Source organism: Pipra filicauda, unplaced genomic scaffold (assembly GCF_003945595.2).
Source record: "Pipra filicauda isolate LSUMZ 115617 unplaced genomic scaffold, ASM394559v2 scaffold329_size807674_pilon, whole genome shotgun sequence".
Classification (NCBI taxonomy): domain Eukaryota; kingdom Metazoa; phylum Chordata; class Aves; order Passeriformes; family Pipridae; genus Pipra; species Pipra filicauda.
The window spans coordinates 2,035-118,225 of record NW_024104453.1 but is presented as its reverse complement, the minus strand read 5'-3'; the positions used below and the strand labels follow the sequence as shown (position 1 = coordinate 118,225).

General features: G+C 57.1%; 6 protein-coding genes across 8 annotated transcripts; 4 read left to right on the top strand and 2 right to left on the bottom strand.

The window, feature by feature from the left end:
• Window positions 1–13,308: 13,308 nt before the first annotated feature.
• Window positions 13,309–16,929, bottom strand: LOC113991849 (green-sensitive opsin). The gene is made up of 5 exons (XM_027728514.2): window positions 16,523–16,929; window positions 14,654–14,822; window positions 14,118–14,283; window positions 13,767–14,006; window positions 13,309–13,586 (listed from the first exon to the last, which is right to left on the bottom strand). Exons 1-5 carry the CDS (start codon window positions 16,881–16,883, stop codon window positions 13,455–13,457), a joined length of 1,068 nt encoding a protein of 355 aa, XP_027584315.1. The 5' UTR covers window positions 16,884–16,929; the 3' UTR covers window positions 13,309–13,454.
• Window positions 16,930–28,279: 11,350 nt separating this feature from the next.
• MLN (motilin) lies at window positions 28,280–32,114 on the top strand. The gene is made up of 5 exons (XM_039383899.1): window positions 28,280–28,753; window positions 28,878–29,003; window positions 30,381–30,497; window positions 31,109–31,217; window positions 31,978–32,114. The coding sequence occupies exons 1-5, from the start codon at window positions 28,580–28,582 to the stop codon at window positions 31,983–31,985; spliced, it is 534 nt and encodes a 177-aa protein (XP_039239833.1). The 5' UTR covers window positions 28,280–28,579; the 3' UTR covers window positions 31,986–32,114.
• Window positions 32,115–36,715: 4,601 nt separating this feature from the next.
• LEMD2 (LEM domain nuclear envelope protein 2) lies at window positions 36,716–49,174 on the top strand. Its single transcript, XM_027728454.2, has 9 exons — window positions 36,716–38,190; window positions 39,451–39,491; window positions 40,391–40,466; window positions 41,719–41,795; window positions 42,444–42,523; window positions 45,050–45,195; window positions 46,195–46,296; window positions 46,379–46,481; window positions 47,130–49,174. Exons 1-9 carry the CDS (start codon window positions 36,744–36,746, stop codon window positions 47,278–47,280), a joined length of 2,223 nt encoding a protein of 740 aa, XP_027584255.1. The 5' UTR covers window positions 36,716–36,743; the 3' UTR covers window positions 47,281–49,174.
• A 1,626-nt stretch (window positions 49,175–50,800) lies between these two features.
• IP6K3 (inositol hexakisphosphate kinase 3) lies at window positions 50,801–61,874 on the top strand. Its single transcript, XM_027728455.2, has 6 exons — window positions 50,801–50,891; window positions 53,707–54,029; window positions 57,598–57,721; window positions 58,748–58,920; window positions 59,534–59,709; window positions 60,435–61,874. Exons 2-6 carry the CDS (start codon window positions 53,837–53,839, stop codon window positions 60,888–60,890), a joined length of 1,122 nt encoding a protein of 373 aa, XP_027584256.1. The 5' UTR covers window positions 50,801–50,891; window positions 53,707–53,836; the 3' UTR covers window positions 60,891–61,874.
• A 1,423-nt stretch (window positions 61,875–63,297) lies between these two features.
• On the top strand, window positions 63,298–66,908 carry LOC113991843 (ubiquinol-cytochrome-c reductase complex assembly factor 2). Of its 2 annotated transcripts, XM_027728495.2 has the most exons (5): window positions 63,849–63,946; window positions 65,453–65,500; window positions 65,635–65,709; window positions 65,997–66,066; window positions 66,730–66,908. In XM_027728495.2, the coding sequence occupies exons 1-5, from the start codon at window positions 63,905–63,907 to the stop codon at window positions 66,822–66,824; spliced, it is 330 nt and encodes a 109-aa protein (XP_027584296.1). In that variant the 5' UTR covers window positions 63,849–63,904; the 3' UTR covers window positions 66,825–66,908. The 2 variants fall into 2 exon arrangements, with proteins under 2 accessions (XP_027584295.1, XP_027584296.1); XM_027728494.2 differs by lacking the exons at window positions 63,849–63,946; window positions 65,453–65,500 and adding an exon at window positions 63,298–63,450.
• Window positions 66,909–67,913: 1,005 nt separating this feature from the next.
• Window positions 67,914–104,201, bottom strand: ITPR3 (inositol 1,4,5-trisphosphate receptor type 3). Of its 2 annotated transcripts, XM_027728493.2 has the most exons (58): window positions 103,798–104,201; window positions 98,683–98,753; window positions 95,749–95,870; window positions 93,263–93,349; window positions 92,952–93,110; window positions 92,745–92,843; window positions 92,551–92,634; window positions 91,279–91,425; window positions 91,077–91,172; window positions 89,971–90,021; window positions 89,306–89,448; window positions 89,039–89,138; window positions 88,578–88,738; window positions 87,782–87,923; window positions 87,409–87,570; window positions 87,128–87,300; window positions 86,913–87,032; window positions 86,583–86,765; window positions 86,247–86,498; window positions 85,895–86,039; window positions 85,575–85,722; window positions 85,088–85,284; window positions 84,863–84,992; window positions 84,564–84,621; window positions 84,223–84,388; window positions 83,903–84,067; window positions 83,642–83,710; window positions 83,119–83,244; window positions 82,851–82,973; window positions 82,472–82,672; window positions 81,870–82,121; window positions 81,667–81,792; window positions 81,245–81,370; window positions 81,009–81,129; window positions 80,117–80,301; window positions 79,843–79,991; window positions 79,610–79,718; window positions 79,374–79,464; window positions 78,969–79,138; window positions 78,308–78,482; window positions 78,048–78,232; window positions 77,513–77,713; window positions 77,041–77,151; window positions 76,586–76,681; window positions 76,267–76,368; window positions 75,922–76,008; window positions 75,237–75,347; window positions 74,592–74,784; window positions 73,683–73,808; window positions 73,008–73,180; window positions 72,752–72,916; window positions 72,087–72,273; window positions 71,562–71,657; window positions 71,028–71,152; window positions 70,616–70,781; window positions 69,682–69,842; window positions 69,042–69,203; window positions 67,914–68,775 (listed from the first exon to the last, which is right to left on the bottom strand). In XM_027728493.2, exons 1-58 carry the CDS (start codon window positions 103,884–103,886, stop codon window positions 68,707–68,709), a joined length of 7,989 nt encoding a protein of 2,662 aa, XP_027584294.1. In that variant the 5' UTR covers window positions 103,887–104,201; the 3' UTR covers window positions 67,914–68,706. The 2 variants fall into 2 exon arrangements, with proteins under 2 accessions (XP_027584294.1, XP_027584293.1); XM_027728492.2 differs by having other exon boundaries at window positions 78,048–78,482.
• Window positions 104,202–116,191: the final 11,990 nt, after the last annotated feature.

Genomic DNA, 116,191 nt, shown 5'->3' with positions numbered 1-116,191 from the left:
CCAGGGGGGCCAGGAGAGCCCTGGGCTCCCAGGATCCAGCTCCTCGGGGACGTGGCTTTGGGGTGCAGGTCAGTTCTCCACCCTGTGCTCAGGCCACGAGCATCTCCCACACCCCAGACTGTCCTCAGTGGGGCTGTGGGGGCTGGCTGGAAGCAGTGGGTACTTGGCTCTGTTGATCCCAATGCTGCCAGACCCTTGCCCAGAGCCCCTCCCTGCTGCACCCCACAGCCAGAGCCAGGCTGGGGGGAGGCATCAGTGGAAGCCTCCAAGCACTGGAGCCTTCCCCACATCCCTTGGGAAGCTGTGCTCTGACTGCTGGATGAAAGGCTCCTCTGGCATCACAGCCCTCCCTGGGTGTTTAATTACCAGCTCTGATCCACTTCTCCTCTTTCCTGCACAACATCAAGGCCCTGCTCACAGGGGCTCCAGGCTCGGGGTCCTGTGCTGTGGGTCCTCCCTGCAGGGCAGAGATGGGAGCAGAGAAGGGAACTGGGGAGTGGAGCTGCCCCCAGTCCTGTCTGGAGATGTTCTTTGCCCCAGGGCCAGCACAGGCACAGACAGACAGACAGATGGACACACCACCACGTTCTGACCTGCCACTGTGTGTGAGCTCCCTGCTGCCCCTCCAAACAGGCAAATTTTCATGGAAAATGGGAAATAAGGAAAAGCAGGCAGTCCCCAGTTCTTGCTGCTTCCCCAGTCTGGTGAGGAAGGGGTTGGTCAACTCCCCAACCCTGTTTGCAGGTCTGGACTTGGACACAACCCCTTTTTGGGAATGAGAGAGAGCAGGAGGTCAGAGGGATGCAATGAGCTTTTGCCTCCTCCCAAAGACCCCAGGCTTCCTGTGTGCTCCCCTGTGCTGTTTAGCTCTGCAGAGCTTCTCTTCCCACCCAGCCCAAGTGTCTCCATCTCTGACCCCGTTATCCCTTTCTGTGCACCTGGGGGACAGGTTGTACCTCTCCTCTCCCTGGTGCTCTGACAGCTTTGAAAACCTCAATCCTCTCATCTCCTCTGCCCCGCTCACCCCATTCCACTTTGCTGCCCCCCATCATTCCTGCTGCTCTCCCTGGGCTCGTTCCCAGCACTTGACATCTCTCAGCCGGATGAAGATTCATTTTTCCTGTTGGGATGCTGGGAAAAAGGGGGGTCACTGCAGTGCTTTGGGCCATCTGGTTTGGAAGCTGTGAAAGCAGAGCTGAAGATTTAATGGCACCTTAAATATATGGCTGATTGTTAGGTCCAATTCTGATTTCAAAGCAAATACGGGCTTGGGAATTAAGGAGGAAGATGAGTTTCACAAGGTAAATAAAAATTAACTGGTGGTGATATAAACATACCTGTGTATAAAAGCAGGCATGTGCTTTTTGAAATACACTCAATTAGAGAAGCAAGAGTTTGGGGTTATTTTTAATAAAAGCTTCATGGCAAAATTTCAAGGACTTGCAAACAATAAAACAGCCCCAGCTCCAATATCCAGCTTGGGATGTTTATGACTGTTTAGTGCTGTGCACATAAAATAAAAGCACCACCACAAATTAGCCAGTTGCTTCTGCCACCCCCTGTCCCTGATCTCTGCAGGTGGCTCCAAACCCTGCCTGGGAGTGAGGAGGGATGTCCCTGGGGATGTGTCAGACTCTCTGCAGGATGGAGAGGTGACCCAAGCAGGGAAATGGGGTGGAATGGAGTAATTAGAGGAATTAATTAGGTGGGGGGTCCCTCGGGTGCCAGTCCCTGGGTGTGGGAGCAATTAAGTGTCACCCCAGTGATGCTCACAGGGGGTCTGTTCATTCCCAAGGGTGTTGGAGCAAGGGGTGGTGCTTTCCAGATGGGCTGGGGCAGGGCTGGGGCACTGGGGTTGCTGTAGCACAAACATGTGAAATAAGAAAACTGGGCTAGAACAGTGGATTTTTAGTAGCTGGGTTTGTGCTTTGTGTGTGCAGCACTGCTGGAAACCTGCTCTGGTTTGGGAACCAACACAGGAGCTGAGGACAGTGAATCCCAGCCCCAGCCCTCCAGCGGGGGGGCTTGCTCAGCTCCCTTCATCCAGGAAAACATCCCTAAAATGAGGCTGGAGGAGAGAGAAAGAGAAAACAAGAAAGAAAAGCTCCTGCTTCGAGGCGCCTCTGGTTGTTACCAAACTTCTTGCAAACACAGAACAACAAAGAAGTGAAACGTGGAGATAATTAAGGACATAATTGTACACACACAACTGCTTAATTAAGCTTTTCCTCTTTAAACCTGACAGAATCTGCTTACAAGGTGCAAGCACGAGGGGAGGCTGCCCATATGCTGGGCCATCTGCACCGCAGGCGGGAGGCAGCGGAGGAGGAGGAAGAGGAGGAGGAGGAGGCAAGGCCAGGCCTGCCTGTGAAGAAAGGAGCATCACAGTCCTGCTCTGGTCACGTGCCAGTGGCTGTCCCTGTGCCCACCTGGTGGGACTGGCAGGTCGCTGTCTCCTCTCTGAGGCTGAAAAGCTTGGAGCCATCCCTGCCCGAGCTCCTCTCCCTGTTCCACCCTGCAGCATTCTCCATCACGGGATGTGGGGGAGCAGGACAACCAGTGAAGATTAATAAAGGAAAGGAAAAGGGAGGGAAACACCTGACCCAAGCTCCTCCTTTCTGAATTCCAGTTAAAGCCCTGATGCTGTTGGGAACACGATATGGGGATTATGAACATGTTATTTATACTGATTCATCCCCGCAGCCCTCCAGACTTGTGGAAAATAATTAGGGCTGACATTGCTAATGCTCGAGCCAAGTGTGGGTATCATCTAAGGAAAATGGGGAGCCCTGGCTCTGCTGGGCAGGCACTGCCTTGGAGCAAATACCAGACTGTGCCCTGCCTGGCTCCCAGATGTGCTGCAGCTGATGGTGACCCCAGCACGACCTGTGGCCATGGGATGGGGCCCCTGGGAACCCCGACTTGGGACCCCCACTGCCCCCAGCCCCACTCAGCCACAGGAGCTGGGTGTCCAAGGGGCTGCAGGAGCCCCCTGTCCCAGCTCCAGCCCAGCCCCACGTCCCCTCTGGGATGTGCAGCCCAGCCCTCCCACCCCGTGCTGTGCTGCCTGGGCAGAGCCCCCCCGAGCAGCCTTTGCCTTTGCCATACAGTGGTTTTATTGAATTTATTCCTTAACATGGTTTACAGCGAGACAGGACACGTGTCCCTGGACTCAGGAGGGGAATTATGGCCGAGCCTGGGGCTGGGATACACGGCTCTGGATTTAGCCCACGTGCTGGCCCTGTTAGGGGATATTTGCTGCGCTGGAAGTGGCTCCCTGGGGACAGCCCATCTCCTGCGGGGACAGGAGGGGCTGAGCTGCAGCTGCAGTTTCTCCTGCTGTGGAGATGCCATCCCTCGAGCTGCTCCAGCACTTCCAGATAAAACCCTGTCAGCTCTCCAGCTCGGGGACATCCGTTTCTGTCACCACAACTCACACTGTGCCCTAACTCAGCCCCCTCGGGGGAGCCACCAGCGTGGGCCTTGTCCCTGTGCTTGGGGTGTCACTTCTCACTGTCCATCCTGGGCTGCTGACACAGGTGAGAATCCAGCTTTGGGATCGCTGGGATGCCAACCCCATGGAGCAGCACGTGGGGAATGGGGATTCCAGCCCGGGCTTTGGGAGGCAGAGCTGGTGGGATCAGGGGAGCAATTCAATCAGGCACCCAGCGAGGCAAGGAGGGATGAGATGGGTCATGGCTGCACCAGGGATGCACTGGGACAGACAGGAAGGGGCAAGGACTGATCCTGGGAATATGCATCTTTAGCAGCAATAAGTGCTGGCAGAGATGACAAACCTGGCAGCCACGTTTGCCTCCAGAAAAATGAGGGAAAGATTGTTTGGAGCTGCCAGAAAGTGAGGAAGGAGGAGAAGAAGCCGGGGAAGGACCTCCAGCTGGGGGGCACAGGGGAGGGAGGGGCTGAGCCCCAGCTGGGATGAGGGGGAATCAGCAGCAGGGAGGGCACTCCCGGGGCTCTGCCCTGGATAAAGGGCTGGGTGGGGAGAGGGGCTGGGTGAGCTGTGCAGGGACTGAGGGGCTCCTGAGCTGCTCCTCTGGGCTCTGGAGAGATCGTGTGGGACCTGTGCAGGTAGACCCAGGGTTGGGATTTGGCCCTTGCCCCTCAGCTGACCCTGGGCTGGGTGTTCCCGGATCCCGAGCTGTGCTCCCGGAGCTGCCGGCAGAGCCATCCCTTCCCCGCCGGGTCTGCCGTGTCCCCCGCACTCCTGCTCTGATTGCTCTGTTTATTGCTGTAAATTATTGAAGGCACAAGGGCTGACTCAGCACCGCAGGCTGCAGGAAATTTTTACACATCCATCCAAGCGGCGGGTCCCGCTCCCGCCCGTGCCTGTCCCCGGCCGTGTCACCTTGTGCTGAGCTCTCCTGGGCTGGGCTGGACGTGGGGGCTGCACCAGGGACTTGTTCCTCCCTGGGGCTGCCCAGAGTGGGGCAGAGCTTCGTGCCTGGCTCAGCTCCGTGGCAGCTCTGGCTGTGCTGTGGGTGGGATGGTCTGGAGCCATCCCGGGGTGCTGGGGCTGTGATGGGTGAGCTGGGCAGCCAGAGTGGGTGACTGCACGGTGGGCTGTTGCTGCTGGGTGGGGAGAAGGGGTAAAATCCTGAATTATTTGTGCAGGAGGAGGGGGAAGCCTTGACTTGCAAGGGGAGATCTCTGCTGGAAACCCCCCCTCCCACGCTTGATTTTGGGGGTGTGAGTGCCCCGAGGCTGCCAAGAGCACAGGCTGTGGTGTGTCAGGATGGGGCTGCCCAGCACCATTGGTGAGAAACCGGTTTCTTGAGCCAGCTGCCAAAAATCCCTCACTGTCCTGGGGGATGTGCCGGTCCCATCCTGGCAGCCACCTGTGTGTTCTCACCCTGGAAGTGCATCCCAAGGGATGGAGTGGCCAAATCTCCTGGGGGCTGGGGGTCCCAGGGAGGGGAAAGTTTTCTTTGTGTGTTTATTCCACTTTAATTCATTGCCCTGGCGTGGGGACCTGCTAATGAAGGTTGAAGATGGATTGTGGCTGGGCTGTTCCACGGGCTCACAGGATGGTTAATTACCATGGGAAGCTCGAGTGCAATGAATACTTCATAAAGCCAAAGCCAACAGTGAATTATTCATTATCCATTTATCAGGGACAGCTGAGAGAAACCCTTTGGGACAGGGACTGAGTGGGGGTTCCTCCTCCCAGCCCTCAGCAGGCTGCTCATCATTCCCATTGGTGTGGGATCCCTGGGGATGGGGATCCCATGGGCCTCCTCCAGGTTTTGGGGAGAGTGTTCCCTAAAGCATTGCTTAGTTTGTTAATCGTGTGCTGAGCCACAGCAGGCCCGGGAAAACACAGGGAAGGGCTGGGATGGGGCTTTGGAGACGGTGGGAGAGGATGAGCAGGACAGGTTGTGGGGGCAAAATGCTTTGTGCTCCCTGAGGGACCAGCACAGTCCCCCCAGCCCTGAGCTCAGGGTGGCTGCCCTGGGGGTACCCAGCGATGCCCAGTGCAGGGGTGCAGGAGGGGAGCAGAGACAGGCACAGAGCCAAGCCCCAGGAACAGAGGGGTTTTAGCTGCACTTGGCTGATTTACCTGGTGCATCCCAACCAGGGAGAAATTCTGCCCAGACCTGAGCTCTGCGCTGTGCTCAAGGAGAGAAACCTGGGGAAGAGGAGCTGCGGGGAAACTCGGAGCGTGGGTAAAGCCGGGCATGTAGGTACCTGCCCGGGGGTGGCGGGATGGCTCTGAGCAGGGACCGGGCTGTCGCATCCCGGCTGCCGCAAGAAACAGGCTCTGCTGCCACCTACCTCCGCCAGCATCGGCCCGGCCGGGGGGGCTGCGGGGCCCGGGGCTGCCTTTCTGCCCTGGAGAGTCCCAAAACATCCCGACCCCAGACTGAAATCGTGCTGGGAGCTTCCAGGGGAGCACTCGTGCCTCTCCCCTCCAAGCTCTGCCTCAGCCAGCGCTGCCTCTCGCTCCGCGGTCTTCCCCCAGCATCAGCCCCGGGCTCACTCCAGCGCAGGCTCTGAGTGCTGCCCTCACCCCGCTGCCTCGGGAGGGCTTTGTAGGGGAGGGGGAAACATCCCCTTGACACCACGTTTCATCAAGGGTCTGCTGCCAAAACGTTGTGTTCTCCGAGGGCACTGGGCAGTCTGGGCGTGTTTGGGGCACCAGTGTCCTCTGCAGGCAGATATGGCTTCACCTGAGCCCTGCACACCCCAGGAACTCACCTCCCCCCTTCCCTCCCTGCTCCCCACTTTGTCAGTTCCTTCCCAGGCAGGGCAGCCCCCCCTGCACAGCTGGCAGGGCACATCTGGGTGGGACATTCTCCTAAACCCCCCAGCTGAGCCTGTTTGCTGCTGTGTTGATCCTGCTGGATGGAGTGGCAGCAGCTCTGGAATGTCCTGGTCCTTCCCCTCCCATGGCCCTGAGCCGATGGTAGTGCCTGGTCCAGGCCATTCCCCTGCTTTTTGTGCTCAATTTGTAGCTTTGTGTTATTCCCTCGAAAAACTCTGCTCCTGCTGATGTTCTCTAGACCTTAAAGAATATTTAACCATCTGGTAAATTATTTATCCCTCGGAGGTTTGGTGTGCTCGGGGCAGCTCACGGGCCTCCTGGAGAATTAACTGGAGCCATAAATCAAAGAGACATTTGAGAAATTTCCCATTCCCGGGCTGGTGGCAGCCGGGCCCCGAAATGCCACTCGCGGGGTGGGAGCCGAGTGCTGCCACTTGCTGCTGTTGCTTGTTTAAGAGCTTGTTAAATTTAGAAGTTAAATAGACTCCAGGAAGCAGATGAGACACACCAATTGCTGGCTAAGGGGGAAACTGGGAGGCTGCCACCCCCTAATACTCCTTTAGAAGGTGTTTTTTTCAAGCTTTGCAAAGCACCACCATCAATCCAACCACGGGGGTGAAGGAGCTGGGGGCTGTGCCCAGGGGATGGGGGCTGCTGTGCCCGCTTGGCAGGGCTGGATGAGGCCCTGCTGTGGGTGGGAGAGGGGACAGTGGTCCCCTGGGGGGCTGTTGGCAGTGCTGGAGGTGGAAAAGGCTGGTGGCATTTACCTGCTGCCTCACAGACCAGGTGTGGTGGGGATGGAGCGAGGTCTCTGCATCCCCCTGCGACGCTCAGGCCCTTTGGGAAGGCTGCCTGTGCTTCCCAGGGCTCTGGTGGCCAAGGTGCAGTGGCACTTTCTGTCCTGGGTGTCCTGACAGCCACGGGAAAGGGTTTGGAATCAAAGGAGGTACGGGGAGGACAAACCCGGCAGGGGTTTTTGCCCACAGCTCAGGTCGCTGCTGGGACAGCTTTCCCCTGCCACCAAACCCTTCTGTTGCCCCTGAACCCTCTTGGTGAGGTTTTAGTGTGGTTTGTCCTTATTCCCTCCTTGGAGCAAATCCCAGGCCCACCCCAAGGGGATGGTGGTGCCAGGGACAAGCCCAGCAGCACTGGGGTCCCCGGGGGTGGTTACAACCTTCCTTCCCCCGGGACCAGGACAGTGTCTGAGGGATAACAAGCCCCAAGCCCCTTCCCTAATAAATTAATTCATTTGGCTCCCTACGTGACGATGCAAACCTGCAGCCAGACCCCTGAGAGGGGCTTTCACCTCCTCCCTTGCTGCCCCCAGCCCAGTCCCACCTGCCTGGCTCAGTCCTGCTGGTTTTTCCCCACAGAAATGAGAGTTTTGGTTTATTGTGTCTGCCTGGCGGGCAGCGGGAGCTGCACAGCGAGCTGGGGGGAAGCACAAGGTAATAGAGGTATTTATTAAAGCAGGGAGGAAATTTATATGCTATTCCTGTTTCTTCAGCTCTCAGTCATCGCCGAGGGGAGAGGAGGAGTGGGCAGCCTGCGCAGGAAATCGCCAGAAGTCTGTTTTCTGCCCATTTGTCAGTCTGATGAACAAGAAAAATACAGGCAGGCTGGGGGAAGGAGAGATGGAGAGCCTGGAGGAGGCTGCTGTGTGCTGCTCCATGGCCAGGAGCAGCCCCAGGAGCACAGGGAACCCTCCCTGGGTCCCCCTGGAGCTGGGGGGGCTGGTGCCACTGAGGGGCTGGGAGTCCTGAGCCCCCCGTGTTGGTGGCAGTGAACTGTGAATGGGAGGCTGGGGGTGAGGAGGGGGGGTGGGAGAAGGGGCTGTGGGGAGGAGAAAAGGGGCTCTGGAGGGCACAGGCTGGAGCAGAGCCCTGGCAGATGGATGGGGATGGTCTCTGTGCCATCACTCAGTCCGTGTATCCCCCCTTGGCCAGGCCCTCCCAGCTGCTGGAGTGTCAGGAGTGTTTGGCATCTCCCAGAGGAGAGCACTGGGGAGTAAAAGCCCACCTGGTATTAAGTGGTAATAATTCCCTATTTATTTGCAGTTCTCCTCCTCCGTGTGAGAGGCCGGGTTTTTGCTGACACTTTCTTGCTGGGAATTGAATGCTGCCTGAATCATCCATCCAGGGCCATTTGTTCATGAAAGTAAGGAATTGCTGTTTGAATCCTTTTATTGCTGCTGAGGTGACACAGGCAGCGGTGATGGATTCGGGGAGGGTTTGCACGGGCTGGGGATGGCCCTGCTGGAAAGTGGCACAAATGTGGGAGTTTGTGAACCCCCCTGGGGAAAACAAACAAACTGCCTGGGTCTCCCTGGCCTGCCAGGGTTGTGCAATGTGCCCCTGGCTCTGTGGGGCTGGAATTTTGACCTCTGTCGAGGTTACACCTTGGAAGTTTTTCCTGAGGGGCAGCTTCTCCCTGTGGTACCAGGGTCTGTGCATCCCAGAGAGGGACTGGGGGGATGGCACAGAGGGAAGGGGACAGTGTTTAATTTTAATCTTGTTTTCCAGAGCTGCTGGTGTGGCTGGACAAGGAGATGTTTTTCCTTTGGCAGAGACAAATAGGCAGAGCCAGACCCTCCGGCATCCGGAGCTGCCTCTGCACTGATGGATAAAAATGTCCTGGGAGAAAGGCCAGGCAGTGCTGTTCCAGCCTGGAGGGATCAGCCCTGGCAGGGGGGGTCTGTGTGGCACAGCACCGGGCTGGGACCCCGTTTGGGTGCAGGGTTTGTGCCCCTCACCTGCCCCCTCTTTGGGGGAGGGGTCAAGGACCAAGGACCAGCCCCTCACGGAGATCTCCCTCCTCATCCCTACGGATGCTCCAAATCAGGATGTTATTAACTACAAGCTGCTTCTCCCTGATTGCTGCTTGCACAAACGATAACTGATTTAAAATGAATTGAGCCAATTACTGCAGTTTTCCCCAAACAGATGACGGCAGTGCCGGGGTGAGGAGGAGTGATCCCAGCTGCAGAGAGCAGAGGCAGACACTGAAATGCCCTCTGGGCCCGAGTTTCCAGCTGTCTCTGTTTCCTGGTGAAGTCTGGCTGCTTTCCTCAGTTGCATCTGAATTCAGGTGGGAGCAGCCCCAGGCCAGGGGTGCTGCAGCAGGTGATGGGACCTGCCCTGAGGGGGGATACTGGGATGATCCTGGCAAGTGCAGGGCCTGAATAGATCAATGTATTTGTGGAAAAGTGGAAAGAAATAACTCCAGGATGATTGTTCAAGGCTGGGACCTTGGGTCTGGGTTTGGGGATCTCCTGGTTCCTCAGGGACAGAGAGTGTGGGGATTTCCCAGGGGGGAAAGGTGGGGATTGTCTGAGGGCTCCAGAAGGACAACTCCTGCCTCAGGTTATCTACCAAATGGATTTTTTATAGATATGCTGGGGCTGGTTGGCTGTGCCCAGATCCAATCTGAATATGAAGTTCATCAAATTTTAAACAATTAATTGTCACTGGCTGTCTTGTCCTTGCAATATGAGGAACTTTAGTGAGAAGAAAACGTAATGAAGGTGGATTAAACCTTAACTGTGTGAAAATTAGTTAAGGAAACTTGAAATCAGGTTCAAAGAATTGTTTAGGTCGGAATTACCCTCTAAGACCATCAAGTCCAACCCTTAATCCAGCACTGCCAGGTCCATCACTAAGCCATGTCCCTAAGTCACCTCAGCCTGCCTGGTTTCAAGCTGCCCACAGAGCTGGGCTGGTGCCTGGGCTCTGCCCCACCGAGGGCAGTGGGACCAAGCTCGAGCTCTTCCCTGGACCCATCGTGTCCCCCAGCCTGGGCTCTCCCTCTGCCAGGAGATACCCCCAGCCAGGATAATCCCCTTGGATGCAGCCCCTGTGAAAGCCTTGGAAGCTGATATTAGATGAGCTGTTGCAAAATCAATTAGTGATAAACCCTGTGGGCAAAGAGCACAATTGGTTCGTTTTATTACGTTGCCATCTGAGCAGTAAAAATACAGAGATACACATGGATAAACCCATCTGAAACACGGGGCCAGGAATCCAGACTCCTGCTGCCTCCTTCTTAATCTCCCATTACATGATCTGTCTTCTGATTGCTTTTGTCAGCTCTCCAAATTTAATAACTGGACAAACCATCTTCTCCGATTGTTCGCATATAAATAAGTGTTGGATCGATGAAGAACATCTTTAAAAGCCCCTGGGCTTTGAAAAATGAGGGGAGGGGGGCCTGGGAGGCAGATCCCAGAGAATTGCAGCTTTGCACTGCCAAAAAGCTGCGTTGGAAACAAGGGGGGGGACAGAAACGAGAAACCCTGAAATGAGATGCTTTCTGGGGTGGAAGGGTTGGGTCAGCGAGGGCTGAACGAGGTTCAGGATTTTGGTTGTCTGGTGGCTGCTCCTCCCCTGCCCCCATGGCTTGGAGAAACCAGTGCTGAGCTTGGGTGCTTTGGGTGTTTGTAGGGATTTGGTTGAGGAGGAGGGAGTGCCATCATCCTCCTCAGTGGCTGCTGCAGAGGGGCTGAAGGCAGAGCAGAGCAGTCACTCTCTTAGGACGGGTTTATCCTTCTGTTCCCATCCACAGCTTCCACCCCAGACAAAGCAGCTGCTCCTTTCCATCACTGACAGCTCCAACCTGCCTGCACCTGAGAGCATCAGCATCCCAGAATCACTGGGGCTGGAAAAGACCTCCAGGATCATCAAGCCCAGCCTGTGGCTGATCCCTACCTGTCACCCAGGCCAGAGCACTGAGTGCCACCTCCAGGGATGGGGATTCCATCTCCACTTCCCCATAACTGGTCACGCTCAGGCCGCTGTGTGCACGGCCTGTCCAGACAGCACCCACCTTGGGAAGGCTCCTGGGAGCAGGATGGATGAACCAGGAGGGAAAACTGTTCTGCTGGGATCGATTCTCCCTGGTGGCACAGGTAGGGACACATCTGGGGGGGCAGCTGGGTGGGCAGTGCCGGGGGGATCCCGGCACCACTGCCGGCATCTGCCACAGCACCACGGGCTGGACTCTGCTCCCCCTACCTGTAGGAATTTGGCTGCAAAGCCTCAGCCCACACCCAGGTGGTCCCTGGCTCCCCAGAGCTCCCTGTTAGGGATCACAGGCTGCTGTTTTTCCCCTTCAGAGTGCTTTGGATTCCTTGTGGGTTCTTCCAGCATCACTGTGCAAAAGGCAGCAGCCCTTGGCTACAGCTGCAGCATTTAAAAATGGTAAAACCCGCCGGGGGATGCAGGGCCAGGTCTGTGCTCAGGGCGTGCGGGAGGGGAGGGCTGAGCTCCTGGAACGTGTTGCACTCGGGAGTCTGCGAGGGGAGGGAGGTGGAGCGGGGGCTCCTCCACGTTCAATCACTCACCATAAAACAGCCCCGGTGCCTCTGTCCTCAAAGAGCTGAGGGAAACGGGCTCGGTGCTTTGTAGGGAAGGAAAAGAGGCTCCCGAGACCGGGAGAGTGGCCGTGAATTATTCAGTGCAGGAGTGGTGTGAGGTTCCCTCCTGTGCTGGCCCAGCACCAGGGTCTGGCCAGCAGCCCCGAATTTGGGTGGTGCAGGTCCAGTCCTGCGGGGTGTGGAGGCAGGAGGAGGGGGCCTGGGGAGCCAGGGCTGGGGGCTGCATCCTTCCCCCTCCCCAGGGCTTGGTGCTTTGGTGCCAAAGGTGTTTTGTATCCCCGTGTTCCCATCACAGGAACAAGCCTTGGGCTTCCCACTGCTTTTGGTTGCTTTGGATCAAAAAAGGAGGAATAACACCTGAGAGGGGCAGGTGTGAGCTGAGCAGGGAGGGGTGGAGGGCAAGGGCCTGGCAGGGATGGGACTCAGGATTGCTCTCCAGCGGCTCCATAACGGATTCACTGACACAGGGAATGATTTTTCCCTGACTCTGCCAATTCCATAACGATGCTGACTGGAAGGGCCCCGCAGGGAGGGGAACTTGAACTCTGCAAAAAGCTCTTTGCTGAAGTTTTATTTAAGGCTACCTGGGGAAATCTTAAATATTGAAGGATGAAAGCCAGCGGCTGTTGGTGGGCTGGCAGTGAGGGCTGTGGGGCAGCAGCAGCACCAGCTGTGCCCTGTTCCTGTCTCTTTTTGCCTCTAAACCCCTTTGGTGCTCCAGCTAATGAGGCTGTCACCTTGTGGGGATGGTCTCTGCTCTCCCCCTTGATCTGGGCTTGCCTGACCCACAGCTCCCCCTTCCACGGCTTTTGGGGCAGCTCTGGGCTTGTGTCTCCAACAGCAGCATCGCATGTCCCCAGCTGGCCACCGGCGTCCTGTCACCGCAGCCCAAGAGAAAGGACAAGGACTGAGCATCTGTGGTTTTCTCTGTGCTGCTTCTGTTTATTTCTTATTTTTTAATCCCTACTTCTTGCCTGTAGACGTCCTTGTGCTGACGTGGCATCGTTTATTTATAAAATATGTACAGGAAAGTGCTCGGTACCAGCCCCACCCTCCAAGGTTGGCCGTGCGTGTCCAGCCGGAGCAGAGGGGGAAGGAAGGTGGTTTCTCTGCCTCGGAGTTGGGAGGAGGAGGAGAAAGGAAAGGGCTGAGAAAGATAAAGACTTCAAAGTATGTGAGCAAATATTTACAGGTTCCAAGACAAAAAAAAATATATCTACAGTGTTGTCTTGGGGATGGAGGGAGCAGGGCTGGAGGCGAAGCTCGTGGCTCCGTTTGTTATATTGATTTATGGGATTGTGGGAATTGATTCCCGGCTCTGGCCAGCCCTGGGCTTGGGCCCCGCCGAGGGGGGGGCACCCCCATGGGGTCCTGCTCCCAGGGGCTTCCAATGGTGCTTGGTCAGAATGCTTTGGGTTCTGGATTCTCCCGTGGTGCTCCCTGGAGCCCAGGGAAGGGGGAGCTGGTGGGGAGCACGTCTCAGGGAGGACAATGTTGCAGTTTGGGGTTTCTCTCTTTGAACACAATTTGAACCAAGCAGGGGGTGCTGGGCTGGGGGCAGGTGGGGACAGGTGGGGACAGTGCCCTGGGAGCTGGGGCAGGGCCCGGGGGTCCCCCTGTGTCAGTGGGGGGGAGCTCAAAGTGCCCCGGGGGTGCAGGGGTGGGGGCTGCACGGGGGGTCACTACGGCAGGACGTGCACAGCCAAATTCTTGTGCAGGGGAGGGGCACGAGGGGGTGTGTGGCCGTTTGTTTGAATCCCCGAGCTCGGCAGGTCAAACCCAGTTCAAACTGTCCATGGTCTATGCGGGCGATACTTGGCTGGAGGAGACGGAGGAGACCTCGGTTTTGCTCTGGGATACGGCGGAGGAGGTTTCATCGTCCCCAAAGGGGTTCTTGCCGCAGCAGATCGTGGTGATCATGCAATTACGGAACTGAGGAGGGGAGAGAAATGAGAACGTGGCACCAAAAGCCTCCAACAGCCCCTGAACTTGCTGCTGCCCCCAGACTGAGATTCAGCCCCTTCTGGGGAGGAGCAACGTGACTGGGGTGACCCCAGATGTGCTGGTCAGCCCAGGGTGGAGGCTCACCCTGCGTGCCGTGGGACATCTCACCTGTTTGTTCATGAGGACGTAGATGATGGGGTTGTAGAGGGAGGAGCTCTTGGAGAAGAAAGCAGGCACTGCCATCAGCGTGGCCGTGAATTCCGCTCCCTTGTTGGAGAAGATCCAGAAAGCCACCACGGCGTAGGGCGTCCAGGCCATCATGAAACCCATCACCATGAGGATCACCATCCGTGTCACCTCCTTCTCTGCCTTCTGGGTCGTGGCTGATTCCTGCTGCTGGGCAGCTGCCTGTGGGCACAGCGGGAGGTGAGGGGCCCTGCAGCTTTCCAGCCCTGCCCCACCACCCCTCTGCTGCCCGAGCTGCCCGTCCCAGCCCCATTAATCCCCTCCCAGCGTTACCTCTCGGACTTTGCAAACGAGGCGCCCGTAGGAGGCGAAAATGATGATGACGGGGATGAAGAAGTGGACGATGAACATGTAGAGGACGAAGGACTCGTTGTGGAATTCGGGGTTGTGGGTGTAGTAGTCGGGCCCGCAGGAACACTGCATCCCCTCTGGTATGTACCTGTCAGGGAGAAAGGCTGGCATCTGCACCTGGACCCTCCCTGGGGGCAGCAGGAGGGGCTCAACCTCGGGACCAGATTCCCCGAGGACGGGGGATGCTGGAAGAGTGGCACGTGTGGTCTGGGTGGGCTCCTCTGTGCCCCTTGCCTGGGCCTTGCTGGCCCTGCAGCCCACGGCTCCCACAGGGCTGGCACCAGCTGTGCCAATGTGCTGCCCTTGGGCACTCAGTGCTGGCTTGTTGTGACATCCCTGCCTCCCACAGGCAGCGGGATATTTATTTCCCTCTGCCCAGGCTGAGCACTTTCCTGCCAGGAGCCCCTTGTGGACGAGGGATGCTGAGAGCTGCTGCTGCTGAGCATCCTGAGACTCACCTGGACCAGCCGAAGAGGGGAGGGGCAGCGCAGGACAGGGCCATTACCCAGGTGAAAACGATGCCCAGCATGGCGTGGGTGGAGGAGAAGCGGAAGTTGCCCATGGGTTTGCAGATGACGATGTAACGCTCGATGGCCAAGACCACCAGGGACCACAGGGCAACCTCGCCTGCGGGAGGGAGAGGGAGAACTCAGAGCCCCTCTGGGCTTCGTCTTCCCCTTGTTGGTGAGGAGAAGAGCAGAGGGAACTGAGGGGCTGGGGATCAGCATGGGATAACCAGCATTCCTACTGAGTAACTGGGAATCTCCCGTCCCTAGGGTGCAGGAGCTCTGGGAGCCGAGGGGTGGGACTGCACCACAGCGAGAGGTGCTGGCAGAGGAGGGATCATCGTGGGGTTTTAACAGATTAAAAATCAAGGGGGTGAGTCCCACCTGGGTGTGAGGAAGCACAATTCCCAGTGATGATGCCAGATGCCTCCGAACCTGTTGATCCCTTTAAATGTGTATTACATGAGCCTTCCGCTGGCGCTGCATCGGGGGAGGTGTGGGGGGCCGTGTGGGTGGGTGTGCGTGCACATGTATTTATGAGGGATAATTAAACTTCGGGGGATTGGGAGCGTTTAGTGGTGCTGTAAGCCTGCTAATGCCCCCAGCTGTGATAATCTGCTGATAACTACACCCTGTGCTGGGATTCGCTGGAGACCTGCTGCTCGCACAGCAACTGCTTCCCATCCAACTTTCTTCCCTGTGAACAGGAGCCTCCTCCTTCTCTGAGAGATGCAAACACTGGAAAGGCAAATAATGCTGCCCAGGAGCCCCCAGGCTCACCCAGCAGAAATGGTGCAGACTGTGTGATCATCTGCCCCCAAGATTAAGCCCTTCCTTGGCTTGGATCAGGACATTTAGCTGCCTTTCCCTGTCAGAATATCCACATTTTTTAAATGTATGTATTTTCAGGTCAGCATCATTGTGGGAAATTGCCCCACTTAGAGGAAAGCAAGCAAAGTCCTCGTGGTGGTTCTGCATCTTGGTAACAAGGACTGTTGGCTGTCAGATCCATCACGAGGTGCTGTGTGGGCACGGGGTGCCAAGTGAATTCTCCCTGTTTTCCACAGGGCTTTCTGCAGGGGTGAAGTGTTGGTGGCACTTGTGTCCCTGAGAAGTGCCATAAGGAGGCTCCCAAGGGCACCCAAATTTGGTGCAACCAGGACAGAGCTGAGCCATTGCTGTGGAGCCTGGGAACCACCCTGGATCCTCCTCCCCCTCCACTGCTCTTCTCTCTGGTTAGGAGCTGCTGCCTCTTCCTTTTGCCTCTAGATGAGCTGTGAGCCCTCTCCATGCCTGTACCTCTTCCGTGGGGTTCCCCTCCTGAGGGATATCTCTTCCTGCCCTGAACCCTCCATTTTTGCCCAGAAGGGAAGCCTTTGGTGAAGAAATAATCACGGAACCATTAAGGTTGGAAAAGACCTCTAAGATGACTTGTCCAGCCCTGTGCCTGGTCTGAGATGTTTGGCAGTGATTCAGGGACGTGGTGTGGTCATGCCTGGGGGGTCTCTGAGAGCCACCTTGGTGTGAGACCCATAAATGCACCTGACCAGTGTGGCCAGGTGACCCCAGGTGGGATCCTGCAAACAGCGATCCCTTCCCAGGGCTCCTTTCCTTGCCACTGCCTGGCTGGTGATGGGGTGGAGGCTTCTTGGGATCAAGGTCAAACATGCATAAACCCGTTTTCCTCCCCAGTTTTAGGCGCGGGGAAGCAGTGCCTGCACGGCGAGCTCTGCCCCACACAGCAACGTGGGATGGCCCGACAAGGGGCAGGAACTGGGCTCCCAAAGCCCCGAAGAAGCCCCAGGCCCCCCCAGCCCTTACCTCCCAGCGTGGCGAAGAAGCCCTCCACGGCACAGCCGGTGGGGCCGAAGATGAAGTAGCCGTTCCAGGCGGTGGTGAACGTGACGGTGAAGCCAAAACAGGCCATGAAGAGATCGGCCACCGCCAGGTTGACCAAGATGTAGTTGAGCGGCTGCCGGAGCTTCTTGTGTTTGAAGGTGACCAGGAGGGTGAGGAAGTTGATGGGGAAGCCGGTGGAGATGAGGAAGAAGATGTAGACGCAGACGATGCGGTATTTCCAGGGCTCGGCCAGGTAGTACTGGGGGTACTCGAAGGGGCTCCGCACCACCCCCGTCTTGTTGGACATAGGCACGTAAAAATTGACACCCTCCGTCCCGTTCATCCTGCCCACCCTGCGCGAGCCGCTCTCCCTTTGGGGGTTTCTCTAATTAATTTTGCTTTGACCCCAATTAACGAGAAAAAAGCCCCACCCCCAACCCCCAATGCGGAAAAAACCCACCCAAGTAGAGGATTCCCCCCCGGTCCCAAAAATGAGCGGGTCAGGGGCGGCAGGAGCCGAGGGGACGGGAGGTGGTGGCTGTGCCGCGCCGGGGGCTGGCGGTGCCCGCGGGCCAGGGAGGTTTTATACCCTTGGGCCCCCTCGAGGGAGCACGGGGGGGGCCTGATGAGGGGCTCGGCTAACTTTGTGTGACAAGGGCAACGGGATTGAGAGGGGTTGATGGTTTAAGCACCCTCTAAGCAGCCAGTTGGCCCCAAAACCTGCATTAAAGCGTATTAATTGCCATTAAGTGTTTAATATTGTTTAAGGAGTTGGGGGGAGGAAGGATGGGGTGGGGAGTCCTTGGGAAGGGGAGCAGAGGTGGGAGAAGCAGTGGGGAGTTTGGGAGCGGCCGTTTTGGGTGACTGATGTGGAAATGGAGCCGTTCTGGGGTCCACAGTGTATCACAGGCTTTGGGGAGTCCCTGAGTGCCTGGAGGACCCCATGGGAAGATTTGGGGACTGGGGATTGCCCAGTTCTGCCCCACTGACCTTGAGGAGGTCACTGGGGGAAGACTGGATTGAGCTCTGTGGGTCTGAGCTGTTGGCTTAGCTCTGTGTTTTGGGTGCCTGGTTTTGGGGGCTGCTGGTGTGGATACCTGTCCCCATCACAGAGCAAATCCAGGCTCTGCTGGCACAGCCAAGGGCCACCTCTGTGTGAGGAGATGGGCCAAGGCAGGAGGGGAAACCACTGCCCATCCCAAAGGCTGCAGTCCTGGTAAATGCAGTGTTTTGGGGCAGGTTTGGTTGTGCCAGAGGACAAAGGACTTAGCAATGATGTCCTGAATTCCCTCCAGAGAGAGTGCAGAGAGACCAGCCCAACCTGGAAGAGCAAGTAGGATGGAAAGAAGCTTCTCCCAGTCTCTCAGCACTGACTGTGGAATGTGGGATCCCCATTCCGGGACACACGAGACTGTGAAACCTTCCCAGCAGGATCAGTGCCAGCTTGGAGCATCAGTGCTCCATCTCATCCAAGCTCTTCCCCATTTCTTCCTTCTGGGTCATGGGTGCTCCTTCTCCAGGAGGCCTGGCTAAGGCGCCTTAGGAAGCTCTTCCCTTAATCCCTGGCATCTGGGGCGTTAACGCCTGATCGGATAACGGGGTAAGCTCTCAGCCTCCTCCTCACCGCTGCCCTCCACGAGACACGCATGGAAAAAGTCAGCGTTGTCCTGCAGGATGAGTGAGGCCCTTCTGCAAGGCTGGAGCCTCTCAGAGCCGGGGCACGGGAGCGGAAGGCTCAGGAGGGTGGGAGGGATGGATGGATCGTGTCCTAATCGCTGATCCAACAGCAGCAGAACTGGGACATGGCCAGAGGAAGTGGGTCACACCAGCCTCAGGTGCCCTGGGACAAGGACTCCCCATGGGATGGCTGTGCCTCTTGGAATTATCTCACCCCACAGCCTGTGAAACCACCACTCGTGAAATTCTGGGTCTAAGTCTTCCCTGAGGGGAAGAACTTCTTGTGGAGAAGTCCCATGGCCCTGGAAGCTGTGCATCCATCTCGATTCCAGTGTGTCCCTCCCAGCTTCCATGGGAGAAAGCAACTCTCTTCAGCTACAATATTTCACTGTGATGGCCCACCTTCAACCTTGCAGTTAGCACCAGGAGCACCTGAAAGCTCTGGTGTTTCTCCAAGGTTTTACATGTGGACACAAGTGTCTCACGGGATTGTTAATTTTCCCCTCCCATCTCTGAGACTTCCTGCCACCTCTTTGTGTGTCCTGACTTTGCCTGAAGAGTTGAGAGCTGTACAAGGAAAGCACAGCTATGGGGGAAGGGGGCACTGACAGGTCTGGGTGCTGAGGGAAAGGATCAGCAGTACTTTCTGCAGAGGGACTTTTCCTGGCTCAGCAGATCCCCTCCACTCTCTTTAACATGAGGTGTGGTCCAGGTTTGGCTTCATGCGTGGTCCCCAGGAACCTTTCACAGACAGAGAACTGCCAACAGACTGTCAACAAGATCCAGACCGGGATGTTTCCCCTTTTTGGAGCTGACTGTGGGGCAGGTAAGCTGTCCCTGCACAGGTGTCCTCATGGACTCCCCAGTGCCCTGAGCCAGCCCGGGGTGTGGGGCAGTGGATTTAGAGCTCTCCCAGGTCAGCACAGCCGGAGCAATTCCGGAGGCCTCGAATAAACCCAGTGCAGGGAAATGACACCGGCGAGGATGGCTGGTTCCTCCAGGACGTGTCCTGAATGCAACCTCGGCTCCTGCTGCATCTCTGTCTCAGAAATGGAAAGCGATGGCTTTAATTTGGTGTCTCTTAGCAGGGAAACTTTACAGGCTGTTCTCGCTCCTGGAGAACTCTCGGTTGTGTTCTGTGCTGACTCTACAACAAAAAGGCAACAGCAAATTCCAGGCCTTGGCTAATGCGGGAGGAGAGGTTTGCTGCCTTTGTGTTTGTCCTCAAGAAAAGGGTTTTCTTCCCCCTTGCAGGTTTTCCTGCCCTGCCAAGTGCTTTGAGATGAGCTTGTCTCTCCTCCGTTGTTTGTTTGCACTCTGCGTGACGGGCCCTGAGCTGCTCTGGGCTTTCATGTCCTGTGTAAAGCAAGAGCTGATGATTATAATCAAATAACTGACTTCACAGAGCTGATACAGCTGGTTGGCAGGGCTCAGCGACAGGCAGAGCAAACCCTGGCGGAGGTGGGTTCCTGGAACCCTTTGTGGTGCCTGTCCCTACCCCTGTGCCCAGCTCTGCACCAGGGCTGGGCACAGGCACGAGACCCACCTGCCCCCGGGCACAAAGGGAACAACTGGCAGAGCAAGATGGAGAGAAGTGCAGAAGCATAACCAATCAGTCATGAAGCAGAAGCTTGAGCTTAGATTCTGGTGCTGGGCTGAGGCTCAGCCCCGTGACCCTTGGCCACGAGCACAGTGCTGCCTGCACGGCCGTGCTGAGCTTCCTCTGTGCTTCTGACTAGTTTTGCAATGTGCTGCCCCGAGTCTCCCTTCTGGAGGGGCTCGTTCCTCCCCAATGGGCAGGGGAAGAGGCAGGAAGGTGCCTTGGTGCCCCGGCTGCCCTGGGAAGACCCCGTTTCCTGGTATCACATTGCAGCCACGCGCGGCCGCGGCGCTGAGCCGCTTACGCCGGACTTGGGAGCTCCCTCGCCAGGAAAGGGGTTAAGGAAAGATAAAGCCAGAGCGTTATAGAGACCATATGGAGGGGAAAAAAACCCTTTATCCTGTAATTGGATTCACCCTGCGGTGGAGGTGAGGCTGAGTGGAGCTGACAGGCCGTGATGGGCGAGGCGCTGCCAGCCGCCCGTCCAAAGCAGGATGTGTGTGCACAAACTTGTAGATCAATCCATTAGAGTGGATCAAATAGATTTAAACATGTGGCAGGGAGAAGGAGGACACAGATGTATTTACAACTGGGTTCAGTGGGCCCTCCCTCCCCCAGCAGGGATTACCTGGGCTGTGGCAAGGGCTGTGCCCTCCAGTGGATCCATCCAGGACAGGGATCTGGGGGTGCACAGGGAGCTGCTTTGTCCTGTGCCCTTGCTTCTGTCCCAAAAAATAAGGGTACACAGAAGACTGTTTCCTGTCTCCCACCCACAAGGTTTGGGCAGAAGGGACCCCACTTCCCATTTTCCTCTTTTCCTGCAGGTTCCCCATCACCATCCTGCTCCAGGTTCTCCCCCAGAACAGCCTCACGGGAGTGGATACACTGAGCCATAAAGCAGCTGGGAAGCAGGAGAGCTGCACCACGCCAACCTCTTCTCGTGGTATTTGCAAGCAGGCAGGCCCCTGTCAGCTCCCAGGCTTTTCCTCCCTCTGCTGATCCAGGTAATGTCTCAACAAGCACCGTAGGATTTCCTTGGAGAGACAGCCAGTCTTTGGGCCCTGTCATTCTCTTGCCAAGGAGCTGAGCAATCCCAGCTCAGCTGTGAACCTGCTCTGCTCCGTGTGGTGCTGTCAACACTCCTCCCTCAGTGACAACCCGGGGCTGCAGCAGAGTGGGCAGGTGTGCAAGACAGTCCCCCCAGCCCTGCAGCACCGCGGAGGAGCTGCCGGCACCGCCCGGCACAGCCACTCTGGCACCGCCCGGCACAGCCACTCTGGCACCGCCTGGCACAGCCTGCACTGGCACAGCCTGCACTGGCACAGCCTGCACTGGCACAGCCTGCACTGGCACTGCCCATGTGCTGGGGGCTGTGCAAGGGACCAAGCTGTGCTCTGACAGGGCGATGGTGAAGATGCTCCGGTGAGATCTTCCCATCTTGCAGACTGGAGCCAGTCCCTCGCTGGGATGTGTCCTGGTTTATGGGCTGCCCGAGCCAGGCAGGTGTTAGGCAGGAGTTCACTGGGAGAGCTGGGGGTCAGGGATCTGTGTCCAGCTCTTCTCTCCAAGCTTTCCTGCACCTGACTAGTGGCAGGTGCTTGACTGCGAAGTCAGAGGGGCAGAAGGAAGGCTTTTATCTAATTCCAGAGGGATGGATGTGCCCAGATACCCCGTCCCTCATTCCACAGTGTCCACTCTGCTGCCATGGCCCAGCCTTCAGCCCGGCTGAGCAGCCAGAAAAGGGGGTTCAGGCACACAGAAACAATCCATCTCTTTTATTTTTAATTTGTAAATCTTATTTGAAGTGGAACCCTGTTACTCCCGAGGGCCTTGTAGTGGCTGCTCCCAGCCCTCCACGGTGATGCTCTACACACGCTGCTTCGTTTTGTCATAACTGGGTCAATTTATTTCTTTCCTTCCTAATACAAGCCTTTGGTTTTCTCAGTGGAAGCCTGGAGACTGCTGTGACATGGGCAGCTGGGTTATAATCTTTTGGGAAACAGTACAGAGGAAATTTGGGGGTTGCCTGCTTGTTTTCTCTTTCCAGCAGGGCTGTTCCCTGGTGCCTGGCTGGGCTGGCTCCTCAGTCCAATGTCCCCATGGCACCCTGAACGGCCAAATTGGTGTCCCAGCTCCTGCAAAAACCACGTCCCGGTGGTACTTTGGGTGTCCTGGGGAGAATCCCTCCTGTCACTGCCCTGGTCATGCCCCCAGCCAGCTGCAGAGCCCCATTCCCTGCCTTCTGCCCCATTCCAAGGCCCCTACTCCTCTTGCTGGTGGCCGAGGGTCCTGCACCGCAGGTCATTTTTGTCCTCTTCTTGCCATCCCTGCTTTAAAGCCTTTTATGGATTTGCTCCAGACCAAACGTCTCCGTCCTCTCCCTGTGTCCTTCATCCTGTAATTGGATTCTCTTCTTCCATCCAGCCCAGGCCGGGTTCCTCCCCATCCCTTTATGTAACGGTTCTGGCTCTGGCTGCGCCGCTTGGGGCTTGACCTGCAGCAGTGAATCCCACGTTGGTCCAGCAACCCTTTTCTTGTGCAGCCCCTGCTCCTCCTTTTCCTTCCCCATGGGCTGTGGGCTCCCTCCATCCTCTGCATGGCTCGTGCCTCAGCTCCAGCCCTGCAGGATCGCTCTGAGCGCTGCCGGGGCTCCGGAGAGCAGGAATGCGAAGGGCCCGTGCAGAGGAGCAGGGCACGGGCAGGACTGTCTGGAAAAATGATGGATATTTCCACTCCTTTCATTAATATTTATTCTCCTTAATTCCCAGTCTTTAGTGTTTAGCTCTCTAAAGCTTTTGTGGTTGAGAGGCTTTCGCTGAGGTTGCTGTTCCAGGCCTGAGCAAAAGATCCACGGATTAAATGGGTATTTTATCAAATGTGAGTCCTCTGCTGGGATCGGATCTGCACAGGCCCCAGTGTCTCTGCAGCACTTTCTGTGGCTGTCAGAGTTTTCCATCTGGTTTTCCTGGCCCCATGTCCCAGCAGGGACAGCAGTGCTGCTGTTCCTTGGTCTCCAGGTCTCTCCTGGGGTCACTCACAGGGAGCACATTGACCTGTCACCTGCACCGTCTGCTTGTCACCCCAAGGCATCTGACCCTGATTCCTTGTTCTTTGCAGGATGAACTGGTGCCTTGGGAGCCAGAATGGAGATGAAGCAGCAGCAAACCCCAGACACAGATAACCAGCCACTGACTGCCGAGGGCTGTGGGACGAGCAGGGTGACTCCAGTGAGGGTCTGACAAATCCTGGGCAGCTGACACTGATCTGTCACTGTCCCAGGAAACCTACTGGCAGCTGGAACCACCGACCACAGCAATGGCTGTGCCTCTTCTTTCCCCCCCTTCTTCTTTCTTTCCCCCCTTTTTTCCCTGCCCTTCTTTCCCCCGGGGTGGGCACATGCCCGGCCCATGTCCACGGTCACCTGCAGATCCCAGGGGTTGGATCCCTTCCCTCGGGGACACACCTGGCTGCACTGAGCTGGGCTTACCTGAGTGCCCCCCTGCAGTGGTGAGCACAGGGCTGGGTTTTGCCTCCCGTGTGGGAGCAGGAACATCATCCATCATCCCCCTGCTGCTGTGACAGCCCGAGCGGCCCCACAAACAGCCACTTAATGCATTTCGTGGTGCCTTGGTGTGTTGTCTTGCAGTTCTTAACCTGCTCCGCCGGGGTTTGATACGGGAACAGCAGGAGGGAAGGAGGGAACGAGAAAATAAAAGGTCAGTGGGTGCCTGGAGTGTGTAAAAGCTGAATTGCACTTCATCAAATCTAATAAATATTCCCTGTGAGCAGGGCAGGGACCTCTTTTACTGAAATGCTGTGCGATTTCCCTGCCTTTGAGCTCAGCCCAGGACTTGGATTATGGGAGATCCCAGGCTCTCCCATCCCCTGCCCAGGGTCACCAGCACCCCAGAGAGACAGAGGGGTGCCCAGGGAGGGCACCCAGTCCCACAGGATAAGCCAGTTACAGCCCCTCACTGTGTATGAGGCTGCATTTTCTACCATTCCTAAAAATATTCCTGAGCCTTCAAGTGCAAACTCTGTAGCTTGGATTTGAAAACCAAAATGGGAACAGCTGAGCTGCATCCCATCATGTTCTCTCACCTCCTCTCCTTTCTCTCTTCACTTCTTCCAGCTTGGGGAGAGGATGGCAAAGGAGTGACCAAAAATGCAGAAAAATGGAGCAAAGAGACATTTTACTCTTGTTTATTTTGTTCCTTGATTGAGAGAACAGGAAGTGTTTATAAGCACAGAAATGTATTTTATTAGAAAAAGGGATTTTTTTAATGCATCTTCTCACTCAGCCAGGAATGGCCATGAATTCCCCTGAATTACACCAGAGCCATGGGGAGGAATCCGAGTGGGACCAGGCAAGTTTGGGGACAGGAAGGGTGAGATTGGGCCCTTAAAATATTTATGCTGCAGAATAACACACATTTTAAGCCTGTGAATTCTGCAAATGTTTATCGAGCATTAGTATTTGGAAAACTGCACTAAAATTTGCCACTGGTGCTTTTACTCATTAGGAGCATTCAGAGCCTGTGAAGTCTGTAACACATCCATGCAGTGACAGCAGCTGGAGGATGTGCCTGGGCTGGCAAAAGGAGATTTCTGCTGCTGCTTCCCGAGCCCAAAGTGAGCCCCTTCCCACGCCGACCTCGCTGTGTGACTGCAGCCATTCCAGCAGCAGAGCCTGCACCAGGTTTTGGACTCATCTGATGCTGGGCAAAACCAATTCCATGTGAGTGGGGTGAGACAGAGATTCCTGTGAGCTCCAGCAAAGGGAACTGGGCCTTGGTGATGTGTTTTTCCCAAGCCTGATGGCTGCTGTGGGTCTGGCAGGGCTGTGGGAGCAATTGGCCCTGCACAAAGCCCTGTCCCCCCTTCCCAGCATGCCAGCTCCACCCAGGCAGCTTGTTGGATATGGGGGGAAGAGGGTGATGTGGCTCACGAGGGCTCTTGGAGCTCTGGTGCTCACCCCCAAACTGGAAGCTTTGCTGGGGACCCCCCAGTGCCTGCCCAGAGCAGGAGGGGGGATTTCAGTGCTCCCCAGTCCCCCACGTGCTCCCCACCACTGCAGAGGCCTGGGGCTGAAATTCAGAGTCATCCTGGCTCTGATCTCCTGCTTCCTGCAGCCATTGCCAAACCCCCCGAGCCCAGGGCGGCTTGGAGGGGAGAGACAGGACATGGAGACAAATGCTCGGTGCCTCTGGCACGGGGAGCTCGTTCCTCCCTCGGTTCCCTGACACTGCAGTTGATACATGGCTTAATGGACTGCACTTCCACTGCCAGTTTCCAGAGAAAATTACTTCCAATTATGCCAAACGTTTAACTTTAGGAACAGGCAGAACTGCACCGGCCCCATCTCGCACATCACATTTCTGTTGAACTTCTGACCTCTGCTGTGGTTTGGCACCGTAACCCAAGGGGAGTTTTGGGGGCTGCAGGTTGCAAACTGTGCCAGGGCTGCAGCAGGATGGAATTTTTGCATGATAATGCTGGCAGGGAGATCTCCAGCTGGGATTTTTTATTTTCATTTATCCTCGTTTTGCAGAGACAATGGGAATGTGCCAAAAGCTGCGTTCATGGACTGGGCAAACCCAGAGCCAAGAGGTGCCTGTTGCTCCCACCCACTCTGGCGCTTCCACTGCAGACTTGGACTCAGATCCCTTATTTTCAGCTCCATGACTCCTTCCTTTCTGAGCACTCTTGCATAATTAAGAGGTGAGGTTGGCAGGCAGCATGCAGCTAATACAGATATGATTAATTTTCATCTCCCTGTTTGATTTGGAAGGTTGTCCTTTCCGATGCCGAGGCTCCGTTGCAGATGGATGGAAAGCTGCCAACCAGCCACATCTTGGAGGGACGAAGGGACAAGACATGGGAAAGTTTAGTGCTCTGAAAAAGTGACCTTTCTCGGTAACTAATTTGTCACTTCCCAGCACCATCTGCTGACTCGTCAGCTGCATCCATCATAACCATGCAAAAAAGGACTGGAAAAGTCAATTAAAATGAGAGCCGGTGTCAAATGGGGTTTGTGCAAATTGTTTAGGAAAGGGAGGGGAGAAACCCCCCCTGTGGTGTGTGTAAAGTTCTTTCATCACCCCACACATGGTCCCAGGGACAGAAGCTGTGCTGACGCCTCTGGGAGTTTTCCAGCTCGGCCCCAGCGATAACCTGCCAGGAATGCACGGGGAGCCGGGGAGCACCTTAGTGACAGGCACGTGTTTTGCAGGAGGGCTCTGGCCCAAATCGAGTGCTATTGATGGCTGTGACAGCAGCAGGCCCTTGTGGCCCCGGGGGGTGTTGGTGTGGTATTGACTCTCCGTGCTGCAGCCAGGTGACAAATGTCATTCCCGCGGCTCGGCCGCCCCTGTTGCGGATCTCCCGCACACACTGCCCAGCCAGGCAGGAATGCTGTGCACTCCCTGCTCTCACACCCCACGGAGCTGCTTGATGCAGATGGATTTCATTGCTTCCCCTCGCTCCCCCCTCCTGTCTCTCGCCTGGCTGCTCTCAGGTTCCTCATGAACAGCACCAGGATGTGTCTGGCCTGATCCCAAACCCTCCGGCATCAGCTCCTGTCTGACGGTCTCGGGGGAGCACAGAGGGGGAGAGAGATGTCTGGAGAGGGATGTCAGTGCAGGGTTTATGTCCCTGAGGGGGACCTGTGTGCCCAGGACTGGGGAAGGCTCGATGAGGGTGGGAAAAGGGGCCACGGGAAGACTCAAAGTGGCAACTTTGACATTATTGTGATTTGTCAAATGCAGTGGAAATATAATTGACAGGGGTGTCATTTTATTGCTGGTATATTCACACGGTGAAATCTTCACCCTGCAGGGCTCAGGATCTACAAAGACAAGGCAGGAGAGAGGAATCTCTCCATGTCATAGGTGGGGAAGCAGAGGCAGCAGGAGATCTATCTGGGACCCACTGAGAACTGCTGCCAGCCTGGAGCCAGAACCTGGGGAGGCAGCAAAGGGGATCTGCCTGGAAACGAGGAACTCCTAAAAATCCAATGCCGATAACAACATTCCCTGCCTGGGAAACCTGTTTCCATGCAGGCCAGGAGCCTCCTGGCAGCTGGACAGGGGGGCACCTGCGCAGGTGAGTGACTGCACGTGGATATAAAGGGAGGGAAGGCCAGCAGGAGCACCCAGGAGGGAACAGCAGGGAGAAGAGCTCTGACCTCCAGCGTCCCGTGGCTGCACTGCCCAGGTAGGTGCACGGTCCCTGCTGCCACACCTTGGGGGGGTGGGCACTTGGTGGGCACTCAGATGTGCTGGTGCTCCTGGCGTGTCTTGGCCCCAGCAGAGAGAGCTCTGAGGAGGAGGAGGAGGGAACAAAAGCAATGCTGAAACAAAGGGGAAGGTGCTTTTGGCTCCCTCCCCATCACAGTAGCATTGATTCCAGCAGCTCCTGCCTCCCTCCCTGCCATGGGCACCCAGCAGGCACCGAGGCTGCAGAGCACAGGCAGCCCGGGTGCCCCCTGAGCTCAACTGACAAAATGAGTCACAGGCAGGTCCTACTGACAGGAATGACTGGATTTTTTGGAAGACAGCTCCGTAGATAAACATCCTGCCTTGTCACTGTGCTCACACCGGCTGTTCACCCCTCCTGCCCCAAACTGCCATTTCTCCCCCGTTCCCAGGGGGATGGGCAGACCTGGCACCGCCTGTGGTACTTTGTTGTGCTGATGCTGAACTTGGGATCCTCCTGCTTTGTGTTTTCCCTCTGGAGCTGGGAATTCACTACCAACAAAGTACACTCTGCCCGGAGAGGCTGAGCGAGAGATCTCTGGGCTGGGAAACATGTCCTGCCTGCAAAATAAGGGAGGGCCACTCAGAAAGGACATTTTTTGACTGAAGAAGTGTGTGTGGGTGTTTCTGTGGGGGAAGAGGGAGCGAATCAACTCCCAAAGGGATAGTCAAGCCGAGATGAAGGTGGTGACGGGGTTTATTTCTTTGTATACAGCAATATTTTACTACAGTGATAGAACAAATGAAAAGGCACAGAAGATTGATGCTGTTGAGGTAACACGTTGCATTGCAAGGGGAGAGCCTAAGAAATCCTGTCCTGATCCCTGCAGGAAATGGTGCCTCTGGTGGGACACCCAGGGTGATGTCCCAGGGCAGGGGGACCTGTGGGGCTGCGGTGCCCCAGCGTGGGTGGGCAGGGGGAGATGGCCCCAGTGCTGCCCTGAGCAGTGAGGAGAGGATGTGACTGGCAGGTGCTATGGAAAGAGAATATTTATTAACTTCCACTGGCCATCGGTTCAATACCAGCTGATATTTATGGCAAATCTAATTCAGGAGTCAAATTTGACCTAACAATGTCTTTTCAATGATGTCCAAACCAAGAGGTTGCCAAAACTAATTAAGGATCAGGCTCCAATCAGGTGAAGTAGTTAAGCTGTGGGACCAGACTTCATTAAATCCATCCAGGGAGAGTATTTTAATATTTAAAGAGAACATTTAATGTTTACGTAAGTCTTCTCGTGACGAGAAGTCACAGTTAAATCACTCCAGAAGGTGGTTTTTAGAGCCCTTTATTCCAGGCTTATACAGAGCTGGGCTGGCAAACACCTGGCAAGCACCTTTCTCTCTTGGACCCAATGAGGCTTCTTAAAAGATCCAGTCCACCAAGGCTTCCAGGGGTGAGGAACAGCAAACCAAAAATTAACAAGACAGCTGTCGTGGTTTTTCTCTCTCCCAGCAGCAGTCTCCCGTGCTGGCAGTGGGACTGATGGGAGTGTTTTGCTCTGGATGTGTGAGAGTCTCACTCCAGCAGAGCTGGAGGGAGGCTGGAGCAGCACTGCAGGGCTGGGCTTGACGTCCCTGGAGATGGTGCTCAAGAACAAACCTGTTTACACAAACAGGTTGGAGAAGAGAATTGTCAGTCAAGACACTTCTATTCTCAGCTCAGGAGCAACTGGAAGAGTAAATATACCTGTGGTTAGCTGGGGGATGAATTTGATGGCAGCTGATGCAAGGCCAAAGGGATTTCTGATCGAATGTCCCTGTCCACACTTTACCCTCGTGTCTTCTTTCCTGTGTTGTTCAGACTCTCACGATGGTTTCAAGGAAGGTGGTGGCCAGTTTGCTCCTGGTGTACCTGGTGTCTCTGCTGGCTGAACAGGCTGAAGGCTTCATGCCCTTCTTCACCCACAGTGACTTCCAGAAAATGCAGGTAACCCCTCCAAAATGTATTGAATAATCCAGGAAAGGTTCTTCTCCAGCCCTCACCCCCCAGGCTCTGCAGGTGCCACTGTCACCCCATCCCCTGCCCCTCCTGTTTCCCTGGAGACACTGTGATCCAGCCCATCCCACACTCCTCCCAGAGTTCAGGGCAATGGGGGAGGACACAGACAATTCCTAAGGTGTGAGACCAGAAAGGAAGAGCCTGGACTCCTCTCCATGAGGTCTGACAGACCTGTGTGGGTTATCACCTGCAGCCCATGGGCTCATTTTTCCTTCCTCTGTGCTAGTGGCTGTAATTTTTACAGCGAAGCTGCAGCCTCCCATCACCACAGTGACGGGTCTTTTGTTGCAACAAATAATTAACCATCCTCCGGATGGTTGTCACCTCTGGGACGTGCAGAGAGAACGCTTTTGCTTTTGATGTGAAACTAATACTGTTGAGAAGTGTCAGGCAGGCTCAGAGAACTGCATCTTCTGAAACACAGCCCGAGTGAGCTTCCCCCGCAGTGCAGAGCCCATTGATGCCAGGAGAAATCCTATTTCCAACACCCATCCACTCACTGGAGGGTAATTCTTCCTGTGGGGAGCACAGTCACCCCTCAGTGTCCTCAGGAAGGATGGGGGGACCCACGCACTGTCTCCAGGTCGATTGTTCATGTGTCACAGCCCTTGTAGCTCCGTGTCTGCCAGGGACTGAGGGTCTTCTAGAGGTATGTGGGTGAACTCTGTCCCCTAAACGCTGCCCCTGCTCCTCTGAGCATGTGTCTGTCATATTCCAAAGCATCTCTGGCTTTTTCCTTTGTGAATAAAGGGAGGGCCCTGAAGCCAAGTTTGGCCCCATGACTGGTAAAGAACTGACATTACAGACCTGCAGGAAGGCTGGTAACACACAACCTCTGCCCAGAGCTCTCCACGTGCCATGAGCCTGTGCAGGGCTCAGTTAAACTTCCTTGCCAGTGCCCCAGAACAGAACCAGGGCCAGGTCTCTGGGCCAGCTCAGTGAGGTCACTGTCCTCAGCTGATGGTGTCACCTCGCACTGATCAACAGTGACACGAGTGTCCTGTTCACTGCAGACCTTCCCTCTCCACCCTGTAACCAGACCTTACCCCCACGTGCAGCCTCTGCTGCATGGCAGCATTTCAGTCCCCAAGGCCACGCTGGCCCTTCCTGAGGCCCTGGGGGGATTCCACCTTGGCTCCAGGCAGTGGTGAGACCTCCTGTGCCCTGGTTCTGTGCCCAGCACTGGGGGTTCCTGGCTGCTGGGCATCCCACTGCTGCTGCGGTGCAGAGCGGGTCTGGGACCCTCGGGATGTTGTGTCCCAGCATCACTAACTGTGCCACTTGCTCTCTGCTCTGATGCTGCAGGAGAAGGAGAGGAACAGGGGAGGGCAGAAGAAATCCCTGAGCTCCCTGCAGCAGCTGGACGAGGAAGGCTCCTCTGAGCAGCCCGGTGTGGGTGCCAGCACGGCCAGGGCCATCCAGGTATGCTGAGCCACTGGACTCTGAGGAGGACACACAGGGGGACAAGGAGCCCAAGAGATGTCCTCTGCCAGCCCTGCCAGGTTGCCCCAGAGAAAGGTTTTACCTCCCCCCTATATATAATCTTGGACACTCAGCAGCCAGGTCACCCCTGAGACCCACCTGGCTTCTCCCTCAGGAAAATGGAACCATGAGGTTTGCCTTTGCCACTCAGTGAACCCCAGCCAAGTTCAAGGCAGGGATTCCCAGCTCTGCTTCAGCTCTGGGGTTAACCTGTCACCTTCTCACCCAGCTCCAGCTGTGCTGCCCGGTGTCACCTCTGATCCCACACTTCTCTGCACTGGCAAGACCTTACTTGGGCCCATGCAGCTGCACTCCCCAAAGTCTGTATACAGTGCAGAAAATGGACAATTTTAGGGATTTAAGTGCCAGGCTAAGCTCTCAAAGACATGTTTGCCTGGTTACCAAGTCTGAAAACTGTGCTTTTCCACTTGAACACAGGGAACTCTTTGCCCACCCGTGCAGCCACTCCTGCGGGGAGCTTGGCTGTTCCCAAGCTGCCTCCCCCTGCTCTCCTCAGCTTTTCCTTCTGACTTCTCTGGCTCTCTCAACAGCAGGCTGTTCCTGTCAGACCTGGGATGTGGCTCACCCCAAGGCAGCTGGAAAAATACCAAGATGCCCTGGAGAAAGTGCTGGCAGAGCTGTTACAGGACACCCCAGACGGTACTGTCAGGAGGCTGATTTCTGCCTTGGGAATTCTGCCTTTGCCTCCCCTCACCAGCTCACCAGCACGGGGATATTTATATTCCCCAGAAGGGCTTTTGTGTCATGTTTGCTCACTTTACAGAGCCCTCAGAACCCAACCACTCCCTTCTGGGGAGGTTATTTCTTCGTAAGGTGCTGCCTGTGCCCTGGAGCTGAGATGGGCTGTCAGCAGCAGCACAGCCCATCCCAGCAGCTCCCCTCGGTGCTGTTTGCCACTTCCCTACTCCTCCTCCCAAAACGTCCTCAGTCTTCAGGGAGCAATTTCCAAAAGGGTTTATAACTCCAGCTGCACCTGCAAGGCAGCTCAGCACCTGCAGCCAGCTCAGAACACCAGCTCCCTGCATGGGGGCTTAACACTAACACTTAATTACACCCGAATTTGCTGCGAATCCTCCTTTTCCTTTGGGCTCAGTGTGTGGGAATTGCAGCAAATAAAACATCCAGGGGCAGTCTGCTGTGCAGCTCTTCCTGCCTGCAGATTAAGGGATTGGTGGGATGGGTCTCCCCAGAGTTATATCTGCACCTTTGCCTTGTTTGGGACATGTAAGCCCAGGTAAGAGGATCCTGCTCTCCCTGTGAGGGTTGTTCTGCCTGTGCTGATTTCAGTTTGCTTTTGAACTTTTACTTTAGGAGCTGAGGAGTGGGAAACAATATAGAAAGCCCTGAAAGACTGAATGACAAATTTAAGGACACTTGTGCTTTTCTCTTTTCTTTTTAGCTGATTGATATCTGCAGAATCAGAAGAGAAAGCGCTGGAGCTGCTAAAGCTGAAAGACTCCACTTATGTAAACGAAATCTGTAAGAGATTAACAGTAAAATCTGAGGTGAGATAATAAAATGCGCAGCACAATTAAACGGAGGATTTGTGTCTTCAATCCTTCGTGCTTCTCAGCCAGATGGAGAAGTGTGGGAAAGGAGGGAGGGAGGGCTCTGGGTTCTAGAGAACATCCCCATCCTCCTGAGCACTGCTCGGGAGTCAGTCCTGTGAGGAGGAGCTGAGGGAGCTGGGGGGGCTCAGCCTGGAGAAAAGGAGGCTCAGGGGGGACCTTCTGGCTCTGCAACCCCCTGACAGGAGGGGGGGCCGGGGGGGTTCGGGCTCTGCTCCCAGGGAACAAGGGACAGGAGGAGAGGGAACAGCCTCAAGTTGTGCCAGGTGGGACAAAAGGAGGAATTTCTCTCTGGAAAGGGTGGTCAGGCATTGGAAGGGGCTGCCCAGGGAGGTGGAGGAGTCCCCACCCCTGGAGGTGTCCAAGGAAGGAGCTCCTGCCTGTGCTCCAAACCCCTCACATGCCCCCTGTGATACGAACAGCACTGTGAGGAACCCGTGTGCCATGGCTGTGCCAGGCCCAGCACGTGGCAATGGCACCGGGCTCTGCCCTCATTGCTGCCTCTCAAACACACCCGGAGGTGAAACTGTAATTCCACTTGAACATCCTGCTCTCCATTTCCATACCTTTGGCTAATTTTAGAGCTGCTCCTCTATGCTGGCAGCAGGAAATCCAACATATGTAAAGTAAGGATGGATGAGATCAATGGTTTGTACGTGCATATATCCAATTCCAATCCAATTTTACCCTCCCAACCCAACCCGAGTTCTGTTCTCACTGAGCTCATTCCAGTAGCTCTGTTTGTGCTGGAACAACACCCCTCAGCGTGTTCTGCCATAACCAGCCCTCAGGAGAGGAGAGATCTCCCAGTGCATAATGGAACATCCAGCACAGCGTGGATTACAGCTCTAATGTTTGATCCAAAGGCACGCTCCTTGTCCACAGACTGATCAGCTCCAGGTAGCTCCTGCTTTTCTGGGTTTGCTGCTGAGACAGGGTGAGCTGTGAAATCACTATAATGACTCTGAGGGGGAGGAAGATGGGAAATAATGCATTCCATTAGGCTGGAAGTGAGAGCAGCCTCGGCTGTTGGGCTACAGGAGCTCAGTCTGCAGTGGAGTGACATCCATGGAAGGGCCAGCATAGGAATCACTGGAGGAGCTGCATCACACCCCGGTGTGCAGCCAGATCAGAGACAGGCTGTTGGCTGCAGGGGGGACCAGAGAGACCCAAACCTTTACTCCAGGTATGATTTTGCCCTGCTACAGGAAAACAAGGAGAATTTCCCCCTGAGGGGAAAACTGCTCCTAAACTCCCTGTGTGAGCTCTGCTGCGGGTCAGGGCTGTCCCTCCAGTGTGCCCTTGGCCCAGCTCCTTCACTCCCACCACCTCCCAGACTGACAGCTCCCCTGTGCCAGCCAGGAAGGAAAGTTTTCCAGTGACAGCAGGAAAGAAAGTGAACATGAGCCTCTTGGATTTGCTTCCTGGACCATTTCCCACCAGGGTGGTGTGAGGCTGACGCTGTGGAGATTTCCACAGGGAGATTCACCACTGCAGGGATCTCTCCCTCTGCTCTTACACTTGGACCCAGACAAGCTGCAGCAGCAAGGGCTGGCTTTGACCCATCGGTTCTGCCAGTGGCTCTTCCCAGTTGTCCTGGCTATAAATCCCAGCTCAGGACATAGGGCTGGTAGTGACAGTGGCTGTAGGAACCCCTGCCCTGCAGCAACAACTGTCTTGTCCAAACAGGCACCAAAGCACACAGGGCCTCCAGCTTTTGGAGTTGAACTCCTTCCACCCTCAGGGGCTTGAATAGGAGAAGCAGAACCTCTGCTGGAAGGAGAAGATGGATGGACCCCAACCATTGCCCCAGGCACAACTCCTGTTGTCAGAGGAGCTCTGGTTAAGAAGGAAATGTTCTCCAGACTGCAGGACAGATGGTACCCCCGTGCCCTGGAAGGTGCTTTGGCGGCAGCAGCACCCAGGCCCACCTGCAGGCAGGCAGGAAGAATTTGCTGCTCCAGAAACCAGAGTTTCATGGTGGGATGAGCAGCCCCACAGTCGGTGGAGAGAGGCAGGGAAAGAGGAGAGAAGAGAATGGAGTCACCTCTGACTTTCTAACATAATAATCTCTCAGCAGGGCGAGGACAGGGGCTCTTGGGTCACACCTGTGCCACTGCCGTGAGTGACAGGGTGATAAATCGGCCCAGTCGGCTCCCGAGTGAGACTCGACACTTCCCTGGTGACATATGTGGGACTGTCACCCAAATGCCATGGCTGAGGAGGGGGGATGGCAGGGTTTCAGCAGCCCATCAGTCAGGAGGGGAAGGGCTCAGCTGCTGCCTGCGGGTTTTGGGGTGCAGCCGCTCCCCTCCTCACTGTGTGAACATGGAGCAGATCTATTCCTGTCCCTCTGTCACACCAGGCCTGTCTCGGTGCTTCCAGAGGAGGAGCAGACGGTGCCACACGGCTGCTCTTCCCACTTGGCATCTGAGTCAGTGCCAGCAGGTCTGAGGCAGCTTCTGGGCTCGCAGGGAAGGTGGAGGATGCCCCCTCCTCGCTGTCCCAGCTTCCCAGGATATTTACAGCCAAGAGATTCAGAGCTACACCGGGGGCTGGGAAACTGCCTTTCAACAGTTGAGCATCGCCGAGCTCCCGGCAGCCCCTGCTGCTCCCAGAGCTGTGAGGATGATGAGAGGGCTGCAAAAATAGGAAATCCACTGCCAGGCTCATCACCAGCACTGTGGGCAGGGGGACAGGAACGAGGATTGTCCATGGGGATACGGGCTGAGAGGAGGAGGCCTCTCTGCTCCTGCTGCCTCCCCCATGGGAGCCTTCCAGGTACCCTCCAGGGAAGGCAGGGCTGCTCCCATGGGTTGCCTTGTTAGGGAAGAAGGGTTGTGGATTCCTCTCCACAACTAAGAGGCCTGCCAACCTCCCTTCTGAGGAGGAATCACAGCTTTCCCCCCATCCTCCAGTTCTCCAACACCATTCCCATGTTTTCCCCTCCAAAGGTCATGCAATGAGGCTGCTGGACCAAACTCTGGCCTGGAGTAACTTTCCTGACTGACAGAAACTCAAGTTGAAAAGACAGGTTCGGGGCTTTTGCTGTTGCCCTTTTTCTCCAGAACAAGATGAGTTCATGTGATTCCTGGGTTTGCATCAGCTCAGGCTTGGATGCCAGCACTGATCTGCATGTCTGGGCAGAGCTTCTCCAAAGCGAGAGCTGTGAGCTCACAGAATCTGTGTAATATTCTAATTCCTTATTTACATTAGACCCCGCTCCACATTATGAGCTGTCAGTGGTGCTTTGCTGTTGAGCGCAGGGGAGGCTCAGCTTGGCGTGTTCACACTTCCCAGTGGAGCTGAGTTTGCTCTTGTAATGGGCTCCCTGGCCTCTACTGAGGATATATTTGCTGTTGCCAACCAGATGAACAAATCTCAGCATCTTGTTGCTGCTTTCTTGGATAAACTGGGGAGAGGGAGGTGAACTTTGGAGCCCTGAACAAGGAAGAGGGTCCCGAAAGAAGGATTAGCAACGGGATGAAAGGACATGGCCTCAAGATGCATCAGTGGAGGTTCAGGTGGGACACGAGGAGGCATTGGTGGGGTCAGGCATTGGAAGGGGCTCCCAGGGAGGTGGTGGAGTCCCCATCCCTGGAGGTGTCCAAGGACGGACTGGACGTGGCACTCAGTGCTCTGGGCTGGGGGACAAGGTGGGGATTGGTCATAGGTTGGACTCCAAGGTCTTGGAGGTCTTTTCCAGCCTCAGTGATTCTGGGATTCATGTCAGGAATGCACAGCTCAGCTCTTCCCGTCTCATCCAGGCCGAGCATCCCCCCGAGCCTCCCACTCCTTGTGGGTCCCATTCCCAAGGGACCATGGCATGTCTCCCACTCCGGTATCACACCTCGATCCCAACACCAGCGGCACACATCCAGCCCGTGCATTCATCGCCGCTTTCTCGTTCTCTTTAATTAAATTCCGATATTACACCACAGTATTTCAGCCACTGTCATTACTTTCTTTAGAGGCGGGAGCAGGAAAAAGCAATTACTGCACATCACTGCCCTGCCAAAACAAATTTACAAGTCGATGCTTGGTTCTGCTGTTTTGTGCTGTGGAGCGTGCGGGGACCCTCCTTCCCGGGAATCATCCCTGGGCTCCGGCCCCTGATCCCACGAAGGCGCTGGCCGGGCTCCAGCCGCTGGCGGTGACTTGGCAGCGGTGAAGGCAATGTGTGTGGGGCTGGCAGATGGCTGGGAAAGACACATTTTTGGGGAGAACGGCCCTAAAAGCGTCAGAACATCGGTGTGGCTTGGTCGGGGTGAGGTGGGAGATGCTCGAGGGGGGGACAACCCGTCACTGTCGCGGGCAGTGACACTGGCCGACCCCAGCGCTGAGGCTGCTTTTGCCCTTTGCTTTCTCCATTTCTCGCCCCTTCTCCCCTGTCCCGAGGGGAGCAGCAGCTCCCGCCGCCCGTTCCCTCCGATCCCTCAGGGCAGCAGCGCTCCCCTCGACCTCCCCGACATGGCGCCCGCCCCGCCTCCTTGTCTGCCCTTCCCAAGATGGCGGCGCTGGGGCGCGCCGGGCCCCTCCCAACATGGCGGCGGCGCTTCCCGCCTGCGGGGCGCTTCCGGCGGGGCCTGGCGCGGCCATGGCGGAGCTGACGGACGCGGAGCTCCGCAAGGAGCTGCTGGCGCTCGGCTACCGCCCGGGGCCCATCACCGCCACCACCCGCAAGGTCTACGTCAAGAAGCTGGGCTGCCTGCGGGCCGAGGTGGCGGCCGCCCGGCGCAGCGGCCGCACCGCGCCGCCCAGCCCGGGCCGCTCCCCCGCCGGGCCGCCGCAGGCCTCGCCCTCGCGGCAGCGCTCCAGCTTCACCCGCGACAGCGAGGAGGAGGAGGAGGATGAGGAGGAGGAGGAGGAGGAAGAAGGGGGGCAGCCGCCCGCGTCCCGCTGGGGGACGTCCAGGGAGGGCGGCGGGCAGGCCTGGGGGGACCCCCGCGGGTCCCCGCCGGGCCGGGCCGGAGGCAGCAGGGCTGAGGGCGGCCTGTCCCGGGACAGCCTCGGGGGGCTGAGCCCCTCGGAGCGCTGGGGGACGGCTGTGGAGAGAGGGGGGGGCGGGCTGGGGGCGTCCCTGGCCGGGCACGGGGGGCTGAGCTCCCCGTCCCAGTGGGACACGTCCATAGAGAGGAGCGGGGGGCTCGGAGGGGGGTCTCACCCGCCCCTGGACGGGCCCGGGGGGCTCGGGCCCTCGTCCCACTGGTGCACGAACGCAGAGAGGAGCCGGGGGCTCAGCACGGGGCCGGGGGCCACCCTGGATGGGGTGCGGGGCTCCTCGCTGCAGTGGGGCACGTCAGCAGAGAGGAGCGGGGGGCTCAGCAGCGGGCTGAGACCCACCCTGGACAGGGCCCGGGGGTCCAGCTCCGCGTCCCAGTGGAGCCCATCGGCGGAGAGGGGCGGCGGGCTCGGCTTTAGGGCTGGCTCCGGGCCGCCCCCGGATGGGGTCGGGGGGCTGAGCTCCACGCCCTACTGGGGCTCCTCGGCTGGCAGGAGCGGGGGGCTCGGCTCCAAACCCCTTCCCAGCGAGGAGAGCGGGGGCCTGAAGTCCAGAAGCCATTGGGGCACAGTGGGAGCTGGGGGCCAGAGCTCCCGGGATCCCTGGGACACGGCGGGGGAGAGGAAGGGGCTCTCCTCCAACAGCTGGTGGAGGCGGGAAAGTGAGGTGACCCCCAGCACCCAGTGGGGCTCCTCGGCGGCCCCCGGGGGGTTCAGTCAGCTGTTCAGGAGGGGGAAGGAGGACCTGACTTCCAGCGTTGGCAGGGAGGCAGAGAGGGATGCGAGCGCTGGCGGCCGGGCCGGGGGGCTGATCCGGCGCTTCCCGTGGCGGGCGTCCAGCGATGGGGGGTATGGAGTGACCCCCCGCACTGCCCTGCTCCGCTCAGCCCCCAGGCAGCAGCCCGAGGGGAAGGGAAAAGGCCTGGAATACTACCTCTCCCAGTTCCTCTGCCTCGCCAGCGTAGTGCTGCTCCTCATTTTTCTGGGCATCCTCGTGGTGAAGATGGTTGGGTCAGGCTGGCTGGACAGGAGAGACGAGAGCTGTACGTGCACGGGTTTAATTCTGATTTAAACTCTATTCCTCACCTTCTTCCTGCTTTACCTTTATTGCTTCTGTCACCATCATATTTATCATTCTCATTACTCTAACTTGACATCTCTGCGTCTGTCCCCGTTTCCATCTCCCCTTGCCCATGGGAAACCTTAGTCATGGAAAGCAAGTCAAGTGGGTGATTTTTCCAAATGAGCTTGGCCTTCAGTTCCTCAGAACCATGGGTTTTACGGGGAGTGCCATTCCTGCTAGGCCAAGGATGGATTTTATGGATTCCTGCTAGGCCAAGGATGGAGAACACAATGTCTCTGTAACACCCAGTGTGTGCTTTCAATGTTCCCTCTGCTGGCTCAGCCCTTCCCAACCTTTATCCTGGGCAGGGGAAGTGCAGCAAACGAAGTGGGCACTGAAAATGTGACAGAGCTTCCATGAGAAATGGAAAGGGGCTTCCCCACCACCTGATTTTAAAGCAGAGTTTCCCAGTGGAACAGCTGGAAATATGGACATGTCATGGCTTTGAGCTGAATGTGGAAGGGTTTGGGGGCAGTTGGGAAGGTGCTGGTCCTGAGCCTCCTCCCACTGTGCCCCTGGGTGTTTGTGCCCTTTGCATGGGCTGGGAAAGCTGCTGTTTTCCCAAAGTCAGGATATAACTGCCCTGTGTCATGGGTTTCTGTTGCACCTGTTAAGCTTTGAGAGGAGTTTGGAGCAGGAATGTTTGCCCAGGTGTGAATTGTGCCAGTCCTCAGGCAGTGCAGGGTGCTGGGAGGTGCCTCAGACGGGCAGCAGGGATGGAGGGATGGAGAGAGCAGTTAAGGCATGGCCATAATCTGCAGAGAGAACAGCTCCAGCTGAAATAAATCCTGTACCAAAAGCCTGTGCCTCGAGGAGGTTTGATTTCCCTCCCGGATACTTGAGGTGACTGTGGTGGGCAGCGAGTGGCATCACTGGAGTGTAAAGATCAGTGGGAAGGGGTGTGAAGCATCTCCTCAAACAGGAGCTGTTAGAGCATCCAGCCCCAGTTTTTACTTCCCAGCTGACCAGATTCATCACTGGCACCTTTTTATTTGTTTTTTTCCAGTGCTGCTCCCAGAGCAGCTCCTGAACAGGCCATTTGCATTGCAAGGTGCTGCCCGAGGGAGATTAACAACAGCAGCATCAGGCTTTAAAGCAGAACCTTCTTTTAAAAGATAATTACTCTCTTGATCAAAGCTCTTACTTGCAGCCAGCTAACTCACCCTCTTTTCTCTCGTAGTTAATCTCTTGCCTGTGGATTGTGACAAAAGCACGGATGATGTAAGCATTTATTTATTTATCTTCAGGTCTGGGGGATTCTCACAGAACAGTGATTATTCTATGTAACATCCACCCATAGCAGTATTGTTGTAAAATGATTAGTTCTATCATTTTACAGAAAACTTGGGACTTGATGGGTTGGAATTAATGGGCCAGATTAAATTAGGAATGTGTATGAGACTCCGAAAGATAAAAATTTAAATTCCCAATTACGTGAATCAATTTCTTTAACAGTTGTACCAGAAGTGATATTGGTTTGCAGTAAAGCTGTTTGCAGCTTTAACAGTACAAGATTTAATCCAGCTAATTCCCTGAACGGAGTGTCTGCACAGCTTGTTCTCCCTGTCAGGATGGATTGTTGGGGAAGCTGTGGCTGCCCCATCCCTGGGAGTGTTCCAGGCCAGGTTGGACAGGGCTTGGAGCAACCTGGGATAGTGGAAGGTGTCCCTGCCCGTGGCAGAACAAGATGAACTTTAAGGTCCCTTCCCACCCAAACCAGTCTGGGATTCTATGATTAGGAGTGAGAAAATTCCCTGTTGGATTCTGAGTCCTGGTTGGTGGCTGGGATGTTCTGGGACAACGGATCCACCCCAGGGGGTGGCTGGTGCTGCAGGCTGGGCTGGGGTGGTCGGTGGTACTTCGTAGAATCCCAGACTGGTTTGGGCTGGAAGGGACCTTAAATCTCACCCAGTTCCACCCCCTGCCAGGGGCAGGGACTTGCAGAGGATTCCCCAGGTCAGCTTTGACTGGAACCTGCCAGTGTGTGCTGTGGGTGTGTTTGGTGGGAGCTGGTGGGGCAGGACTGAGCCAGACTGCACTGCTGCTCTGTGTGGGGTCTGTAGCTGCTCTCCCACTGTCCCACTGCCACTGCTCACGTTTGCTCCTGTCTCTGCCAGCAGTTCTGCCAGGCCAAGCAGAGGGACATGACCATGGCTGTGCTGCACGAGCTCTACAACTACCTGTCCGTGCAGGCAGGTGAGTTCAGTCACTCAGAACTCCTGGGCATGCAGGAACTGCCTCTCCCAGCTCCCTGGTGCTTTCTGCCCTCACTTTGGAGAGAGTGGTTTCTGGAACAGTCAGTTCCCTTTGAAGAGCTCTGAGGAAGTCAGGTAATAGGAAAACAGGAAAAGGTGGGGTTATTTTTATTCTGATTAGTGCTCGGCTGGTGCACTCGTATCGCTCTGCCCTGGTGAGTGGGCCTTGTTTGCACTTGACATGCTGGGAATTTGAGGTAGAAATAGTCAGTTTTATGATTCTACCAACATCTTGAAATTGTCTTCAAGGTACTCAGAGCCATTAAGTGTAAGCTGGTGTGTTCTTGCAAACAAAGTAAAAGTGGCTTAAGAAATTGTCATTTTCTGCTGAAATGTGGCAGCAGATGTGTGAGTGCCCCTCTCTTCTCTCACCACAGAGGCTCTCTGAGCTGGGTTCAGACAGCTCAGTCTCTACTATATTGAGTAAATCCAGCCCATCACTGGTATTTTGGGATGGAGAAGGCTGCTAGAAATCCAGTGCACGAGTGGAGACTTGTTCAGCAAGATCCATAGCACTGGTAACGAGTAAAAGTGTTTCAGTTCCATTTTCTGTATTTCAGACCTCAAGGCTGAAGGCTTTGGATATGAAGCTGCACATAATTCCTAAATCTTTTCAAATCTGACTTCGGCAGCTGCCGGATTTCCACCAGATTTACTCAGTCTCTCAGCACATTTGTTTAGTCAACTTGGTGAGGCAAGTTTTAGAGGATTTAGTTCCTCGCCAGCATTTCTGTGCCTGGGTGGAAGGCAGAGCTGTGATTTCGGCTCCTTGGGAGCATTTTGAATGCTGGTCATTAGCTGCACTCTGCAGTCCCTGAGTCCTGGTGGCAGGAGCCCCTCTGCAGGGCACCAGGGCCCAGACATGGCTCTGTGCTCTGCAAGGGGCACAAACAGGATTTCCCCCCTCATTCTGTGTTCAGCAGCTCTGAAGTGTGAGCTTTGATTGCCCTTATCCAACAGCAGCTCCAAAGTGTGGTTTGATTGCCCTTATCTAACCTATGTGCAGTGGCTGAGCATTTTATTAATAGTCATAATCTGATCTGCCTGCAGTATAAATCTCACCTTGGAGTCATTCTGCTCAGGGCTGGAGCTGATTGGAAAGGAGAGTATTTCTTGGTGTACATTCAGAGTGTAGTTCTGAGCTGTTCAAGGGCTTTTTTCCAAACGTTATTTCTATTTGACTTTTTTACCAGGTAATTTTGAATGTGGAAACCCTGAGAATCTAAAAAGCAAATGCATTTGGGTTAGTGAGGCGAAGGACCACGTGATGGTGAGTAGGCTGTGAGCAGCTTTGTTATGACCTAGTGCTTAGTCTCTTATAAGGCAATAAATAATAGACACTAAAGCAATTCACCATCCGTTCTGCTCCCTCATCCTGGTTTGATTCTTTCCCATATCTCTCCCTTCCCCTTTGGCCAGTCCTGTTCTCAGCAGTTCTTTTGAAAATCATTTTCTCCTCCATCTGTGATTCAGCCCCTGTAAATCTTAACTTAATGGTTTGTTGTTTCACCGGAGCCATCAGTCTTGTGAAACCAGAAATTTCCCTGGATTGAGGGCTGGGCAGAAGAAGGATTTTTCTATACCCCAAAGTGTCAGGAGACAGAGTGCTCTGATCTAGCATTCCATTTCTTTCCTGGTAAACTGTCAGTAAGATTATGTTGTATTTAGTGGTTAGTCTTAACAGTCTGGGATGGTGTTATTTCACAGAGTGCTTCATGCATCATCTACCCAGTCAGGAGACTTTAGTCCAGGCAGACCTTCAGGCTTAGTTCCCCTTCCTCCAGTTTGCAGAATTCTGATAAGAATTAACCTGGGGACAGACCATATGGAAGGAATTCTCCCACTCCTGTAATGAAATAATGTTGTTCAGTATTTTAAGGGAATGGAGAACTAATCTTCTTATGGATTCCTTGCACAGAATGTTACTGGTAGCTCCCCACAGAAGTTTGAAGCTGCCCTGCACTGGATACTGAACAGCAACAAGGATTTGGGAATTTGGTAAGTGGAAGCCCAGTGTGTCAAAGTTCCAGTTCTGAGGGTTGGCTGCTGTGTAATTGGACAGGTCTGTGGGTGCCCTTCAGCTTCCAGACCTCGTTGGGCTTCAGCAGGTAATGTGGGATTGGCTGTGGCAGTGCCTGCTGGGCAAACTTCCAGAACAACAGCCCTGCAGCCAAATGGCAACTGAGCTCTCCAGGAGTGTGATCCCCAGCCCTGGCTGCAGGACACCGTGTCCAGGGATGTCTTGCTGCCTTGCAGATGAGATGGGAATGGGAGGCCAGGGCTGCTTGTGGCATCAGTGGTTGTGTTGTGCCTCCTGTGAGGTTTGGAAATGGTGGTCCTGGTGTCCGGCCCATGGTCCTGCCCCTACAGCCCTTCTTAAACTTACCCATGTGGTTACTTTTCCCAGTTTCACAGTTTCAGCTGCAGCATTTGTGGAGCTGCATCCTTGGACCAAAGGGTTCCCTGGCCAGCAAAGCCCTCTGTGCAGAGGGGAATGTCACCCACACTCTGGGATCCTTTGGAGCAATCCCAAGGAGGAGGAGAGGAGAATGGACCTCGAATGGTATCCGGAGTGTCAGTTGTCCCTCTGGCAGAACACCCAGTGCACATTAAATCACAGGATCACTGAGGTTGGAAAAGTCCTCCCAGCCCATGGATCCACCCTGTGCCCTGTTCCCACCTTGTCCCCCAGCCCAGAGCACTGAGTGCCACGGCCAGGCCTTCCTGGGACCCCTCCAGGGCTGGGGACTCCAAACCTCCCTGGGAGCCCCTTCCAGTGCCTGACAGCCCTTCCATGAGGAAATTCCTCCTGAATGGATTGTCTGACTGACTGTGGCTGGTGGTTGGTCACTGAGGGGGAGTTTCTCAGCCAGCAGTACTGGGTTTTCAGGGAAAACCCACAACATTCAGTCCATAACCTTAGGAAAGAGTGTTACCAGAGTCTGCAGCCACTGTTACCTTCCTCTGGGAAGTGTGGGCTGCCTCCAGTCTGTGCCAACTCTGAAGTCTAACAGTTGTTTGCATTTCCACGTTGCTAAATATGTCTGTGATTAACTGAATTGCAGCAGTTGGAGTGATGGGGTTGGTGAGCAAACCTTGTAGGAATTCCCATTGCTCTATTTGCTCTTAAATATTCCTGCAGCTGCTGCTGTGATCCAAGGATCAGACAGTGTCTCCTGCTTTGATTACTGGTGTGTGCAATTCCCAGGATGGGACGTGGTTTCCTTAGGGGCACGTCTGGATTTGTAGGTGGTCTGGGATCCAGAGTTTTCAAATCTATATTTTTATACTCGAGTAGGAGCTGTGGGATACAATACACTCCCACATTTTTATTTCCATAATTAGCAGCTCTGTTGTTCCCCAAATGGATGCACTTCCCTGGAGCCTGTGTGCTGTGCAGGAGTGGGGAACAGCCCCAAAAATCTGCCCCTGGCATTTTTTTGCTACATGACATTATTTTTTAGGTGCTAGTCTCAGAGGCAGGACTGAAAATGGGCTTTGCACTGGGTGATTCTGCTGCATGTTTTAAATATTTTCATGGAATTTGGATTGTAAATAAGACAAGGGCGGGGGAAACAACTGTGTGTCTCCAGCTCCTGTAGAATCCAGAATCAAATCCGAGCTGTCAGCAGTTTGTGAGCTGAGCACTAATGAATTGGGAAAACCTCTTTGTCTAATGGGTTGTTCAGTGCAGACAGAATTAGGAGCTTCAATAAAATCCCCTTTGGTCCAATTGCTTTGGATCTGGTGGCTCTCCCCTGGATCCCTGTGAGGGGATGGCAGAGGGAGCTGGGAGCAGGTCAGGGCTCAGGGGAGCAGCAGGGCAGGGGGTGGTTGGCAGTGGTGCCCTCCCTGCAGACACAGCTGATGCTCTGTCGCTGCTGTAGCTGAGCTGTTCCTGCTCCCCAGTGCTGAGGAGAACAGCTCAAGCTCCCTGGCCTCCCCCAGCTCTGGAGCAGTGACTCGGGGAACGCTTCCATCTCTGTGCTGGGAGGTGGGAATCCAATTTCGAGTTTAATCTTGTGCACACTGAGAGGGGCTGTCAGAGAGGCTGCAGCAGGAGGCTCCCGAGTGCCGGTGGGAGCTCCAGCCCCGCTGCCTTTCCGCAGCCATATCCATCCCTTGCTAAGCAGCCAGTCCCGGAATGCTGTGGCAGGAGCAGGAGGGAAATGCTGTGGCAGGAGCAGGAGGGAAATGCTGTGGCAGGAGCAGGAGGGAAATGCTGTGGCAGGAGCAGGAGGGAAATGCTGTGGCAGGAGCAGGAGGGGAATGCTGTGGCAGGAGCAGGAGGGGAATGCTGTGGCAGGAGCAGGAGGGGAATGCTGTGGCAGGAGCAGGAGGGAAATGCTGTGGCAGGAGCAGGAGGGGAATGCTGTGGCAGGAGCAGGAGGCTGTCGGAGCGTTTCCCGTGTGCTGCGCGGGAGGAGTTACTGCATCTGCAGTCTGTTTGTTCTCCCCGCCTTGATTAAAGACTGCAGTTGGAGTCTGCTCTCCTCAGTGAGATTTTCTGCCTCTTCCCATCAGGCTGAAAGGCAGAGACCTGGCGGGGCCTGTTTCCAGCGTGGAGGAAGTGTTCTGCCTGGAATCTGCCCGCCCGCAGATGGGGCTCGGCTGCCGCTTCCGCCGCGCCGTGGTCACGGCCATCACCAACCTGTTCCTCTTCTTCTGGAGTAAGTTGGGAGTGCTCAGCCTCCCCTGCCCGCTGCAGGGGCGAGCCCTGTGCACACACACACGTTCCCAGCCATAGGAGATGACTAACAGAGGTGAAATGAATGTGCTGATGAGTTAATGTCTAATTAACCTTTGTTCTGGCAGCACAGGGAGACCCGCAGCACTGCTCTTGTGCTCTGAGTGCTTAAAACGTGCTTTAAATCAGCCAGCTGATTAGCTCTCTGGGTATTCCTCAAGTACCCATTATTATGGGCTGCAAAATAAGTGTGTTAACTTACCTAAAGGAGTCGGTTTTTCTTTTTTCTTGCTCTAAGCCCCAAAGTCTTCCAGCCTCTTTAATAATGACTTGTAGCATTTCAGGGTTGGAGGTTTTATTGGAATAGTGTGTTGTGCCTCAGCTGAGACAGAGGTTTTACCCAGTGAGGTGATAACGAGAGCTGTGTGACTGGAGGAGTTTATAATCCAGCCTGACAGGGAGGGGGGGACAGGGGACAGTTTTGGTCATTGCAGAGACAGATGCTGAATTCTAATGGGGGCACTGTCAGTGCTAAACCTTCCATATAGATCTGAATTTTGGGCTGGCACTGGAGCCCCAGGCTTTATTTCCTTATCAAGCAGCTCTCCTTGGAGCAGTGAAGCCTGACAGCCTTCCAAAGTGATCACTGTGGGGGAGGCCTCTGGCAAAGACTCCTCTGGGACTTGCAGAACTGTGGTTGTGCTGAGGTTTCTTTTGGGGGGGGAGCTCCGTGCTGAGGCCTTCCAACCACCTCATCCCACATCCACATGTGCTCTTCTGCTGCAGGGGGTGGTCAGTACCAAGGGATTTTAGGGTGCAGCTGCACTGGGGTACAAAATGAATCACTTGGGTTCAGTTCCAGGCAGGCCTGGGTCACAGGGAGTGAAAGCTGCCTCTGGGGAGAGGCAGTGTCAGAACTAAAACTGCTTCCAGCAATACACAAGTGGCAGTTACTGAATTCTGTTTGCTTTTATTCTCCTAGGTCTGATCACTCTTTGGGGGATCCTGATCTTCCTCAGGTATCGCTGGCGGAAGATGGAGGAAGAGGAACAAGCCATGTATGACATGGTGAAGAGGATCATAGGTAGGAGCTCTGTGAGTTCAAGTAGCCCTGCTCTGCTTCCTGCAGTGTTGAGCTCTCACTGTTCTGTTCTCCTTCCCCCCAGCTGTTGTCCAGGACCACTATAAGGAATGGGAACGGAATTTGGAACGTTACCCCTACGTTGGCATCTTCCATGTCCGGGACAGTCTGATTCCTCCTCAGAGCAGGTGAGCTGGATCTGGGCCCTCAGGAGGGCTGGGATGGGATTCAGCACAGCTCTGAAGTGCAGCTGAGTGCTGGGAGCTGCATTGCAGGAGGAGGCTGGAGCCTTTGGGTCGGGAAAGGATTGGACACAAGTGAGGCTGTGCCTGGACCTGGTGCAGATCGAAGGGACAGTCCCGGGGCTGGTGCTCTGGGCAGTCCCACAGGTGTGTTGTCATTGCTCTGTCCAGCAGCACTTGGATTTGGTTTGTTTGGACATGGAGCATCAGCTGTTGAACCGGTCCCTGGGTGTGAGTTGTTCAGAATAACTGGATCCCAAACGGGAGATCCTCAGAGTGTCCCCTTGGTGAGATCCCTCCTGCAGGAAGGGGGAGGGCAGTTTGCTCACTGAGCCCCTTTGCAATATGAACTGAGCCTGAAATCCACTGTCACTGACAGAGGGTCTCACCTTCCCTCCAGGCAGGACCTGTGTGTCCATGCCCTGCTCTGAAATCCCCTCTAAACCAGGATTCTGGTTGGATTCCTTCCCTGCCTGCACAGGGAGCGGGAGGCAGCCAGTGGTGCCTGGATCCACAGCCACAGTTGCTGTAGGCAGGGAAGCACAGTGAGGTTGTGATTCTAATTTACTTTCTTTTCCTTGCTGTTTCTTGCAGAAAGAAGATGAAGCGGGTGTGGGAGAGAGCCGTGGATTTCCTGGCCTCCAACGAGTCCCGCATCCAGACAGAGTCCCACAGGGTGGCCGGGGAGGACATGCTGGTGTGGAGATGGACTCAGCCCTCGTACCTCTCGGACTCGGAGCACTGAGGAGGAGCAGGAGTGGAGCAGCTGTGGATGTGGATGTGGACATGGACCTCTGCAAGGGGACAGGCCCCTCGCTGGTGGTGGGAGGAGCAGGGCCCGAGGGTTGGGGTTGCACGTGTCTGTTTGCTCTTCTTTCTGAAAATCTTCACACACGCAAATTCAGGGCAATAACGTTGGCTTGGAAAGAAGATGGGCTTGAGCTGGTGGGAAGCTGGAATTGCACCAAAGTGAGCCTTCCACAGAGACCTGGCTCCCGTGGCAAGCGAGCAACGACTTACAAAGAGTAAAAGCACAGCTGCTCTCAGGGGCTGGGGCGTCTCTGCCAGAGCCCGGGGGTGCAAAATTTGACCTCAATTCTGCAAAGGCCAACTGGTGGCAGTGTCCACCAGGCAATGTGCTTAAAGATGACATTTCCCATGGAAACATTAGGGTGGCAGTTCAGGTGTGTTTTGTTAGAATCTGTTTTAGTCAGGACAGAGAGGGATGTAAGCACTCGCTGCTTCCCAGCGAGGAAGATGTGTTGGCTTCACCCTTCCAAAGTGGGGCAGAGGGGGAATGGAGTGAAGCTGGGCCTGGAGGAGGGAGGCAGCCTCACGTGCCTTGGTGGTTTGGGCTGGGCTGGGGGGATGGAGAGAGGTTGTGACCCTGTTACACTTTTAAGTCTGCAGTCTGTGTGCTTTATGATTTTAGGGGGGTGGGGGGAATTTGGGCGGAAAATAAAGGATATTGGAAGCTTCCAAAGGCGCTTTGCTGTGGCTGCAGCCACGGGGATTGGTCTGTGGCTATTAAAGGGCAGCTTTGGGAGGGCTTTGAGGACTGAGTGTTCATGTTTATGCTGGGCAGCTGCAATGTCTGTGCTTGTGCTGGAGCAGGGATGTGCCAGCACAGGGATTGCAGGATTCCTGCAGCCCCCGCGGGTCCCGGGAGCAGCTCCCGGCCCTGCTCCGTGTCTTGTGTCTGTAATCACTTGGTTACTTCAGCTGCTTTTCATGTCCAGCAAACGAGTGTTTGTTTCCAAGGAAATGGCACCAGTGTGTGGCAGTTTGGGCTCAGCAGAGATGTGGCTGCTCTGCTCTTCCCAGGGCTGTGCAACAGCTCGTGGGGCTGCAGGGACCAAACCCATTGCTGGCATCAGGCAGGAGAACTGCAGAGTGAAGCCAGTGTTGATTTGAGCCCTGTGTCCTGTGGATGTTGTCCTTGAGGAGAACATCCCGAGGCTGGATGCACGGAGAGCTCTGGGCGGGCTGGGGCAGCCACAGCCCTGCTCCCTCCTGGGCAGGGGATGCCACATCCCTGCTCCTTGTGCCAGTCCCTGCTCCCCTGGCAGGGTCTGCAGCTCTCCCCACACCTCCCTGGGTGGGGAGTCTGCCTGGCACCCCCTGGGCTGCTGGGGCTCCACAGGGATCTCCTGCTCCTGGACATCCCCCGGAATGGGTGGAGGGAGTGGGTTCCTCCAGGAACAAAACACAGGGAGGTCTTTCCCATTAAATGGGGAATATCCTGTGTGGAGCTGCCTGTTACCCCATATTTTTGGTTGTGAAAGTTGGGTGTTTGGGCAGGAGACTCAACAGCTCTTCAGGGGAAGGATCAGCTCCTCTCACTGTAATAAATAGGGAATAAAATGAAAGCAGCCTTGATTCTCCCAAAATGTAACAAGATTGTCACTGCTGCCATACAAATTCTCTCAAACACTGGTGCCTACATTCTTAAACCTTTTTAAACTCTTTGTGGGGCTTGGGTGAGCTTTTTTAACCGTCCAGAAGCGCAGAGTGAGGCGTTGCCGTCATCCTTTTGTATTAAACCTGGTTTTGTAGAACAAACTTCAATGGCTTGGTGCTGTTTATATGTTCCATTTAGCTCTGTAAATCGATATAAAAAATAAATTTATTACAAATAACTGTTACCTTTATTTTTAATGGAGAAATCACAGACTGTTCCAGGTGGTTTTGCTCGGATCAGGTGGATCTGCCCCGGGGAGCTCCATTTCCCAGAAGCTGCTGCTGATCCTGTGCCTTGGAGCACCCTCAGGCCGTGGTGAGCTCAGTGCACTTTTGGGACATGTGCCAGGTGATGGTATAGGAAGACTGGGAAGTGATGAGGGAAGTAATGAGGATGGAGTGGGATGGATGTCCCTGCCCTGCTCCGAGGCTGTTGCACATAAGCACGTCTTGATGGTAAACCAGGTTGTCTTCAGGGCTCATTTTCCTTGAGTGTTTCAATCCTTCCCTCACCCGAGTGTTGGTGGAACATCTCCTGCCAGTTCCACCTCCCAGGTCCCCTGAAGTGGCAGGAGTGGTCCCTCAGTCACTGTTGTGTAACATGGTTGGCTCGTGTTTGGTTAAAGAAATGTTTAATTGATCTCATCCTGTGGGTCTGAGTGACAAAGGGGGGGATTTCCAGCGGCACAGGAGGGTGGTTCTGTGGCTGTCAGGAGCTGCCTCCTCTGGCAGAGTCGTGTCTAAGGTTTGGGAACAGAAAAGGCTGCATGGCTGCATCTCCTCAGGACCCGCATTCCTGTCGGGATGCTCTTACCCAGCTGAGGTTGCTAAGTTACAACTGCAATATATTCAGGGTTAGGAAATGGTCCTGTTTGGTGTAATTCCACATGCAATTCCCAACCTGCTGCTGTTTGCTGCAAAGCCCCCATGGCAGCCCTGGGGCCCCAGGCCTGGGCAGGGGTTTGCTGAAGTCCTCAAGGTCCTGTTGGGGACTGGTCTGGGACTGGGGGTGGGAGTGGGCACATCCCCTCCTTGTCCCAGGCACTGCCCAGGTTGTGTTTGCCTTGTGATCCCCTAAATAACACGTGGGTCCCTCTCCTTGGGGTGCAGGGGCTGGCACAGGCTGGCACAGCATGTCCAGAGCCTGCCCTGGGCACACGCTGGAGAGGACACCGGGCTGGGGGCACACGCTGTCCTTGCCTGGCTGCAGGAGACAGCCTGGCCCTGGCAGGAAGTTCCCTGGGATTTTTCCATTCCCCACACCGCTCCCATGTCTCTGGATCCTCTCACCTGCTGCCCAGCTTTGGGCAAACCCTCCTCTCTCCCTGGGCATTGCCCCCCTTGCCATTAATACCACAGAGATGGGTGATTTGGTGTCCCACAGCACCCCAGCCCCTCACCACCCCATTCCTGGCTCGCAGCCCCTGGGTCTCTCCTCCCCAGTCTCCCTGGTGTGTTTTCCCACCCAGCAGGTGGATTTGGGAGCTCCGGGAAGCTCCAGATATCCATCCCTTTCCCAGCCCCAGCCCCAGCCCGCTCTGCAGGGAGGTGGTAAACACAGGGGCGGGCCAGTGGAGAACAGCCTGGCCCAAAGGGCCAGTTGTTTTCCTGGAGAGCCGATTGCCCAAGAGGCTGGAGCGTGGCCTTGCTGGAAGGCCGAGCACAGGCAGGTCCCAAGCTCTGGCCTGGGCTGATCCCTGTCCCACGCAGGGTTTCTCCCGGGCACGGCTCAGCTGTCAGCTGGACATTCCGGGCTCCTGCCAGCGCCGCCGCACTCGGGCCATGCCCAACCCTTCCCTCATTCCTTGCCCTGGAGACACAGCGAGAAGCAGGAGAGAGCAGCGCTGGCAGCACCCCGAGGTGCCCCCGAGGGAGGTGTCTCACCTGCACACACAGGTGAGAGCCAGGGCAGGGCAGGGGCAGGAGGGGCAGCGTGAACATGGCTTTGGAGGGTGGGCAGGATGTTATTAGGAAGGCTCCAAGCACGGCCCTGGCTGGCGGGAAGGGACGGGAACAGCAGGGACATCTGGCACTGGGGGGCTGCTGGGAACCTCTGGAGCAGCCCAGGGGCTGCAGACATGGGCCTGGGGGCTCCTGGTTCTCCATCGTCCTCGTGGCACCACCAGAAGGCACCAGGCTGGGCAGGAGGGGCTGGTGGTGCTGGGCGGTGTGGAGGGAAACTGGGCAGGGGGGTGAGGGGACCTGTGCCCGTTTCTGTGCTGGGTGGTGGCACCGTGTCCCCTCTCTGGGTGGTGGCACCGTGTCCCCTCTCTGGGTGGTGGCACCGTGTCCCCTCTCTGGGTGGTGGCACCGTGTCCCCGCTCTGGATGGTGGCACCGTGTCCCCTCTCTGGGTGGTGGCACCGTGTCCCCTCTCTGGGTGGTGGCACCGTGTCCCTGCTCTGGGTGCTCGGTGCAGGGCTGGCCTGGGCTCCAGGGCAGCTCCAGTAGCCAGAGCTGTGGACACACAGAGCTCAGCCACGTTCTTGCCTTGCCTGTTAATGAAGCACAAAAGGAACCTGCAGCCCCTGCAGTGCTCAAACTCTGCAGAGGAGCTTTGGGATGCTCTGGGGAGCCAGGTCCCAGAGGGGAAGGTGACCACGAGGTGCAGCACTAAGAGCATGGTTCTGTGCACAGAACTCTTGTTCTTAAAGTGATTTTAATATTCCTGAGGATTTCTGCCACGAGGACCCAGCTGGTTTCCAGGCGAGGGCTCTCTCCCAGGGCCAGGCTGGCTGCGTTTTGCTCCCGGACTCGGAGCCACACGAGTTCCTTTTGGGATGGGCTGGAGTAGGTGCTAATTAAAGATTAGAGAATTTAATCTGCTTGGGGTTTTTTGGCTGGATTTGGAGTTGGGAGTAAATAACCTGCTTAGCTCAGACTCTTCTGATGTTTGGCCCTGAGTGAGAGCAGGGTGTAAGGTGAAGTACCTGGGGAGCAGAGGTGTCCCCAACAGCCTGGGCTTGTACCCAGGCAGAGCTCATCCAGGTCCAGCCCCTTCCATGGGCAGGGACACCTTCCATGGACCAGGTTGCTCCAAGCCCCATTTCTGGAGAAATATTCTCTCTATTCTCCTTCCCTAATACTTTCTGCCTCTCCTCCACCTGCAGCACCTGGGTTGCTTTTCCTTTAGCTCAAGGAAAAATACTGAAGGCTTCTGGTTTGCTTGGAGGACACGGATTTATCTGTAATTCCGTGTATTTTTAGTGACGTAAATATCTCTTGGCATTTGCGATACCTTGAGCCAGTGGAAGTGATTTATTTCAAGTGTCTTGTTTCAGGGGAGCTCAGAGCAGCTCAGTGTTTGTGGGAACATTTATCTGCTCCGAATGGATGAGCTGCTTCCGAATAGAAACTCCCTGAAAAGAACCTCCTTCTCCTCCTGCAAATCCTGCTCCCAGTTTTGCCTGGGAGAAAACATTCAGAGCTTTATCAAAGTGTGGGTGTTTTTCCCCAACTCCCTTCGGAATGCCAAGGTTGCCAAAGCTGTCAGGGGGTTGTGACAGCCGAGTTTCAGCCTTGGACCAATGTCTCTGAAGCAATAAAGGATTTAAGTCATGTTGTGCTCTGCTCCAAAGAGGTGTTATGACAAATCCGTTTGCTTTTGGCTTTTCTCCTTATTTTTGAGGAAGGGAAGAGGGGGGAAAAACCCACACAAAACAAACCACAACAAACCTGCAGGTCTCGAGGCAGAAAATCCTCTTTAAAAATTGTCACAACTTAACAAAATGCCAAATGCTTTTATTAACTCCTGGAAAGGCTCCGAAGAGCCTCTTTCTTCCCGGCTGGAAACTGCTTGGCTGGGGCCTGGCTTTGTTCCCCTGGGTAAGGTAATTGCAGAGCAGGAACTCCTCCCCAAGAATGGAATAGTGGGGGGGGGAAAATCCCACCTTGGGGGAGATAAAGGAGCTGCTTGTGGGTTTGGAGGTAGGAGTGGTTGTTCTCCCCCTCCTCTGCCTTCAGCCCACTCCATCCCAGCTCTCCAGGTGCAAAACAAACCTGGCACCTGCACCAGGTGCTTGTTTGCTCGGGGGTTGACCACAGCAGGAGGGGAAGGGGAGATTCAGGCAGCAGAGATCACAGAATACCACAGAGGTGGAAAGGACCCACAGGGATCATCGAGTCCTGAGCTTTGCCTCCTGCTGTGGGATGGGGAATACTCTGTGTGTCATCGGATCCAGCTCCTGGGTCAGGTTGTACCTGCTGGCTCTGGGGAAGGGCTGAGCTGCCCTCCTGGCAGAGCCCTGGGAGCTGCTGCCCATGATGGGAAGCTGCAGGTCCCTCCAGGAGGTGCCCCCATCCCTCTGCTGTTCCTGTCTCCTGGGTGAGGAGGGGGTGATGGTGCTGCCCTGGTCACATCTGTCCTGTGGGGTTGGCAGAGGTGGTGTTGCTCACCTGGCAACACAACTTGGAGGCTTTCCTGGACAGAAATGGATTTCCAAAGATGTTATTATCCACTGCACTGGGGGTTTGCTGGCAAAACCAGGATGCAAATCATTTTAAGTTTCTTGATAATTCCCTTCTGTCTCTTTTGCCCCCAACAGATCTAAAGTGGGTGTTTGCTGGACTCTGTGTTTCAGGCTGGGGCTCCCTGCCAGCCCCTGGGCACTGAGATCTCATCCCACCCGCCTTCACCCTTGGTGCCTGGCTCTGGTTTTGCAGTGGCTCGTCCCCCCTTCTCACTCCAGTTCCCGATTCCCTCTGTTCTGCAGGTCCCGGCGGTGACAGCCCAGCGCGGGTGAGGATCCAGCGCGGGTGAGGACGCTGCACACCCCGGGCTCGGGCTCCCACCCTCCCGTGCTGCTGCCCAGGGGGATCCAGCCCCCCGCGAGCCCCCAGCCCATGGTGGGCCAGAGCCCCCTGAGCCCGGAGCTCCTGGCCGTGCCCCTGGAGCCCTTCGTGCACCAGGTGGGCGGGCACACGAGCATGCTGCGCTACGACGAGCACACCGTCTGCAAGCCGCTCGTGTCGCAGGAGCTCAGCTTCTACGAGTCGCTGCCCTGGGCCATGCGGCAGTTCACGCCCCAGTACAAAGGTAAGGGGACGTGCAGACCGCCCACCTTCCTAAAAACCGACCCCCGGCAGCCGCCCTGCCACAGGTGAGACCTTCCCAGCGAGCCTCCCCCTGCCCCTCTCTCTGCCCGGTGTCCCCCTTCAGACACCCCCAGCTCTCCTGGCCCTGAACCCCTTTCCCTGCTGAATTTCTCAGCTCAGCCATCGAAAAGCAGCACGGGGTGCCTGGGAGGGCAGTGCTGGTACTTTTTAAGGCATCCTCCCTCCCTCTCTTTCTTGCTCCCTCAGTATTTCTGCTTTTACTGCCAGACTTGTGCTGCTCATAAAGCTCCTGACCCTGGTTTTTGGGGGAGGCGAGAAGCTCAGCTGTCGCGTAAAAACTTAAAATATCTTTTGGTCCTTCGGTGTTAGAGAAAAGAGCTCAGTCAGCCACAGTTCCAGCCCAATCTCTCCCTTTCCCAGAAAGTCAAGGGCCCCTGCAGATTTATGGGACAATATTAAAAAGACGCTTCAGGGAGAAACCAAGTTTCCTCTGGGTGGTTTCCTCTGCAGGGCCGGGTTTGGTGCTGCAGTGCTGGGCCCTGCTGGGTGCCACTGATAAAGCTGTTAAACAGTCCCAGTTTACCAGTCCAGGGCTGCCCTGGTTATTAAAACCTTTTTGTCTTTTTCTCTCCCGTTTCAAATCCCAGAGAGTTTTGTGATGAAGGGTAATTAAATAGCAACTCTCCTCCAATTTGGCGCTGGGCACACGTTTTCTCATCTCCTGACTGTCCCAGGCAATTCAACAGGTGGGGTGTTTTCCCACGAGGATGATGGGGCTGACAGGGAACGATCCCGAGGGTTCCATCACCCCTTTACACGTGTCCGAGTGCCTCATCTCTATTCTTAGGCCCAGGGAGCATTATGTAATGGTTGACATTCTGTGCAGTGGTGATCAAATATCATTCCAGCCTCACCCCAAGCCAGTAGCTCCCTTCCCGCTCACCTCAGCATGTCAGGCAGGTTGGTGACCTTGGGACTGGCTTCCCCCTCCCCATCTCCCTTCAAGTCCTGCCTGCCCCAGCTGAGCTTGGTGGGGGATGCTGGGCTTGTTTTCCAGCCTAGTTCTGCTCAGGCTCCCATTGCACATGGCAGTCAATGAATGTGCTTGTAAATGTAAAAATAAACTCACAAGGGCAGAGCTCCAGAGCAAAACCTCCTGAGGATCCTGGGATGCCACCAGCGTGGCGACAGCACCCATAAATACCCACTGGTGCCTCGCTGGTGCTGGCAGGAGGGGATTGGGGTGTCAGGACACTAAAGGCCAGCACAGACATGCACCCAAATGCATCCCAGAGAGATGTTTTCTTGCTGCAGCAAAGGAGAAGGGCTGGTGCCATGTTTCAGAGAGTTGTTTTACACACATAGGTCACGGCAGGACATGTGCAAACCCATATGGAATCACACCAGGAAACAAAAGCATTTTCCAGGCTGAGATGTAGCTTTTTGAAGCCTGAATTTTCAGCCGGGAGGGGGGAGAGGATCACATTCCCTTCCAATTTAACGCTCCTTCTTGCCTTTGAAAATCTCCCCATTAATTTTCATATTAATGGCAGATACTTAACAACTCTTGGTTTCACGCTATATATAAGTTTTTTGGGCCAGCCTGTCAGCACTATGTAAATGAGCACAGCCCTGCTGACTGAGGCAGTAACTGGGACAGTTTTTAAGGTTACAGGCTGTCGGAGCATTCGGAATCCAGGGCTCCGCTCGCCTCACAGTGACTTTTTAAAAATATAAAGGCTTAGATTTAGGCAAGAGACACACTGGCTTTTTCCTGCCTACATCCCCTGAAAATTCAGACCAGGCCCCCGGGCTGGGAGGAGATCTGTTTGCTCTCAGTAATATGGATTTTTACAAAAGGGACTCAGGGAAAGGATAATGCTGGAGCCTGAGGAAGGCAGAGCTCCCTGTGCCCAGCACCACCGTGAGCAAAGGGTTGGGAGAGCTAAAAATATTACCTGCCCCCTAATTAAGGTTTTCAGACCCTCCATCTCCCCTGGCAGAGCAGCCTGTTGATATTCCTCCCCCATTTCAGTGCAAAATGAGCCAGTTTAATCCAGTCTGTTCACAGTAATGGTGATTGCACAGCAAAAGGAAAGAGAGATGGTTGTGGTGGCTGAGCAGGGGGTGGGAGGGAAGTGCATCCAGCCCAGCTGCAGGGTTCTGGGGGGCAGGACCTGGGGAGGGACGGGCACCCCCAGTCTGAGGGGGTGGCTGGTGGCTGCAGGGACACGGGGCTGCTGCAAATCAGGTGGGGAAAACCTCCCTCAGGCAGCAGAGCCCGGCAGGCACAGAGAGGGCACAGCCTTCTGTCTGTGTTTGCTTTCTGTAATCTCACTTTAAATGCAGAGATGGGATTTTGCATATTTATTTGCTTTGGCACCTTTGCCTGGGAGAACAGAGCGCCCTTGTTTGTTGGGCTGCTGAGATGCATCTCCCTGCACGCCCAGCAGACCTGGGGAGGGTGCCCTGGGCACAGCTGGGTTAAACCCAGCTCCAGCAGGGCTCCTTCCACTGATGCTTTTGCTGGTCCCACAGCCCTCCCTGCCCTCTTTTGGAGCTGGAATCCCCCTGAGCCCCAAAGGGCCGTGCTCTAAATATGCCCCCAGTGCCTGTGGAGGCTCAGCCAGCCCTGACAGAGCTGCAGGAGCAGGATGGTGTTATCAGCCTTTCCCAGAAAGGTCAGGGCTGGCTGGAGTGAGAGCTGTGGCCATTCCTGTGCTGTCACTTGAGAGGCAGAGTCAGCCATCCCCGTGCCAGGAATGGGCTCAGACTGGGCTAAATCCGTGATGGGCTGACTGGCATTTGAGCCCTGTGATTCCTGTCAGAGTCAGGGAAAATTGCAATGCTAAAATTCATAATGGTGTTTTAAGCACTTGGGGTGGAAAAAATACCCCCTGGTCACGATCATGTTCCCTCTAGTGCATAAATATGGGACGTGTGACAATCCTTCCCCCCGTGGGATATTTGGGTGCTGGTCCTTGAGGAAGGACATAACCGTGGCAGTGTGTGGGCAGCACTGCCAGCCCATGCCCACGTCTCTGCCCTGCTCCTGGGGGCTCTCCAGTTAACAGAAGCACTTGGCACACCGAGTGTCTCTGGAAAATTCCTTGTCCCCAACCCTCCCTTTGCTTCCTGCCAATGAAAAGCATTTCCAGCTTTGTCCTGTCTTAAAAAAACCACCTAAATCCCTTGTGCTAAATAAGCTGGGGTCTTGTGGTCCAGAGCTGGGGGCTTTTCTGGGTCACCTGGGGCACAGCAGAGCCTGGAGGAGGACAAAGGAATGTGGTGTGGAAGGAGGCAGGGGCCAAGCTGAGCCTTGAAAGGAGGAACACTCGAAATCCCCGAGGCTGTTTTCCAGGGTCTCAGACTAATGGTGTTTATTGGGCCTGAAATCAGAGGGGGATCACTGTGACAGGCCACCAAACATGAGCTGGGCACCCTCTCCACAAGACTGGGCCTCCTTGGGCTGGTGAGGTGGTGGCCAGGCCTCTGTGACAATCCACAGGTTTGTCTCATTCCTGTTTGTTTCTCCCCTTTCTGTCCAGGTGTTGTCTCAGTGCACCTCAAGAAGGACAGCCTGGGCAACCTGACCCTGGTGGCCAGCCCTGGCACCGAGCACGGGCTCGTCAAGAGGAGCCACACCCAGGGCACCAAGACCTTCCGAGACAGGTGAGGGTCTGCCACGGGTGGGACACTCCCTGCCAGCCTCCTGCTCCTCTCCTGCCACTTGGGTGGGCTGGGGTTTGGGAGGGGTCTGGTGGCCAAGTGGGCAAAAGCAGCCCCAAGGCCGAGGTGGAGAAGAGCAGAGCCCAGCCCGGGGTGTCCATGGCTCTGCTCTTGCCCACCCTGGGGATGGAGCAGAGGGGATCCACAGAGGGGATCCACAGAGGGGCTGTGGCTGAGATGCTGCTGCTCAAATATCTGCCTCAAACAGGCTTTCAGCCCAACTCCTCAGAGCACACCCTGCTCCAAGGGAGGAGCAGCCCCAGGAGAGCAGTCACTGAGCTGGGAACACCCTTCTGCTGGCAGCAGTTGTGCAGCACTCCAGGGGCTCCAGTCCCATCCCGTCCCAGGGGAGAGCTCTCCTGGGAAGGCACCACAGTGCTTCCAGCACACCATGACTTTTGGGTTTGCAGAGGCTTTCTGCAAAACATCCTTCATCCCAAACTGCTTCAGAACTCACCTGGGGCAGCTGTGACTGAAGGTGCAACACCACGACCGTGGAACTGCTGCCTTTGGAGCAATGGGAGTGATGGGTTTTGGAGAGTGAGACCAAGGAATGACCCCCCAAGGAGAACAAATCTCCTCACTGTTCCCTCCTCCCCTCCTTGCAGCCAGCCCCTCTAGACTGGGAATCATTCCCGTTGTTGGACCATTTGCCTGTGCTGTGCCTGTTAGGTGGATAAATAGAGATCCCTGGTCACTGGGGCTGTGAATGGCTTTTCATGGGAGCCAATGCACTTTAAATTATAATGAAAGAAAATATTGGCAGGCAGAAATAGCTGCCTTTCTGAAAATTACTGTTATGGAGTAACAAAGGATCTCTGCAGGTTGGACATGATCAATATGTTTCATTTGAGAGCCCCTGCAAATTCACCTTATCAAGTTTGAGGCTCCACAAAAAAAAATGAGTGAAGGGAATATTCTCCTCTGGAACTTCTAAACCCAATGTGTTCCTTTGTGTGCTTTGCCCAGCTGCTCGGGGAAGGTGCTTTTGAGAACAGACCTTCAGTACCACACAGACTCCCTTTTGGAAGATGCAAATGGAAACCAGCCAGAAAGAAAGAGCTACAACCCCTGGGGACTGCACTGTCACAGGCAGCACCTGAACCGCATGTCCTCCAAGCACAACGAGAACAAACTTCATCGTATCCTTTCTCCTCCCTCCCCTCCAGCACAGTCCTGGCTGCAAATAACAGCCTGGAATCAATGCATGGTGTATTGCAGGGGGACACTCTGCACAGACTCTGGGAAAATACAGAATGTTCTCTGTCATCTTCTCCCACTGCTTAAAAAAAAAAAAAAGCAAAAACCCAGTTCCCATAAAGAGTTCTCAGCAGAAGTCAAGGATCCCCTTGGCATACATTTAAAACCACAACTATGCAGGAATTAGCAGCTGCCTCGCCTTTTATTTTCCTATTACACTCCATTACCCACCAGTCATGTGAGTAATGGAGTTTAACAACTTCCCCCACCCACCGGAGCGAGCTCGGCACCCAGGGAAGGTGTCGGAGTGACAGCCCAGGGCTATGGTGTCACTGGAGAATGGAGCTGCTGGGGCTTTAATTGGTAGGACTGTAGTACAGTAAATTAACTGGAATTGGCAGCGAGAGGCCCATAGCAATGACACGGAGGAGAAATTGGCTCAGAAAGTCTCATTACAGTTGTGAGCTGTTATGGGGAGCGTCAGCAGTTGCTTTGATTTAAGGCCTCTTTCAATTAGAATTCGAAAATATTGGGTTTCCCTTAACTCGTGCCCAGAGTTTCTGTTGCTGGAGAACGTGGTATCCAAGTACAGCTACCCCTGTATCCTGGACCTGAAGATGGGCACACGGCAGCACGGGGATGACGCCTCGGAGGAGAAGAAAGCCCGGCACATCAAGAAGTGCGAGCAGAGCACCTCGGCCTCGCTGGGCGTCCGCATCTGCGGGATGCAGGTAAGGCAGGGCCTCCAGCCCCTTGGGGTCCGCCCCAGACACAGCTTGGAGCCAAGCTGGAAACCTCCAGGGACTCTGCTGCTGTGAACTGAAGCAGTTTTATTCTCTTTTCCCCCCCAACACAGTAAGAACTGGCCACTCAGCTCTGTGAGCTCTCAGAGAGGAGAGGACGCTTAGGGAAGGCTTTAGAATACAGCACATTAGGGTAACTCTTTCCCCATACCACTGCCACCAGTGTGAGCAGCTGGAACCAGTTTACCCCAGCTGAGAACTCACCTGTACATGGACACAGATTCCCACCTCCTGCTCAGCTCTTGGCTGCTGCACAAAAAAAACCCCCAAAAGCACCACATTGCCCTGCTCGTGCCTTCACTGAGCCACCTCGTCCTGGTGCTGCGAGAACCAGGGGCTCATTTTGGGCTCAGTGTGATGGTTTCTCCTGCTTGAAATCCCCCCCTCTCTCCTAGAAACCCAAACCACGCATTTCCTTCTCTCACTCTGCTCGAGCAGGTTCCAAAACGTTCAAAACCCTGCCTGAAGGATAATAACGAGAGTGATGATTATGGGCACATACAGAGCAGCGCAAACAGTGTCAAACCCCACGTCCCTTTGTGGTGTCCGACACCTTTCTGTGAGCAGAGCTGGACTTCAGTGATCCCAGCGGGTCCCCTCCAGCTCAGGACTCCAATCCCTGACCCCGTGGATTCCCGCTCTCCCCCCTGCAGGTTTACCAGGCGGACACTGGCCATTTCCTGTGCAAGGACAAGTATTTTGGCAGGAAGCTCTCCCCGGAGGGGTTCCGGCAAACCCTGCGCCAGTTCCTGTGCACCGGGAACCAGCTGCGCACGGACCTGCTGGAGCCCATCGTCCTGCGGCTCAAGGCCCTGCTCTCCGTCATCAGGAAGCAAAGCTCCTACAGGTTCTACTCCAGCTCCCTCCTCATCATCTACGACGGGCAGGAGCCCAAGGAGAGCGCGGCACCCTTGGATCATCACCTTCCCCTCCCGAAAACACACGGCGCGAACCCCGCCAGGGTGGACGTGCGGATGATTGACTTTGCCCACACCACCTTCAAGGGCTCCAAGAGCAGCCCCACCCCCTATGACGGGCCGGACCACGGCTACATTTTTGGCCTGGAGAATCTCATCAAAATCCTGCAGAGCCTCTCAGAAGGAAAATGAGAATTTCTGTGGAACAGCCTGGATTTCCTAGTGACCGATAGCCCTGCAAATACCGCCCGGGGTCAGCTGGGTGGGACCCCCCGGGTGCTGGACACCCCGTGCCTGGCGTGGAATGAGCATGGATTGCTCGGAAGTGCTGAAAACTCCACATGCCATTACTGAGCTGAAGCGTGAAAAGCAAAGAGCTGGGAGAATCTGCTCCCTCTGCCATCCATCAGAAGATTTATTTTCCTCTCTGGTTTTACTGCTATCCTTGATTTATTTGTGAGCCAAAGAAAGCATTACTTGGAAGAGTCTTAATGATAAGCCAGGACCTGCTCACCCCGACGCTCACGAAGCCGAGCGGGCCGAGGGGATTCTGGGTGTTTGGGGCAGGAATGAACAGACTGCAGTGTTCATTCAGCTCCTGCTCCAGGGGGGAGAAAACCACACCCCAGCATTCCTGCTGCGCCTGCCCGGCGCCGTGGGATGGTCGGGGTTCTCTGTGCAGGGGTTCAAACACACCTTGAGGTGCTGCAGGGAGTCTGTGCAGCTCCAGGAGACCAAGAACTGCCCCCTCACCAAGCTTTGACATCCCTGCAGGGTTATAACAGGGCGTGTTTCAGGAATTTTCTAAGCAAGGGGCTGAAATGCGATGACTCTGTCAGGTATCAGTCACAAAAAACATTCACATCAAGGGATTTTTGCTTAAAAAAAGGAAAAAAATAAAAAGAAAAAAAGTGTGAGACTGAGTCAGGGACTGGACGTCAAAGGTCACCCAGAAATTCTTTGATATAAATATTGTGTGTGTGTGTTTGAAAGAGAGGATAACAAAAGACTCAAAATAATGTTTACAGCTTTTGTGGACAGCTTTTATTATTATTATTATGGAACAAAATATAATTCCTTCCTGCATGATGTGGGAAACCTGAAGGAGAAGTTCCTTGCACAAGGAATTGAGCTACAGAACTCCATTACCGGGGAATGGGGATATAAATAAAATTGTCTGAGTAACTCTCAGTTTCCATCTCTTTTCCCTCCCGCAGCATCCTTGAAGTACATTATCCTTTGTTTAGGCCTGTATTTTTTTAAGAGAGTCGTTATTTCCCCAGGTTTAAACACCAGATCCTAAGGGAGACCCTTCCCTTGGATTTACTGCGGACAGCTGGGGAGCTGCTGAAATTTATAGCTGGAAAATTTAAGACATCTGGCCCAGTTGTGTATTTTACTTGGCTTGAAGTCCACCAGGGAAGACTGTTGTTCACAGTGTTGCATATTTCTTGACCACAAACTCAAGATGGTTGGAAAAAAAAAGCCGCAAACACCCAATTTCAGCAGTGCTTGAGCCATGGATTATCCTGGCTGCACTGTGTGCACCGAGGTCTGTGATCAGAGTGAATTGTGGCTTTGCTGAGGGGTTTGTACAGCCCCACCTGAGCCTCCCTGGACGGGGACACCAGGAGTGACGGCGGGAAGGGTGGGGAAGGGTCTGAGCACGACGCCAGCAGCCAGAGCCCCTTGTCAGCAGAGCACCCCCTGGCTGGGGGTCCTGCCTCACCTGTCGGTGCTGCTGAACAGAAAACAGCTGAATAATGAGACAGAAAGCATCTTGTGTCCTCCTTTCTCACCCCTCATACACCTGCACGGTGTTTGCCACCCAGAGAGGCCGCGGCTGCCCCGTCCCTGAGAGTGTCCAAGGCCAGGCTGGAGCAACCTGGACTAGTGGAAGGTGTCCCTGCTCATGGCAGGGGGTGGGATGAGCTTTAAGGTCCTTCCCAGCCCAAACCATTCTCAGTCCTGTGAGGAGGAGCTAAGGGGGCTGGGGAAGGGGCTGGAGCAGCAGGAGAACTGAGGGAGCTGGGGGGGCTCAGCTGGAGAAAAGGAGGCTCAGGGGGGACCTTCTGGCTCTGCCGGGGGATTCGGGCTCTGCTCCCAGGGAACAAGGGACAGGAGGAGAGGGAACGGCCTCCTGCTGTGCCAGGGGAGGATCAGGTTGGACAAAAGGAGGAATTTCTCCATGGAAAGGGTGGTGAGGCCTTGGAAGGGGCTGCCCAGGGAGGTGGGGGAGTCCCCACCCCTGGAGGTGTCCAAGGAAGGAGCTCTGATCTGCAGCTCCTGCCTGTGCTCCAAACCCCTCACATGCCCCCTGTGATACGAACAGCACCGTGAGGAACCCGTGTGCCATGGCTGCCGGACACCAGGAGGAATTGCTCCACGGATGGAGGGGTCAGGCGTTGGAAGGGGCTGCCCGGGGAGGTGTCCCTGGGCCGGGGGTCCCTCACGGGGGTCCCGTGTGTCTGTGTCTGTCTATCTGTGTGTCTGTGTCTGTGTTTGTGTTTGTCTGTGTGTCTGTGTCTGTGTTTCTCTCTCCCCCCTCAGCCATGGCGGGAGTCCCCGCGGCCCACGTGACCCGGGGGCGCACGTGACGGCGCACGTGACGGCCATGGCCGCCAGCCGGTACCGGCGGTTCCTGCGGCTCTGCGAGGAGTGGCCCGTGGAGGAGACGAAGCGGCAGCGGGACCTGGGCGCGGCCCTGCGGCAGCGCGTGGCACAGGCCTTCCGCGAGGGCGAGAACACCCCGGTGAGCGCCGCGACCGCCGCGGCCCCGCGGGGTGGGGGGGTGGGGGTGGGGGGAGGCCGGCGGTCGCGCTCTCGGGGGGGTTTTGGGCACAAAACGCAGGAATTTGGGGCTCGCGTGGGGCTCCCTCGGGGCTGCGTGGAATCCTGGGCGGGGAGGGACCCTCAGGGAGCGTGGAGTCCATCCAGCCCCTCCAGGGACAGCACAGAGCAGGGCAGGGGGTTGTGTGAGCGCTCAGAAGCCTTGGAAGCACAGACCCCAGTCAGCCACATCCCCTGTTCCTCCACCGGGTTGTACCCGGGACAGGGGTTTGTACCCGGGACAGGGGTTTGTACCCGGGACAGTGGTTTGTACCCAGGACAATGGTTTGTACCCGGGACAGGGGTTTGTACCCGGGACAGTGGTTTGTACCCGGGACAATGGTTTGTACCCGGGACAGTGGTTTGTACCCAGGACAATGGTTTGTACCCAGGATCTCCAGTTTGTGCCCAGGACAGTGGTTTGTACCCAGCCCCCCTGGTTTGTACCCAGTTCTTGCACCCTTTGCACCACATCCTTTGGAGAACCCCATCCCGTGGTTATGGGCGTGGGGCACAAAGCACTGGGAATTGTCAGTGGCCTGCAGGGATGCAGTTAATTGGGGTGATTTCCTTGGCCCCACGCTGGGGTGCTGCAGGGCGGGCAGAGGGAGCTGCAGCACTGCCTGACACTGATGGAGTGCAGTGCCTGTACAATTGAATTCCGCCTCCAGCTGTAATTCTGTTCAGGCTTTGCTGCTGAAATAAATTAGGGAATCTGATGCCTGACTTGGCTGCAGACCTCCCCAGGTGTGGAGGTGTTGCTGCAGAATGTAAATGTGCCCTTTCTTAGCATAAAAACATTGTTCCAGAGATGGCATTTTCGACTTTGAGGGACCATTATAAGCTCCTAATCCTGTATTGGTGTCCAGAATAGTCTGTAAAAGACATTTTGGGAAGAGTTTATTGCTTTTCCATATGCTCAGGACAGCTGGATGTGCTGCACCAGTTGGCTTCAAGATCCCCAAGCTGCCACTCATCCTGGAAATGTGAATTATGTCTGGTGGCAGTTTGTGTGTAGAGAGGCTGAATACAGTGAGGGGAATGTGGGACAGGAGGAGCTTCTGAAAGAGGAGCTAGAGCCATAAGGGCCTCTTTAGCAATCTAATGCCTCTTTTACTCATGTGCAGTAAGATTTGCTGGGGGTGGGATGCTGTTTGGGCCACCCTCTTAATCACTATTTGTGCTGTCACTGCTGGAGCCTGAGCCAGGGCTGTTTGGGATGGGGCTGCAGGACACAGGTGAAGATCACCTGCAGTGGGATGTGGGCACTCCTGCTGGACAAGGAAAACTTTTCATTACTTTTCCTGCTTTGCATCACCCTCTGTGTGGTGCCCCTGTGCCCATGTCCCAGGAGGAGCCAGGCCATTTCATCCTGACAAGTTTCTGTTGATGTTATTTGTGTTCCTTACCTGTTTTAATCATTCAGGTTTGTTGTCGTGGAGCAGCAATGCAGAGTTCTGGACAAGTTGGCCCCATTGTAAAAGAGGAAAAAAACCCCCACCATTGTGAAATAGAAAAGCAGCCATCCACACTGCTGGGCAGGGGCTGTGCCAGGCAGGAGCATCCCTCTGGGACACCTGGCACGGGCTGGGGATTAGCCTGGTCTGAAATAGAAATCCAGTTACCCTTCCCAAGCTGTTATGTGTCATTTGTACTGCTTTCCTTAATCAATTATAGGCTATTTTTAGCCTGCACAGGGAGTTTCTGACTTCCACCTTGTCCTGGCTGGTTCCTTACAATGGAACAGGTGACAGAAGTGGCCTCGGAGCAGGGAGGGCCACAGATTTCACAGCACCAGCCAGGAAACGTGAGAAGAAAGCTGAGCACAGTGTTCTCTAACTGTGTGTTCACACTGATCTGTCAGATTTAGCTGGTGCAGAGTTTAAGGTCTGTTCTGGAAATCCCACGTGTGGTTATTCTTGCAGGCCAAGCTGGTGGGAAGTGGAAGGGAAAGACCTGGAGCAGGACAGCAGGTATCCAGCATCCAGCAGTGCACTGGAAGTCTGCTGAGCTGCTCCTTCACTGCCATTGTCACAGGCCGTGGAAAACAAGGGGGGTTTTGCTGTGGAGGTGTAAAATAACTTGTGTGACACTCGTGTCCCTGCAGATCGCTGACCCCGAGGCCTGTGACCAAATGTACGAGAGCTTGGTCAGGATCCACACCAACTACTACAAAAACAAGGTGAGCTCTGGCACTGGCCATCACCCCTCCTTTGGGGGGAGTCCTGGGAATGGCAAGGTTCCTGGGAATGTCCCAGGGACACATGGGCAGTGGATGCTGCAGTGCCTGGTGCCTGTGCTCACTGAGGGCAGGGCTCTGTGGGGTGGGAGCAGGGCAGTAGCTGGGTGGATAAACAGAATTCCTGGACTAAAAACAAGCTTGAGCTGTGCCAGTTGGGGACATTTGTCCCTCTTTCATGCACCACAAGTAACATGTTTGTGCCTCTCTCCTCTTGCTCACCTGGGAAGTATCCACGGCTGAAAGACACGACCTTCACCGGGGTGACAGTGGAGGATTGCAGGATGATCCTGGCAACAGGTACTGGCTGTGCTTGGGCTGGGAGGGCAGTGCAGGAAGAAGGGAACATTCTGATCTTTGTGGTGCTCATGGCATCTTTTAAACACCCGGAGGTGTTTGAGGAGGAGTAAGTTCAGAAGCAATTGAGGAGTAATTCAATACAGCAGTAACTAATTATTCTACTGAGGTGAAGAGTCAATTGGATTTTGCACTGGCAGGAACAGCAAAGTCTTTCCAAGGGCTCTTTGGGGTCAGACAGCAGGAACTGTGTGAAAGAACCATGTTTGCTCTGTCATTCCAACATGGAGCTCAGCTTCTGTTTCACCATCTCCCAATTCCCTTCGGTGTTTCTTTTGTGTTGGACCTTGGGAGGGAGCCTGTGCAGAAATGCTCTCAGTCACATCCTTTGTGAAGTGCAGAGCTGGAAGCCAGAGCAGTTTTGTTCTGCTCCAGTTGCTAACTTTGATTGCAGTGCGTGGAAAGTGAATATCAGTTGTTGGTGATAAGAGACTCCCTGCATTGATTGGAAGGGAAACCAACCTCGCCTCGGGCCTGGAATGGAAATTCGTTAAGATGAAAAGTCAGAAAAGGAAAAATCTATGGAAGGCAGAGCTGTTTTAAGAGGGTTTCATTCCTCTGCTTTTCTGCTTATCTTCCTCTGCCCCCTCCCTTCTCCCTTTGCAGACATTCTGAAACAGATGGAAGACATGAAAAAAGGGACGTGGAGGAGACTGCGGGAAAAGTTTTCTGCCAAGAAACCTGAAGAGGACTCGAAGTGAGGGCCCAGCTCTCAGCTTCTCCACTGTACATATCCCTGAAGCTCTGTGTGTTGCCATGATGAATAAAACCATTTATTCCTCTTAGCAGCAGCATTTTTGTTCAGCCCTACCCTGTATATCCTTCATGTTTAGTGCCTCTTTTTTTCCCCTGAAAATCTAGGACAGAGCTTAACTCATCCGTGCTGAAGCCTTGTTGGAGCAATGTAAGGAGAGAACTTTGTGGTGTCAGACCTGGGCCTTTGTATTACAAAAATGGAACAGCCAGGAGCTGCACGGAGCATTTAAAGCTGTGTCAGCTGTAAATGTGCTTGTAAAGAGGAGAGGGATGATGTGAAAACCTCTCTGTGCTCGTGTTTGTGTGTGTTAGCACAGGGAACAGTGCAAGGGAGGGAGGGAGAACTTTAATCATCACAGTTATTTTCCTTTGGAGAAGACAAGGAGAGGACTGAGGGTGACTTTGCCATGGTGACAGTGGAGCACTGCGAGAGTTTAATGGAGCTTCCAGTCAGATGCTGCAGTGCTGCTGGTCGAGCTGGCTCTGTGCAGATCCCCCTCAGCATGAGGAGGGCTCTGGGTGGTCATTGCAGAGCTGGGGGTAAAGGCAGGATTTAATGACATGCTGGTATATAGGGCCATAAACACATTTCAAGTGCTATGCAACTTCACTGTTATGGCCTTTTTTATTCCTTTTTAGAGCTTTTATGGTTGCATCAGTGTCTGTTCTTGGGATTGGGGCTGGGGTTGGCTTGGGAAGGATGAGTGTCTGGAGCAGAGCTGTGCCAGGGCTCCACAGCACCAACAGCTGCTGCTTTTTATGAGTTTCAACAGTTTTTTCCTGGCAAGTAGTGCAAGAATTTGGAACTGCAGCAGGCTCTAGTCCAAAGCTTCAGGAACCAAGGCTGCTGTTCATGGTGGTTCTTCATGGCAGTATTTGGCATCAGACTGGAGCATCGTGTGACACCCAGAGCTGAGAGCAGGGGGGTGTGGAGCACCTTGGGTGACAGCCCTTGTTTGGCTTCAGGGCCTGGGGTTGTTCTGTGGTTCTATTAAACAGCCCCATCACACACCAAAGGGCACAGGAAGGGAACCTTCTTTACCACGTTTAAGTTTTTATTATAACGTGATTTTGTATTTAATTTAGTTAAGGCAATTTACACTTCAGTTCTTAAGTAACAACAATAACAACTAAAAAAAAGTAAAACATGACACCAGAGATGAAACTAAAACACAGGACACCCCTTCACAGTGAACTCCTGTAAACCTGCAGGCTCCTACTACTGCTGCCCAAAGACTCTTGGTCCACAGAAGGCAAAAGACTAGTTCACACTAGGACAAGCTCAGCTCCTCATCTGGTGAGTTAATTAAATTAAATCCACCTCCTCGAGTTCAGCTCCTCTTTACTGCACCACAAGATGAACAGAATTCTTTAAGTGGAGGGGGATCAGCGTGGAGCAGGCCCAGCAGATACCATGGCTGGTTTGCAAAGATCCACAGGGACTAGTGCCACTCGGAATAAGTTAAATATTGCAGCCCTACAGCTACTTCCCCCACACCCGAGGGGATGGAGCACATGGAGATAAAGATACAACCCTCCACATTTGCAAAATAAAGAGTTATTGCAATGAGGAATAAAAGTCCTGTATGATTTATCTTCCTACAAGGGCGGTAGAGTAACACCTGGGCCCAGGTGTGGGGAGGAATCCGGCCAGTCCCTGGTCCTGGAGTTGCTTACAAGCGCTCTAAGGGAAATGCTGCCTGGGGAGCCCTTTCCATGTGGGCTGTCGTCCCCAGACAGTGCCATCCGTGCCTGGAAGCCAGGGAGAAGCAGCCTCCTGAGCTGGCACACAGGTGCAGTCCCTCGGCGGGTGACGGTGACGCCGTCTCAGTGGTTCATGGTGTTCTGGACATCCACAAACCCCATCCTCTGCCTGCGCTTCCGCTGCTCCGTCATCTGCAGGCAAACAGGGACAGGGCTGAGGCAGGAACCAGGCCCTGCTGCTCTCACACACTCCCCCTGAGTCTGTGCTGCTTTGAGCCTCTGCCAGAAAACCCTCTGAGTGGCACTATCAAAATCCACGTGTCCCAGGTGTCCCCAATTCCTCCAAAAAGGAGCTGCGGGAGCCCTTGGTTTGTATTGTGCTTGTACTGCCTCCCCCTCCCTGCCCTTGGTGTCTGTTCTGGGGAGGACAGGGGTTCCCCTTTCAACAGTGTCCAGACCTGTTCCTTGAGCTCGTTCAGCTGGGAGGTGAGGTGGGACACCAACTTCATCGTGGTGTTCAGTTTGTCTTGCAGGTTCCGGATCTCGTTCTGTTCCCCTTCCCCTTCATTGCTGACCAGGGACATGGCTCGCATCCGGGGGAACCAGTCCAGGTTCTTGTTCTGGAAAGGCAACCACGGGGAGGGGGAGTTGGAGGTGGGGAGAAGAGGAGGAAGGAGACCTGTGTGGGTCTCACAGGCAGCCCGTGCTTAGGGATTAAAAAATTCTCTTTGCAAACATCGTTGCACATTTTCCACAAACTGTCTGTTTCTCGTTTGTTTTGTGCAGCCTTCTGGGCTCAAGTGCAGAAGTTTTTCTTTCCTCAATTTCCTTTCCCTCTCTTGCCTTGAAACCCCCTTGAAGCCCCACTCCCTCCTGCCTGGTTGAACCCTTAAACTCAGGGCCCAAACCGCCAAACAGACACTGGTGGTGCTGGCTGGGATGGCAAAGTGGAAATAACCAGCTAAGGACGAACTAAGGCACTTCTGCATTACTGAATATTTTCCAAAGGGAGTTCTGAGAGCTGTTTTTCTTTGGCCAGCCCCCTGCTCTCAGTATCCCCAGGGCAGGCAGGCTGGGATGGCCCCAGGGGCCCTGTACCTTTATCATCTGTGCCACGTAGCTCTCGGGCCCCGTGTAGTCCGTCTTGTTCTTCACCCGCACCAGCACGATGAAGTACAGGTAGTTCCACATGTTGTGCTCGTATTTAATGTGCTCCTCAAAGGACACGGTCTTGTTGTCAAACTTGTCCCGTTCCAGGCCTGGGAAAGGCAGTGGAGGTTGGAGATGGTGAGGGAGGAGAAGGTAAGAACTGAGCAGCAGTGAAAGGACGTACAGAAAACATCCTCTCCCAGGGCTGTCCTTCAAGTGCTTTTAATAATTAGTTGACATTTAGCACACAACAAACCTACAAACCTACAGAGCAGGGGGAAATGACAGAATAACAGAATGGTTTGGGTTGGAAGGGACCTTAAAGCTCACCCAGTTCCAACCCCTGCCATGGGCAAGGACACCTTCCACTAGACCAGGTTGCTCCAAGTCTTGTCCAACCTGGCATTAATCACTGTTCAAGAGGCTTCTATTTAAAGTCCTGCTGGCTGTGCCTCTGCCCAGGTACCTATGTGCATGAAATGCACCCAGAGGATCTTTAAAAAAAAAGCACTGAGACTTACTAGGGTTTTCTTTTTTTTTTTTTTTTTGATTCCTTCTGCTGACTGAAAGGATTCCAGAACATTTTCTGTATTTTATTTCTTTAGTAATATGCTGCTTTTTTTCCCCACTGACTAAGGGATGGTCTCAGGAATGAGATGGACAATCTGGTTTTAGTTTAACACCTCATTAACAGGATGAGGAACAACATAGAGCATTTTCCTCTCAGTTGTGTCCTTGTTTAAAATCCTCACAGTGCACTGGCCCCTCACTGAACAGATTTAAGTTTTGCAGTAATAAATAAAAAACAGAAACCAGCTGAAATTCTTTTCCTTCCCCCAATCTTGGAGGGGAGGAAGAACTTTGGGGCAATTCCAATGCTCACCACAGATGAAACAGGTGGTCTTCAGGATCTCTTCCTTCTTCTGTTTCTCACTCCTCAGATCAGCAAAGGTGTCAATAATGACCCCAAAGATGAGGTTAAGGACGATGATGATGACAATGAAGAAGAAGAGGAGGTCGTAGACAACCCGAGCAGGAAACAGGGACTCCTGTAACAGATGAGAGGGAGAACTGGGTGTCTCGCCCAGCTCTGCTGCAGCCAGGCTGCCTCACTGCACGGCCAGGGCTGAGGGCAGAGCCGAGGGGGCAGAGCTGGGACTGGGAAGGGAGGAGGGAAGCGCTGGAGGGGAACACGGGGGACAGAGCTGGCTGTGTCCCAGGCAGGCAGGGCAGTGGCACGGCAGGGAGTGCAGCAGGATTGAGCAGCAGGAAGGTCCCGGGTGCTCCCCACTCACGTCCTTGGAGGGTTTGCGCAGGATGTCCCCGACGCCGCCGCCGTTGCGCAGCCCGTGGTTGAGCACGGTGACGATGCACATGAGCAGCGTGTCACAGGCACGCTCCCACTGCTCGGGGTCGGGGGCTGCAGGGGGACCAGGGCCAAGCTCAGGGCACAGGCAGGGCTGCAGCTCCAGGCCCTCCCGGGGGGTGGCTGTGGCTGCAGCGGTGCAGGAGCTGGTGCCACTGTGGGTGTCCCAACCCCGTGCCACTGTGGGTGTCCCAACCCCATCCCAGCAGCTCCCCCAGCAGCTCCTTGCCCTGCAGGCGTTTGGCCCAGTGCTCCTGGAGCTCAGCTTCCTTTATGACTAATTGAGTCTACTTCAACATTTTTTATGCCAGGGTCAGTGCAAAATTCACAGGCCTCTTGCCTAGCATGTGCCAGAATATGGGCTGCTTGTTTCCATCTTGGAAAAGCTGGGATTTTTCCCAGCTGGCTGGCAGGCAAACCTACTCTGCCACAAAGAGTCAGCCTTCCTAAGGAGCTCTCTTACCTTCCAAGGCAGTGGGCGCAGTAGAGCAGCTGATTTTGTCACTGCTGCACGACTCCATGAAGGTCTCCATGTTCCTTTGCATCCCCAAGGGATCATCTGCAAGGAACAGAGACCACAGCCCTGTCAGAGCATCCACTCTCCTCGGCAAAGCTCCTCAGCACTTCTCCACTGCTTCCAGGTTGATTCCAAGCCTCTTGGAAAAACGTTGCTTCATATTCTCCTAGATTTTTCTAGGCTTTGAATCTTTTGCTCAGGGTTCAGCGAGACTCCACAGTGCTGACCCTTCATTTGCAGCTCTGTGCCCCTTTCTCTGCCACCACTAACCCCACACCCCGCTCTCTGCAGCACGAGGTCCCTGTGTCAGCACAGGCAGGTGCCTTCTGTGTGACCCCCAAACCAGTGCTCCCAGTTTCCAAGGCCCCCAGTGCACACAGAGAGAGGGGGGGGTGTGTTCCTGCAGGGGGGGAGCAGGGGCCCAGCATCCCACGCTCTGCCCGGTCCCGAGCAGGGCCGGGGCTGACCAACCTTTGCTGTCGGGCAGACGATCCACCTCCAGGATGAAATCATCCTTCAGGAACAGGAAGCCCACGATGGAGAAGAGGTAGACGAGGATGAGGGCCAGCAGGGCTGTCAGCAGGATGGAGCGGCCGTTCCGCGTCACGCTTTTGATGACATTAAACAAGGTCTCCTCACGGTAGATCAAGTCAAACAACTGAAAGGACGCAGGAGCAAAGAAATGCTGCAGGGTGCTTTTCCTGATAATGCCTGGCCTATCTATATTCCCTTTTATCCTGAGATCTTGGATCACTCAGCAGACCTTGACTAACTTTTGCACAAAGCCTTTAAGTTTCCCGGCTTACGGAAGGGAAGCAGAGAAGAATGAAGTGACTTATGCACAGCAGGAGAGCCAAGAATAGGCCACATTCACCCTGGCTCTGCCCTCTCCAGCTCACGTTGTCTCCCAGCTGACCCAGATAAAGTACACAGCAGAGATTAGAAGGAGAGATACAGCAGAGGACCAGGAGAGAGACAGCAATAGATACTGTCGGGAAGCAGAAAGATCAGCCCACGCAAAGATCAGAGCTCAGGGAATTGTTCTCCCTGCTATCAATCGGCCCCTGGAAGGTGTCACAGGAACCTTCCGGCTTCTAAGGCGCCACCTGTGCCCCAAACACCTGCATTCAGTGTACCAGGATGCTGTAGAAGAGCTCGTGCACGAAGAGTCCCAGGACGCTCGTCACGATGTAGCCGACGTGGTACAGGAATTCCACATCCATGATCATGGCCTTGTACCCACGGATGAAGGTCCCTCGGTTGCCCACGAAGCTCACCACGAACACGATCTTGTTGGTCAGCTGGGGACAGCCAGAGACAGGGGGGAGTGGGGTTTGCTGCACTCCGGGGGTGGGGAGCAGCCCGCGGTGCCCCCAGCCCTGCAGGACTCACGTTGAGGGCCCCCAGGATGTGGAGGGTGAGCCCGATGCCCAGGTAGTAGATGGAGCGCAGGATGAGGGCCACGAGCAGCGGGCGGACCCCGTAGCGCTTGGTGAACAGGGCCATGATGGAGAAGCAGATCAGGATCCAGAAGAGCAGGGAGATGAGCGGGGAATCCAGCACTCCTGGGAAGGGGAGACCCGTGGATGTTAAATGGCAGGGGGTGAAATGCAGCTGCCACTCGGGCACTGCTGCTGCCGGGCCGTGCAGGAGCACTAATGAGCTCGTTATCAGAGAGAGATGCTGCTGGACTGCAAAGGCTTGTATTGATTCAGATGGTTCTTACTGATACATTTTCTAACATCTTTTATCCAAGATCTCACTGCAGATGATGGAGGCTTTGCCTGACAACAGGAATGAATGCCATCACTGTTTCCCACATTTTACAAAAAGGAAAAGTGCAGCCCAGGGAGAAGAGAGATTTCCCTAAGAAGGAAGCAGTGGGAGGGCTGGAAACTGAAATCCTGACTCAATCCCTTCCTTTGCCCAGCAGGAAAGACTTGGAGCTTTAGGGGCCCAAAGGAGATCAAGGATAAGGGCAGTACAAGGACATGGGGACCAGTTTTCCTGCATATGAGGATCCCTTTCCCTTCGACCCTGAGGAGCAGCAGGTGCTGGGGCACTTACCCATGGAAGTGGCTTCCACGTAGGGGTAGAAGAAAGCAATGATGATGTTGATGAAGACAGCCAGGTTGAAGGAAATGCTTCCCCAGAGCGTCATTCTGCGGGAGAACCAGTACATCAGCGGCATGCCTGGGGGGAGAGGAGGCAGACACACAAAGCTCAGCCAGCCTCGGGCCAACTGGGGAGGCTGAGTCCTCCCAGACCCCCTGGGTCCTCCTGGACCCCTGATGGGCTCAACTCAGGGCAGCTGGTGGCCCTGGAGTGACCCAGCCTCCCACCCCTTCCAAACGTTCATAAAATACTTTGAAAACATCCCTCCCCATCTGCTGGAACAGGACTGCACCTTCTAAATGGCTCCGCTCACATTCCTTGGTTTCCCAGCCCTCTGGCCTGCTCTGACACCCTGGAATCAGGTCTGCTCTGTCCTCCTTCAGAGCTGTCCCCTACCCCTGGCTGCCTCCCAGTATCCATAGTGTGACTCCCTGCCCAGCTCCTGGGATTTACAGCCAGGACTTCCACCCTGATGCAGCCTGAAAGCCCCTGAGCAGCTCTGCAGGGTGCAGAGAAATAGGATTTATTTCCCAAATGCAGCTACTAGATCCTGGCTTAGGAAAAGGCAACCGAAAACAGGTGGAGAGAGGGCTTTCCAGGGAAAACACCTCAGGTGGAATTCCCGGGAATGTGCTGTAAGCTGCATCTCAGACACGAGGAACTGCACCAACAGGCATGGAGGATTCACATCCCTGGGGTCTTTAATCCACTCCCTGCACACTGCTGGCTGTGGGGCTCTACAGAGCAAGGGGAGTCTGGGGATGCCATTTCCAGGCTGCTGCCAGGTTTACAGCCCTTTCCCAGCAGGAATGCCCCCCCAGTATCCCACAGGGGCCAGGGGAAGGTCTGCCCGGCTCTTACTGCGCAGCTTCTTCTGCCACTCCATCTCGTTGTGGAGGAAGGAGGACTGGTCGAAGAAGTCGCTGACTTTGCTGCCCTGCTCGTCCTGCTCCGTGGTGGTGAACAGCCGGTACTTGGTCTCCTTGGTGAGGAACTCACAGATTCCAGGCACCGGGAAGATGATCTGCTCCATGCTCCGGTCCAGGCGCACGATCTGCAGGAAGCAGGGCAGGGAGCCATCAGATCCTGCCCTGCCCTGCTGCAGTTTCCTCCCTCCTAGACCCAGCTGTGCCTTCCCCTCCTGCCTCCCCTCCCCAGGACCCAGACATCACTGGGCACTGTCTAGAAGCCTCTGAATTGCCCCAGGCAGAGGCAGCCCTGGCTGTGCTGAGGAGAGCTGGGAGCACAGGAGCCCATCTGCAAGGGGATCTGTGCCAAGGACGAGGGTGGGGCTGCTGGATCAGCTGCATCCCACTACTGCTGGGAGAGAAGGGAAGGGTCTGGGAGGCAGCTCATCCCTCAGCTCCATGGGCTCTGCTAATGCTCCTGCCAGCACAGGGATGGGAAGGGGGGGAGGCTCCTGGTGCAAAATAACAGGGCATGAGGTGCCTGGAGCCTCGTGGGATTCGTGGATCGTGGGCAGGCTGGAAACCCAAGAGGTCTTGCCTCGATCTGGGACGTGTGTTTCTCATAATATGCCAGTGGATCCTCCTCTTCCTCCTGCACCGGGGCCGTGGACTTCAGCATCTGCGACAGCTGCTTGTTGTTGAGGCTGAGCTGGGTGGGGAGAGGGAAAGGACAGGGAGAGGATGAGTGTGGCTGCAGCCGGGAGCCAGCTCCGACTGCTCCGACAACGCGCCTCAACATCTCCACAGCTGATGAGGTTCCCAGGCAAAGCAAACGAATTAAAGCTTCCTAAAGGGGTGTGAGGGCTCCCCGCGGTGACAGACATTCGATTCCCTGCAATAATTACATCCAAGTGCTGCTAATCCACAAATTACAAAGCAGTGCTCACAAAACCCCAGGGAAATCATATTCCTGCTGAATCTTGTCGGGATCTAAGGTACACGGGCAAGAAAAAACAGCAAAAGACTCAGGCCTTCCTTTCTGAAGGGAAGAGGTGAGAGTGGGTAACAGCAGGACCCCCCAGGGCCCCCAGCCTGTGTCACCCCGTGGCTGAGCCCCACACTGAGGTGTCTTTCTCTCTTTAGTCCCCCTGGGGAACAGCAAAATCCATCAAATCCTAAACAACAAAGCCCAGGTGGGCTCAGTAAGGGTGGGAGACTCTTTGCAGCCCCTGGTCAGGGTGGCTTGGAGGGGCTCTGCCTCCACCCCCGGGGCGCCTCCATACCATGGATGAGATGCCCTCCTCCTCTTCCTCCTGGATTCGCTTCACCGGCTTCAGGAGCTGCTGCAGAGACTTGTTGTGTCGGGAAAGCTGGGAGAGGGACGTGGACAGTGAGCACAGGCTGGAGGGCAGCCACTGGCAGCCACAGGAGTGGGACACGGGGGTGGGATGGGGGTGCAAGGGGAGCAACTGGGGGCTGGCTTTCTACCAGAGCCAAAAGCTCATTTCCCAGCCGTGCCTCCCCAGGAGGCCAGTCTGGCTGGGGGAGATGTACACAAATACAGAGGAAAATGTGCAGCCTGTGAGCAGGAGCCCAGCCTGCAGGTCCCTGCTCTCACAGCTCCCTACCTGCAGCGCCAGGATATAAATGTTGTGACCGACTTCCCGGGGGGAAACCTCGGCGTTCTCACACTCCTCCTCCTGCAGATAGGCCTTCTTAATCACATCCACCTGCAAGGCAGCAGAGGGGCAGTGAGTCCTCCCCATCTCCCTGCCTCAGCCTCCTCCTCTGAGAAAGCCCTTGGCCAGGGAAGCTGGAGCAGAAGGACCAAGCAAGTGAGATGGGTATTGGATGCAAACCAGAAAATGCAGCAGGACCTGAGGCACAAGTTCAGCCACGGGCTGGGGGCTCAGTGGGGCCAGGCTGGGGCATTCCCAGTTCCCTTACCAGTTCCTGTGGGCGGAGGCTGATGAGGATCCGCTCGGCATTTTCACTGTCGTGCCTGCTCTCCATGAGGGCCAAGAGGAGCTTGGAGGCATTGTCCTGGTGAGGAGAAGGCCTTGCTGAGGGGAGCTGTGCCCTACCACTGCCCAGGGCTGAGGGGTGGGCAGAACCCCCCTGTGCCAGAGGCACCTGAGCCTCGTGTGGTGGAGAAGCACCAGCCCTGTCCCACTGAGCCCATGTGCTCCCACACCCGAGGGTCTGACACGAGCAGGGTCCCCTCTGCAGCGAGCACCTCACCCCACAGCACAGCCTGTGACCCTGCCAGCGAGTCCATGCAGTGACACACATGTGCAGTGACACACGCATGTGCAGTGACACACACATGCAGTGACACATGCATGCAGTGACACACACACACACACACACACACACACACGTGTGCCCGGGGCTCTGGGTACCTTCAGCTGCAGCACCAGGTCCATGCGGTACTTGCAGAGGGGGCTGATGTCGTTCAGGATCAGGGCTGTGATGATGTCGATCCCGTTGGACTCGTGGGTCACGATGCAGCTCTGGGGGAGCCAGGCAGTGAGTTATTGCACAGACCCTGCCAGTCCTCCCAGCTTCACCCTCCAGCACAGCCCCGGTCCCAAACACTGCCCTGCCTGCAGCCCTGGCTCTGCCCAGTCACCCCAGGAGCTCCAAAGCCCCAAAGCTCCATCTCCCTGCAAAGGACACTGTTCACACCACTGAGCTCTTTACCCCTGTTTGCATCCCCACATTATCTATCCAAGCAGCAGCTCATGACCTGGGCAGGAGCCCTGTGACCCTGCTCACGTTCTGTTCCTGTTCACACCCTGAAACCAAACCCCATCCCTGCCTCTGCTGCCTTCCCACACATCCCCCCCTGGACCCTCAGAGAGACCCCCAGACCTGGTTCTCGTGGCAGGGCCCCTGGCAGTACTCGGTCAGGGTCTCCAGGGTCTGGGTGATGAGGGCCACGTTGTACTCATTGATGTAGAGGCCCAGCAGCCCCAAGCCCCCCGTGGTGCTGCCACACATGATGTCCAGGAACTGCAGTGTCTCACACACCAGGTTGTAGTTGGTTTTGTTGTTCTGGCACCGCAGGAAGTTCTGTCGAGCAAAGCCCAGGAATGAGGCCAAATAGCACCACTTGGGGACCAGTCCTGATCCCTCTGCCAACACCCCTCCAGCTGCATTTTGATGGATATTTGGGCTGGGACCATCCCTGTAACCTACAGCCCTGGAGAGCAGCACTCAGTCCCACAGCCAGTCCTGCCACGAACGGCTCCTTCCCCAGCACCAAGTTATCCCCAGGGGATGGTGCAGGTGGGGAAACTGAGGCACAGAGCAACTGGTGCAATGGCTTTTTGGGACCAAACCGGGGCAGAGCCCAGCCCTGCCCCACCCCAGCTGACCCCCGGAGCCCGGGAGCCCCACAACCAACCTGCAGGTCCCGGTTGTGGTTCTCGCAGAGCAGCTGCAGGAAGCGCAGGATGGGCTCCATGATCAGCACCGTCACCCCCATCTCGTTGTTCTGGCCCTGCTCCCCCGTGTCGTGGCCCTTCCGAAACCCGACGGCCATGGGGTACCGGGTGGGGGTGCCGGGCAGCAGGAAGGTGTCTCCTCGTCCTGGGGGGAAACCCCACCCGTCAGCACCGGGGTGCCCGAGGAGCCAGGGCCGGCCCTGCCGAGGGCACACGGTACCTTTGGTGCCAGGGTCCGGCTCGTCCTTGTCCTCACGAGGCTTGTTCCCGATGTCGCTCATGTTCACGGACACCGTGGACTTGGTCTCCTGCTGCGCCTTCTTCATCCGGTCGTGCAGAACCTTGAAGAACTTCTCGGACTTCTTGTCGCTCGTCATGAGGTTGTAAAAGGATTTCTGGGAGGAGGGAGGGACAGTTGTTCAGGTCCCCACCACAGGGTCCAAGCTGTCCCTGCCTGCCCCTCTGAGCTGGCAGCCTCAGCACGCGAGACCTTGTCTGAGAGAACCTGGGGTTTGCCTGGAACCCCACTGGGTTTTTCACATACTATTTTTCAGCTTCCCTGTGATAGAAGATTTGGGATAACCCCAGAGTTCCCATCCAAGAGCCACAGCCCTGAGCCATTTTAGGAATACCCGGTAGAGGGCATCAGCAGGACTCCAGAAATAACCTGGAACCACCTGCCCCTTCCACTGCCTCCACAGATCCAGCCACAAAGCTGGAAAGCTCAAACCATCAGATTTTGGCACAAACACAGGCAACCAAGAGGTACTTTGGCCAAACCCACCGCCCAGGGCTGAGCCCTGCCTGTGCCCATGCCGTCCCTGTGCTGGAACTGTCACACTGCCCACACCAAACCCCGGCTGCACGATCCCCCCCAGCACCTGGATCTCGGTGTTGCCGCCGTCCAGCAGCCGGATGGCCAGCAGGATGCTCTCCTGGAAGATCTTCTCGTTCTTGGTGTTCATGATGAGATCAGCCACCAACTTGGTGGCCCCTTCCCGGTCCAGCCGGCACTGGACAGCGGCGATGGCAGACCAGTCCTGGTCCTGGCCTGTGTGGGAGGACACGGTGGATGTGATAGTGTGGGAGTGCAGGAGAACCAGCACAGCTACATCACTGCTGGGGCACCTCAGTCCTTCCTTTCATCTCCCCAAATCCTTTACTCCCATGGATGTGGGGTCATAGCAACTACCTATAGGCCCAACCCCATGATGGATCAGGAGCCAGGACTTGGATGTGTGCGAGCAGTGCAGAGAGGCGGGGGAGAGCAGGAGAGGGGCACTCACCTCCCCCAGCAGCATCCCCCATCTCCCCTTTGGAGCTGGACCTCTTGTTCTGCAGGTAATTGTTCATGAGCGTTTTCCTCAGCAGGTTGCCCTGCCAAGACAAACACACGTCACGAGTGTCCCGGGGCAGGGTCAGCGCCAGGGCAGAACTGGCTGAGCACCCCTGGGTGCATGGGAGGGCTCTGCCAGCCTGGAAAGAGGGGCTGTTGGATGCACCACGGGCCCACAATGCTCACCCTCTCACCGTACTTGTTCCTCTTCACCAGCATCTGCTGCAGCGTCCTCAGCACCTTGATGCAGAGCTTCTCCTCCGTCTCCATGAGGTCCTTGGTGTGCTGCACCAGCCTGGCACAGCAAAGCCATTGTCACACAGCTGGGAGGGACCAGAGGGCCCCTGAAGGAACCATCCCACCACCCTCCAGGCACAACCCAGCCCCTCCCAGCACTCCCAGCACCCCCTGGCCCTCACTTGGACAGGAACCCCCCGCTCTCGCAGCGCTGGAACGCCTCCGTCCCCTCCATGAACAGCAGCTCTGGCCGGTGCAGGACATCCACCAGCACGGACAGCTCGGCCTCCACCAGCGGCTTCAGGCGATCCTCCAGGGCAGTGATGATGTCCTACAAGCCACAGCACACACCTTCAGGGCCAGAGCACGTCCAGGAGCCACAGGCATGGCAGAGGGCCCCTGCAATGCCAGCGCCTTCCTGCCACCTGATCCACGTCACCCCCTCCCTGCCCTGACCTGCAGCTTCTCTATGATGTTCTTGTAGTCCCACTGGTTGGGGGTGGTGGAGACGCGGGGGAAGGTGCGTGTGGCTGCCTTGTAGCTGGAGGTGTTCCTCTGCACGGTGCTGCTGGAGCTGCTGTTGAGCAGGGAGCTGACGTGGGCGTCCAGGTCCATGGGCAGCGCGATCGAGCGGCTCTTGGCTGTGGGACACGGGGCCAGGGTTGGGCACAGCCCCGACCCAGCTGTGTCCCACCACCCTGCCCGGGGCCAGGCACCCCTTCACCAGCATTCACGTCATTTGCAGCAGAGATTTGGGTTAAATACAAGAATAAACTCCTTTAGGCCAGTGGGGGCCAGAGTGTTTCCACCCATCCCTCCCACTGCAGCACAACATCACCCCCAGTCCCCCCAGCCCAGCATCGGGTGGAAGGAGGCAGCAGCTACACTTTTTGGTTGGGAAAGCCCAGCATGGAGATGTTGTAAGTACCCTGCCTTGAATTCCAAAGGGAAATCCCCACCCAGTGCCCAACCACCAGCAATCCTTTCCACGGTGACTCAGTGCTAACAACCCTCATCCTGAGTCAGGCAGTTGCACGCTGAGGGCAAAGCCCTGGCCAGGGAAAATCACCATAAATGCTGGCTTTGTGTCCAGGCAGGGACACACCAGGGAGCTCCCAGCCAAGCCCAGGCTCTGGTTATCCCCACACCACCCCGGCCGTGCTGAGCCATGGCTCAAGAGAAAGCACAGCCTGGAGCTGAACCTCCCCCTTCCCAGCCAGCAGCCCCTCACTGGGGCATCCCTGCAGCAGGGATGGTGGCTCCTGCTCCCTGCTGGGGCTCAGGCAGCCCAGGGTGGCCGTGTCCCTTGTCCCGTGGGTGCTGGGCACAGCTGTGGGGCAGCTCTTACCGACCATGGCCAGCGTGCGGATGCAGGACTCCACCGAGCTCTTGTGCTGCTGTTGCAGCCAGGGGCACTCCAGCAGCCTCATGGTGGACTGGAGAAGCTGCACCACGATGGTCTGGTGGGTCTGAAGGAGAAAGCAGGCAGGTGTGTGTCAGCACAAGGCGTCCAGACCTCGTTTTGGGGGGCTGGAGGAGCTGTTTTCCTCCCCCAGCCACCCTGCCCGTGCAGTGCCCTGTCACCTGCAGCGAGGTGCTGTTCTCCGAGAAGGGGGAGCTGAAGAAGGCGTTGATGGTGTCCAGCACCACCGTCAGCACGTACTTCTCCAGCGTGGCGTCTGGCAGGCGCTTCTCCCGCTTCTTGCACATCTGTGAGCACAGGGAGGGTGTTCATGGCACCAGGGCAGGGGGCTCATGTCTGGCCAGATGCTGTTGGCACATGGTGCTGCCAGGACTGTGCTGAGCTGAAGGACGTGGTGGGTGACACAGCTCCTGAGTCCGTGACAGAGAGCCCTGACCACTCCCCAGCTCCTACAGTAGCAGCTACACGAGTTCTCACCGTGCCCATGTCCCACGGGCGGCTTTGAGGGAGCCTTGGGGACACCGACCTGTCCCCATCCGAGCCACTGCTGCTGCGTCCCTCCCACCCAACCCTCCCCGTGCACCTGGGCCATGTCCAGGGTGAAGTTCTCAAACAGAGTCCAGATGTGGTTGCTGGTGTAGATCTCCTTCATCTCCACCTCCGTGTCCACGTAGCAGTGGTTGACAAAGTTCACGTAGGCCATCTTCACCTGCCAGGGGGGCAGGGGCACCGTCAGAAGGCAGCTGGTGCAAAGCCACCATCACCCCCCTGACGGGCCCCCCGTACCTCCGTGATGCAATCCTCGTGTGTCACCACCCGCACCACGTCCTCCAGGGGCAGCAGGGACGTGCACTTGATCTCCGTGTAGACGTTCTTGCCCTCAGCACAGGCAGCCAGCAGGTCCACCAGGGAGATGTGGTACATCAGGGGACTGTTCTCCTCCACCCCGTCCCTGGCCGCCGTCATCATCTCCAGGAGGGTGGCCAGGGAAGCCTTGTCGTTGTAGAAAACCACCACGTCATCCCCGGCGTTGGTGAGCTGCAGGGAAGGGGCAGTGGTCACCACTCTGCAAAAGGAGGGTCAGAAACCTCCAAGGCCAACGGTGTCCTCTGCAGCAGGGGGACAGCAGTGGACAGTGAAGGGTGACAGGGACATGTGTCTACAGGGAAAACCGGGCATTTGCAGTGCAATCAAAAATCACAGCTCGTGGGACTCCAAAACTGCCTCTTGGACCTTGCATTGGGCTCCTGGAGATGTTTCTTACTTCAGGGAGGAGCCAGTATGGCTGGAAAGCTCTTCCTCAAGGAAGAAGCCAATGGTGCAGGTTCCAAGAGCGATGCCCTGGCACAGCCCCCGGTCCCACCCCGCTGGCAGGGACTGGTGCTCACCTCGGTCATGATCATGTCCTGGCACTTCTTGACGTACTTGCCCTCGGCCTTGATGATGGTGTGCAGGAAGTCGAGGTACTGAACGTGGCGGCCGTGGGTGGCCACGCAGTGGATGAAGTGCTGCGGCACCGTCTCGTTGATCTCCGAGCAGAGCTGGTAGTTGTTGAGGAAGATGTGCTGCATCGTCTCTGCCTCCAGCAGCTGTGGACCGGGGCACAGAGTGAGGCCTGGGGGCTGCAGCAACAGCCCCCCCCGCCCTGCCCCTTCCTCTCCAGGGTCTCCTCCTGGCTTTTCCATCCCTCGCTCTCAGCCCCAGGAGTGGCACCGAATTCCTCCCTGTGCTGCTCCCTGTGATCGCCCCTCAGTGCCCCCTCCTTACCCCTGGGGTCAGGAACAGGTTGAGGTGTTTGTGCAGCAGGGCCTGGTTTTCCTGATTGCCAGCACAAAACTTCTGCAGGAACTGGTGGGTGAACTTCAGGATCTCCATCATCTTGGCATCCCCCTGAGGAAGGAGAAACACCCAGAGCTGGGAAGGATGGAGAGCGGCAGGAGATGCTGCCCCACTGCCTGCAGCCACCACGCAGGGGGGTCCCTGCATCTCCCCCTTGCCCTGGGCACTCAGGACCAGTGGGTTTCTGCCCACCCACCTTCTCATAGGGGATCTGCAGCAGGTCCAGCATCACTTTGTGGGCGTCCATGTTCTTGAGCAGCCGCTGCTGCTTCTTGCGGACCTGCTCCCCGACCCCGCACATCTTATTGAGCCGCTCCAGGATCTGGGACAGAGGGACCACCACGGAGAGGAGCTGAGCGTGGGGCCCCTCAGGATGGCCACCAGCACTGGGGCTTGCTTGCAGTCCAGATGCTTCCTTCATAAACCCAAGTGCTCCCTGGCACCCCCTCACAAGTCCTCCCTGCAGCCCCACGCAGAGCCCTCATACCTGTCACCCCCCCAGTCCCCTCCTGTCCCCCCAGAGCAAGGCTCACTCACAGCCCTGGGGATGTGACAGCTCCTCCCTGTGCTGAGCTGGCAGGAACAAGCCCTGGCTTGGACTCGTTTCTCCTGAACCCCAGGAGAGCTTGAAAATCACCCCAGGATTCCATCCCCTCCTGCAGGTGCACCCAGCCGTGCCCCTGGGAACAGCCCTGCAGGTGGGGTTTGGTCTCACTCACCCCCTTGACTATCTGATAGTTCTCGCTGCTCTTCTCTCCCGGAGCAATGACCTCCTCGTCGGCACCGTGCTGCAAGGGACACAACAGCACCAGGCTCCCACTGGGCACAGCCACACCCACAGGACCCTCCTGGAGCCTCCTCCTCCAGGGAGAGGGTGCACGGCCCTCTGAGAGGGGTGAGGGGTTGGACTGAGGTGAGCCCCCCTCTGCCTCCCACTGCTTCCCCACCCCGGTTCCCAGGGTCTTGCTCAGGGCTCTCACCTCCTTCTTCTCCTTCTTGTTCCCCTCCACCGCACTGTCCCCTTTGCTGCTGCCCTTCTTGTCCACCCAGAGCTCCGATTTCTCCACCATCGTGCGGAGTTTGTCCAGCTCAGACTTGATCACCTTGTAGTTCTCCACATCCTGGGCTGAGATCAGGAGCTGAACCTGCAGCGACATTCCCAGGGGTTTCCAGTCTGGGGCACAAATCCCACTCCCCTCCTCTCTCCCAGACCTTACTCTCAGGCCCCATCCCAAATCCTGCACCCACAGGCAAGCGTGGGGCACTCAGGGTGCTCAGAGCAGCGTGCCCCCAGGGTCACCTGTTTGAAGGTGTGCAGGACCTCCTGCCTCTGGCTGAAGTGCTTGAAGAGGAGCTGCAGGGAGCCGGAGATGAGCGGGGGGTAGTCGTGCATCGTCAGGTGGATCAGCACGCGCAGAAACATCCTCCCTCCCTCGTCATCCACCTCCAACATGCTGCTCGACTTCCTGCAGCCGGGATGGAAGTGCTGGGCGTTACAGCCCCGCGGGAGCTCCCCTGTGCTCAGTCACCCCCCAGGGCTCCAGCAGCCTTCAGAGTCTCCTCTCCCTCATCACCTGCAGCTCCCGGCCTCAGCAGGATGGCCAGGAGGAGAAGAGCCCTCCTGTCTCTAGGATAACTCACCCCACACCGAACATGGCCTCCGCGTGCTCGCCGATCCGGTCCAGGTTCATGGCTGCAGCTGAGGGGAGAGGGAGGCAGTGAAAGGGGTGCCCAGCACCTTCCTGGTGTTGGGAGGAACCCACAGGAACCAACCCAGCTCCCTGCCCCTGCCCCGAGCACCCACGGCAGGCACCTCATCCCACCCCACACTCCCTGCCGGCAGCAGAGGCTGCAGGAGCTGCCACCTCTGCCACCTGTGTCCTGCCAGCCCGTGGGTTTGCTGAGCTGGGGGTGCACCAGGAGCAAAGTGGGAGAGTTACTTGTGGAGTCAAAGGCTGGAGCCGTCCCATCGGCCGCGCTGTCCTGCATGGGGTAAACTTCCACAAACTCCTTCTTGAAGACAGAGAGCAGGTAGGAGATCCTGTAGTCCAGCCGCACGTTCAGGATGAACTGGGAGCAGCGAGGAAAAAGAAAGCAGAAGTGAGTGCCCTCTTCATGCCAACTGTCCTTCTGCGTCAGAAAATCGCAGCCCCACTGGCTCCAACCTGCAAGATCTCCAGGATCTTCAGCTTGGTCTCCATCACCACAATATTCTCATTCTCAATGCTCCTCCCTCTGTCCACTTGCTCTGGGGTTGACCCAGCACTGAGGCTTGGAGGGCTGAAGATGGACTGTTTCCTGCTCAGCACCATGGTGGTCATCATCTGCCCCACGCCCTGGATCGACCTCCGCACGTTCTTCCCTGCAGAGGCAGCCACAGCAGGCAGAGTTAGTGTGGATGGAGAGGGAGGTGGCAGAGGCCCAAGGAAGGACCCCTTAGACTGGAAGATGCTGTAGATTTCATCAGAGAACGAGTAGGAGGGACTGGATGTTTCTCTGGCACGGCCAAGGGCTCCCCACAGTGCACAGCCAGTGCCCACCCAGCCACAGCTTCCCTGTCAGCAAACCAGTGGTTTGTTTTCTTGCAACCAAAACTGGAAAGCACTGGGCAGACCATGGAAAAGCCCTTCCTGGTTAAGGACAGGGACTCACCCGTCACCTCGTCGTTGTAGACCGCCTGCATCATGAGCTGGGGGTTCTGGACGCAGTCGATGATGCCCAGCAGGGTCCGGGTCAGGCGCAGCAGCTCGCTGAAGCTGTAGAACCCGAAGTAGATGAGGTTGTGGGCAAGGCTGACGACCTGGGGAAGGACAAGGCAACTCCAGAACTCCAGACCTCGCCGTGCTCAGGGCTGGGCAGGAGAATCAAACGTGGGGGCCAGGGATGCCCAGTACAGCCCTGGTCATGGCACAGGCAGTGACACAAACCGTGTCACCTCCTGCCAGTGCCAGGGACACCGGCAGCACTCGCACCTCGAAGGTGAGCTTGTTCTTCTCCTCGTTGGCGAAGGGCACGGCCTCGCTCACCACGTTGTTGAGGTAGTCCTCCACGAACTCCATGGTGCTGGCAAACTTGTTCTTCTTGTCGTCGCGCGACACGTTGAGGTTGGAGTCGTAGCTGCCAGGGGAGATGTCAGGGTGAGCTGGGTGGCAACGAGTCTCCTCCTCCAGGCAGGAGCACTGTCCAGGCAGCTGCTGAGCCATCGTGGCCAGCAGTGATGCTCGTGACAGATTTCCCACTTCCTTCTGAGGGCTGAGACCTACCCAAGTCACCCCTCCTCCTGCCCTGCCCCTCAAAGCCCCCGTGAGCCCCAGCGTGTCTCACTCTTTGATCGTGATGGCCGTGGGGATCTCGGTCCAGAGCCGTGCAAACTTGACGGGCATCACCAGCTCCTGGGGGTCCCTGTCCACGTGCACGTGCAGCATGAGGTGGCAGAAGGACGCCCGCAGGTCGAAGGGCAGCATCTCATCTGCCATGCAGAGGAAGATCAGGTCCACTCCCAGCTGCTGGGAGATCTCCTTGATGGCCAAGTACTGGCGGTCCAGGCACATGCGGGCAAAGAGCTTCAGCTGGTACCTGCCCAGGGGTGAGGGGGAGAGGGAGTGAGGCCGTGCAACCCTCACACCCTCACGTGGAGAGAAGATGCCACGGGATCATCACCTGTAGTAGCTGAGGACATTCTCATCATGGGCATTGCCAGCCCGGGCCTCCTGTGCCAGCTGCCGGATGCTTTTCTCGTGGTGGTCGTTGTTCTTGTCCGTCCAGGTGAGCCAGACCTCCTCCTCTGAGTACTCGATGCTCAGGTACTCGTGGGACTGGGACATCTCCTTCACCGGCCTCAGCCTAGGACAGGAAAGGGATAAATCTGGAGATGTTCCTGTGGATGGAGCGGCTGCACCTCAAGGGGTGATGGGGTTTAACCACAGGAGCTGGGGGAGGCAGGACCAGGCACCAACCCCCCCGTGGAAAGCCCCTCCCTGGGGCACTCACTCCGTTTTGATGAGGATGTCGCTGTTCTTGGAGTCCAGGACACACTTGCAGATCAGCTCCTGGGTGACGGGGATGGCGATGTGGTTGGACACACACAGGTCCGACAGGTAGTCCAGAAACCTGCCGAGCAGGGGCAGCTCGCTGTGAGAGGGGGCCCTGGGGGTCCCCAGCCTCCACCCCAGGGCCCTGAGGGACGGCCCCCCCCGGACACCCACCGGGGCTCGCGGTTCTTGCGCACGAGGCTGACGAAGGTCTCCACCTCGGTCTTGGTGATGTGCTTCTCCAGCAGCTTGCGGTTGTTGTGCAGCAGGGCCGTGATGGTGTCCTCGGCCAGGATGTCGTACCCGATCTGGGACTGCATCATCCCGAACTGCTTGGCAATGTGCTCCTGCAGGGGCAGAGAGCTGGTGAGCACGTGCCCCCTGCCCCACCGAGACCTTGGCAGTGCCCCGGGGTTCTGAAACACGGGGTGGGATGGGGGGTCACCCCCCAGCACCTGGTTCTTGCGATAGTCCTCCTGGGAGTGCCGGAGCACGCGGTAGCACAGCCGGAACATGTACTGGTAGGGAGCGTTCTTCTGGTCTGACAGCTCTTCCAGCCTCACCAGGGGCCCTTCCCCGCCCTTGTCCTTGAAGGGGGCTTTCAGGATCCCGAAGATCTGCCCAAAAGCAAAGGTAAGTGCTGTGTCCTGCTCCACCCCTGTGCGTGGCTGGACAGCAGGTTTGGTGCACCCCTGGGGCGTGACCTGGAGACCAGAGCCTGCTCCATGGGGTTTTCCAGACCTCTGGTCCCCAGTGTGACCCTGGACAGGATGGGACATTTCCACAGGACCCTGCCTTGCTGGGATGCAGGGCCCCAGGGACACCCACCTGCTTCAGGATGTTCTGCTCCCGCATCAGCTTCTGCCGCTCCCGGTTGGGTTTGGTCACCACGATGTCCAGCACGTTCTGGCCATTGTTGGGGACGTCGCTGACGAAAAACACCAAGTCCTCCAACAGCTGGATCACGAACCTGTGAGGGGGCACAGTGCAAGTGGGCTGGGGGCTGCTCACCTGCCCAGTCGGGTCCCTGCAGTGATGCTGGTGGGTTTCGAGGGACCAAAGAGCCCCTGTCAGGGCTCAGAAGCCTGCCAGGGAAGCTGCTGCCCAACCCTCCACTCCCTGATGGAGCTCAACGGCTGGATCTCCAGTCCCTATGGTTCCTATACGTGCCAGGGTAAATGCCAGGGGCTTTGCCCATGGCTCGTGCCAGGGATTTTGCATTAAATGCCTCTGCCCCCTTGGTCACCCCCAAGGGACCTGCACGGGGAGGGCTGGCAGGGCGGAAGCGGCTCCTTCTGTCCCGCAGGGATCTGTGTTTGCTCAGGAAGCACCAGGAACCCACCCACCTAAAAATAATACGGTGACTAATGTGGCTGCCCCTATCGTGGGGCCATCTCCAGCCCCTCGGATATTTGTCTAGCGGCAAAGGAGGGGCCGGAGCGGGGCCGGGCCCTTATCGGGTTTCCTCGCCAGGCTCCTGGGAGAAGCAGGCGTGGATTTGGGATGTGGGCAGGAAAGCGAGACAGCGCTGGCACCAGGGCCAGGCAGGGGCCTTATCCTGCAGAGATGCTGGGGAGCCCTTGGAGGAGCCCAGCCCCAGCTCCCAGGGGAGACAGCCCTTTACCTCCGGTCGTTCTGGCTGAGGAAACCCTCGTTCATCTTCTCCACCACGTTGGCCAGCATCGAGCTGGCATCGTTGGCGAAGTCCAGGTCCCGGATCTCGGACACAGGCACAGAGACGATGGCAAAAGCTTCTTTGTCTTCCTTGGTGGGGCATGTGCCCAGCTGGGAAGCAACAGAGAAGCAGCATCACACACACAGGGCAGTGTCAAGCGTGTCCCCACAATCTGCCACCACCCAGCTGACGCCAGTGACCCGGTTTGTCCCCATCAGGAGGGCTGGGTGGGCTCTAAGTGACTGGGATGGGCTCTAGGTGACTAGGATGGGCTCCAGGCTGGTGCCTGTGGATCTTCCAGGGTGTTTCAGTCCCTGGAAAGGCCTGGGTGCTGGGAGGGCAGGAGCACACAAAGAGCTATTGGACACAGGGGATGAGTTTGGGCATAGGAGGAGGGAGTGGGGCCACACCATGAGGCGGATGGGCCTCTCCTCGTCGATGTCAATGGGCACGTTGGTGCTCTGGATCCAGGTGTTGGTGCAGAGGTGGCGCAGCCTCACGTAGGAGTTCCTGCAAACAGCACAACGTCCTGGTGAGTGACCCCCATGGGGACACAGCAGCACCCACCCCTTCCCCCAGCACAGCCCCCGTAAGGACAGACCACCCAAACTTTCACACCACGCCTTGAAGCCTCCCCTCCTTACCCCGGGCCCTCCGTGGGGCTCGTGCTGACGTACCGTGGGACGAAGGAGTCCGTCTTCTGCAGCGTGGTGGGGTCCAGCTCGAAGAGGGAGGCGATGTCGTTGCCGTGGGGCACGGCCACCAGCCGGTACTTGATCTTCTCGCCCGTGTTCCTGCGGCTGGCGCGGCTGCTGCTGCCCTGCACGGGGACGGGGGCTCTGAGCCCGCTGTGGGGCCGGGCCCAGGCTCCCCGCAGTGCCCAGAGCCCCGTGGCACAGGGCACACGCAGCAGAAGCTTCGCTCGGCCGCGGGGCTGAGCCGCGCGCGCACGAGGGGCTGCAGAGCACGAGCGCGGCGTGAGGCACCTGAGCTACGAGGCCCCCCCTTCTCCAAACCTCACCAGCAGCAAAGGAAAAAACCCCCTGAACGTCCAACTCTCTCTCTACCGGCACTTCCCCGTGGCCTGGGGAGCCAACATGCACCGGGACCCCTGTGCCAGGTTTCGGCAGGGTCCTGTCACGGGCGGGGCAGGGGACACTGCTCTAAGCGTGGGCTGTGGGAAGCTGGGCTGGCAGCGGGGCGGCCTCGGCCCCAGGCACGGGCACGTCCCCCAGTGGGCTCTGTTTTGGGGCATTTCCCTGCTTTGGGGCACTGGCCCAGGGCCGGCGGGGTCGGGGCAGCGGCAGCAGCGGTTCTGCAGCGGGGCTGCAACACAGCTCACCGTGGGCACTGCTTTGGGCTCAGCCACGTCTCCTTTATAACTTGGGTTTTCCTGGAAAGTTAAAGAGGGAGATGAAAGACAGCTGTCAGTCCTCCCACCAGGTCCCTCCAAACCCCTGAGCACGGGGTGTAATCCCTATTCCTGCCTTCCTTGAACACATCACGGAGAGGAAACCTGCCCGGGTGGGGCTGGAGGACGTGACCTGCACCCAGTGCCCAAGGCTCTGGCCCCCTGAGGGGGACAGGGGGAGCCCCAGGGAGCAGACCCGGGCTCTGTGTGGTTGCAAGAACTCTCTGGAGGCTCCAGGCTGAGCTCTCAGTGAGCAATGCTGGCCTTGCCAGCAGCATCAGACCAGGATGGGGGTCAGTCTGAGGTCTTCTTCCCTCTGCAGATGTCAGCCAAGTGTCTTTGGGTTCAAAGCACCCATTTCAGAGCACCAATATTTGCTGTTTTCCACCCCGCAGTGGTGGAAGGGCCCGAGGGGCTGCCCTTGGGTGTCTTCTCCAGTCAGGGACCACGTTGGCACACGGTGTCCCCAGGATGCCCCTGCTTCCCTGGCAGCAGAGCACAGCCCTTGGTCGTGGCAGCTCACCAGTGTCAAATAAACCACATTATCTAAGTGCAGCAACTCCTTTGTGCCTCTATCAGGAGGCCTTGAGCTGCCTTAAATAGGAGTGAAAAAACTTGGCAGATGGTGTTTCCAGCCCCAGATTTTGCCCCCACCCTCCCCAGGCAAGGACAGCAGGATGAGTCACCACCGGGTTGTGCCACTCAGTTCCTTGGAACAGGGTGAGCAACAAAAAGCCCCAACCACCCCCCTCCTGGCCCCCTGGGCCAGAAAAGGAGCCAGAAACTGCCATTTTGGCAAGTGAACCCCTTCACCACAGGGCAGAGGATCTCAGGGGGCAAAGCCCAGCCCCACAACCAGGTCAGTGTGATGTTCACAGCCCTGGTGCCAACGTCTGCTGTGAGCAGAGAGGAGCCACGGGGCCAGAGGCGATGCTGGGCATTGCTGCCCTGCCCAAGGTGGGCACTGCCTTTGCTAGGGGGTGGCACACCCTCTCCAGGGCAGGGCATGCTCCTGCACCCCTCTGCTCACCCCTTACCTCTGCTGCCAGGTAGTTGCCCGTGGCGAGGTGCTTGAAGCGGTACAAGCCGTTCCAGTGCCCGGCTCCCCCTCGGCACGGGTCGTGGTGGACCACCTGGGAGAGGCAGAGCAGAGCTCAGTACGTGGGGCTGAGGGACTGGGATGCCCACGCAGGTACCCCGAAATCCTCCAAACACACTCTCCATCCCCTCCCTGCTCACCTCCACCTCCCACAGGGCGTTGGAGCTGGTGGCCGAGGTGGCCGATTGCCGCAGGGTGGTGCGGAGGAAGACGTGCAGCTTGCCCTTGTACTCATCACAGGTGAGGAACTTCTCCTGCTCGGCGTGGAACAGCCTCACCACATCCCCCTGCACCAGGACACGGCGGTGAGACCCAGGGACAAACAATCATGGAATCATTAAGGTTGGAAAAGATGCCCAAGATCAAGTCCAACCTTCGTGCGAATACCACCAGTGCCAACTGAACCACGCTGTGAAGTGCCACATCTGCTGGCTTTTTGAACACTTCCAGGGATGGTGACTCCACCACTGCCTGTTCCAACGTTTAACCACTCATTCAGTGAAGAAATTGTTCCATGGTTCTCCTACAAGGTGATTTATCTCCTCCTGTGACCTGCCCCTATCCTGCAAAGGGGATGGGATTCCTCCCATCCATGCTCCAGAGCAGAGCACAGCTCCCAGCTGTGTGGCAGGACTGTGGGACCCTGAGGATGGCAGGGCACTGTCACTCTTTCCACCTGACCTACCTGAGCTGTGCTAAAACCTGCCTCAGGCAGCACAAACAGTCCTTGGAGCCCAGGGAGGGCACCTTGCATGGGGACATGGGACACCCTGCACTGCCATCACTCCTGTCACCCAGGCAGGTGACTCCTCTGCTCCCACGCCCGGATACAAAGGGATGTGAACCCATCACTTTACACCCTCAGAGTGGGCAGAGGCTCTGCTCACCAGTGTGTTTAAGGCATTAACACCCCGGGAAGGAGGATGTGGGAAGCTCTGGGGTAAGCACAGCGCCCGGGGATGAAGGTCTGTAAGATCATAACAATCCACATCCATCCAGCTGCTTCCTGGAGGACCTTGGCCCCGAACAATAGCTCAGCAGGGAAAGTTCCTTTCCCAGGCAACAGCCAGCCCTTCTGCAGGGCTGAGCAGCTGAGAATTGAAGCCACTGCCTCACTGCAGCACCGCGTGGGCCTCGGCTTGTCCTCGAGAGCCAATTTAACACCCTGAGGCAGAGGGTAATTTCATGCCCTCAGGTACCTGCTGCCACGAGATACTAAAATATCCCCCTCCTGCTTGCTGTTCTGTTCTCCAAGTGATAAATTCTCCCAGAAATTACAGTCCTCAAGGTAGGACCTCCTTTCTGCCCTTGTCACAGAGCCAAATGGCTGTTCACACGTCCTGTCCCCGCAGGGGACTGGGGCTGCCTCCCTGGAGCCTGCCAGGTCTGAGCAGCCAAACCTCCTTCCTTACCCCTTTCAGCACTTCCTCCATGTGGTCGCAGAACTGCATGAACAGGTTGATTTTCCAGCTGGTGTTACAATTGACAGAGTTCACCTAAGGAGCAAAAGAGCACGGTCATGATCCCTGGGGCAAGGAGAAAAAGGAAGAAGAAGGGAAAACAACAGGCAAGCCCTGAGACCAGCCCTGCCCAGGCCCCCCAGTACCTCCTTGCAGCCAGCGTTGTCAGCCAGCTCGTAGTTGCTGGCGTGCAGCGGCTGCCCGGCGTTGACGGGGTTCAGGATGACTTTGTCTCCCACGACTACCTGGGGAGCAAAATGGGAAAGGGGGAGCGAGGGTGAGACCGGGCACCGGCCGGGGAGCCGAGCCCTGGCACGGTGCTCTCTGTACAGTGTCATTTAGGGGCTCCTCACGTTATCCCCGTTGCTCCTCAGCTTCCAGAAGGGCTGGATGAAGAGCCAGGAGCCCTCGTTGCCGGTGGCATCCAGCGTGACCCTCATGGCGTTTTTCTCCAGCAGCGCCGGCAGCCGCTTGTTCACCGTCAGGTACTTGTTGCTCTTCATGTGCAGGAGCTGGAGGAGCAAACGCCGGGTGAGCTGTGGCAGTGCAGCCCCCCGAGGCCTCCCAGAGCGATCCCCCCAGCCCCTGCCCAGCAGCTGCCTGGCTCAGATCCGTGCAGCCCCAGCTCCCGGAGCGCAGGGGACGGGCAGTGCCCGGCTGGTACCTGTATGACGCTGCCGTACTTCACCACGTCCCCGTGCACCTTCTTGTTCTCCGTCTCGTTCTGCTTCTGCTCCATCTGGGCCGCGTGCTGATCCAAAAGGAGAAGAGCTGAGTGTAGCAGCACCCTCGTCCCTCCCCAGGAGCAAATCCCAGAGCCTCCTCAGCTCCGGGAGGATCAGCATCCCTCTGCCCTCCGGAGAATGGGCAACGTGGCCCTCCAAGAGCCCAGCCCGGGACCACGGGGTGGCCCTGAGCAGCCCTATGAAACTCATGTGAGAAGAGACCTCACATAAACTGAGGACTTCAAAAATTAGGACAGGGACAAAATGGCCCCGGAATTCCCCCAAGACCCCGGGTCTGGGGGGGCAGCACTGAACGAGACTGGAGACTGGGGCAGCACACCCACCACAGGGGCCGTGGGCACTGGGGGCTCCCGGCAGTGCCAAAACCAAAGAACCAGGGGCCCTGTGCCAGAGGTGCCAGCAGTGCTGTGCCCAGAGATGGAGCAGGTCCAGACCTGCTGCAGTGGATGCAGCAGGATGAGTCCCCACGAGTGAATTGCTCAGCAGCACTTGCAGCCCCTCTCCAAAACCACAGACATTTTCCATGCGGTGGCTCTGGCAGTGGGAGCAGTGATGTGATGTTGACACAGACGGAGTGAGGCAGGAACTTGCTCCCCCAGCGGATCTGGGAATGGTGAGGGGGTGCTGACAGCGCCGGCGCCAGCCTGGGCACAGCCTGGGCAGCACCAGCACAGTGTTCCCTCGCTGTTGGGGTGGGAAACAGCAGCAAGGGATGGAGCTGGGAGAGCTTCTGCCCTTCCCCATCCTGCTTTCACCCCCTTTCACTTGAGGGCGGAGGAATTGCAAAACATCTGGAATCACAGCTTGGCACTGGGAGGATGGGCCAGCGGGTCTGTGAGTGGCCGAGCAGGTGAGGGCTCTGAATGTGCCTGGCAGGGGTCCCCACAGAGCTCAGGGTGCCAGCCGGGGTAACCCTCCCACCCCACACAGCTACCCAGGGGTGTGAGCCCTGCAGTGGTGGCTGCTGCCATCAGGAAAACAAACCTGCTGCCAAGAAACCCTGCACTGATGTGGCTCTGGGAGTTTAACAACAACCCCATGGAGCAACACAGCTCTGGTAAGAGATCCAGCACCACAGGATGTGCTAAATCTCCATCCAGATCTGAGCAACTCCTTCGCCCACAGCAGTGGGGTGGGAGTGGGAACTGGCTGCCCCAAGCATGTGAGTCCACAGGGCTGACATTCCCAGCCTGCCCCTGGGATGGGATGGGGTCTGTCCCTGAGCCCAAGGATGGGTGTCAGGGATGCACACAAGGGTGGGAGCAGGGAAAGCCCCCACAGCCTGTCTGCACTGCCCTGGGCTGCACCTGGGATCAGTCAGCCAGGAAAACACGGAGCCTTAAACCCACGCAAAAACAACAGTGAAGAGCATGGGCTCGGAAACACGACCATGGGCACTGCCTGGCAGGGCTTCTCCACTCAAGACCTGGCTGCTCCTGCCTCAGGGAATCATCTCCATGGGCTGGAGATGTTCTCAGCCTGTTTCTCAGCCTCCCTGATAAACTGCAGGCTGGAGCCCGGCACCCACCAGGATGGGACGGGGCTGTTGTGGCTGCAGGGGCAGAGCTGGGCTCAGCTCCCTCCTGCCCTGGCTCCACTCAGGACACCAATGGAAACACCAGGAGCAGTGGGAAGCAGCAAGGAAACAGCAGAATCTCTTTAAGACAAACCCTAACCAAGGTGCAATCAATCAGGCTCAGCAATGAGCCTCTGGGTCCAGCCCTGGCCGGGGCAGCTGTGACGTTACACGTCCCAGTGCAACGGGAGCAGGAAAGTGGTGTTTCCACGTGCCAGTGACCACGTAGGGCTGGACAGGGCAGGAGGCACCGACCCTGTCCCAGCACCTCCAACCCAGGGCAGGACACCCCATCCTGACCCTGCTCAGCCCCCCTGCCCACGGCAGAGCTGGGCCGGTGGAGCTGGGCTGGGCTGGAGGCCGATGAGATGATTTAGTGAATCTCTCCTCAGCCTCAGTTTTATGAATCATCCGCGGGGCCTCGCCAGCTGTCTGAGGCCATTGTGCAATGTTTGACATGGGCCCTGGCCAAACCTCGGGGAAGTCAACAGGAGCCTTTCCCTTCCACAGCCCTTTGGAGCACGTCCTGGCTGCAGGGCTCCCTCCTGCACGCCCGGGGTGCTGAGAGGCGCTGGGGGGTGCTGAGAGGGGTCTGGGGGGTGCAGGGCTGTGCTCACAGAGCTCCTCTGCCCACTCTGCCACAGCTCTTCTGCACAAGGAGCATCAGGAGGGTGAGACAACGATGGCTGTGCATAGGGCAAGGGGGGAAAGGCAGGTGGAAAACCCCTCTCATCCCAAAACTAACATCACCAGAGGTCTGCATGTGATCACCCACCCAGCTCTCAGGGACCGCCCGCTCTGGGCAGGACAATCCCTCACCCCTCTCACCTGGAGTTTCTGCAGCAGCACCACATCTGCAATCTTGTCCTTGTCCTGCTTGGTCTGCTTGGCCTTCCAGTACTGCTTCTGGGCGGAGTAGCGGTTCATGGGACACACTTTGAAGAGGCAATCTGGGAGCAGAGGAGGCAGCGTGAGGCTGCAGCAGCCACCAGCGTGTCCCCAGTGGGACAGGAGCGAGGGCTCCTCCAGGACATGCTCCTGTCCCAGCAGCACCACTGGGAGATGGTCCCCCCATCCCACCACAACCCCATCCGCTGCCGGGGGTCCGAGGGAGACGCGGTGGGGACACGTGTATTGGCTGGAGGGTGAGCTTTAAATCAGGATAAATGATGAGTCCAGGAATTACTCCACTTCTTGGACTCATGATTAGAAGTGCTCCCATCGGAAATGGCTGTGCTATTTGGGAAGGAAAACTTCTGGGGGAGAAGAAGCTCTGATGAAGCCCAGCTGCACCAAAGGAGGAGAGGATCCCACTGGGAGGGATCCGGGAGGGAGGGAGGTCGGGACACGAGCAGCCATCTCCACACCCCTTGTTACCATGGGACACCCAGAGCCTGCAGAGGCTGTGGATGGACCCTGTGGTGGCCATGCCATTGGGATACACACGTCCATCCCTCCAGAACAGTCTCAGAGAGCTTGGATCACCCGTGCTGGACGCGTAATCCCAAAATCTGCGTGTCAGCAGCTGCATTTCAGGTCCTAAAGGATGCACAAGATGCATCCCAGCTCCTCCAAATGCTTCCAGTGACTCCCTGCTCTGCAGATTGTCCCAGTTTGTCTGTTTTCCTCCCGGCTGGGGGGCGGGAAGCGCAGACACCCAGATCCAGGCTTTGGGAACTGAAGCAGGAGAGCAGATGTCTGGAGACAAGGAGGCACTCACATCTCCCAGGCCCCTTCCACGGCTGAAAGCTGTGCAGGGTGAGGGCAGGAAGGGCTCTGCAGCCTGAATCGCCCTAATTATGCCTGAAATAGCAGCCCAGAACCTTCAGACACAAAAAGAAAATAAAAAAGTCCCTTCCCTGGCTGGCCGCGGGCCCGAGGCGCCGGCGAGAGCGTATTTATTTACCTGGGAGTGCCGGGCAAACAGTGCCGAGCGCGGTTCTCACCGGCCGGGGCCGCTGGGACAGGGCCAAGTTTCACGTTTCGTTTTGCAGGTCTGTTTGCCAGCGGCACATCCCGTGCCAGGGAGCCCGTGACGCCGGAGCGCGGGAGCTGCCGCGCCTGACTGCCCGTGCCCACTGCCCCGAGCGGGGCCGCGGCCACACCGGGCACCTGCGGCCACACCGGGGCCCCTGCGGCCACACCGGGCACCTGCGGCCACACCGGGCCCCTACGGCCACACCGGGCACCTGTGGCGGGAAGTTGGAACTGGGGGGAGGGAAAATAATCCAGCAAAGCCACTCGGAGCTGGGTCCAAACCCGAGCCCTGGCTCCACGCACGCCCTGCCCACGGGGCTGCCCCCGGCTCAGTGCTGAGCCTGGCTTTGTGAGGAGGGAAACTGAGGCACAGCGAGGTTTCCACACAAAAAGTCTCCAGCACAGTTTGTGTCGGGAGCTGGAGATTTTGGCATCTGGGCCAAAGCATCGACAGCTTTCTGCAAGATGGATGGTGGGCAGAAAACAGGGAAGGCGGGGGAAGGTCCCACGTCAGCACTGCCCTGCAGGAGCAGCTCAGCAGGGGATGTGGGGCCGACCTGACCCGGCCCAGAACGGCCATGGGGGCAAAACCTCCTGCAAACCCTCGGGGAACACGAGGCACGGGGGGCACTGCAGGGAGTGGCACAGCCAAGGGTCTCACTGCCCCTTGTCTGGGAGCCTCCCGACGCTGGCTCAGCGCAGGGTGGAAGCACTGGATTTGCTTTTCCTTTCATGCCTGAACTGGGCTGGGAAGAGCCTTGGAGGGGGGAGAAACCACAGAAAGAAAGCAAATAACTGAGAGGTGTGGAGCGTCTCCCGAGGGCAGGGCCGCAGGAACAGGCTCCCGGGTGGGTTTTGGCGTTTCCAAAGAACCTTTTGGACCTGACCTCGGGAGAAGGGTCCTGTTTTCCCAGCGGGACGCCCCAGGGAGACCTGCATCCCGCTCACCGCGGCGCAGGATAGGGCAGGGTCCGGCCACAGGATATGGGGACGGCCACAGCACATGAAAATCCTGCCCGGGCTCTCGCTGCTGCCGCAGGGAAGAGCTCAGCCCGTTGTTTCCAGGGCTCGAGGCGATGGCTATCGAGCAGGCAGAGCGAGACCCTTCCGGCCATTAAAACAAGCAGCTGGATATCCTGATAGGGTTTGCAGGGAGCAGGGCTGAGCCTCAACCAAACCTGTGCCTGGAAAAGAGATTCGACACCCGCCCATGGCCAGGCAAGGGATGGAGTGGCTGCTGGGACAAGGCTGCTCCCAGCTCTTCCCATCCAGCCCCAGGGGAAAGTCCGCTGATGCCCAGGAAACGGGACGGCTCCCTGGGCTGTGGGATGCTGGGAGCTGCTGGATGGGTTGTTAATGCACCCAGAGAAAAGGTGGAGGCACAATGCAGAGGGGGGAACTGATATTTAAAAAGCTTTTTTTAAAATAGGACCCAAAATGACAGCAGCTGGGATGAAAGGAATGGTTGCCCTAAAGCAACCCCAAATGCAACCCCACAGTCACAGGTTTGGGGAGATTTCACAGCTCCCTGTACACTCCTTGGCTATAAGCTCCAGGCACTCAAACTCAACTGAGACACTCTCTGGGACACAGCCCTTTCCCCGAGTTCAGAGCATCCCGAGCACACGGGGCAGCAGGCACAAGCCAGCACTTCCCAGCCCCTATCCCTGGTATGGACAAGCCAGCACTTCCCAGCCCCCCAGTCCCTGTCCCTGTCCCGGCTGCTCAGGGCCACCATCATCCCCAAGGCTGTTCACAGCAGCGATGGAGCTGCCCCAGGCTCACCTCGGAACTTCTTGGGGGGGTTGTCCAGGTCCCCGGCAGCCGGTTCCACCACACACCGATCATCCACCAGCCTGCACCAGACAAAAAGCGGGAGCAGGGTCAGGAACAGAGGGATGACAGAGGGGAGAGGCTGTGCCTGAAACCACAATCGTGCAGCCATCACCTGACCCAAGCAACAGCATCCAAACTTGTATCTCCCACTTCCCACCCATTTGCACTCCATTAATATTTCACACACGAGCACTTGGCTCCTGGAGCCACTCTCGGGTGCCTGCTCTGAACACAGGCCCCTCATTTCCCACCACAGCCCTCCCTCCATGGGTGTTTTACAGGTGCCCCTCCTTTCCCACCACAGCCCTCCCTCCATGGGTGTTTTACAGGTGCCCCTCACTTCCCACCACAGCCCTCCCTCCATGGGTGTTTTACAGGTGCCCCTCACTTCCCACCACAGCCCTCCCTCCATGGGTGTTTTCCACCCCGATCCCTCGGGGCACACAGGGCTGATACAGATCACAGTAAAGAACCACAGTGGTTCATGTCAGCCACTGCAGGCCCTTTGCTCAGTGACCCGTGCCAAGGCTCTGCCAGAGGAGATCCTGCCTTGCCCAGCTCCAGCTCCCGGCTGAGCCCAGTGCCCCCCGGGCATAGTGTGCTGGCTGCTGCTATTGCAGTTAACCCAGCAAAAATGTAATGAGTTCAACTTTCATTCAGAGATCTCCTTCTCCGGCTGGGAACTCATCCCACTGGGACACGGAGGGTGCAGGTGCTGCGGATGGAGGTGGCAGGGCCCTCCAAACCCAGTTATTAATTATTATCTGATCAGAGTTGCAGGCTCTGCCCATCAGATCAGGGCTCTGTGTCTCCTCCCTGCCCACCTCTTTGTTTTCCCAGCATTCAGCAAAATCCCACAGCCTTGGCCTTGGGTGCTGGGCACCGATTTTGGGATGGAGGGGACGTTGCTTTTCAAAGTTACCAAGAACAGCAAAGCACGACTCGACACGAGGATCTGCCCAGCACCCAAAGCACAGAGGGTTGAGCATCACCCGAGAGGCTCCTGGAGCTGGGACACCCGGAGCTCATCCCTGTGAGCCTCCCAGGGGAACTGGGTACTCCAGCCAGACAGGCTGTACCCGCTCGCCCGCTTTCCGCAGCCCCGGGAAGCGAAGCAGCAGGAGGAACTGGCATGTGCCCGGCTCCCACCAGAGCCCACAGAGGCAGAGGGCTCAATTCACCTCTGCACTTTAAAATCCAAAAATCCTCCCCTGTCACAGCCTCCCGGGAGGCTCATTTTCAGTGCTGGCTGTGCCACAGTGCTCGCCCGCCTTCCCCGTGCCCGGCATCACCATCCACCAGGCAGGATTAGAGACAGTGACCTGCCAGGCTGCAAGTCTTAATTAGTTAATGATCTCAAGGCAGTTTCAGCATCTTTAATCCTAGGATTACATTCTCTGCAGGAATGCAAAGTGTTCTTTTTATTAAACTGATACTCTGGACTAACATTCCTCAGTTAAAAATTGCTGAAAATAAAGGATTCTGACAGGGTGGACATGAGTCACCTGGGAGGCGGCTGGAGCCGGGACACGCTCCTGCTAATAAAATAACCTAATAAAATAACCGGCATTCCCGCAGCAGGATGGGCCATGGAAGCTCCCTCTGCCCTCAGAGCATCGGGGATGAGTGGGAGCCGGGCACGTGAGGGCACTCACTGCCCAGGTGTGAAGGAGAAAACGGGCTGTCTGAGCACCGGGAGGAGGCTCCTGTGTGAGGCAGGAGGTTGGATGCAGCCTGGGAACGTCACACTTTGCCTTTCCAAACTACCCCAGGGAGCAGGAGGGGCCCGACCCTGCACTGGTGAGCCCCTCAAGGCACAGGTGAGCACCTGGCCAGCCTTAAGCCCTGGAGCCCTCACCGGTTCCAGAGGGGCTTTCTGGTGCTTCCAAACTCTGAGCACAAAGTGACTCCCTGGCCCGGGGCCATCGTGCTTGGCCTCGTGTGAGGCAGAGCCTTCCCCAAGGTCAGGGGAGCAGCAGCTCATCCAGTGCTGCCAAAATCCACCACGGTCAGACCCCCTGAGCTCCCCGGGGACAGGGGCCAGCTGGGGCTGACGTGGAGCTGCTGCTCCTGCAGGAACCTGGGCTGGGGAAGAGCCTTCCCAGGGCACGGCACACACGGTGCCAAGGGGAGCTCCAGCACTCCATGGTCCAGGGGTGCTCAGGGAAGGAGGGCTCTCGGAAAAGGGAAGACACAAATCAGGCAGGAGCACACCCCTACAAAGCCCACCGACCCCTGGAGGTGAGGAAGAGGAGGAGGAGGAGGAGGAGGAGGAGAGGTCCTTGTTGGGCATAGGGCCAGGTCAGCCCTGCCAGCACCCTCAGGGTGCAGGGTGGGCACTAATCCCCCAGGGAGGAATAAGAATAAAGTGAATGAGCACAGGGCAGCCACAAAAATGCAGCTTTTCCCCTGCTGTCCCTGTGCCGGGAGGACTCCTCCTCCTCCTCCTCCTCCTCCTCCCTGCAGAGACAGGTTCGTCCTGACCCGGCAGAGCTGGAGTTACCCTTTAACCAGCTGCATCTCCCTGAGCTGCTCCACCCGAAATCCACCTGCAACCACAGGTACAGCTCCCAAAGCTGTTGTTTCACCAGAAACAGCCGCTCACCACCCAGGGGGGTTTGCCACCGACCCTTCCTCATGGGAGCCCTCACTGCCAGTCCCGAGCCCCCGCTGGGTCCTGGGAGCCCCCAGGGATGGGGCAGCAAACAAAATCCTCCGAGGCGACTTCCCATGTTCCCAGAACCACTTCTGGCCTCTCCAGTACACCCATGCTGTCCCCCCAGCTCTCCCAGGGGACCGTGTCACTCCCAGGGCACTGTGACCAGCAGTGTGGCCGCCCTTAGCCCAGTTCTCTCTGCCCACAGGACTCCTTAGGTGATCTCCTCCTCTGGGCTCATCACACTGCAGCTGGTTTGGGTATCTTGGCTCAGCGTTCCCACCTAGCCCAGCACTGGAGGTCCCCACCCCTCCCGGGATGTTTTTCCTGCTCAGGAGCAAACGCCCACCGCAGAGAGGGGGCCTGGGGGGAGGGTTTGTGCCAGGGGCCCCCCGACGGTGCTACTGGGGGGCTGGGAGCAGGGGGGCTCAGTCAGGGGCTGCACCTCCACCCCAGAATTGGTGTCCATCCCTTAACGTGACACCCGTGAGCAGCACCTGGAGACACAATCACCCCATATAAACAGATTGCACTCAGCCCCCCAGTGACCCCACAGCCAAAGGCAGTCCCTGCACAAGGAAGGATGTCAGGCCAGCGTGGGCTGGCAGAGCTGTTTGCCTTGCAAATGAGCTAAATGAGGTCCCTGTGGCAGGAGGGCCAGGAGAAGCACTCTCAGTGAGTCACCCCGTCCCTTATCACAGGAGTGATTTAAGGTGTGGTTGGGTCTCCCCCGGCACAAGGGAAAACTTGAGGGGTTGAAACAACCCAGAGAAAGCAGAACCCTGGGAAAGTGGGGCTGCCCAGCAGAAGCCACACTGGGGCCTGGGAAAAAGAAGCTCCCCAAACAAATCCTGCTTTTCAGGTGCTTCTAAGGAAAAACACTTGGCTAAAAGGGGATGCGAGGGCCAGAGCTGCAAAGGGATCAGAGCCACAGAGTCCACACGGCTCTAACTGAGCTCCTGGTGAGCCACTGGGACACACTGTGGGAGCCAATAACCAGGGCTGGCTCCCAGCAGAGCCTCCTCCCAAGCCCCTTTCCCAGAGGCTGGAGGGGTGCTCAGCACGGAGCTGCCGAGGCTGCAGCCCTGCCTCGGGATGGCTCTGCAGGGCAGCTCCGAGGAGACCTCTCCCAAAGGGCTGTGGGGATGTGCCCCCCTGGCACAGACAGGCTGCACCCCCAGGACCTGCTGCCCGACACCACAGAGCTGCCTGCACGGAGCCCCTGGGCAGGGGTGCCCCCACTGCACCCCATTGCTGGGCAGCCTGGTGGAGGGAGCCCCACTGGGCACAAGCCCCGAGGCCGCACGTGCCCGGCGGTGGGTGCGAGAACACGTGTAGGCGAAGGTATGTGCGTATGGAGAGGCATGTGGGAGCAAGTGCATTCATCACAGATTATAGAGCCGGGCAGCTCCTGCCCCAGGAATCCCATCCAAGTCAGCATTCCTGCCTGAGCTCAGCCTCTCCTACACGCGGCGTGGGGCAGGAGCGCTGGCACAGCCCCCGGCCCCCGCCCGGGGCTGCGGACACGCTTTGGGTCCCTGCCTGGTTTGGGTCCCTGCCTGGGGGTGAGGAAAAACCCACCCGTGCCCCAGGGCAGCCCTGCCAGAGCCCTCCCCACCGAGGGCCACGGCCTGTCCCCACACCATGGCCAAACACCCCCAGTGGGAGCAGGCCTGTGCACGGAGGGGATGAAGGTCCTGGCCTGGCTTTGCTCCAGCAGCACCGCTGGCTTGCACGGGAACAGGAGGGACACGGGACAGGTCCCCGAGGGCTGCACTGTGTCTCCCCAGCTGGGCAGTGAGATCCCCTTGCCAGTGCTGCCATGGCCAGGGAGCTGACTCAGCCCAGAGCTGGCAGTGCCCTGGTCCCCCAGCAGCCCTTGGTGGCCATGGGCAGCCGTGTGTTGGTGACCCTGCAGTGATGCCACTGATCACCGGGTATGTGGGACCCCGAGGGGAGACAGCGAGAGCCACCACTGCCTGGCAGGGGGCTGGCAGCCTCCAGCCACACTGGACAGGGCTGGGAGTACAGAATGATCCCGTGCCCAGGAGGGATCCTGGCTGCCCGAGCCATCCCACTCGCACATCCCCTTCCTCACCCCATCGACCCCTCACGTTGCTTAAGCCCCTTTCATCCCCCCCCCCAGCCCCTAATGGGGAGGAAACAGCTTCTGGCCACAGGGAGGGTGGGCTGGGGGTCCTTCCAGGGCTGCCTCCTGCCCCGACAGCGGCCAGAGCCGGGAGTGAACGCGGGAACACCCCGTCCCCCTCCCCACCAACTCTGCCGACTCCTGCTGCAGCACCCGCAGCTTCCCGGCCCCTTTTCCCACCGTGCTCCGGCTCAGCACCTTCGTCCCGTCCCGTCCATCCCGGGGTCCCCTCGGGCGGCCACGGGAGCCCCTCACTCACCCCAGGGTGCTGATGAAGCCATTGACGGAGCCCTCGGCGTACAGGGAGACGATGTCCCCGATGTGCAGGAAACTCGACATCTCATTCATGGTTACCCCGACCCGGCGCGGCGCCGCTTCCTCCCGCAGTCACCTTCCCGGGCCGAAATCCAGCATGGGCGAGGGGACCCGGGGGGTCCCTGCTCCGGGGGTCCCTGCTCGGCGGCGGGGGTGATCCCAGCCCGGCTCCTGCCGCCAGCAGCACCGGGAGCGGGACGGGAGCGGAGCCCCACGCACAACTTTTACATGTGCTGGGCAGGAAGGGAGCCAGGGAGAGGAGGAGGAGGAGGAAGGGGAGGAGGAGGAGGGGGCGGGGGATGAAGCTCAGTGAGGGGTCCGCATGGGCTCTGTCCGTCTGTCCGTGCCCCGTCCCGCACAGCTGCGCTACCTGCGGCCAATGGAGCGGGATCAGGAAGTCCCGCCGGCAGCCCCGTGCGGGGAGGGGACCCGGGGCCGCCCGGGACGGGGGGGGGCGAGGAGAGGCCCCACCCCCGCACCCGCCTCCCGTCGGGGGGGCCGTGGGGTGCGGGAGCTGCGCGCCCCGGTGCCCTCGGGGAGCCCCGGGTCCGGGGGGCGCAGCCACCGCCCCCCACGGGGGTCCCCCGGCTCCGCTCACCGACCCCCGAACCCCGGGACGGAGCCCCCCGGCCGCCCCCTCGGGGTGCTCAGGCCCTGCACCCCGGGACGGAGCCCCCCAGCTCGGGGGTCTCGGCGTCCTGCCGGGGCTGCACCGCATGGAACGGCACCGGGCGCTTCCGGGGCAGCGCCGGGGTCGCGGGGCACCCCCGCACCGCCGGGGAGCGGTGGGCACAGTCACCCCCACACCCATCGACGTGGGGCGGTGGGCACAGTCACCCCCCACACCCGTCGACGTGGGGTGGTGGGCACAGTCACCCCCCACGCCCATGGGCAAAAGCGAGCGGCCACTGCCCCAGCCCCTCTCCTGCCACCCCCGGTCCTGCTCTCGCCCTTCGCTCCATCCTCCTCCTCCTCCCTCCGCAGCAGGAGCGGGCACCGGGAGCTCCGCGTCCCTGTCCCTGTGCCCAGCGCATTCCCAGCCCGGGGCCGGCTCAGGATCCTGCACCGCCCGGGGCCGGGAGAGCCCCGGGTGAGGACAAGGCGGCTCTCGCTGGATTTTTCTGCCCCAGGCGAGCACTTGCGGCTTCCTGAAGCCTCCTGCCAGCTCTGGGCTCCCAGCAGGGCCAGTTCACACCTGCTTTGCCTCTCACCGTCCCCTCCTGTGCTCAGACCTGCTCCACACACGGGCTGTCCCTCTGCATCCCCACGCCGGGCTGGCACCACAGCCCTGCCCAGCCCGACACGGGCTTCACCCAGCACCCCAAAATGCCACACCCAACCCACCCATTACCACCAGGAGCCGTGGGCAGGAGGGAGACCCCCCCACCCTTCCAGAGCCCACCCTGTCCCTGCAGCCTGCAAGGAGCTTTTCCAGCCGTCACTGCCAGGCTGGGCCAGCAGCTCCAGCTCCCAGTGTAACACTGGTGGGAAAGGACCACGTCCTCAGAGCATCTTCTGGACAGCACAGGCGACCTAGTTCCTCACTTTAATTAAAACTTGCCTGCTGTAAAAACAATATCGGAAGGGGAAAAAGAAAAAAAAGAAGGCATGATGCTTTTCTCGTTTGTTTCCCTCCTGTCCTCTTTTCTCGCAAACAAACACGGGTTTTCGGGAATATAAACCTTGCCCTAAATAGTGATTTTTTTTTTTTATCCACTAGGAAACGGACAGGTCCCCTGGCAGAACAAAGGGAAAAAAATTAGTGCAATTCCTCTGGGGGGAGATGTGAATTCAGGTCCATCAGGATTAGCTGCGTTTTCAGCACAGGACAAATTTAGCAGCCTTTATCTCAGGGCAACAGAGGGGGAAAAGAGAAGATCATGAGGAAAAAAAAAAAACAAACCAACAACTTGCTGCTGTTAGAAGCAAATGAAGGTTTCACAACAGGAGCTCAGGAAAGCCCCAAGGAACCAAAGACCAAAACTTCATGCCTGGATCAGCTGCTTTGATCCCAGACAGCAGTGCCTCAGCCGAGGGCACCTCGCCGTGCCCAGGGCTGTGCCATGCCAGTCCCACCAGCCTCATTGGGCAGGGCTGGGCAAGAAAAATCCTCTAGAAATGCAAAAAACCCCCATCACACTAAACAAACAGGCACTTGGCCTCGTTTCTCCCCCTCAGGAGAACTGGGAACAGCAGGACAAAGCCTCTTGAAGTGTCCATCCCTCCCATGGCAGAAGCAGCCCCTCCTCACACTGGGGTGGTGACAGTGTCCAGCTCGTGCTGGGGCTGAATGTTCCAGCTCAGCTGAGGGTGGGGAACCCAAAATGTTTCAGGGGTGCCCCCCTCTGCCCACTCTGCACCCTGGGGATGGTGACACTACATCTCCAGATCCTCCCTGGATGGACCTGGGGTGGATAGAACCCTCCCCACCCTTCAGCCCTGGCTCACAACAGCTCTGTCCCTGTGGTGGGCACAAATAGGGACCCCCAGCACCTGCCACTAAGGTGGCACACAGAGAGCAGCACGGGCTGGTCGCTTCAAGGGAAGAAAAAAGTGCATTTTCCCTGTGGCTCAGTCGCTCTCAGCCACCCTCAAAGGAGCTGTGACCACACTGAGCCATCCCACTGCCCACCCTGCGTGTCCCCATCCTGCACGGGGTCCCTTGGCTGCTCCCAACCTTCAGAGACGTTCTGTGCACGGGCTCAGGCCCCAGAACACCGTGGGGAGCTGCAAACAGCCCGCGGTGCTCAGGTGAGCGGGAGCCCTGGCCTTGGGAGCTCGTGGCACATCACAGGGGGGCACCTCACTGGGCCAGTGCTCGGCCCCAGGCCCTGGGGAGACACAAGAGTTAAAAATAAGAGCGTTTCCTTCCTCACCCCCTACTTTAAGCCATGTGATAGAGAAAAATTGGGAGTTTCTGCCTCCTGGAGAGGAAGCGGCTGCGGGGAGGCAGCCGGTGAGTCAGGCCGGCAGCACATCCCTATCCCTGAGGCACAGCCTCCATCTCTGGCAGTGTTGGAGCCACATTCCTTTCACATGCTGAAATTGCTCCTTTGCAGGCAACTGTTCAAGCTGCAGGGCCCCCTCCCTGCCCACAGGATGCTCCTTTGGCAAAGCTCCCCTCACCTGCCCGCCCTTCCCACGGGGAGCCCGGCAGCCAGCACTCCCTGCTGCGGGCTGGTGTTGGCTTCCCAACCACACCACAGCCCTCCAACAGGTCAGTGGGATTGTCTGGGGCTGGACAGGAGCCCACCTGGAGCTTAGGTTTGTCCTGATGCTTTGGGAGCAGACTGTGGCAGATGGAGAGGACGGGAGTGGCTGTGCTGGCTGGGGCAGGTGGGCTGTGCTGTCCCAGCAGAACCCCCTGTCCTGCCAGGGCCCCCTCTGGCTTCTGCACGGGTCTCCTCGGGCATCCCAAAGCAGGGCTGGGAACTGAAGGGTGAAACCACTTGGAAGAAGAAAGAGAAGACGAACTGTAGCTGCCTTTGTTTGAGGAGGAGGAAGGGAGACACTCAGTCCCTTGTGCTGAGCAGAGCAGGGAGCAAGACAGCTCTGCTGAGGGTCACACAGAGGAGGGGGATTCTTTGGCCAGGAGGAGAGTTTTCCCCCTTGTCCTGCTGGCTCTGGGTGTTCCCTGACCCCGCTGCTGCCCACAGACCCAGCACAAAGGCTGCCTGGGCTCTGTGTGGAGCCTTTCATGCTGCTGCCCAGTCCTCCCACCCCAGAGAGCAGCAGCCTTGGGGCAGGACCGATCCCAAGCTACAGCTGCCAAAAAAGGGTTATTTCAACCCTGTTTCTCCTTCTGAGTGAGAATTTCAGAGCCCAGAGCAGCTACCACTGAACAGAACCACTCCTTTGGTGCAGGAGGTGCTACACACACCTGGCAGCAGTGAGGGTTAGACCCCAAATCTGCTTTGCTCGAGCTGCAAACCCAAACCTCCCCCCAGCAGCCGCTTGAAAGGCGCCCCAAGGTCTGTGGGGGCAGGGCTGAGCCCCCTCGGGTGACTTCATTAACGGCGGAGACAGGAGCAGTTCCCTCCCGCCTGTCCCATCTGTGCCTCCGCCCGCGCCCGGCGCCTCCGACTGGGGCTGTGCCAACCCCCTCCGGGGAGCAGCCACCATCCCCCAAAATAGCTCTCAGACTGGATGACTTTGGCCCACATCCTCAAAGGTATTGAGGCTCGGGGTTACCTCGGAGCACCTGAGCCTCGGTCCCCACGGGGGTGGCAGGAGGTGGCCCGGGAAGGGGGCAGTGCTGGGGCACACGTGGTCCTGCCCGGCCCGACCTCTCCACGCACGGGGCGATGCCCACGCGGGTCTCACCCCGGTGAGAGAGAGGAGGGTGCCAGAGGAAAATAGGACAAACCAGAGCGATTCCTGCACTCCCACACTTGCTTCTTGCCCGTGCTCCCATCCACACATCCAAGCCCACGGGTGGGTTCATTCTGCTCTGAGGGCGAGCAGCAGGAGCTGAGGAGAGGGGAAGGATCCCCCATTCCCACTCTCCCTCCCGGGAAGGGTTAAACGACACTGGCACCAGAGACACTTTGTACTTGGATTTAAAAATACAGCCAATGCCCCGGTGGCTCAGCGCCGTGCAAGGCACAGGTATATTTCCACACTTGAGCCAATAACCTTCCCCGAGGGAAATTTAGGCTTTTTATGATTAAAAGGGGAAAAAATAATAGTGGGGAATTAAATATAGTACAGAGCGAGAGAACAATTAGCAGTTGCCGTTAGCGACACCGGGCCAGGTTTGGGACAAACGCCGTGGTTGTCTGGAGAGCAGCGGGGCTGGGGACAGCCACTGGGTGACATGGGACAGGGAGGGATGCTCTGTCCTTGGCAGATGGCCCTCAGCAGCCTGGACCTGGCATGACCCAGACCCAGAGCAGCCTGCCAGGCCTGGCCACACCTCACGGGCAGGAGTTTTTTCTACCTTTACTTTATCAAAAGCAAATGGAAGTGTTTGCACAGGCTTGTAACTTCCCTAATAAGCAAACACGGGTTAATTGGGAGGTGGAGCAGGGGTTGGGGCTGCCAGCTGTACCCTCACCCCGGGCCGGGATGGCAGCCGGTGGCAGAACAGATGAGGGAAGAGCCCCATTCCTCATCTCCCATTTCCCAGCCCTTCCGTGCATGAGGTTTTGCATTGCCCAGCCCTCCTGGCTCCCCTGCCACTCCCTGCCCTGCCCCTCACCTGTCACCCCTGTGCAGCCACCCTGCAAGCTCCTCCACAGCTGTGCAACTGTTTTGCTCCAAATCAGCTGATTTTTGCCCACTGCAGCCATGCCCAGGTGGGACCATCACTAACATCTTTGCTGGCTCGTCCCCAAAGGACACACACAATTTATATCCTGGGAAAAGCCTCCTGTTATTCCCCCAAGCCCTTCTTCACATCAGGGCAGGGCCCAGACCAGACTATGGATGTTGGATGGGGCTTGGAGCAACCTGATTTAGCAGAAGGTGTGGCAGGGGCTGGAACAGGATGAGCTCTAAGCTCCCTTCCAACCCAAACCAGTCTGTGATTTCTGTGGGCGGATTTTCCTGAGCAGCCACCAGCTCCAGAGTGACCCGAGTACGGCTGGAGTCAGATCACACCGAGTGTCTCAGCCCCTGCAGCTCCAGAGGAGCCAGTGGCACAGCCTGTCCTCTCAGCAGCTCTTTGGAGATGGATTGCCTGGCCAAGGAGTGTTTCCTCTGCTCCCAAGTGGTCCATGGAGGCCCCTCGCCCAGCCCATGCTCAGCACTCAGCCTGAACGAGCAGCACATCCCATCGGGAAACGCTGCCCAGCCACAGCCCGGGCTGGGCATGGTGCCCACTGAGCACTGCTGGCACCAGGGCAGGCTCTGCTCCATCCTCTGCCTCCAGTGGGGCTGTGGGCACGCTTTGCCAGGCTGACTAAAAGCAGGACACGACTGCCCCCGTTCCAGCTCCTCCTGGGGGTGGTCTGGTCCGGAGGGCGCAGGGTCCTGCGGGAATGTCACAGGGAGAAGGGACAGAGGAGCTGGGTCCCACTGCAGCCCTGCCCAGGCTCCATCTCTCCCTGTAAAGTTCCACATGAAATGGCTGAGCTGCAGTTCCTCCCTCCTCCCCAGCTTTTTAAGGTAAGTTAGTGCCAATCAACCTAATTACAGCCTTGGCTGAGCACACCACACACCTTCCTGCTGAGTGACAGGCTGGGTAACCAGGTGGCCCAGGGCCAGGACCAGCTGCCTCCCAGGTGGGGACAGGCCACTGCCTCTGCCACAGTGGTCACATCTCAAGGGATGGGGGACAGGCAGAGGCTGCTCCCCTTGGAGTGTGGGGCACAGGAGTGGGCAGACCCCCCCCCCCTCCAGCAGTGTCCTGGGCTCCCTCGGTGTGGCAATGGAAGGACAAGGGGTGCTGGGCTGCAGCACAGGGGCTCCTGCTCCCAGGTCACAGGACACACTCAGGTTATTGCTGTTCACCCCATGGGAGGGGATCCCATGCCCTGCTGTACCCCCATCCCAGCCAGGCAAGTGAGGGCTGTCCAGGCACCTGGTGCAGCCCACTGTCACAGAATCATGGAATCATTGGGGTTGGAAGGGACCTTAAAGCCCACCCAGTCCCATCCCCTGCCACAGGCAGGGACACCTTCCACAAGCCCCATCCAACCTGGCCTTGGACACTTCCAGGGATGGGGCAGCCACAGCTTCTCTGGGCAACCTGTGCCAGGGCCTCCCCACCCTCACAGGGAAGGATTTCTTCTGTATTATTCCTTCTGTTTATATATTTACTGTCACCTCAAACTGGGGACCAGGTACAGTGCAGACTGCTGGGAGGTGAGTGCAGGGAGCAGGGTGTGCCCTGACCCAGGGTCTGTAGACAGCCAGAGCAAACCCCAGACGAGCCTCCTGCCAACCAAAGGCCCCCCAGGCGTGAGCATTCCCAGGGCAGGACTCACCATGGTCAGGCTCCACAGACCCCGGGGCCCCAGAGCTGTGGGAAGGAAACCACCCCTGGGAAATGACCCTCCCCAGCTGACTCCCTCCCTTTTAAACCTCCACCCACCACTGCAATTAAGGGGCCAGGATGGGTTCACCTGCCCACACACACCTGGGTGATGCTGGACCAAAGATTTGGGCTCTCGGTTTCTTCCCGCTTAAAATTTGCTAAGGAATGACGGGGTGTGAGGTAACAGTCCCTCATGGGACACATTTCCACCCTCCTGATGACGGGTGTCCCTCCCAGGTGAGGGGCATCCTCCCATCCCGTCATGCAGGAGAGTGAAGAGAGGCTGGATGTGAACCCCAGCAGCAGTGAACAAACCCTAAAGCGGGTCCAAAACCTGCTGGGGAGGAGTCGGCCCCGGCAGCACCGGGAGGATGGGCAATACCCAGCCTGGGATCCGATTTCAAGGGACCGGCCACGTCCAGTTCCGAGAACAACGTGCTGGGTGTGATGGAGGGAGCGCCGGGCTCGGGGAGGGCAGGAGGAAGCTGCTCCCCCTGCTCCCAGCCCAGCCCTGTGCTCTGCTCCAGCTCCTCTCCAGCCCCTGCTCCTGCAGCAGGATCGGTGCGGGAGCAACGCTGGAGGACCCGGAATCACCTCGGGATGAGTCACCGCCTGTGCCAGGGCGGTCCCGAGGCAGCTTCCACCGGCACAGAGAAACGCGCTGAACAAAGACCCAAAATCCCTGTGTGTTGTGGAGGGAAGAGTTAGTCATGTTTGTGCTCCGTGCTGCTGAGTCACCCCGAGCCACGAGCGCGGGATGAGGGACAGGGAGGGTGGGAGCCGCTGTTTACTGGCTTGACATGTAAATCAGTCGGGAGGTGGTGACGGTGCCATAAACCAGGACAGTCACAGGCCGGGAGGGAAGAGCCAGAGCTGGGCAGAGTTTAGAGCTGGGAGAGAAAAAGGGAACCACAGAAGTGTTTTATTTGTAGGGCCAGAGCTGGCTTTAAAAATTATAGGTAACATTATATCATATTTTATATCCCACCACCAGGGCCCAAAGCTGTTTTCTGAGCTGCAGCAGAGACAGCTGCATGGATGCAGCAGCTGTGGATGCCCCATCCCAGGAAGCATTCCAGGCCAGGTTGGGTGGACCTAAAAGCCCATCCAGTTCCACCCTCTGCCAAGGGCAGGGACACCTTCCTCGAGACCAGTTTGCTCCAACCTGGCCTTGAACACTTCCAGGGATGAAATAGGTGTGTCCGTAGCCCACACTCACAAAGGGTTTCGAATCATTCCCCAAAGTAAAGCAGGAATGAAATCTGCCTGGAAAAGCAGCCCTTGTTCCCACTGCGGCTGCAGCAGAACCTCAGCCCGTGACAGGAGAATTTCCTACCCACGGCTCCTGGGCCGCCTGCGCCAGGGCTTGAATCATTTCTCTCTTCCATGCAGAAGTCAGAGGATTTCCTTGAAAATAAAGTCTTTGTTTGGCAAATATTCCTCCCGTCTGGTGCGGGGCTGTGAGTGCCCTTTGTTGGTTCTGTGGCAATCCCTTCCCCAGCCAGAGCGATCCCAGCGGCACAGAGGAGCCATCCCAGGGGCACAGAGGGGACCCCACAGCCCCAGGGTGATGCCAGGGGCACAGAGGGGACCCACAGCCCCAGGGTGATGCCAGGGGCACAGAGGGGACCCACAGCCCCAGGGTGATGCCAGGGGCACACAGGGGACCCACAGCCCCAGGGTGATGCCAGGGGCACACAGGGGACCCACAGCCCCAGGGTGATGCCAGGGGCACACAGGGGACCCTGTGTCCTGCCCAAGCTGCCGGGGCAGGGAGGAACTGCCGCCTGTGCCAGAGAGCAGGTTTGTTGTGTCACAAATACCAGGCTACATCCTTAGCGGTTTCAAATGTGGGGCACAGATTGTGGAGCTGTTCTGTGCTTTTGGAGCACCTGAAATAACGGGATCTGCAGCTGGAGGCGACCGCCTGGAGCCTCCCGGCCCCATCATCATACAAATGGGTCATAATAAAAAATAAATTAGTGTGAGTCCACAGAAAGCAGCAGAGCTCTATCGCTTTCACAGGCTGAGGATCCCCATGAATATTTCATTTAAAATATTCTGTTCTGTTGGCTCGGATCACTGGAATATCCGAGTGGCTCACATTTGTAATTTGCAACTTTACAACAGCTCCGTGAGCCCTGGAAATCTCAGCCCGGACGTTATTCCAGGCCCCAGCCATCTCTTTCCCTCTGTGTTGGTGCAGCATCGTGCCCAGAGGAGGCCACGACCGGGGCTTTGTGGCACTGCAAAGGTGCAGAGTGAGCAGAACAAGCCCCCGTGTCCCAGGACGAGGCTGCAGCCAAGAGCAGGATGATGGCAATGGCACTGAGCTCCCAGTGCTGGAGCAGTGCCACCAGCCCATCCATCTCCACAGCTGGGAGAGCCAGAACAGCCAGAGCACTCCAGCTCTGGATCCCATTCTCCATCAGTGTAGGGGAAGCCAGCGAGGTTGGCAGGGGCTCTTCAGCTCACACGATTTGTGAGCAGCTTCCCCTGCTCTCGAACCATGCTGGTGTTTGTAAACAACCTTAAAATACAGCGAGCAGGATGTGGGAGCATCACGTGAACCTTGTCAGGGTGACAAGTGCTCTCAGAGGGCAGAGCAGCTCCCCGAGCCCATCCCTGCCAGCCTGACCTGGCATTGCCAAGGCCAGCCCAGGGCAGTGTCTCCATATCCCACAGGGATGCTGGGATGCTGTGGAAATGACTGGCTGCCCCTGCCAGACCCCGTTTAGCAGAGGGCAGCAGCTGCTTCCCTCAGAGATGCACATAACCCTGAAAGGAGCTGCCCTGCAGTGACTCAGCCGAGGCAAACCCTTCCTCCTGACACCTCCGTGGTGTTTGACACTTGCCCTGGCAGAGGCCGAGTGCTAATAATACCCACATTTTATATAGTCCTTTGCTTTGGGAAATCTCGGGCGGTTTTGCACAGAAGTGAAGTCTATTTGGAGCTCAAGGCTTCTAAGGATGTGTCAAGGACACAGTTTTGTTACCCAGGAAGGCATTGTGGGCAGGGTCTATTGCCAGAGTGGCTCTGCATCGGCAGGAAAGTAACGATGCCCGTGTTAATTTGCCATTGCTGAGTCCAAAATAAACACCCCAGAGGTGGTCAGGGAGTGCATCTCTCTCACAGCCCTGGTTTCACGGGCTTAGGTGCTACATCCCCATTCTGTGGTGTGGCCCAGAGATGGGCAGGAGCATGAGGTGGCTGTGAGAGCATCCCACGCTGTGCCAGGAGCCCCATCCCCTCCTGGCAGAACCAAACTCTCCCCGGGCGGGCGTGGGGAGGGACCCGGCGAGGCCTCAGGACGGCTCCCACAGAGCCCTGAGGAGCGCAGAGGGAAGCCCTGGGAGTGCTGCAGCCTTCACTGCCGGCCGTGTCCCGGGCAGGTCGGCTGGGTGTGTGCTTCCTGGCATACAATTCCCAGATTAGCAGGGGCTGGGCTGCCAGCAGCTCCTCCAGCCCGTGACCGCGGGGCTGGGAACCACTGCGGGCTCAGGGTGCAGGAGCCTGGTGCTGCCCAGCACGGGCAGGGCATGGGATGGGCTGAGGGTGCAGGACCGGGACACCTCCTCCCTGCACCCAAGGGAAAATGAAGGGGCACCTCATAGTTTGGATTGGAAAGGACCTTAACAACCATCTCATTGCACCCCCTGCCACGGGCAGGGACACCTTCCACTGGCCCAGGCTGCTCCAACCCCGTCCAACCTGGCCTTGGACGCCTCCAGGGATGGGGCAGCCACAGGTTCTCCAGCCCACAAGGACAGAACTCCAACCCCCCTCCAATACCTCTGTCAGAGGTTGGCTTTAGCCCCCGGGGATGGAGATCACCCCCAGCCAAACTGATCCCACCGGTCCTTTTACAGTATGTGGGGAACAGAGGCAGAGGCCTCTTCTTACCCAGAAATTAATAAATAAAAACCTTAAAAGCCACGGAGAATAAATAATGAAAAAGCTGGAGGGTGGAAGGGTTGGGAAAGGAGGAAAGGTAATTCAGCGCAGAACAGTTTAATAAAGGAAAGTGAATAATCAGAGGGAGAAGTGAGAACATTTTAGTCACACTAAATGCTTAATCTAAAAAAAAAAAAAAAAAAAAAAAAAAAAAAAAAAAAAAAAAAAAAAAAAAAAAAGAAATAATAAAAACTTCAAACCAAAGCCAGGCCATGGCAGTCGGGCGGGTGAGACTGAAAGGTCCTTCCCGGGGAACAGGAAAGGGGAAAGGAAAAAGGAAAACGTGGTATGTTCGTTAAGCAGATGGAAAAGAAGAGGACAGAGCTGGAGCTGAGGAGCCGTTCGGCCGGTACCGGGATGGGGAGTGCAGCAGCAGCGCTGAGCTCTCCCTGCCCTGGGGGCTGCCGGTCCGTCCGGAGCTGCTCCCGCCTCCCCCAGGAGCTGGATCTGGGGAGGGAAGGATGCACCTCAGGGACCGAAGTGGCTGACACGGAGTGGCACCGCCACCCCCCTCCCCACCCCCTCCCTGCCCTGGTGCCCGTTCCCACCCTGGCAGGGCTCCCGGGGCTGCCCCGTGCCCCAAACGGGGCCCTGTGGCGGGCACGGGGCTCTGGGTACCCCCGGCACCCCCGGCCGGGGCTGGACCCGCTCCCCGCGGCACACGCAGGGCACGGAGCAGGGCTGAGCTGGCACCCCCAGCTGCCGGCACCCCCTGGCCTCCAGCCCCCTTTGCTGCCCCGGAGAAGCCGGACACCAGCAATTCCCAGGGGCTGCGGCTCCGGGAGCCGCGCCAGGAACGTCCCTGCCTCTATCTGCCCTGGAGCCGCGCTCATGAATCGGCATCTGTTCCCAGACACCCCTCGGGGGCTGAAAGGAGCTTCTGTGCGGCCCCGGGATCGCGGAGCTCATGGCAGAGGGGTCGCGGGGAGAAGCATCTCCTGAACTCCGGCTGCGTTCCAAAGCGCTCCGAGCCCGCCCTGCCCACGCGCTGCGGAGCCGAGCACGGAGGGAGAACAGCCCGGTGGAACGCCCGGGCGAGACAAAACCCGCCCCCACGCTCCGCTTCCCAACCTTACTGGGGAGTTTCCCACCCCCGGATGCGGCTCCCGAAGACGCGCCAGCACATCTGGCCCCGCGGGAGGCGGGGATGCTGAGGTGACCCCCCTGCAGACGTGCCCGGCGGGCAGTGAGGGCACAGAACCCCCTCCCCACCTCCAGACGTGCTCTTCCTGTGCAGGGAGCGAAGGAAGTCGCGTTTTCCTCCCTCCCGGGCTGTCCCCGTCTTTGGGAGGAGTGTGCTGGCGCTCGGCTGCCCTCGACTCACACTGAGGGCAGCTAAAGCGAGAGCCAGGCTGGGGAACTCCCCACGGGGATGGAGGGTTTCCACAGCCCTGGTCTGATACT

Bases quoted from the DNA above. Each gene is read 5' to 3' on its own strand.
- LOC113991849 (XM_027728514.2), bottom strand. From the start codon at position 16,883: ATGAACGGGACGGAGGGTGTCAATTTTTACGTGCCTATGTCCAACAAG. The intron at 14,823-16,522 runs GTAAGGGCTGGG...TCCCTCCCGCAG, and splicing joins CTTCTTCGCCACGCTGGGAG to GCGAGGTTGCCCTGTGGTCC. The intron at 14,284-14,653 runs GTGAGTCTCAGG...TCTCCCTGACAG, and splicing joins CCCCTCTTCGGCTGGTCCAG to GTACATACCAGAGGGGATGC.
- MLN (XM_039383899.1), top strand. From the start codon at position 28,580: ATGTGTGAGAGTCTCACTCCAGCAGAGCTGGAGGGAGGCTGGAGCAGC. The intron at 28,754-28,877 runs GTAAATATACCT...TGTGTTGTTCAG, and splicing joins GCTCAGGAGCAACTGGAAGA to ACTCTCACGATGGTTTCAAG. The intron at 30,498-31,108 runs GTATGCTGAGCC...CTCTCTCAACAG, and splicing joins GCACGGCCAGGGCCATCCAG to CAGGCTGTTCCTGTCAGACC.
- LEMD2 (XM_027728454.2), top strand. From the start codon at position 36,744: ATGGCGGAGCTGACGGACGCGGAGCTCCGCAAGGAGCTGCTGGCGCTC. The intron at 39,492-40,390 runs GTAAGCATTTAT...CTCTGCCAGCAG, and splicing joins GTGACAAAAGCACGGATGAT to TTCTGCCAGGCCAAGCAGAG. The intron at 40,467-41,718 runs GTGAGTTCAGTC...CTTTTTTACCAG, and splicing joins CTACCTGTCCGTGCAGGCAG to GTAATTTTGAATGTGGAAAC.
- IP6K3 (XM_027728455.2), top strand. From the start codon at position 53,837: ATGGTGGGCCAGAGCCCCCTGAGCCCGGAGCTCCTGGCCGTGCCCCTG. The intron at 54,030-57,597 runs GTAAGGGGACGT...CTTTCTGTCCAG, and splicing joins GTTCACGCCCCAGTACAAAG to GTGTTGTCTCAGTGCACCTC. The intron at 58,921-59,533 runs GTATCCTTTCTC...ACTCGTGCCCAG, and splicing joins CAACGAGAACAAACTTCATC to AGTTTCTGTTGCTGGAGAAC.
- LOC113991843 (XM_027728494.2), top strand. From the start codon at position 63,313: ATGGCCGCCAGCCGGTACCGGCGGTTCCTGCGGCTCTGCGAGGAGTGG. The intron at 63,451-65,634 runs GTGAGCGCCGCG...GTGTCCCTGCAG, and splicing joins GCGAGGGCGAGAACACCCCG to ATCGCTGACCCCGAGGCCTG. The intron at 66,067-66,729 runs GTACTGGCTGTG...CTCCCTTTGCAG, and splicing joins CAGGATGATCCTGGCAACAG to ACATTCTGAAACAGATGGAA.
- ITPR3 (XM_027728492.2), bottom strand. From the start codon at position 103,886: ATGAATGAGATGTCGAGTTTCCTGCACATCGGGGACATCGTCTCCCTG. The intron at 81,130-81,244 runs GTGACAGGGCAC...TTTCTCCTTCAG, and splicing joins AGAACAGCACCTCGCTGCAG to ACCCACCAGACCATCGTGGT. The intron at 70,782-71,027 runs GTGAGTGGGGAG...CATCTGTTACAG, and splicing joins TGCGCAAACCCTCCAAGGAC to GAGTCCCTGTTTCCTGCTCG.